This window comes from Crotalus tigris, unplaced genomic scaffold, assembly GCF_016545835.1.
Source record: "Crotalus tigris isolate CLP2741 ecotype Arizona unplaced genomic scaffold, ASM1654583v1 scf7180000017933.3771270, whole genome shotgun sequence".
Lineage (NCBI taxonomy): Eukaryota > Metazoa > Chordata > Lepidosauria > Squamata > Viperidae > Crotalus > Crotalus tigris.
The window spans coordinates 3,318,486-3,462,664 of record NW_024096726.1 but is presented as its reverse complement, the minus strand read 5'-3'; the positions used below and the strand labels follow the sequence as shown (position 1 = coordinate 3,462,664).

Below are 144,179 nucleotides of genomic sequence, written 5' to 3'. Positions count from 1 at the left end.
TCTAAAAAGAAAAGTTGATTTTCTCAGAACTAAGAGTATTGCAAGAAGAGTGTTAAAAACTATAGTGTGAAATGAATAATGTCTTTCCCTAAGATGGGGAAAATGTCTCTGAAAGTGATAATGAGTATCAGAAAGGACTTAAGATCCAACTTTTAAAGTAGATTTTTAGAACTATTTAAAATTGTATTTTTTTAACATTGCATTATTGGTTCTGTGCATTATTTCACTTTATATATGTTTATTTCTTGTGTACTGCTTTGGTAATTTTGGAGTAGGGCAAGGCAATATGTAAATAACACAAAAATATACATAAATATTCAAGACTTCTTCTAAAAATCTTTGGAAATGGCAGATAATTTATTCTCGAGTGCAAATCTAGCTACATGGCCTAATCTGAGACATAGTTTTGGGAGAATCCCACCATATAGAAATGGAAGATGCAAAGACAAATCTATATTCTTGTGATAATAACAAAGACTTCTCCCCAATCCCCTGCAAACACATTTTCTGAAATAAATGCATGCCTTGTTTTTCTGTTCCAGTTTAAATCATCTTTCTTTTTACTGCTAAAGGAAATATCTCAAAAGAAGAGATATATGTCAGTCAAAAGTACAAATTCCATTGTCAATCAGACTTGAATTAGTTCACTGTTTTTGAAGATTACTTGTTTCATTTACAATGCTTGTTTAAGAAAACGCCATTCAATTATGAAAGTTCTCTCCCACACCTTTTCATCCATCACATAAACAGCATCAACTAGTAGTCTAGCCAAACCTTCAAAGATGACTAAGCTAGTAAAACCTACACTTAGGTGGAGAACAGATATATTACCTGTTATTTACAGTGCTAGCAGCTGTTCTATTTTATTTTCTTTTTAGAAAGGAGAGATTGTATTTTTCAGATAAATATAGCTATATATCTGTACATTAAATTTGCTCACAGCTGGTAATAATTACACTTTTTATAGATATATAAATCAGACAATTATAGATATAGGAGAGTAGAATTTAATCAAGTCGTCTTTAGGCATATATGCATTTACTGTATAGAGAGGTTGTTTTTTTTCTTTTATTCTTTCAGAAACTTTATTTTCTTGTTTTTGTGGTTCTTTTAAGGACTAATCTGAAGAATCTCTTTAATGTTGTGGTTGTCAAATGCAATTGCTTATTGACTTTGTAGGTTGTGCTATAAAATGCTATTGAAATCTAGATAAAAAAATTGAATGAATACCTGAAAAATATATATTGTGCACATTTGTTTCTGTTCTTATTTTTATCAACATTTATCTTCTCCTGTGTAAATACTTGATATTGCTAAGAATTGAAATGAGAAAGGAATGAATCCAGGCTTGCTGGCTCTGTTTTCCAAATTCACTCTTTCATCCATGTTGTCCTGTAGACAACATGAACTTTGAGTTGAACATAAAAACATACAATAAGTTCTTCAGATAATTCTTTTTTGTCCACCATGAATTCTAACAGGTGGGAAGATGAATGTAAGATAATTGATAAAGTATAATCAACAAGATATGGTCCTTTCAGAAGAAATACCTTATTTCTTCATGCTTTTCAGCTTTGCACTTGAAGTATAGTTTATATATTTTTGAAAGACAAATACATGATTCCCCACTACTTTCTCCATAATCTCCCCAAAGAAGAGAAGACTGGAGGTTGAATTAGCTGGACTGAGTGTAGCCACATATGAGACTTCAGACAAGCTCACAATTGCCATGGAAACCAAGAACTCCTTGACAAATCTGGGTCCTTTCTGAAGGGCATGGAGGCTTATGTTCTCAACACTAAAAGTTTAATAAGACAAAATGTACTGTGAGTTATATTTAGGAAAACTTTTGATTTTTTTAATGGGATGTGAAAATGACTTGGAGACATGAGGAAGATCCATAATCTAGACAACTGTCTTTTGCATATCTCAGCCCACAAAAGGAAAAGGAGCATGGGAAGCATGTCAGAAGGGACCTTCCCTATTTTGCTGGAAAGTAAATGTAAGAGAGGGGAGAAGTGCTTTCAGACTTGCAAAATTCTGTCACTGTAACCTTACAATAAAGGTAATATTAGTATTTTTAGTTTGTGCTTCTTATCTGGACTACACTGAATGGCTGACCATTTTTTATCCATTTGAGATCCAGGTTTTATGTATCCATTATCCTACAGAGCTTTATTTAACACAGATTTGTTTTCTTGCAGTGGAAACCAATCCCTATACTGCCTTAAAAATACTATATTGTAATTTCTAATTGAGAATTCTTAAATGTGTCCCTAGGATTATAGTTCTTTTTAAAATGAAACACTAAAACAATAACATTTTAAAAGCACCTCAAGGCACAGCACACTTATCAATGTACTCTAAATAAATATGTAATATTCTGAGAACTTTATTGAAAATAATTGACAGAAAGCAGAGGGGAAGCTTTAAGAAAAGAATGAAATAATGAAATGTAGAGCAGAAGCAACTCCAGAGTACCATAGCAAAGTCAGACTTGGCCACTTTGTGGTAAGGTACTTACCTTAACTATTTAATAAGATGGTTATCTGCATTACACTTAGTTCATTTGGAGACAATAAAGTGATGCAGTATCTGTTTATCTGGATTTGTAGATTAGAAACTTAAGACAAAATATAAGACCCACTGATTTTTTTTATCACACAAGTATAATTGATGCTTTCCCTACTAAGGTTAAGCTAAGAGAAGATATCAGTTTGGAATGGAAAGAAAGGTTGGATGAAACAAAGGCAATCTTCAATCTTGGGTAAATAGGGGTATTACTATCAGTGAATTCCACTAATGAACCCATCATCAATACTCTTTAGATCTGCCAGGTTCTACTAACTCTTGTAAATGTGTAAAATGTGGATTTCACCCATCTATAATTCCTGTCCCAGCCAGCTATTTGAAGCAGGGATTTACATTGTCCTATCCATAATCCTATACTTTTACCTGATTGTAAGCTCTAATGCTTAGTGGAATTTCCTTCTGAGTTATCACATTCAAGGCTGTGGTATAAAAGAATTTTTAAAGCATTGATTGAAGATAGTGATGCACATGCACATGCACATGTTCTGGGCACAGTACTCTTCAACATCTTCATCAACGATTTGGATGAAGGGATAGATGGGGAACTCATCAAATTTGCAGATGACACCAAGCTGGCAGGAATAGCCAACACTCCAGAAGACAGGCTTCAGGTACAGAAGGATCTGGACAGACTTGAACACTGGGCACTAACTAACAAAATGAAATTCAATGGTGAAAAAAGCAAGGTTCTACATTTAGGCAAGAAAAACCAAATGCACAAGTACAGCATAGGTGGCACCATGCTCAATAGTAATAACTGTGAGAGGGACCTCGGAGTCCTAGTAGACAATCACTTAAATATGAGCCAGCAGTGTGCGGCAGCTGCCAAAAAGGCCAACACAGTACTAGGCTGCATTAACAGAGGGATAGAATCAAGATCACGCGAAGTATTAATACCACTCTTCAATGCCTTGGTAAGGCCACACTTGGAATACTGCATCCAGTTTTGGTCACCACGATGTAAAAAAGATGTTGAGACTCTAGAAAGAGTACAGAGAAGAGCAACAAAGATGATTAGGGGAACTGGAGGCTAAAACATATAAGGAACGGTTGCTAGAATTGGGTATGTCTAGTTTAACGAAGAGAAGGACAAGGGGGGGACATGATAGCAGTATTCCAATATCTCAGGGGCTGCCATAAAGAAGAGGGAATCAAGCTATTTTCCAAAGCACCTGAAGGCAGGACAAGAAGCAACGGGTGGAAACTAATCAAGGAGAGAAGCAACCTAGAACTAAGGAGAAACTTCCTGACAGTTGAGAACAATTAATCAGTGGAACAGCTTGCCTCCAGAAGCAGTAAATGCTCCAACACTGGAAGTTTTTAAGAAGAGACTGGACAGCCATTTGTCCGAAATGGTGTAGGGTTTCCTGCCCGAGCAGGGGGTTGGACTAGATGACCTCCAAGGTCCCTTCCAACTTTACTATTATTATTATTATTATTATTATGCTTGAAATTAATGGACAATTTGCTACTATAATATGTAGTGTACATTTCTTTTCAGAATAAAATAATCCACCCATATTCTACTTTAAATCCTATTTCTTTGCTGTGAAAATTCTTTTTTTCTTGCCTAATCCTGCTTTTGTTTCAGTTTAGAACCCCAAAGGTATATCAATATTCAGAGAAGAGTAATATTTAAACATTCAACAGCTTATAGCTCTATATAAAATTAAGCACACTCTTAATAAAAAAGCATATATGAATTTTTTGAAGCTGTCAGAATATGCTATCTCTGGATATTTGAGAGCAACTTTATTTATAGCATCATAACCATGAGTCTGTATGTATATTAAGTACAGCATTTAGATACAATTTTAAAATAGTTAGTCACAATCATATGTAACAAAAAATATTAGTACAGAACTATAGATAAAATAAATTATAATGGTAAATTAGTGTATCAGAAGGATTTGATTAAGAAATCTTTTCTAGATTATTATCAAAAATTATATAAGAGTACCAATGTACAAATCCTAGATATAAATAATTATCTAAATGAGGCTAACTTTCCTAAACTAACAGAAGATCAGAAACAAGAAATTAATGACTTAATTACTAATGAGGAAATTGTGACAGTTATTAAGCAATTAAAATTAGGCAAAGCGCCGGGTACGGATGGTTTGACATCTATTTATTATAAAACTTTAGTAGAAGAGATGACTCAACCTCTATGTGAGCTTTTTAATAATATATTACAGGGTTCAGAGATCCCTCCGTCATGGCGCAGTGCTTTTATATCTTTGATTCCTAAAGAGGACCAAGATCTTACTTTACCTAAGAATTATAGGCCTATATCTCTCTTAAATGTAGATTATAAGATTTTTGCAAAAATTTTATCTAATAGGCTTATGAGGGTTTTGCATCAGCTTATACATAAGGATCAGTCGGGTTTTATAACTGGTAGGTATATGAAAAATAATGCTAGACAAATTATTAATTTATTAGAATATTTAGATAAGAATAACCAAATTCCTGCAGGGCTGATATTTTTAGACGCTGAAAAAGCTTTTGATCAACTGAATTGGCAGTTTATGTTAAGAGTAATCGAGGAGATGAACTTTGGAGAAAAAATATTACAAGCTTTTGCTTCTATATATCAAAAACAAACGGCACAACTTATTGTTAATGGGGGTTTGTCAGAGGTTTTTACAATAGAAAAAGGTACAAGACAGGGATGTCCATTATCACCGTTACTGTTTGTTTTAACATTGGAAATTTTGTTGATTAAAATTCGAGAGTCGCAGGAAATAAAAGGAATAGAAGTCAACAAAAAAGAATATAAGTTAACAGCTTTTGCAGAGGATTTGGTGGTTACTTTGTCTCAACCTACCAATTCTGTAGTAAAGTTATTACAATTGATTTACCAATATGGACGGGTTTCGGGTTTTAAAATAATAATAAGACTAAAATATTATCTAAAAATATGACTAATTTGGATAAGCAGATTTTGGTTAATTTGACTGATTTTGAGGTTGTAGACAAGATAAAATATTTGGGGGTCACTTTATCTGTTTCCAATGCAAAATTGTACAAAAATAATTATGAAAGGCTGTGTGTCAGGGTACAGAAAGACTTGAAGAATTGGGAGAAGTTACAGTTATCTCTTATGGGAAGAATTGCAGTGATCAAAATGAATGTTTTACCAAAATTTCTCTTTTTGTTTCAAATGTTACCTATTTTAAAGAATGAGCTTAATTTAAATGAATGGCAGAAAGATATTAATAAATTTATTTGGGCAGGGAAAAGACCAAGGGTAAAGTTTAAAATTATGCAAGACTTCCGTGAGAGAGGTGGACTCAAGGTACCGAATTTAAAATTATATTATGATGCTGTGGTTTTAACATTAATTAGTGATTGGGTAAATTTAACAAATGTAGAAATACTCCATTTGGAGGGTTGGGATTTACTTTTTGGATGGCATGCCTATTTAATTTTTAACAAAAAAGTGGATCGTGTTTTTAAATCTCATATTATAAGGATTTCTTTACTTCGGGTTTGGAGGAAATATTATAAAAGTGATTTTAAAATACCATTATGGGCTATACCTGGGCATGCGATAGAGGGGATAAGGAGAGGAGTTAAAATGGATAGGGTCTCTTATACACAATTACTTAGATGGGACGGTCAAAACTGGCAGTTAAGATCCTTGGAAGATTTAGTACATGAAAATACTACCTATTCTTGGTTTCAATATAGACAAATAGTGGATAGGTGGAAGATGGATCGTAATATGGGCCTGCTTAGAGAAGATGAAAATCTTGTTAAACAAGTAAAGGATCAAAGGCGAACTCATATTAAGAGAATTTACGGTGTTCTAGTGGAACTGGATTCAGAATCAGAACTAATCAAAGACTGTATGATTAAATGGGCACAAAATTTTGGTGAACCAGTTCTACTGGATACCTGGGAAACTATCTGGGTGAGGAATGTCAAATTTAAACAAGCCCAGAACTTAAGGGAGAATTTTTATAAAATGTTTTATAGATGGCACCTTGATCCACAAAAAATGTCTCTTATGTATCCTGACTTACAGCCTAAATGTTGGAGATGTGGTTGTCTGGACGCTAATTATTATCATATTTGGTGGTCGTGTAAAAATATAAAAGCTTTTTGGATTAAGATATGGTGGAATATTCAAAGAATTTTTAGAAAGAGGGTAAAATTTACTCCACAACTGTTTTTGTTAGGAATTGTTACTGACTGTGATGTTAAGGAGGTTATATTGATGTTGAATTTGATTACAGCTGCAAGGCTGTTAGTAGGGCAATATTGGAAGAAGGAATCTTTGCCTACTTTGCAAGAGTGGTTTTTTAAAGTTTCTTACTTGGCGGAAATGGCAAAGATTTCGGCTTTCTTAAAGGAGCAATCACAAGAGAAATTTTTTGCTGTATGGGAAAAATGGATAAATTTTACACAATATAAATTGGATATAAAAAAATATCATTTAGCTTTTTTATAACTTGTATACAAATTTTGATATTTCATAGATTGTATTCCTCTTCTTTTTTTTCTCTTCTCTTTTTTATTTCTTCTCTCCTTTCTTTTTTCTTCTTTTTTAAGTATTTTTTCTTTTTAATGTTTATGCTTTTTTTGTTATATATATTTTATTGTTAATTAGCTTATAAGTTGTTTAATCTTTTTTAGGATTTTTATAATTGTAGTTAAGCCTATATTCAGCTTTGGGAAGCTCGGGGGGGGGTGGACGGGGAGGTTTGGGAGGGGTTGAGGGTTGTTTTATTTTTTGTTGTTGTTTTTTTTGTTTTGTGTAAAACTTTTTAAAAATTCTTAATAAAAAAAATATATATTAGTACAAACAAAGATTCTTTTAAAAAGCCATATACTTTACTTTACATTGTGATCACAGTTGTATTAAAATCATTATAATTAACAAAATTAATCAGTAGGGTTGCAGATGCTGATAAAACTGAAAGAATTTAACTATTGTGTCCTGGTTAATGGAACATGGAAAGTTAGGAGCCAGCCTCTTAAAGTCCACTTTAAAACAAATTCTGTTAGAAACACAAACTGTTTATCTTATATTGGTCATCATTATTTATCAAATTAATAATGCCCTCTACAGAGCTCAAAGGAGTATATACCCAATTTCTCTACATAATTCCATGAATAGAGTATCTGAAATTGAATGTCTGTCTCAGAAGAATTTTTATATGGTCTCTTCATTTAACCAGTGTGCCATAAAAATATATGAAAAACCATATAAATATAAAAGGGCCTCTTTGGTGTAGTGATTAAGATGCTGGCCTAGAAACTAGGAAACTGTGAGTTCTAGTCCTGCCTTAGGCAAGTAAGACAGCTCTTTATCTTTCATACATTTACATAAGCAGAAGCACTCCTCTTTTGAAATTTCTACTTGTAGAACATAGGTAGCTAAGTGCTGCCTTGTGTATTTCCTGTAAATGAAAATTCTTCCCACAACAGCCCTGGAAGATTATAAAGGTGGAGACAAATTGATATGTATACAATCATCCATTAGAAGATCATTATTATGTCCTGTTTGATCGTGCTGGAGAGACACATTCTGGCCCCATCTTCAAGAGAATGTCATCTGGCAGGATTCAGGAAGACAGCCTTTTATGTCATAGAGCCTGTCTTTTGGAATATCATCCCCTGAGATCAGGCTTACCCTAATTTAATTTCACATTAAAATGTCTATGAAGATTCTCAATTATCAAGATCATGGTTGCTCCAAAGGTCCTTTCAAAAAGATACTGAACTTTCTTGAAACTGAAGAAGCTTCTTGGATAAATGAAATCTTTTCAAGGAAAAAAACCAAAAAAGTCTAGTTGCCTTTTGAAAAACACTTTTGGGTTTCACATTAAAAATGTTGCCCTCAAGATTGGACTTCAATTCTGTAGGTGATTCTATTGTCTGATAATATTGATTGTGTGGTATTTTATTATTCTCAGCTGCTATTTTATGCTGTCTTGGGTTAATTATGTTTTTAATCACTGGTTGTGTTTTAGTCTGATTCTATTTTGTTTTAATTGTTAGCTGCCCAGAGTCATGTATATGAGATGGGTAGTCGTATTATATCTTTATATCTCTATTTTCTATCCCTATCTTTATATTTAAGACTCAGACCTGGATTTTTTCCAGTCCTAATACAATGTATTAGCTTCTATATACAACATTGGTATTGATCAACTTCATGTTCATAAATGAACTAATGCATCGAATAAAATCAACTAACAGATGCATGTTGCAACAATTTAAAATTCTGAACTATGTATTATATGTGACTAGTATAAAATCAAATGCCAATTCCATGTGAAGATTCTTTATGAAAAATTAAATCTGAAATCTTGCTCAGTATAAGAAGCAAAGCTAGTAACCTTTTCAGATTAAGCCTTCCAATTATCTCAAGTCAATAGATTAAATTAAAGGCAGTTGTGTGGTTGACAGTCTAAATAATGGATGACATTTTGCTTGCCATTGCACTTTGTGGGCTATTTAGGTCTTGAAGTGAGCATTTGCAGTTATTTAGGCTCTGTCTTGTATTAGACTATCTTATATTTAGCAAAAAACAGAAGTGTTAACAAATATGTGTTTATGGGCATTTTTCCATAAGGTTTCTTCTTGTGATATTTGGTTTCGTCATCTCTTCCAATGGAATTGTAGCAAATTAAATCTGAAAAAAATATTAATAGATATATACTTTTTTTTCAGCTCTTGAACTTTCAAGCACTAATGTCCAGCTTTTCTTTTCTTGATTACAGGGCAATATTAGAAGATTTGTGCTTCAACTATCATACTAAAGAAAGCTTGGAACAATTTCAGCGTATGATAGCTCCCTGAGGTGCTGCAACCTTTTCGGATGAGTTACATAATAAGAAAGTTTAAGCAAAATTAAGTAGGTAGAATTTTTTTCTGGTGCCCAAATTCTCTTTGTAACAAATTTGCCTTTGAAGATCATTTTCTATTTTTTCTTGGAAAATGTCAAGCTGCAATGCTGGACCAAATATGTAACTGTACAGTTCACAATAAACTTAACTGGACATAATTCTTCTTCATATTGGTGGTTCTGTCATGAGGTGTGAATATTCTGAAAAAAAACAGTATGAAATCCATTTTCACATGACATGATATATCTTCAGGCAGAAAAACTCCATAAATTCCTACATTTTACATTCAGATGGAGTCACGCTTTTGTTTCATCAATGAACCACTGAATAGCAGTACAAGAACTTGTGATCAGCTGGAGTGTAGTCCTGGTGGAATGGAGTATTCTTGGATTGGAGCAGTTTATAAGCCCCAGAAGATAATAAAAAAGAACCAGTTTGATATAGCAGTTAAAGCAGAGAAAGCAGGAGATGATTAGTTCTAGTCTCCCTTTAGGCACAAATCCAGTTGCATGACCTTGGGCCAATCTCTCTCTCTTTGCCCTTGGAAAGAAATATTGGCAAGCCATTTCTGACAAACCTTGCTAATAAAACTTCAGGAACTTGTCCAAGCAGTTACTAGGAGTCAAAAAATTGTCTCAAAGCACACATACCCCCAAAAGATAAAATTTTAAGAACATAATTCAAAGATCAGAATACAGAGTACTAGGACTCAAGCAGTACATTTGTCACAAAAGTATAACTTGCAGAATGGGTTTTGCTTCAGCAACTTGGAAAGTCAGGGTTGGGGATACAATAAAGAAAATCTACAATAAATTGCAAACTTATATCCATGAATGGATCTTATGAAGATTTTTCCTGTTAGTTATTTAGATAAGCATTTGTATACCTGATAGCTGACAGAGTCCATACCCTCTAAAAGTGGTGTAGGATTGGGAAGGGGCTCATTTACTTTCTCAAAATCGAGAACACATCTTCTCTTTCGTTCTGTGACAGAATGTAGTCTGGATTCCTAGGAGGGGAATCTTTTTTGGTTTGGGGAGCCTAACACAGAATATAAAATAACAGAGTTGGAAGAACCTTAGGGTAATTCCCTCCTCCCCAAGCAGGAGACCCTATACCATTCTGGACAAATGATTGTCCAATCTTTTTTAAAAAAAACCTTCAGTGATAGATCATCACAACTTTTGGAGGCAAGCTGTTCTACTGGTTAATACAATGTCTGGAAAATTCTCCTTATTTGTAGGTTGTATACTTCCTTGATACATTTCCATCCATTACTTCTTGCCCTGTCATCAGTGCTTTGGAGAAAAGATTGACCCCATTTTTTCTGTGGCAGCCCTTCAAATATTAGAAAACTGCTATCTTGACATCTCTAATCCTTTTCTTTGTTAGACTACACATACCCTGTTCCTGCAATCATTCATATGTTTTAGCCTCCAGCCCCCTAATTATCTTTTTTGCTCTTCTCTGCACTGTTACTAGAGTCTCAACTTCTTTTTTGTATTACAGTGACCAAAACTGGATGCAGTGGTCTTATCAAAGCAGTATAAAGTGGATATAATACTTTGATAGTATCCCTCTGCCTAGGACTGCACTGGCTTTTTTGGCAACTTCAGCACACACCGTTGGTTCATATTTATATGGCTATCCACTAGGACTCCTAGATCCCTCTCACAGTTACTGCTGTTAATCTATGTACAGCATAGTCTATAAATGTACATTTGGTTTTTCTTGCTTAAGTTTTATCAACACTGAATTGCATTTTGTTGGATAAGGCCCAGAGTTCAAGTTTGTCAAAATCCTGGCTGTTAAGCCTATCTTTTAAAGTGTTGGCTATTCCCCTTAGTTTATTCATAAGTTCAGCATTATTGCCTGTAGTAAATTTGAAGCAAAAAGGTTCATCAATAGAGAAATGTTATGGTCATTGGTAAATTCATAATAAGGTTTCTTATATGTTAGTTAAAGAAGATTAAGGTTTTCATTACATTTTTAGAAAATGCAATGTGAACTAGAAATTCTAATGTGGCTAGAGATTAGAAAATAGCAATATAATGTATTCTGTTGTAGTTTTCTATATTTATGTAAGTTCTCCCACATGACAAAGAATCTCTAGTTTCAAGGCTTTTAAGTTACAAAGTATTCACAGACAGAGAATGTGATTTTTTTAGCTCATGGGAGAGATTAAGACAATGTTAATAATAATTTAAAAAACAAAACAAAAGTCCTGGCCTTTCTTTTCATCAAACTTGTGTATAGTACAAGGTAGTAACTTTTTACAAATCCTGATCAGTGCTGCCAAAAGGAATGATGTAAAACTAAAATAATTACAATATTTGCAGATTTTAAAAAGGCCAGATTATATGGAGCAAGAAGCATCAAAGAAAGCATCAACACAATTATCTATCTTTTAAGACCACTCTATGGACATTGCTAAAATGATTAGGCAAGTTGGGTACAAGATGATAAGCACCCAGATTGAAAGACACTCTATGAAACGTAGAGAAAAACTAATTAACGTTAAAGGTGTAGCTTTAATATGGTGGAAGAAAACTACAAGGAATATCGATAGCTGACATCATGAAATAGACTTGGAACATGATATAGAGAACTATGACAAATCGAAGTTCTTGATTCAGTGGAAATGAAACATAGCAACCTAGATTTTATAGAAATAGGAGAACAAAACTGAATTGGAACAAGTTTAAATCAGATGATTAATGATATGCTATTCAAGTCATGAAATCATACAAAGAACTGGAGTAAAAATGACATTCAAAAATATAATTGCTAAAAATGCATTTGGCTCTAACAAAATGCATGTCGGGAACACATATTTTAGAATTAGTGAATACCATTAACGTATCTATCATAAACATGCATACACTTAATACATGTGCAATATTGAATTCTACAGCAAATAGCAAAAATGATAATATGAATAAAAAATGTAGGAATGTAAAAGTTGGACAAATGTAGAATTACTTTTTTATTATTTATTCTATTGCTTTAATATATTTACAAATGAACCTGTACAAGTAAAAAAACAATAAAATAAATCCCAAAACAAAAGTCTATACAAAATGTAATATGATATTATTATTTTAAAATGTAAATTTTAATGCAATTAACATAGTCATGTCTCTTAAAACATATACCAGTCATGAAGTTATATTAGTTTTCACAACTTGTATTCTTTCCCATACTCTCAATATTTTCAACCATTGTCACCATTATTCTGTATGATACAAATATTAAAATTTACCAATGGGCATATTTTATGAGGAATAGCTGTTTCCAAATATTGAAAAGAGTATGAACAAAAACTGAAATCTCAATTTACATGTTTCTATAGAAACCTTAGTGTCTATTGGTAATATATTCGTTTTATTCCAATTTATACAGTTGTGGAATTGCAGGAAGATTGGGTTGTTGTTTTTTTAGAAATAATGGTTTGGAATAAAAATAACAAAATAAAGATGAATACTTTTCTTGCAGAAAAATTACAGGTGAAGAATAGAGAAGATTGCACTGATTGCAATCTAAACTGGAAGTCAAAGTACGAATTGATGATGCTGTTTAGTTGAAGTAAGGATTTGGAAGAGCTTATTGTGAATACAACTGCAAAATGAGAGTTAAAAATGTATATCAAGAGACCAGATAAATACAAATAGCATATTTAGTGAATTTACAGCTTCCAGGCACAAAAAATCATGTGAACTTTCAATTTTACTGATTTATTGCTAAAAACTTATGCACAGGAATCTTCTCAATTAATGGTCAGATAAGATTCAATGGCAATCAAGGGTAGTTGGACTTAGTTCATTTGTGGCTATGTAATAACTCCAAACTGATTCCTCTTTTTACCTCTCCCCCAGCTCTTCCTGTCCTTCTCCTATACCTAACTGCAAAACAATGAAGGTAATTTTGTTTTCTAATGCTCCAGAATAAATCCAGGTGGCAATGTGCTAGGGCAGTAAATATATTTATCCTCAGGGCAAAGGCAATGACATCAAAACTATGAAAGATAAGTATATTTATGTGACATCAGAGATCAAGCTATTAAAGAAATAGCTTTTCTAACGTAATGTATGCCTTTGAAAAGTGGACTTAAGAGAAAGAAGAGGAAGAATACTGTATTATAGAATGGAAAGTGGTTGGTAGGAATATTATGGATTCTAAATTCAATTGGCATGGATGAAACAAAGACTGAGTGTTCTTCTGAGCAAAAATTTGCATCTTTTGGGCAGATGGTATACACATAACAGAATAAAAGTGTTTACTACAAGATGGATGGACAGAATTAAGATGAACATTGGAATATGTTTAAGAGAAATATGGTTTATAGGCCAGGTTAGAGGGCATTTATGCATACAAACATCAAGAATCAAGCCCAATTTGATGGCATGTAATTAACATCGTAAAATTATTAAAACATTCTAAATGTCTCTTAAGCATCTGGGAAGAAAGATTACTTTGTAAACTACATATATTAGATAGAATGTACTAAAGCTCTCTCTGCTTGAGAAAGCTGCAAATCAAAACTGCCTTTTTAATGTAACTTAAAAACAAAACAATAAAAGACAATATTTGTAGCTCAGGGTTGAATTGTGGGATCCACGATGCTCTCTGATTGATAGTTCTCTTGCAGACATTTCATTAACAAACTACTGGTAGGTAACATCACCAGTGCTGTTTATTAATGCTGTTCAAAATAAATCCAGACAATGGAGAAGAATGCCAACCAACCATTTAGGCAGTGAAATGAACCAAGTACAATAGAAGAAACCAATTGTGTTAGTAATAAAAAATGCAAGAGTTGGGTGAAAGTCTTCCATTTCCTTAACCAAAACAATCAATGGGTATCAGAACTATATTTCATGTTGGTGGTTCCATCATAAGACTAGCAAGGAAGAACTGGATAGTGATGTGTACCTTGTTTTTTATATGTATTTTACATAGAGTTCATAAATTTTTATATTTTCATATAATGGTTTAGTTTTGCTTGTAGAATTAAGCATTTTATACTTGGGTCATACTTTGCTTTGCTTTGTTCTTGGTGATACCTCTACATAGAGTAGGATGACCTTTCTCATCTTCAGTTCTGTAGCCATCTTGGCTACTCACAGTATACACCTTCACACATATATTCAATTTAATGGCAGGATATTAGGTGATAACTTCCGTTGATGCCTGGGAAATCATGAATTCTGTAAATTTCAGGAAAATTATTTTGCAGTGAAAGATAGAATGTGCATGCATATTCTTTAATTATTTCATAACTAACAAGGGCAAGAATACTACATGCCACTTAGGAAATTTTCATTGAAATTCTTTCTCATTTGAAAGAAATTTCAATACAAATCTGCTTTAATCTATTGAATGAGAATTCTTTTGACTAATTGACAAAAAAGACTTTTTCTGTCTATCATTCCTTGGCTTTGCCAATCTATTTTTAAATAAATAGTGACATTTTGCAGCTATATATTGCCTCTTATAATGTGAAAGTGAAAACATCAACTGTGCTTCCATGATAAGAACAGTCCCTATTTATAAATTAAAAGTGACAAATCTCAAATTATCTCAGTTTGTCTTTTGGAAATTTGCATTTGCAGAGCTTCCTTGCAGATCCTGATATTTGTGTGGCAGGAAGAAATAGCTCTAGGATTTCAGCAAGATGCTCCTCAAAACACTGATGCTGGACCTAAGTTCGTGCCTGGTACCCATGGATTGGTTAAGGAAGCTACACCTCTGGGAGCCTCTATGTTCAGCAAGATCATTGTCCCAAGGGGCTGGTCATTCCCTGGGTTTGGGATCAGGAAAGCTGCAGATTGTTCAGTTATACAGCACCCTGCAGCAGGTTGCCTTAGTCATTTTAATTCTTCTTCCAGATAAGTTAGGGATTTATGCACCTTGCATGGTCACATGGAAGGTGAGTACTAGCATGTGGGATGGATGGCATAAATGTCATCAGACCTCAGGTCTTGACTACAAAAAGGACCCCTCTGCAGCAATGGGACTTATAGCTTATATGTCTGGTGTTCGAGCTTCTATGGTGTTTGCCTTCTAGCTTAGAAGGCAAACAAGGTATTTATGTGGCTAACCATCTGGACTGGTGGTTCTTTTGTGGTCTGTTTGCCTACAAGTCTTTGCCAGCTTACTGGTCAGGTACATGTACTGTAGGAATGATCTTTTCCTCAGTTTGTATCATCTGACATAATGACTGGAACTGCCGCATCCACAATCGATGGGACGAGGACCACCTTGAGCATAAAGAACATATTGAACACCATCCTGTACCTCATGGCCTAGAAAATGCCATTGCATGAGCAGTGATCCCAGCTATGGGGGTTGGTTTGAATTGTAAATCTTTTATAGAATTAGGTGCCTGAACAGAGGAAATGTTTAACCACATTATACAGAATTTACACAATCCAATAAGGAACAGGGAGAAATAAATGAAGTAGTGTTACAGAATCGCCAAAACTAGATATGGTTCAAAAGAGCAGTGTGTGCTTTAGTCCACTCAGATTTTTTTCACTGATTATCAAGTTAATATTAGTCATACCATCTATCTCATGGAAAGAGGAATCAAGAATTGCCCTGAGGATCTAGAGATTTTCACTGATGCTGTATGGGGAGTCTTCAGTTGTAAATTCTCATTCCTTACCGGCTGGCTTCTGGGATGGGGGTGGTTTAGGGAACTATTTATTGGTCTTCATTTTGTGGTGTTCCTTGTTATCTTTTTCTGTTATATCTTTCACTACTTCTCCTACTCACCTCTGCCTGTCTTCAACATACTGTAGAAGCTTATCCTGTGTCTCTCCAGTTTGATGATCATACTTGTGCACACTGCTCGAAGTATGAAAGGGGGGATTATGTTGACCCGGAATTAGGAGAGTGCATAGGAATTATCATTTGTGAATATGTGCAGATGGCCCTGCTGTCTTTGGGCACTTGCAGAGTCATGGATGAAGGGTCATGAAAGGACAGCAAGGAAAACACCCAATGTCTTAACACACCTGGGAACATATGATGTCTTTAGGGAAACACGCAAAAGGGAACATTTTTAGCTACTTTCTCCCTTCTTATCTACAGTGTTCCAGACTTACTGGGTGAAATCTTTATCTTATGTGTGTCAGCTTTGCTGGGTGGATTGCTTATGTAATCAGAAAGAATAAATACAAGGATTTCTTGTCATTCGGGGCTTCTCTCTTTTAGAGGAGACCATCTTTGTTCAGCTGAATAAAAACATAAAGCTTAAAGGCATCTTCTGGTTTCCTGTATTTTTTTATCAAGCAAAACCTCAGAACCTGCACAGCAACTGGTCTCTTATCTTAATCATGATGAAGAAAAAGTGATTTTATTATTGGGTCAGGTTACAGATATCTCACTAAATAGCTTTTTATGGGATATTTATGAGCTGCAGTTGAGAAATAGATTTGTAAAGGTGATTCCTTTACAGTGTAGTTGAATTTTTTGTATCAACTCAGAAAAAAAACTTTGCATCTTGCTCCATGTAATAGCTTATGTTTATACACCTAAAGAACTTTCGACTGAATCTGGAAAAAGAGTTTTTAAAGAAAAAAAATAAGACAATTCTCCTTGTATATAAGGAAAATATTCTTAGCAGCCCTTAAAAATTACATTTTTGAGGTATACAGAGAAAGTAGATGAACAGAACTTTTTTAGACTTTAAGTTACTGTAAAAATTCAGAGAGTGTGTCAAAGTTCATCTCAACGAAATTACTTCACAATTACATGAGAAGGCAGGTTATAGACTTTTGTCTTTCAGCAACTATCTAATTTTTATTTTGAAAAATTAAATTAAGTGGCATTATTGAAAGCAACTGTGCCATTTAAAAATGCCTCAGGGTAGTTCATTCAGGGAAAGTTCACCTTTAAAACATTTTCACAAGAAAAGATGGAGCAAAGGTGGCTTAGACATCTTAACTGACAAAACTTTAACAGGACATCTGAACTCAGAATGATATGATTAATATGATAAATAACAATGGAAAATAAAATCATAATGTCTTTTAAACAAACCAGGAAATTTTATTGATTATAATTGTTGATAATTGCAGAAGCTGGAAATTACATTCCAACTAATATTCTAAGCTGCCTACCTGTTTTGCCATTTTTTTGTATGATGCCATTGTTAAAATTCTTTAACATATTTGAATTTTATTTTATTTTTTGAAAACTAAACTCCTTATATGCTCCCTCCAGTCTTCTTATATGGACTGATGCTCAGACCTAATTGCCAGCCTGTTATTAAATTGTTCTGGCAGGTCAGATGAAGAGAAAATGTTATTCCCTTTGCTGGAAAAGTCTGCAGAAACTGCTGGAGGAGAGATAAGTTCTGCACTATTGCTATTCAAAGACAAAGAATTTAGGATGCCAAATCTCCTGAATGCACAAATGCTCTTACCATGCTACAGAAAAAGTGAAACTGATTAAGATCTGTCTTTCTTTATTTTACTGTTTTATTGTATACTGTATGTGTATTCTTCTTTTGACTTGTTTATTAATTTTATAATGCTTCCTTAGGATCGTAATACATTTTAGCCCTGGTACTTTAGCTTAATTTTGCTAACTTATCTCATTGATTATTTGCTCATATTAGTGGTGGTACCTTCCATTTCCACTGGTAGAAAGAGTCTACTTACCAAATCTAAATTAAAGATTTGTTTCATTATTTACTTCATTGTTCTTGCATTCATTTATCCAGGCAAAGTTCCTCAAGGTACTAAATTCTTATCGTTTATTCTAATGAAGGTCACATGTCCCAGATGATGTTTAATGTGTTTTCTTTTGCCATGGCAGCCTTATTGATTGTAAAGAATATTTCTTTATTGCATACAGTGATTTTCTTTTGCATTGAATAAATAAGTACATACATAGGTAGCTCTTTTCCAGGATGTTCTATCCCCAACTTGGCCCATCACGTCTTCCAATGGGCACACTCATTTTTGCAATAATCAAGTCCACCTGCCTTGCTACTAGTTGACCTCTGCTTTTTTCATTTTATCTTTCCCAGCATTACAGACTACTCAAGAGACTTTGAATAATGTGCTGAAAATATAATAATTTGAGCCTGATCATTTGTATCTTGAATAATAGACTAATTTGCTTTTTAATCTATTTGTTTTCTTGACTTTCCATGGTATTGTCTAGAGTCATCTTCAACTGTAATATTGAAAATAATCAATACTGATTTTATTCTGCTCTTTAAAATCCAACTTTTACTTCCAAAAAATATCACAGGGATTCTGACCTTTGTAGGCATAGGCAAAACACAGCCATTAGTATTTTTCCAAAGATTTCATTGTATTTTTTTTAAAAAAAATATGGATATTTATTAGAGCTTGCTTTAAAATACAATTGGGAAAAGATCAACCAAAAAGCAGAGAAAATCACAGCACCTCTCTGTTGCTATTTAAACAGCCATGCATTTTTCAGGCTTCTTCATGAATATGTAACATGAATATGTGGCTGCTTTCCTAAAAAGCAGTGAACCATTTGCATAAGATCTAAAGCGTGTCTGAATCATTTTTTAAAATGTGTATAACTCTATCATTAGGTGCATCAGTAGCAAATATTTGCAAGTGCTGAATATGTTGAATTATTGGCTAGATACAGTGCATTTAGCCCTTCAAAATGTTGAAGTGAGATATGAAGAAGTTGGGGTCTAAACTGTAAGTGAATATAATAGGAAAGACTAAGATATTTAGTGCTTACATGTCATGGATGTGTTAAGGCAATATACTTGACATACCAGTTTCCATGCTCCATTGAGTGTGAATGAAACTGCAAGATCCTTCAGTCTTATCTTAATTCAAGATATTATCTGTGGGTGTATTTGTATACACACACACATGCATACATACACACATACACATACACCAATACACTCATACACCAACACACACAAAAACATAGTTGCTTTTCATAAGCAACCTTTCTAAAGCTAAAATCTATGCTGGAATTAACAAAGATGGAAATAAATTCAAAGTTACAGGAATTTTCAATCACTTCAGAAATCAAAACAAGAATCTCAGACTAAAAACAGGTAAAAAGAGAAGCTGAATGAAAAATGGTGGAGAAATAAAAGCAATGTTGAACTAGATAAAAATGTAACCTTTAAAGCAGAGGTGTCAAACTCGCAACATCACATGACATGTCGCGACGTATCATGAATTTTTTTTCCATTGCCGGCAATGGGGTGGGTTTTGCCATGATGCATCCGGCCCGTGCATTAGAGTGTCAAACCTGGCTGATCTCCATAGTTGCCTGCACCTGCTTTTGCTCCCAATTTGCCAAACAGTGACGGGAGGAGGGTTGGTGAATTCCTGGGGCGGCTATGGAATGCAGAGAGCTTTCTGTTGCTAGCGAGATGTTATCCACCAAGGTCAAGTTATGAAAAATGTTTGAGCCCCACAGACAGTTTTTTCCCCAAAACAAAAGAACTGAACTCAATTGGTGAACTATGAACTGTGGATGGCCTGAAGGGGGGAAAGGACATTTTACCTACCGTATTTTCCGGTGTATAAGACGACTTTCTAAACCCTGAAAATCTTCTCAAAAGTCGGGGGTCATTTTATATGCCGGGTAGCTGTTCTCTGAATTTAAAACCAATCTGCCCCCTAGTGGCCAGCCCTATTTTTTTTTACAGAAATAAGCACTAACACAGTTTTTCTCAACCTTGACAATTTTAAGGCATGTGGACTTCAACTCCCAGAATTCCACAGCCAGCAGGACAAAGCATTCAAAAATCCCATTTAAATTTTTAATTTTTTCTTTACAAATGTAAACCCAGCAAACACACTGTTTACCAACTATTAAGTGATTTATGTTTTAAAAAATCAATAAAATATATGGGGGAAAAAATACCAGCTGAGTTCAGGAAGCATTAGAGAAACAGTGGTGGGCAACACTCACTTTCTAGAAGCAAAGGAATGGAGCTCCTATTGTGCTCATCTATAAACAGAAATTCAATATTGTACCGTATTTTCCGGCGTATAAAATGACTTTCTAAACCCTGAAAATCTTCTCAAAAGTTGGGGGTCATCTTATATGCCCAGTCGTCTTATACGCCGGAATATACGGTTTGTGGATTTTTCTGGGAAAATCCTAGAGCTGACTTTGCTTCTGCTGTGCCTAGATGGATCTTTCAATAAAGCTACACTTTTGGTCATCCTAAACAGCTGGGAGTTTCTTTTGTTGAATGTGCCAAATGGTACAGTTGACGTAGAGTAGCTTATAATTTCAGGAGAGTCATGATAGCATTAAAATGAACTGATTACATTAAATCAATATAATTTCCATGAGAGTGTTTTGATTAGATGTTTCATTACTAGGAACTTCCATTCCAAGTTTTTTCCCATTTTCAAGAAGTCAATCTATGATTTAAATTCAAATCTTTGGATTGGATGTAGATTCATATGAAATAAGAAAAACAACCTTTCTATTGTAAAAAAAAAAACCCCTAAAAACTGGCATTTCAAATACTTTATTATAAAGTAATTACTTTTTAATTCTGCTTATAAATATCATCACCTTTAGTTCTTTGAAAATTAATAATTGTTCTATTTTTTCCAATAAATTGTTAGGATTGCAGTGTTCTTTTAAGATATAATGGAATGCAAGAAATCATAGCCTCATTATCCACATATAGGAGCATAAGGATAATTTTTCTTGCTAATATAAAGGGTGGATGACATGGCTACACAGCTGGTCATAGAGTTAATATAAAAATTAAGCAATATGGGCACCCAAATCTTCTGCATAGTGCTTTTTTATGAAACTGAGGTCAAAAATAAATCTGTTTATGTTGAACTTGCTTTTAAAAACAAAAGTTGTGTGACTAATTTTCTATATGTAGCCTCCTGCATTTTCAGAGACAAGTCTCATACTTTATTCCTTCGGTTCATTTGCAGGTCAGGCAGCCTTAGTTCACCTTAGACCAGTGGTGGGATTCAGCCAGTTCGCACCACTGCGGCAGAACTGGTAGCTAATTTTTTTGCCCAGAATGGACTTCCGGAAACGGCATCCACACAGAGTTGTTCACATATTTGAATCCCACCACTGCCTTAGACCATATAGCAATATTTGATCATCTTCCTTCTCTTCAGAAAAAGTCTTCTTTGACTGGTCATACTATTGAGGATAACTGAATATTAGCACTGTCTAAAGGATTAAAAATAGAAGTTTCACAATATTTATTAGTGCAAATAATACATTGCTTTTTGCACCATTAAAGTAATCACAACTTTTGCATGTCTTGTAGTTGCTTCAAAAGTCTCCCTAAGTGTCTCTAGGTTCACATGCCTTTCTGTTGCTGACATTACCATTTTGAAAACCAGGGACAGCTTCAAACCAACCATGGCAGTTCTGCAATAGGCTAAAATAGAAGTGCTTTGTTTGTGTTAGGGTACATCATGAAACATTCTTTTTCAATGTTTTGCAAGTCCTACTCAATATCAAAATCAGTCAGTTGGCTGTATTTTAAATCAGCCAGCCATGCTTCAGCCATTGATAGTTGCCTAAAAGTAAGAGTGATTCTTTTCCAATTCTCACAGACTCTTTAGCAAGATTCATTGAAAAGAAAGGGATATGGTGACAAGAATTCCAGAAACTCAACATTTTCATTTCTAAAAGCAGAAACTTGACAATATGAAGCCTTCTTTATTTTCTTTTTAATTGCCTTTATGTGAGCTAGTGAAGTGGAGTGTCTTTTCACTGACAATGAAGGACCTTACAGGGAGTTATTTATTTAATCAACTTCTTATATCTTTTTTTGTAATATATTTTATTGATTTTTTTAAAAAAACATAAATCACTTAATAATTGGTGAACAGTGTGTTGTCTGGGTTACATTAACAATTATTAACAATTGATTTCTATAATCCATAATCCACATAATGATTTTAGTTGATTTCCTCTTTTCCCAAAATATCCTCTTTTGCAAACATTGAGTTAATACAATTCTTATTGTTTTGATATTTTTCTCAATATTCCTAAAAATAATAATCACATCAATATGATATTTTTTTCTATCCAATCATTCTGGTTGCTTTATCATAGATCCTGTTTGTTCTGTTCTGTGCGTTGGTAAGGCATTGAGACAAGGCAGGAGTAACAACAGTTGCTTCTTTATTCAATCTCCAACAGAACAACACAAAATGGCACAGATCCCTTTTATACCCCCTTACAGGGGGCAGCATCAACCAATCAATGCAACGTATCTTTCCCGCCTTGTGCATGCGCAATAGGCTGGAGACAGCCTGTCTGGCCCAGGCAGCCACATAGTCTGCCCGGGTTTCTCTGCAGCTTCCTGCACCTGCTGTGTCAATCACAGCCCAGGACATAACACTGTTACAGTCCTTATTTTAATTTGTTTCTCCCACCAAATTCTAAGTGTTCTTACTGATTAAGATTTTTTCAAAAATTAATTACATTTAAAAATTTTACTTTATTTTTCCATATGAACCATCACACACTTTTACATTTCTTAAGGAATAGATAAAACAATGAAAAAAAGAAAAGAAAGGAGAGCAAGAGTAAAGAAACATAAAAAATAACATACTACTTAAAATATATATCTCTCCTAAGCTAATATATATTTCCTAAATTTCTTATTGTTTTTAACCATAATTAAAAATATGTTTAATCTTTAAACATTCCATTTAATACATCTAGTCATCTAGTCCTTTAACTCTTATTCAAAACATTTTATCCATTATAATTTTCTTAAATTCAATCACATTTAAGTATCTAAAACATTTCCTTTATCTAAGTCATTTCAACTTTTTTATATTACTCATATCAAGAAAGAGAACAAAAAAGGGAAAAAAGCATACTGTATTATTTAGGGAATTCATCCCTCTTAGAATGACATATATATTCCAAAACTTTTCTATTTCTTTAACCATATTCAAACAAATGTTTCTTTTTTAAGTATTCTCTCTGGTAAGTCCTATCATCTATTTTCTTAGATTCCACTTTAGTCTTTTTCCTTTGCCCAGTATCTTTCTTAATCAATGTATTTTGCTGAATGAAAAAGTTTTTCCGTATGTTCGTAAATGTTGCTGTAGATATAAAAAGTAAATCAGGTGAAGTGTCTTTGTATAGGGCTTCTGCCTTTCCACGTTTGTTGAAAACCTTTTTCTTTCTCTCCGCTTCTCTTATCATTTCCTTTCTCTCCGATGTTCCTGACATCTCTACAGTCCATTTTATCCAATCTGTTTTCTTGTCCTCAGATTTATTTTGTAGCCTTAAGGGATAAGTTGTTTTTTCCAATTCTTGTGAATTTTTTTCCACTAGGATTGAATCATGTTTTCTTGTTTTGTTAACTTCCATCTTTAAGTCTCTGTTCTTAATTCTATATCCATTTATTGACTGATTTATATTTTCAAAGTTATTTTGGATTTCTTTGTGGTTTAAAGTCATTGTTGTTTGAATTAGTTGCAGTATACTATATATCTCCTCCTGTGAAGTATTTATGTTTTCTTGATAAGTTCTTTCTACATGTCTCTGATCCACGATGGCCAAGAATTTGAGTTTTTCTCTTCCTTTCTTTTCTCTGCAAATAGCTTTAGAGTCCCAATTAAATAGATAGTTGTAATCCAAATAATTCAAAAAAAAATTTTTTCTGAAATTTATAATTCTCTCTTTCTCTACAGCCTAGGTTAGTGTCTTTTTTTTGGGTCACAGCTGTTCTTTGTTGTTAAAACTTTGAAGGTCACAAACAGATTAGCTTTTCTCAGGTTTTGCCAAGTCTTATATTGAAGTCATAGCTGTCATAGTCTTTATCCACCACTAGGTGTCAGCAACTATTTGTTTTTCAGTTTCCAAAATGAACACTTATCTTTAAAATGAGAGTCTTAACCATTCAAACAATTTTAGATTTCTCCAGATTTAGGTTTTAAATTTCAGGTTTTATATTTATTTCAGTTCCATATATTTTGATCCTCCATAAAAAGATTAATTCACCGCTTCCGTTAGTATAAGGGTGGGGCAGAAATCCCTCTCCTTCCCTTTCAGAGGTATTTTGCTTATTGGGGATCTTTTCCAGGAAATTAAATGTAAAATAGAAAAGAGAAGATCAAATTCCTCACCCAGTTTCAAGCACACTGTTCACAGTTGTGCTGGTTAGTGCTTTTGGACTTCAGTTGCTAGTAGCTTGGGCTGGTCGATGCAACATGGCCACTCTCTCTCCTGTCAGGTTAGAAGGCTTTCCCCAAGTCGAATGGAATGGCCGCCGTCATTCCAGAATTGCTGGAGCACCTTCTTTCTTTGTTGCCTCTCTGGGGTGACTTAGACCCATTTAGGGTCCCCAGGCAGGGCAAAATTAGCCACGGGGGTGCGGAGAATCCACAAGTCTGTGACCAGTCACTACCACGCCTCAACTTCTTATATCTTTATTAGATTCAGAAGTGATGTGAACTTATATTATAAAACAAAAATAACTATAGGCTACAGTTATCCCCTGGGAAGGAAAGCTATGGCAAATCTTTGAGTATCAAAATAACTCAATATTGTTTTATGGCTCCTATGTCTAGGAGGATCTTCTTTCATTAGTTATCCATTGTGGCTATGTAGATAAACTGATATTGTTCATTAGTTGCTAACCTGAATACCCTTAGTTAGGAAGGTTATGGGTTTACATATACAGAACTCTTCAGACTGACATCTATATATACAGTATATTCACATACAAAAAGAATCAATTTCTCACTTATTTAATGACATACTGACATAAATCAAAGTTGCACATAGTATAGACCACTTTTTATCTTATAAAGTCAAGTTTAAGAAAATAAAAATGGTTACTAAGAGGACTCCCTCTACTGGTATATATAAAGCTGTTTCAAAGTTCAAATCCAACTTGTTTTTTTAAAAAAAACATTCTTAAAAGTCTTTTGTTCAATTTCTGACAAACAAATTTGTTTTCATTTAATGCTTGTAAATTTCCAGAATGTTACTGATTCATCAATCAGTTCTTGTCCCTTTATGGAAAGTTCATGTTAAAAACTGGAGGGTGTGAAGGATGGATTAAAAATAAGGACTAATGTCTTTTCCCCTGTAATGCAAGGTTCTGCTGTGGACTGGCCAAAATGTGTTAACTCTTGAGCTCTTTAGAAGGCCAGATCCTGAAGTTGAAACTCAAGTACTTTGGCCACCTAATGAGAAGGAAGGACTCACTGGAGAAGAGCCTAATGCTGGGAAAGATTGAGGGCAATAGAAGAAGGGGACGACAGAGAATGAGATGGCTGGATGGAGTCACTGAATCAGTAGGCGTGAATTTAAATGGACTCCAGAATATGGTAGAGGACAGGAAGACCTGGAGGAACGTTGTCCATGGGGTCGCGATGGGTCGGACACGACTTCGCAATTAACAACATAACAACAAGAGGACTCCCTCTACTGGTATATATAAAGCTGTTTCAAAGTTCAAATCCAACTTGTTTTTTTTAAAAAAAAACATTCTTAAAAGTCTTTTGTTCAATTTCTGACAAACAAATTTGTGTTTTCATTTAATGCTTGTAAATTTCCAGAATGTTACTGATTCATCAATCAGTTCTTGTCCCTTTATGGAAAGTTCATGTTAAAAACTGGAGGGTGTGAAGGATGGATTAAAAATAAGGACTAATGTCTTTTCCCCTGTAATGCAAGGTTCTGCTGTGGACTGGCCAAAATGTGTTAACTCTTGAATAAATACAAATCAGGAAGACAGTTGCATGATCCTCAGTCTTCTCTCTAAGCAAGAAAATATTCACTTTCTCAGTGTACAAGCCAGATTTGTCAGAACCCCATTGGCTGTCATGATCCTCATATGGCTCAACCCAAGCAGCAAAGACCAGTCTGCCCTTCCATTTAGACTCTCCATAAAATGTGAATGAACAAGGGGCGGCAGTTGAAATTGCAATGAAATAACGTTTGGCTGTCAACTAGGAAAACTAAACATTCGCCAGGAAAATTATTTATCTTATGGAAATCAAGTATCTATAATAGTTAATACATATTTCAATATTATTTCCTAAAATCCATGTAGTGTATTATCATTGATCATTTTTTTCTGTTTGAGAATTGCTTCAGTAAAATGAATCAAGAGTAATCTTACAGTTGAAAATAGTTTTTATATATTGAACTGTAAAGAATCACTTCACCTAAGGACCAAGCTCCTCTCTGAGACCAGAAGAAGTATATTCCTGGGGTAGAACTACATGTATTTTCTATTTATGCTTTAGTAGATTTTTTGGAGAAATCTGCACAAAAGATAACAGTAAAGACTATTTTGCATAAAGTTTGGCATTCTTCCTTTTGATATTTTCTTTCTTAAAAACTGTTATGTCATAATTAGATGGTGATGCCTAAATTTTATAAGTAAGTAAGTAAACAAGCAAGTAAATCTGCAATATAAATAATAAAAATAAGGATAAACTAAATATTAATAAGTGAATAAGAAGTAAATCTTTTTGGAAGTTAATTAGCTTTTATTTAGAGACTGTTACTAGAAACTATGTCATGTACACGTTTATGTCTTTAATTTAATAACATTAATATTCCAATATTTTCTATTTTTCTTCTAGTCTGAAATGCCTTCATTAAAGCTGTCATCAATAAACTACAAATATGGTATGGAAAATCTATTAAAACTATCTTGGGAACAGACCAATATTTATTTTATCAGATCTACAGTCTATTTGGTGGAAAGGATTGTATTAATATACTCAGACAACCATATTTAAAACAGATACTATATTCATCACAGAGATCGGCTTTTTCACTGCTAGCTAATCTCTAGCTACAATATTTTTCACCATTAAATCATGAGTTTCATGATTCTTCAGCTATAATCAGTATTACTCAAAGTATGTACAAGAGACTGGAGTTACACTGGTTTCAAGCTACAGTATACATTTTCTGAATGCTAGCATAGGCTAAGATATTTTCCTTTCACTTACAGGAAAGATGCCTATTTTATTGCCATATTTAGCATGGGATCATTCTTCAGTACACCTGAAGGCATCACAAGAACTATCTTCCAACAACTTCCAATATCCTTCCTTCCTGACAAATAGTTTAAGGCCTAAAAGGAAGTTCAAATTCTTTTCTCAATCTATGCCCTGGCTGATATCTGCTAAGAAGATAAGGTAAGGTAAGGTAAGGTAAGGTAAGGTAAGGTAAGATAAGATAAGATAAGATAAGATAACCTTTATTGTCATTTTTTTTACTGTGGGCACAACGGCACACATCAAAAATGAAATTTAGTTGCCTGCTCTCAAAGTGAAAACATGACACACACCTAAACATACTATGAACAACATATGTATAGATCCACACCTCTACATATACGTAGCAAATAAATATTAAATACTGTCCATCTTGAATATATAACGGAAGGAGGAAGTTTGAGAGTTCACAAGATTAATGCTGTAGTGAACAACAGACTCAGAATATATTGTTCCAGCAGAGATTATAGTTTTTCTGAAACATCTATTACTATTTTTCAGGACTTTGACTCAATAGATTCAAATTCAAATGACTAAAAAAAGATATGACAAGTCTACATCATCACTATAGAAAAGAGTCAAGTGCAGAATAAACTACAGTAGCATAACTAAAGATTATCCTTCTTTTGGGTAGGGTTTTCTAACCATTTTTATTATGTTTTAGGAAATTTGTCCTGGCAAGTATATGAATTCTGAAAAGTTTACAGATAGCACTGTAAAAGTTACAAGGAATCACAAACTAATTTTCATTTGTCATCCATATCCGGACTTTGCATTGTTATTATGTTATGAGAAATTTTCACTATCTCAGATGTTGACATTCACTATAATAGAACTTCCTGCATCAGCCAGACATGAAAGTCTGGATAGCAAATCAGTGTCTAAACCCTTCTTGTTACAGGTTGGAGACTTGCTATTAATTTAGCAACTTCAACAAGATTTTTTTGCATCACTTACTATCACTGGATTCTCCCCCTACACACACACACACACACACACACACACACACACAGAGAGAGAGAGAGAGAGAGAGAGATTCTTTGGTATAAAAGCTCAAATAAAATTGCATTCAAAATAAATCCTCTGACTAAAGCCTAGGTCTTACAAACAGGAGATAGCATAATACATTTCTGGCTGTAATACTTCAGACTAAAGAAATAAATACTTATGAGCATCCATTCTCTACATGTGGCTACCCCTAAAGACAATCTGGAAATTACAATTGGTCCAGAAGGCAGCGGGATGCACCATTCTGGCCATTACGTGATTTGTCCATATTACAATGCTACTATGTGAACTGTGCTGGTCTATAGTTTCTTTCCCAGTGTTGGTCATCACCTTTAAAGCCCTGAATGATATGGGGCAAGGTTAACTGTTAGACCACCTATCTTGGAAGTGTCTATGGCGATTCTCAGTCATCCAGGTCATGGTTGTCTCAAAGGTGCTTTTCAAAAGTCAAGTGGACTTTCTTTTTTTCCTTTTTTAAACTAGACTTTCGCTTCTCATCCAAGAAGCTTCTTCAGTTCAGAAGAGGCTTCGTGGATGAGAAATGAAACGTCTTATAACAAGAACAAATGAAGTCCAGTAGCCTTCTGAAAAAGCACCTTTGGGATCTCTCTTGAAAGGTATCTGCCCATTCCACCAAGTCTGACAGGGAGTGTATGTTCCAGGAGCCTTCACTTAAATACTATTACAAGTCCTAGGAAGTACATTTTCTCTTTGGCAGCCTCTGCCCTGTGGAATATGCTGCCCCATGAAATTTGGCAAGTTCTCATGATCCCAGAAGGCCTTGAATAGCTGGCTCTTCATAAGTATCGGGGCTAAAGTGAGGTTGGAGCCTAATATATTTAAATATGAATGGGGAGGTTGCCTTTGGAGCATTGGACTTTTTTCTGTATTTTATAATGTTTATGTTGTTATAAGGGTTTAGGATTATGGTACATAAGATGAGCAGCTAAATGGGTCTTTTAAATAAATAAATATCCCATGTAATACATGGCATTTTCTGAATGTTTTTTGGAATTATTATTGTTTTTTGGAATTATTATTGTTGCCAATTTTTTCATCACTGTTAACATTCCATTGCAGTTTAACAAGTACAGCAAGAAACAATTTTATGTTATCAAGGATATATTACTTCTTAAAATGTATTAAACTTTAAATTCTAATGGGCAATTTAAAGTTGTTTTCCAGAGGATTCTTATTAATATAATATTTGCATTCCAGACAAAGCATTTTTCCTTATTTCTTTTCAGTGTGCAATAAAATGTCCTTTTTATGGAAGAAAACACATTATAACCTACAAGGTAATGATGAAAATATAAGAGTTATTTAAAAGTTTAAACCTGGTTTGCATTGTCTGTATATATATTGCCTGTTTTATATACTGCCCGGTAGTATTTCTTTTCAGAAACAAAATTTGCACTTACTACACATCTCTACTATGTCTTGCTACACAAAGATGCCATTAATTGTATAATAATTGACTATTTAATAGAGCATCAAGGTATTTTTGTCTGGAATTAATTCACCTTTGTCTGTGCATCAGCATATTCCTGCAATGAATCAAAGACATCTTTCTATATAGCATACAAGGTAGTACATTATATTGAATCCAAGCTGCCTTGGAAAATAGGAACTTAAAACTGGTAGATGCAAACAATGATATATTAATACACATGATTTACCAGCATAAATGTTCAGGAAGTGAGTTTATGCATTATGTTACCTCAAACAGCAATTTGATACATTGTAGGAAATTTATGTACTCTACCTTCAAACAAAAAAACAGAAGCAATATGTTCAATAGAATGCAGCTTTTAAAAAAATGCCATTATCTTTTTTATATCAAACACCGTAAATGTATAAATCACAGTTAATATTTGGAGATGTTAAACATGAAACATATGAAGTGATCATTAATATCTAAATGGCATTTTTTTCTAAATTTTATCTATTTATTTTTATCTGTCTTTATTATTTTTATAAATAACTCAAAGTAGCAAACATATCTGATATTCTCTCCTCTTCCTATTTTGCCCACAATAACCACCTCTGAGGTGAGTTTGGCTGAAAAATAATGACTGGCCCAAAGTCACCCAGCTGCCTTTTTTTTCCTTCACAAGAACAACCTTGAGAGACTAATAGAATAATTGAAACAGCTTCGGTTCCTAAAGGAAGACTAGAATTCATATTCTCCCAGTCTGGTACCTTAATCACTACTCCAATCTACCTCTTACTTCATATAGCATATTTTGTTCCAATCAAAACAGAGAAGCTTATCTTAGTTTTGCACAAAGGGGTAATTCAGTCGTCCGCAAAGGAGAATAGGGATCATCATATGTAACTGAGCTACCAACAATAAACAATAAACGTGAGGTCTAAAAGGTCTAAAAGCCACTTGGTTATGCTTGGCTCTTAATGCCAAGAGTTCTGTCTCTTCCCAGTCTCAGGTACACTGATACATGAAAAAATTCTGGTCATATAGCTCTCATACTAAAATTCACAGAAATGCTGATTACTGCTCACCATAAAATTATCACTAGAGAATGGTCTGGGCAAGAAAGGCCAAGCTCCTAACTTTCTGTATCAAAGTTCTGCATAGTGATGATGAGTCCCATTAATTTTGTGAGAGACCAGGTTGGTTCACAGAGCATGCTAAATTTATAGGATTTTTTTTTTTTTTTTTTTTTTTTGAGCTGGAATAATCTATGACTGAATGGATTTCTGCAATTCTCTAATCTATGAACAGTGGTTTAAACCTCTGGAATGAGGTTCCTCCCAAGATCTGAATGACTTCCATCCTGTTTGTGCGTCAAAGAACTATAAAGGACTGGAGGCCCATTTTGTTGTTAGGACCTTTTGAAGTTTGCTGATATCAGCATTGTTTTCTTTGCCCAAGTCTAATTCTATTGTCTCTGTTACATTGTTTTTATATTGCCCAGAGTTATCTGGTGACATCAAATCAAAATAAACTTTGATTGTGTTTATATAATGCATAGAGCCAAATAACAGATAACACAATTTAGTTTACTATGATGTATGAACTAGGCAAAACTATAGGACTCTTTAAGAAAGATAATTATTGAAGAGAGCCAGGCTTTGCCACTTGTATTATCTGCCTAATATAATGCCAGGTTTCTTTCTTTCTTTCCTAAAATTCAATAGATGAATTCCCACAGACTACTAAATCATAATGGAGTTTATTTTGGTTTTAGTTTATGAGCTAACAAAGCTAGGTATTGTAGTTTACAAGACCCAATTTTCTGTTTTAGCCCAATGTGCAAATTCTTGCAGTTGTCATTTATTCTATTAAACATGGCTAACATATCATAGCTTATCAGAGTATGTGAACAGCCATTCAGCCTTCATGCAATGTCTCTCCAACCATAGCTCCTTTCTTCTCTCCGAAAGGAATGAATTATCCTATTAACCTCTACAGGAAAATGATAACCTGTCATAAAGTAGGGATAGTATCAGATAAAAACTAGCTGTGGTCAGTATCTCCTGCACATTAATCTTCTAAAAGATTAGAAGGCCATTCTTCTATGCCACCTATATCTTTATCAAAATTATTTACTTGGTGCCTTATACTGTATATGAATAACCTTTGTATACTGAACCTTTTCATGTAAATTCACGATTGACATAAGTGGATGCCATATAAGACAAACTATCACCTTAAATAGTAACAGATGTGAAGGATTGGCTAAGGCGGGTAAAGTCCAGACCTTTATACTTTTACAGACCTTCCCTAGAGAAAGCTGACATACTGTCATTCTTGTACTATGATTTTCAACGATTGGGGTGTTTTCAGCAAATATTTTACTTAAGGTTAATCCTCCTTTTGTAAGAAGGAAAGTCCTGATTTTAAGGTTAATAAAAGAGATGGAGCTATGCATCATACAGCCTTCATTTGTGGCCTCTAACAGATAATTCCGATGAAAGCAATTACTTAACGTAAATTCCACTTCATTGTGGAGTGCCAAATTTTGCATTGAGGAAAGAAAATGACTCTTCAATATACGCTCTGAAGCATGAGATTTGATTACCTTTATCATTACTTGCAAGGCCATAAACCTTGCAATAAAAGAGCATAAAAGCACCCAGCCCTGTCCCAACAATCTGTTTGCTGTACCTTTCCTTGCTTAAATTTTACTTTTAGTGGTTTTGAATTCAATAGATAAAGACACAATTGGCAATGTTTTCATTGCAAATGTTTTTATAGCTAGAATGGATTTCTACAAAACTTTATTTCCACTCATATTCTACAGTAAGACTTGCAGCAAAGCCTTTTTCAAAAAGAGAACAAAAGGAGATGTCATTCTTTTAATCTTTCTGCTATTTCTAAGACAATTTTTCCTAACTTTCTTCAGATATCTTATATTGCAACTTCTATAATATAAAACATTATGGCTGGAGAGTTGCAACACATAGCCAAAACTTTGCTTATAAGAGAAAGGTGCAATGTGTAATGCAGGGGAAAATATGCACTTTTTCTTTGTCCCTCCTAGGTTCCATTATGCTTTATGACATTAATGAGCTAATATGTTGAAAGGATAAAAGGACTGGGGTAATTTATATCTTCAACAAAGCTTTGATGGTATCTGCATACCAGTATTATAACCAATACTCTAAAATAAAAATAAAAATAAATAAGCTATGGGTCCAAGGCTGAATGTGATCTCTAGAGCTCTCAAAAAAGATTTACCAAATTATATTTTTTAATATTCATTGGCTGGTAACCTATGATTATTTTTAGTGAATAATTAAGGCAGCTAACAAACCTGAAAAACAAAAAGCAGACTATAAAATATTAAAAGGCAGGCTAAAATTAATGCTAATTATTTTACCTTTTAAATCCTAGGAAAATAAGTGCATTTTTACAGATATCCTAAAGCATTCCAGCGGAGACCAAATACAATATCTGGGGAAATGCATTTCATAACATTGGAACAATGCAGAATAAAAGCTTCTTTCATGCTATAGAAAGACATCCCTCTCTTATGCAGGGAAATCTTAAAAGTGATATTCTTCTATTTAGGAAATAACAAGCAATCCAGAATGAAAGCACAATTCTTTAAACAATAAAATAAATTAGTTTATATAGAGAAAGCAAGAACATCATCAAAACTGTTCTGGTGAAATCTTTTAAATATGTAGGCATTTAATAATAATAATAATTGATGATGATGATGATGATGATGATGATGATGATGATGATCAAGTTGGAAGGGACCTTGGAGGTCATCTAGTCCAACTCCCTGCTCAGGCAAGAAACCCTATACCATTTCGGACAAATGGCTGTCCAGTTTCTTTTTAAAAACTTCCAGTGTTGGCACATTCACCGCTTCTGGAAGCAGGTTGTTCCACTGGTTAATTATTCTAACTGTCAGGAAGTTTCTCCTTAGTTCTAGATTGCTTCTCTCTTTGGTTAGTTTCCACCCGTTGCTTCTTGTCCTGCCCTCAGGCGCTTTGGAAAATAGCTTGACTCCTTCTTCTTTGTGGCAGCCCCTGAGATATTGGAACACTGCTATCATGTCCCCCCTTCTCCTTCTCTTTGTTAAACTAGACATACCCAATTCCAGCAACCGTTCCTTATATGTTTTAGCCTCCAGTCCCCTAATCATCTTTGTTGCTCTTTTCTGTATTTTTTCTAGAGTCTCAACATCCTTTTTACATCATGGTGACCAAAACTGGATGCACTATTCCAAGTGTGGCCTTACCAAGGCATTGTAAAGTGGTATTAATACTTCACGTGATCTTGAACTATCCCTCTGTTAATGCAGCCGAGCACTGTTTTGGCTTTTTTGGCAGCTGCAGCACACTGCTCGCTCATATTTAAATGATTGTCCACTAGGACTCTGAGATCTCTCTCACAGTTACTACTATTGAGCAAGGTATCCCCTATACTGTACCCATACATTTGGTTTTTCTTGCCTAAATGTAGAACCTTACTTTTTTCTCCATTGAATTTCATTTTGTTAGATAGCGCCCAGTGTTCAAGTCTGTCCAGATCCTCCTGTATCCTAATCCTGTCTTCCGGAGTGTTGGCTATTCCTGCCAGCTTGGTTATTTACTTCCAATCTTCTATCTTGTTGGTCAATCAAGCCAGAAAATTGGCTATAAGGGCTTTAGTAGCATCTTTAACAATTATAAAATACATTTCAGTTAGTCAAGATCAAACCTTTGGGTATGCTGCTCTGGGTTAGCCAGGTGTGTGAATATAAAAATATCTCTTTTATATTAATCAGGTGTGTTAATATAAAAATATCTCTATATACAAGCTAATACAGTATAAATTTCTCAAACCAAAAGCACACATTCCTCACTCAATCTTTAAGGCCTTAATGAAATTACAACTGGCTATATCTCTTTGGGTATCTGTAAAGGACTGCCAGTTAGAGACCTGGGCCAGGCAAACCCTTAAGCTTAAGGGGACCTCCATGGCTCATCTGACCCTGAACAATAGATTTGTATCCACTTTGCAAAGGCAAATGAATCAAGACTTGATATATTGTGTTCTGTTGATGCCAGCTTTACATATGTACTTTAGTCTTTGATAAAATCTTAGCAGAACTCACTAAGCGGTTTACAGAATCAGTATATTTCCTTCAACAATCTGGGTCTTCATTTTACCAACCTTGGAAGGATAGAAGGCTAAATTAACCTCAAGCTGGTCAGGATCAAACTCCTGGCTGTGAGTACAGTTAGCCTGCAATACTGCATTGTAACCACTGCGCCACTCATGGTAACTCTAAGATATGTGGAATTCATGCTGCCATTGAAGTCCACTTATCTTACAGTTGCCAAGCTTTAAAAATACAGTTTTTTTAGAAGTCTGCAGTATCATAATCTATAAAGCAGAGTCTCTGCTAGTAACCCACTGGTTCCTAATCATTGCATTCTGCACCAATGTTAAGTTCTGGATACTGTTCTGAGTCAAATAAACCCCATGCAGAGGAAGCCCCCATTCCTCCTTGCATATATTTTATATATCCAGAAGACGATATGAATAATTCTACAGTCTTCTCTTAAAGAAAAAACAAAAGCCTTAGATAGCCTGCTTCAAATTGCATGGTGGTTGGCCCAACAGTTGGAAACCACCATCAGTGCACAAAAGCTTTGAAATTGTGTTATTACATAAAGGCTTTCGTGCCCTTGCATAGTCTCATTAGCAGGATTTTTTCACATGCTGTTCTACTTTTTGACACATACCATTCCTGTCTATTGATTAACAACTCCTAATATTTATTTAACAGGAACTTCATTTATTTTCTAGGATCACAGCTTCTGATCTACTGTGATTTCACACTGTGGCAGATTGCATTATCAGTTTGAATCTGATCCTTTTTATTCCTTGGTGATACATGAACTAAATGTAAAAGCCTTAATTATGCAGACTGAATGCAGTACATTGTATTTTTTATCTGTTTGCAGATTATTTTTCTCTTGCAGAAAAGAATCAGGTTAAAAAAACCTGAAGAAAAACAAGATAAATGCATTAAATGGAAGACCTGGAAATATAACAAATACTACACTGGAAAGAACATATTGAAATATTTACTCTTTGAACAGAAATAATTAAGATGTATATTAGAGCTACCATCTTTGGACTGAAAAAATCCACACTGTTTACAGAAGACAGTTTTATATTATTTCATTACTGCCATCTACTGTTTGTCCAGATTCTTGTGTTCATATTTGTTAGCAATAATGGCAATTCTTCTTCAACTTTTACTGTAACTGTGCTACACCAGCTCATCTATATCTGCTGGCAACCCAGATTAATACTCACAAAATGTTGATATATGTCAGCATACATCTTAATATATTTTAACTAACTACAGTATATGTGCAATGTAGATGTATCTCACTTCTATTTTTGGAAGCAATTAATTCTTTCTCTCTCTCATTCTGCCCTTTAAAATCCTTCTGTTTTCTTTTTTTTCTGTCCAGAATGTAAGTGTGATTAGACTGGTTAGTATCCAGGGACTCCCTGGAGTGAAGTCTAGACTAAGGTGCTGCTTTTTTTTAAGCAGGCAAATGCAAACCACCATATAGTGTTGCCAAGGACTGTTTCGATGTAGTTATTAGAATGAGTTTGCAAAAAGCTGATAAACTCTTGCAGAAAATTGAGAAATTTGGAGAAGTGGCTGGTATGAAAATAAACAGGGAAAAGACTAAAGTAATAACAAAAAATCTAACAGACAAACAGAAAACTCAACTCATTAAAATGACAAATCTTCAAATAGTTAAAAAAGTCAAATATTGGGGTATTTATTTAACGGCAAAATATACTACACTAAAAAAAGATAATTATGAGAGATTACTGAAACAAATAAAAATGGACTTGGAAAGATGGGAAAACCTTCAATTATCACTTTTAGGAAGAATAGCGATGATTAAGATGAACATTTTACCAAAGCTAATTTTCTTATTTCAAACAGTGCCTATTAAACTTACTAAGAATTTTTTGATGATTTAAATGCAATGATTCTAAGATTTATGTGGCAAAAAAAGAAAGTGAGAATCAAATGTAAATTGTTACAAGAATCTAAGGATAGAGGGGACTTTGGACTTCCAGATTGGAGACTTTACTATCAAGCGGCTATTTTGCTTTGGCTAAAAGAATGGATTGTATTGAGAAACAAGAGATTGCTTTATTTAGAGCAGCGGTTCTCAACCTGTGGGTTGTGACCCCATTTGGGGTCGAACAACCATTTCACGGGGGTCGCCAAACAACGCAGTCCGCCATTTTTTCCCCTTTTCCTTAGCTGTGCTACTCCCTTTTATTCTATTGGCTTTTGAAAGCCAATAGAATAGACTCTCTTGAATAGAGTCTAATTCTATTGGCTTTCGAAAGCCAATAGGAATTGTCCAGGCTGTCTCTGCCCTGCTGAGCCCTATACAAACGGTGCTACAAGTTGTCTGCAGCGAAGGCGAGCTGTCTGGAAGCTTCCACCCCTCCCTGCTGAGCAACTACTAAAAATGTAAGTAAAAGAGGGCCGGGTGGGAGGTGGGAGGCTGGAGGGCGCAGGGAGGGTTGATGGTGCGGGTGCCTTACCTCCCTTGGGCTAGGCCAGCTGGTGGCCCAGCCAGTGGTCGGCCTGCTCCATCTCTGCCGTTTGCCAGCTACGCCTGGTGGCGCAGGGGGCGGCCCCATGCATGCGTGGCACTCCTGGGCAGGGAAAGTCCTCAACTTACGACCAGTTGGGTAGTCCTCGACTTACGACCGATTGGGTAGTCCTCGACTTATGACCGGTTGGGTAGTCCTTGACTTACGACCGGTTGGGGTCGCGGCATTAAAAAGGTTGAGAACCACTGATTTAGAGGGACACAATCTTCAGTTAGGTTGGCATGCTTTTATATGGTATATAGATTTTAGAGAAATTTAAAGCACGTAAGTACTTTCAAAATCATGCGATAAGAAACATACTACTTTCAGAACGGGAAAAAATCAAATATAAAATATATATGAAAATAGCTGAGTGGCTTTTCAACTATTGAAGCATTTGCTTATCCAAATCTGATTAATTATGACAAACTGGTTAGTTATAAAGACATTTTAGACAAAGAGGGAAATCTTAAGGACAGGCAAACTTTACAACTACAAGGTATTGACTTGACATGGTGGTCTACTTGCAAATTCTAACAAGATACGAAAAAGATATAAAATCAACAGGTTTTTACAAAGAACAGACCCCACTGGATAAAATTTTGTTAAAAACAGATGAGAACTTGATTAGAAAACTCTATAAATTTCTTTTAAACTGGAAGATGGAAGAAGAACAAGTGAAAGAAACAATGACAGTATGGGCAAAGAACTTTGGATATTCTATAGATTTGGAAGACTGGGAAAAACTTTGGGATATAAGCTTACAAAAGCAGTAGCATATAAAGAAAACTTATATGTTTTATAGATGGCATATGACACCAGTTCACTTAGCGAAAGTGTTTAAAAATGCTTCGGATATCTGTTGGAAATGTAAACAACAGCCAGGCACTTATTACCATGCCTGGTGGACATGCCCTATTGCTAAGAAACATTGGTCTAAGATCCATAGATGGTTGGAAAAGATGATGAAACTACAGATAGAATTTAAACCGGAATTGTTTTTGTTAGGAATATTAAGACCTAATTATGGTAAAGAGAATGATTACTTGATATTGCATGTTTTAACTGCTGCAAGGATAGTATTTGCCCAATTTTGGAAAAATGAGAATTTACCATCTGACCAGACTATTATTACCAAAATTTTAGAGTGTGCAGAAATGGGTAGACTAACATTAGAAATGAAAGAAAAGATGATTCAATTTATTTTAGAACTTGGGAAAAATTTTATCAATGGTTAGAGACACGTTAGAACTTGAAGGATTCAATATTTTAGAATAGATGACTGATTTTTAATCGAGTTCTAACTAACATTTTGATGATATGATTACTTTCCTGATTTACTGACTTTCATTTGTTACTTTTGATTTTTTTGAGATTTTATTAGTAGTGTTTACTTAATAGAGTAATGTATTTGTTTACTATTTTTTTTAATATGTTACAGTCAAAGCTTTGCTATGATATTCACTCATTATGATCTGGACGGTAGCTTGTTTGTTGAAATATGTGATTGTAGCTATCCTTATTTTATCTAATTCCTTATTTCCTTCCCCTCCCCCTTTCCTTCCACCCCTCCCTTTACCATACCTGTATTGTTCCTATTTTTCCTCATCTATATAAACTTAATAAAATTTTGTTTAAAAAAAAAAGAATGAAAATTTGTCTCAGAGAAGATTATACTTTTAGTTCCTAATTTCATTCCTTTTTAATATTTCTTGGCAACTCTGAAAATATTATATGCGGAACTACTATTTAGTTCTAAATTTCTGAGAATGATATTGCTTCTTTAATTGGGTTGAGAATTTCAATATACTTATATAAAGGAAGCTGTTAAAGTTTATCTACAGGGGTTACATGCATTGAAAGAAAACTTCTAATCAGGCAGAATAATCTCTTGTCCACAAAGATGTATAGCAGGATGAAAAATGTACTGTTCAAAGACTTCTGTAAGATTTCCAAGCACATTGAAAAAGACAGTGGTCAATGTGTGTATGTGTGTGTATGTATATGTGTATATGTATACGTGTGTGTGTGTGTGTGTGTGTGTGTGTGTGTGTGTGTGTGTGTAGGTCTTTGGTTATTCGGGTTTTCTCCCGCGTAAAATTGGAAGTGTCTTGGCGACGTTTCGACGAAGTCTCATTTGTCATCTTCAAGCTGGTGTTTTCGGCTTCTTGCTTCCAATTTTATGCGGGAGAAAACCCGAATAACCAAAGACCTACATACAAACACCCGCGAAAACCTCAGAAAACATACACACACACACACATACACACACACACATACTTCATTCAGGTAAAGCTATAGATTAGAAACTCTCATCACAAGTTGTAGTAGCAAGCACTTGGTAAAAAAACAGATTTAGTGTAATGACAATACCAAAAATAACAGGATCAACTATATTGACCTAGCTTATTGATAATTGCTGGCTCTGAGAATAAATTTCAAGAATTCATTGTAATCCCTGAACAGAACTGTTTCTTCACTTTAAATTACTGCACTGAGATGATGGTTAACAGTAGTATTACTAATTTATTAGTCTAGAAATACTATATTGAATATATCTATTTTGTAGAGTTGTTTCTACTTTAATTTTAAAAGATTTTGTTAAACAATGCAATATTTTAGCAGAGTTTAATCCCATGTGCTTTTTCCCATTCTCCATATATTCAGTTGGATTCAATTTGTCTGACCACCCTAAACATAAAAGTTATTAATGGAATCCTATTTATTCATACCAGTGATGTTTTTAGTACTTTTACACATGACTGTTGTTGAAAGAAAAATCTTCATTAGGGTCCAGTCCAAGCAGGAAATAAACAAAATGGAGACTGCTTTTGAAAGAAGATTGTAGTTTATTAAAGAGCATAGTGAGACAGAAAGATGATTCTGGGAAAGCTGACCACATGTAGTAGGGAGTGGTGGGTTTTTATATCTTCTTGAGTTTTTCTTTGGAGGAGTCTGAGTGTGCCTTTCTGATATTCATGATAATCCTATTATGTTCCAAAGGTCCTTGCTTCCCTAGGGTCTGGCTGATGGCTATGTCTTGTGTTGGATTTTTTTGGTGTGAGAGATTGGTGATTCTAGGGATCTTTGTCTTTCTAATCCAAGCATCCTAGCTCTAATCTTTCTGACAAGATTATCACATCTGCATTTCTGCAGACCTGGTTTCTGTTTGGGGCAGAGAGACTTGGGGGGGGGTCTGCCTTTAAGATCGTTTAGTAAAATATAATATTCTGCCTTTTTAATATTCCCCAAAATATTTCTTTCTCTGGATTCTTCCCACACTGTAGTGCAGAGTTACCTAGCATTAACTCAAGCATTAAATCTTGAACCAATGATAATACAAAGGTAACTCTCTTGTCCTTTTATAGAGAAGACTCCTCTTTTAAGGCTTCATTTCACCAGTGATTTCTAAAGAAATAATTAAGTTTAACATCAGTTAGTTGCTACTGTCAGCTTTTGAATTAGCTACATCCAGACAAGCCATTTAGGCAATAAGTTACCTCCTGAAAGAAAGAAGTAATCTGGCATTCCTACTTCTCCAGAGGGAGGCAGTGGTCATCTCATTTGCTGCAACAGCAGCTTGAAATTGTGCTGGAGTTGCCATCTGGCATTTGGGCAGGGTCTGGGTCTAAATGCAAAATGACAAAGATAGACAGGAAATGTGATGATCTGTTCAATCATTTGCCAATCTGTAGTAGATTCTCTTTATTAAGTGAGGCAAAACAATGTGGCAAGGTTACTCTGATGACTGCTTTATCATATCATCCATCAAGCTGTCTTAAGAGTTGAAAACATTTTATAGCCAGCACTTTCCAAGTTTGCACACTATATTAAAACATCTTTCCTTTAATCAATGTTTATTATCTCTGCAATAACATTTGGATTACACGCAATTCTGAGACATAAAAATGGTTTACCAACCACAATTGCTGGATTCCTACAAATGGCAATACTAAAGTCAAAATTAAAGAAATAAGCAAAAGGTATGAAAATATAACCCATTCACGGAAACCACTGTACTAATAAGTTACAAATCGTTAAACTTTGGCACAAGTCTTGATACTTAAGCCTAGAAATGTGCCTGACTTAAATAGTTGTTTTGGAAAAAAGGAACACAGGCTAGATTTCAAGGATGGGTGTTTATTTTAAATTGTTAAAGTTAAAATGAGGAATTGTTTGTACATTATATTCACATTAACATGCAATTTCATTAACACTGCTTAACCATTAATTATCTAGAATTGTTATGCTTGCACATTTCTCCACCCAAAATATAGAATACCTATTTTAACATACTAATGTTGAAATGGCAAAAGCCTTTGGAACAGGTTGTGTTGTTAATTGGAATCAATTAGTATAGCATTGGAGCATGGAGCCAATCCTACTAAAAAGAATTCAATTTAGATTAGCTACTTCAAAGACAAGTGCTGGCCTTCCAATAACATCAGTCAGCACTAAGGAAATTATTATTTCTGTGAAAAGTCACAAATTTACTGATCCTCAGGGCCTAGCAAATTATGTAAACCAAATCAGCCTATACAAACATATTTGAAGATACCAGTTTGAATAACCTGGGGAAATAATCCAGTTTGAAGAGATGTAAAATAAAATAATCTTGATGGAATTATTTTTGCTAATCCTTTTCATTGTTTTTACATTTGCACTTAACCTGAATTAAGGAAACCTCATTATAGCTACAATATGTGTCTCCAATAATCTTTAATCCTCCCACAAAAAAAGGGTAATATTTTCTGTTTTATGCTAATAAAGCTGATTTCAAGAAAACTTCTGAGCAGGATCATAGTAAATGCTGAGCTTCTGGCAAGGCTGCTGATCTTTGGCATTCTTCAGAGAGACTGTGTAATTGGCACTCCTGCTTGTAATTTGTAGTTTTCCTCTGTTCTGAAGCAGAGATATTCCATACTCTAAACCAGAAAACATTATCTCTGTCTCTCTTTATTTTATTGTATTTTCTGTTTTGCAAATCTCCATCAACTATCTTAAATTTTATACCATAAACAACCAGTACACTTCCAATAAGCACAATGACAATACTCAATTGTAATTAACAAGATAATTAAATTTTAAAGGTATAGACAATGACTTAAATAGAAAAAACCCATACCTGCTATTCCCAAATTTTGATCATAGTTTCATAATGGGATTAATCTTGAAGATCAGCTTTTTAAAGTCATCTAATTGGTACGGATATTTCACTGGTGCAAAGATTTTATATGAAATAAGTAGAATTTACAGTGGTTAACTAGTTACTACTAGGAAATGCTTTTTTTCATTATTGGATCTTGGACACAAAATCTGACAGAATAACAGGTGCATAGATTTTGGAGTGTATAAATTTTTAGATTTTAACCAATTCTTTTGTTTGAATGCAAATTTAAATGGCATTTGATATATATATATATATATATATATATATATATATATATATATATATATATATATATATATAAAACCTCATCCCAAAGCATTCTGGCTACAGAATTCTTGACTAATCTTTTCTTCTTTTTTGTGATTAAAAATATAAAATGCTGGCATGATGATGAATAAAATTATGGACAGATAAAGCTTAATGCACCATTCCTTACTGACATGCCTGCTTATTTATGAGCCCTTTTCAAGCAGACCAATGGACTTGTACTAATGAGGGATTTTGTTTTACACTTTTATAGCAGTGAAAGTATAAAATGTTCATATATAATTTGAATTTGATGAGTTGTGATTCCACTTGTACTTTATGGTTACTGCATTATGAACGATACCTAGAAATTTTTTATAAATGGACTAATTGATGTAATAAAACTAGTTACATTTTATTACACTAAATTAAGATAACTGCTACAAAGAAATAAAATTATAATAATTATTATAATTTTGTTATAGCTGATATTACTTTTTAAATGGAATAGGTTTCCATCTTCTCATTACTTTTATAAAGAAAAAACATTACAAAGAAATAAATATTTTTGCGTGGCTGTATCTCTTTGACGTGACATGGGAGAATCCAAATGGATTTTTCTGGGGTTTGGCCCAGAGCTATGTATAAAAGAAAGAATCAACTAAATGAGTTGGAGAATTAGTTAGTCATAAGTAACAATGTCTGTAGTAAGCAGGGTGGCAAAGTAAGTAAAATAAAGTCACAAACCACTTCAACACATTTTTGGGACTTTGTACACAATATGAAAAGGGTACTACCTGCAATGAAGCAGCAAGGGCCTACAACTGCAGTTGCTCTTAAGAATCCAAATTAAATTGTGAGTACCTGTCCAGATTTGCTTTAAAAAAAATAGTTTCTCTAGCAAATTGATGACAAACTGATTAATTTTATTCTGCTGGATGAGGATAGAAGGAAAAGAGGAAGTCCATTTGACAGGTAAATTACGAAAGGAAAATGCATCTGAGTTCAGGTAATAAATAAGTAAATAAATAGTTTAAATGTGATATACATCAGTGTACACATCAGTGTATATATTTTGACCTCCAAAGGCAGTTTACATCAGTGAATTTGATTGATGAATAAACAAGTTTAGTGTAGACAATGCATGTACTAGGACTTCTAGAATCCAGCAACAGTTTTTTCCCCTGTTCGTAAGAGTGTTTCCCTATTTTATATTTGTAAATCACTATAAGAAAAGTGTGTGGGTGATGTGAATATTAAGTGCTGGAAATCCTAATACAGTACTGTGGAAATCAGAGCTATCTTGGTGTAGTGGCTAAGATATCAGATTAGAAACCTGGAGATTGTGATTTGTAGTTCTCTGTTAGGCATGAAAACTAACTAGGTGTTTTGGGACAGCCATTTTTTTCTCAGCACAACTGGTCTGCAGAAAATAGGAGATGGTAGCATTATGCATGGTACTTTCAGTTACAAGTGTAATAAATTTTATTTATTATATAAATAAAAACAATAGACCTGGCAATGGCTCATTGCTGTAAAACTGAGAAAGAGACAGAAGGGCTAATTCTGGCTGCACAAGATCAAGCCTTAAGAACAATGCATACAAAGCCAGAACTAAGAAAACAGCAATAGCAAATGCCTCTTCTGTAAAGAATCTGAAGTTAGTCAGCCATATAGTTAGCTGCTGCAAGAAGGTTGCACAAATTGCATACAAAGAAAGGCATGACAAAGTAACAATGGTCATGCACTGGAATATCTGCAAGAAATAGTACCAATAGTAAAACATGTCTTCGGTGCAATCCTAAAACATTTGGAGCATCACTTAACACTATCAGCATTGATAAAATCATCAATTAATTGCAAAATACAATTAAGCTTTACTTGGAATAGCTTATATCCTGCAACAATACCTTTAATACCAGCAAACAACATTTCCTTATTTCAGATCCTTGAGAATGACTCAATAGGTGGATAAAAACGCCAAATCCAGTCTAAACATGTAACTGATTATGTGATCAATAATAATATACACCAACCATAGGCTTGTCAGTTTTTTCTTTGTGCTATGTAAAGCAACCAATAAAGCCTTGAAAAAGATATTCAAATGCCATATTGTGTCTATGCCAAGATCAGATTCATGATAGCCATGGGTATTCCCTGTGACACTCTATAAAAATGAAAATTGGAAAAAAATGGAAGAATAAAGATAGGAAGAGTATTGATCCTTGTGAAGTTTAGTGTTAGAGAAGACTCCAAATGGACAGCCAGGACAACTAACAAGTAGATCATTGAACAAATCAACACAGAATTACCAATGAGGCATAAATGTCCAGGCTCAAATTAGCCTGCTTCAGACATATTATACAAAAAACTAGCTCTCTAGGGAAGACTCTACTGCTGTGAAAATGGAAGAAAAGACAAGAGGACAACCAGCAGCAAGTAGATATACTCAGTTACAGTAGCAATGAGTATATTGCTCATTGGAATAGCTGAAGGATCGGGTTAGGAACAGATCATCATGGAAAAAATTAATATTTGATAAAAATTCCATGGCATGTAATCCTCCTCCTCCTCCTCCTCCTATGATATAATACCCAATATATATCCCACTATTAGTATTTTATAGTAGCTGTGCTTCCAGAATTAATGCAGCCATAGATTTTCTTGTCAGTGTAATCACTGCTATACTTCTTCTTCCTATGACTATTGGATGAATTGACTGATACAATAGAATAGTTAGGATTAAAAAAAACTAGTCTTAAACTTGATATTCTTTATTTCTTTGACTCTTCCTCAATCTACTTATCACTTCTTGTGCAAGTCTCTTTGACTCCACTCAGATGCCTGTTGGCATGAAAAAACATGTTGACATGTGGGATTTGCTTTTGGGATTAGCTTTTGGGTTAACCCTGTCACTTACAACTTGCTTTATGTGCAAGCCAGGCCATGCCATCATGTTTTGTTCAACACACTGTGGCTTAACACAATGAACTTACCCCATGAAACCAGCCACAGTGTAATGACAAAATATGTGTATCTAGATTTTATTAAAAACAAAAGAAAGTGCCACCAAGTTGTGATTGCTGAACATTTATTGGAAGAAGAAAGCATCTGATTAAAAAGTTTCAGGCAATTATTTCTAAATCTTGAAAGGAACAGAGCCTGGATGTATTGCACCTTCATAAGATGGTAGGTACTGCCGTGCCCCAGTTGTAACTTACCTGTCCTGTGAGATCCAGCATGAAGGCATATGCTGGATCCATCCTTTAGGAAATGTGGAGGAAAGCCTTTTCTGTTGTGGTGCTTGCCCTCTGGAATATCTTTCCCCCATGTGAACTTTAAAAAACTAGTTTTGTTGCAGAGCCTGTGGCCCAGGCTATTTAGTTGAATCTGTGTGATTTTGTTTTCATCTTGTCTCCTGTAATTATTTATTTGTTATTGTTTTTATGATCTCATCTTGCTTTAATTCTGTTAGCCTAGAGTCATACATTTGAGATGGGTGACCATATAAATGGAACAAATAAACAAATCATCCTACAAAAGCATACTTTAAAAATGTGATTAGCATAAAAGACAAAGATTTGATGCTATCGCTTTTAAAAAAAGAAATCCAATAAAATAAACTCTAATCTCTAAAAATCAATAGAAAAGTAATATTTGCATTAGAACCCTGATTCTGTATTCCAGTAATAGTGTATTTTACTGTCTTAACATATAAAATGCTAATAAAAATCTGAAGTTGATATAAATAAAATTTCCTATAGCAATAAAATACCATTGATATTCTTTATTTTTCAAACATTTTTAAAAAGCATTATTGCAGATGAGTCATTGGAAAAGTATTTGTTTGACTTTGTAAATATTGCTTTTTTCCTTGTCTCATAAATCCTATTCTCAGTCTTTTATCATTATTTACTATCTTATTTTACATTGTATTATATTGGTTGCATATGATAAACACTTCTATTTAAGCTGTGAATATTTAATAAAGTGAATACTTGTTAACATTATCTGAATCTGGAAAGGGTTTTAAAGAGTAAGCACAAGTTTCTGTATTGGGAGAATAAATTTGAAATCTCATTCTTTCTTTGTTTAGAGAAAATTAAAATAGACAATCGTCCAACAACACCATTTGTTCTACAAACATAAACAAATCAACATAAATTATCAGAAAAAAATATCATAATTTAGAAAAAAGATCATTGTATATTTATCTTGACTGAAAAAGCAATGAAATTACATTGATCTAGCTTGTTTCCAAACCTATATTATGTGAACTGTTACTTGAACAATTTCAGTGTGTCTTTATTTCTGTATAGGTTTAAAGATTTTGTAAAAGGTCAGCACTCATTTACAATAACATCTGCTTTGTATTAATTCACATTTTGTTTTGGAGAGCTTTAAAAGTTTGAATTAATTTTTAAAGCAATTTAATCATAACAGAGGTGGTGCTAACTGACTTAAATGTTGGGTTTATTATTGATTTAGAGACTCTTGTATATGGTCTCTTCATTTGTTTTCTGAGAATTTCTATTTGTATGTTTTCCTAAACCATGATGGTTTGAAGTACTGTCTGATTAATCACATTAACAACAGAAATGTAACAGAACTGTAATAAAGTATTCAGACACCTCCCTTCAAAAAGTAGTAAAACTGAAATTAAGTGGCAGCTAAATAGTAATGAACTTATTAAAAGAAAAAAAAATATTTAGATGCCAACTGGGAAGCTATTTTTTTAGATGTCATTAAACCACCCCTTTGTGCTTTTTAATTATGGATTAACAAAATTAAAACTGATGTTATGTCTCCTGCTGTTCACAGAGAGACAGAAAATATATGTCTTTCAACAAAGGCAAGGAGCCCATGAAGTTAATAGCTAAACTTTAATTGATTTCGATGATCTTGGATTTCAAGAGCATTGCTTCCATTTTGTCTTTCTGCCTATTAAAAGCCCTGCCAAGGATAGCAAAAACCAAACCAAAAGATTTTTCTCAGTGCTATTAGCATTGCTACTGTTAAAGAACAAATCAGCAAGAGGGGAATATATCACAGAATAACTGGTAATATCCAGAGAATATTAATATTGGAAAGGTTCATCTATTCTAGTTGGTTTACCTTTTCTCTCTTTTTATAGAAAGTGCGGTAGGGTGGTTTGAAGACCTTATCAATCATGAAAGACAGACTAGGATAGGCTCTTACTGTCATCTGGGGCTAATGGGAGGGTTTCATTTGTGGGGGGAAGGTTTCACACATATTTTTGTTGAAGGAATAGCTCAAGGGGAGAGAGAGTGAGAGAGAGAGGAAAGGAGGAAGAGAAAGAGGGAGAGGGAGGGAGAGGGAGATTGGAGTTAACGGTTAGGTCCTTGTGGAACAGTAATAGTTAGTATGGGATGGCCAACTTCATTGGGATGAGAATATTTTGATAAAATGGATAGAATGGTATCTCAATTATCTTCTTGCAACTGCCAACTGGATTCCATGGTTCTTCTAACGTGTATGGGAACTTTGGGAGGGGTGTTTTCCATAAAATTGTTATTGCCTTATTGGAGGACAGGAAGTTTCTAGAAAGAGGTGGTAAGAGGCTCTTGTGGTTCCAACATTCCATTCCTAAAGAGGGCATCTTTGGACCCAGTGTTGTTAGAAAGCTAGTGATCACTCTTGATCTTCTCTTTTCGGGAAAGATTGTTGAGATAGTGGTGAGAAATCAACTTTGCAACACCCAGAGAAAGTAGATTTTACTCAGGGCTTTGGTCAGGAGACAGCATTGGTCTCATAACAGATAATTTATGTTATGTCCTGTATGGAGACATGTGTACTTCCTTGTCTTATTAGCAGCTTTTGATACCATCAACCACGGTATCACTTGGATGACCTGCAAGGATTAGTAGATGTTATTTCACAATGGTTTCACTCCTTTCTTAATGGGCAGTTCCAATGGTGGGGTAAAAGAAGTGAGCCTAGTGACCCCTGTCACAAAGGGTGCCACAGGCGTGAGTACTCTTTTTTAGGTTTTTGAATATCCATATAAAGTTACTAAGACAGTTCATTCAATAGTTCAACATTTGCTATCATCAATATGCTAATATTGCCCATTGCTATTCCAGGCCATGAATAAGATGCTGTCTGGAGGCTGTCATGACCTGATTGGGAGATAACCAATTGAAGTTGAACCACAGAAAGACAAAGCTGCTGTTCATGTGTTGGCATCCTCTGTTGCTGTCAAGGTATTCCTTGATAGGCAGTGTCAGAATCCAATTATATTTCATCTTTAATCATCAAATATAGAAAACCCCAATTCTGCCTTCTCTGGATTCTGCCATAAGAGGGAGAGAAGGGGGAGAACAAAGGGGCTTTATGGCCCTCACTTCCTTCAGTATACTTCTAAGGAATTGAATGTGTTTATTGCAACCTCAAAGACTTTGAATGTAACTAGCACCAAAGAACCTTACCATAACAAAGGGGGCTATTTACCTTTCATGTAGTTTATCTGAAGTCTCCATCCAGACGGAAGAAAGGAACAAAGGGGTGGAATTGTGATGCCTGAAACTATCACTGGAAGGGGGGGTGATTGGGTGGGACTGCTGGGGAACCCCTTAAAACCTTGAATGGGAGAGCTTGGACCCCAAGTCCTGTCTAGCATGCCTGCAACCACTTCTTCTTAATAAAGGATTCCTGTTGGAAGAATTATTCCAAGAGTTCTGTCTTCTTAAGATGCAAAGTGGGGTGGGTCCTTACATTAGACAGGACTTGCAAAATTAATCCACCTGGAAGGAGACCCTTGCCGGGGGATTTTGCAAAAATTTACCATGTCAGACAATGGAGCAAGAGAGGGGGAAAACTCCCTGGAAAGAGAGCCGCTGACCAAATTGGAACCTTGTCAGATGTTGGAATCCGAGAGGTCAGATTCCTCAGGAGAAGAAGTGGTGGAGACACGGGACCACAAGCCTCGCTGGTCAATGGGCGTTGGAAAGAAAAGTGAGTGGGGAAAGGAATCAAGAAAGGTGACCCTGAGACGGGGGACCAAGCAACCAGAATGGAAGCAGGAGATGGAGAAATCCCTGCACGCAAGTGAAGAGGGAGGAAGCTGGGCACCGTACTCAGACTGGATCCTAGAGAAAGCTATTGACCTGATGAAGAGAACTCTCAGCTCCCTAGGAGAGGAGAATACTGAGCCCTACGGCCGCCCCAGTTCCTGGAGCCACAAAGGGAGAGACACCGAGGGGGACGTGGAACCTGCAACCCCAGGGACATCTACTGATCCAGGAGCCCCCACCCCCTACCGGACCACAGATGGCAATCTGGATGGAAGACACTACCACCCACAACGGAGGCACCGATCCATTCCAAGACGTCCACCGTTGGAGGTGAAATTCAAAGGGGAGCCAACACGCTTGGGGTTTTTCCTAACCCAAGTCCTCAGCTACATGGAGGAATACGGGCAGGACATTCCCAGCACAAAGCCCGCATCCGGATCGTGCAATCTGCCCTGGATGGACCGGCTGCAGATTGGGTGGTGAACTTGCATGACTCCAATGCCCCAGAACTCAGTAACTTCAACCGTTTCATGTCCTCTTTGAGAAGACGATTTGAAGACCCCCTGGCTGATCGCAAAGCCTGTGAAAGAATAAAAACGATGAGGCAAGGCAAACGCCCAGTGGCCGAGTATACACAAGAATTCAGGGCCATTGCCAGCAAACTGAATTGGCCAGAAGACATCCTCCTTGGCCATTTCAAAGACGGACTAAACTATGATCTATATGATGCTTGCCTGCCCCGAGGGGACCCACACCGACTTGAGGAATGGTACGTCTTGGCAGAGGAAGCAGAGATCGACATATTGAAGAGGCATCGCCGAGGAAAACAATGGAGCCGCCCCCCGCCTGAGCTGACACACGAACCGGTGAAATCGTCGGCTACAGCCAAGAAGCAAATGGGGTGTTTCAAGTGCGGAAGAGAAGGGCATTGAGCTGTAGAATGCCGCTCAAAGGCCCCCCAGCACAACCCAGACAGATCCCCAATCAACAAATCCGGAAAGTCTTCGGCTAAGCCAAAAGAAACGGCCATGAGAATGATGGAAATTGCAGAACCCCCCCACTTCTGCTCACCAAGGGGAAAGAACTCCAGCCTACACCACAGGGCCGGTGGATGCCTCAGATGACAGCTCGGAGGGCGAACCCCTGGTAAGTGGATGCATCACACCCATCTTCAAAACAGTGACTATATTAATCCCCCCATGCCCGAAGCTGTGAAGGTGAAAGCTTTAATAGACTCTGGCTGCACCCGCTGCCTCATTAGCCCAACACTAGTGGGGAATCTGGGCATCCCATCCAGGAGACTGGAACAACCAATCTCATTTGGCCAGTTAGATGGATCCATAGCAGGGGGGGGTGCCAGCTACCCTAGCCACTCTACCAATACACCTCTCCCTGGGCAAACATAAAGAGGACATAACGTTTGTGTTGACCCCAGGTATGGAATGCCCAATGATTCTAGGGATGGAATGGTTGAAAAAATGGAACCCCTGGGTAAATTGGAGGACGACAGAAATCAAATTCCCGAAGGGGGACCCTATGGACTTAAAACTCCAAGGGAGGCTACCAGAATCAAGAATAGAAAAAGCATCCATAGGAGAGGAAAAAAGATTAACAGAAATACCAGAGGAATATAGAGACCTTGCTGAAGTTTTCAGTGAGGAGAGGGCAAATGAGCTCCCCCCACCACCGACCCACAGACTGTACCATTGAATTCAAGCCTGGGGCAAAACTCCCGAAGCCCAGATTATACTCCATGAGCCCAAAGGAGAAGGAGGAAATGGAAAGATTTATAAAAAAAAAACCTAGAGAGAGGTTTCATTGAGCCAGCCAAGCCTAAAGTGGCTTCCCCGGTCCTTTTTAGAGAGAAGAAGGATGGCTCCTTACGTTTATGCGTGGATTATAGGGCCCTGAATACAATCAGTGAAAGCAACCTATACCCTCTACCCCTCATGAAAGACATGCTGTCACACCTATCGAAAGGGAAATTTTTTTCTAAACTAGACCTAAGGGAAGCTTACTATCGCGTGAGAATTAAGGAAGGGGACGAATGGAAGACTTCATTTAACTGCCCCATGGGGTGCTATCAATTCAAACTCTTGCCATTTGGATTACAAGGGGGCCCTGCAGTCTTTATGCAATTAATCAATGATGTTCTAAGGGAGCACCTGTTTAAGGGGGTCCTTGTTTACTTGGACGACATTCTTATCTTCACCGAAACAAAAGAGGAACATGTCAACCTTGTCAGAGCGGTTTTAAAGAAACTGCGAGCCCCACCTATATGCCAAACTCTCAAAATGCGAATTCCACCAGGAAAGGATAGACTACCTAGGCTATCGCATATCCCCACAGGGCATTGAAATGGACCCAGAGAAGGTCAAAGCAGTATTAGATTGGGCACCACCCCGCACAAGAAAGCAACTACAAAGTTTCCTGGGCTTTGCAAACTTTTACCGCCAATTCATCCCCTCATTTGCCCAGATAGCCTTGCCCCTCACTAACTTACTAAAAACGAAGGGAGCATCCTCAGTAAAACCTAGCCAGCCACTAACATGGACAATGGAGTGCCAAGCAGCGTTTGAGAGACTAAAGAGACTTTTTTCTGCCGAACCAGTACTAAGGCACCCAGACATGGACAAGCCCTTCATAATACAGGCAGATGCAAGTGATGTGGCAGTGGGGCTGTGCTATTACAAGAAAATGATGATGCAGTATTGCAACCCTGTGCATATACATCCAAGAAACTCACGGAAACAGAACAGCGCTGGCCCGTATGGGAGAAGGAGGCTTATGGGATACGTTGGGCATTACTCACGTGGCGACAGTTCCTGGAAGGCAAAAAAATCCCCTTCCAGGTGTGGACTGATCACAAAAATTTGGAAGCCCTGAAAACTTCCAGGAAACTCAATCCCAAACAAGCCCGCTGGTCCCAGCATTTTCACCAATTCCAATTTAAGCTCAAACATTTACCAGGAAGAAAGAACTTCCTGGCAGATGCACTATCTCACATGCCCCAATATAACAGCGCACGAACCACAGACTCTAGACCAATAATGGCAGAGTCACAACTGGCAGCCAGTAACCACAAGAACCCAAGCCAAAATAAAACCACAACTGGACAGCCAAACTGGAATTGAATTCAGAAAAAGTTTGGAAACAGATGAATGGTTCCAGAAAAACAAAAATGTGTGCACAATGAGAGACGGGTTGCCTTGGGTAGGGGAAAAGTTATATATACCAACAACTCAAAGACTAACTTTCATGCACCTTTGCCATGACACAAAATCAGCAGGGCATTTTGGATTTGTAAAAACTTTACATTTAATTAAACGGCAATTTTGGTGGCCATCCATGAAAAAGGACATTGAAAGTTATATAGCCAGTTGTCCAAAATGTGCCACGGCAAAGAGATTGCAAGGGAAATTGCCAGGACTATTGCAAACAGTGGCAAGTCCCTCAGCCCCCTGGAGAGAAATAGCCATGGATTTTATAGTGGAATTGCCAGAAAGCAATGGGAATACTGTGGTCTGGACGGTCACGGACTTGTTTTCCAAACAGGTGCACTTTATCCCTTGCCAAAAGATTCCCACTGCAAAAGCCTTAGCAAAACTTTTCATCCAACACATTTACAGATTGCATGGGGCACCCCAACGCATCATCTCTGACAGGGGGGTGCAATTTACGTCTGCATTTTGGAAGGAATTTTTATCCCTCTTAGGAACCACTCAGGGACTGACATCTAGCCACCACCCACAAGGAAATGGGGCGGCTGAAAAAATGAACTCCGTACTTAAGCAATATTTAAGATGTTTTCTTAGTTTCCAGCAGACCGAGTGGGCGGACTTACTCCCTTTTGCAGAAGTTGCCTACAATAATGCAGTCCACTCCAGCACAGGTTACACTCCTTTTCAAATAGCCACCGGTCAAAGTTTCAACCCCATGCCAGAATTAACCCCAAACGAACCAACGATCCCTTCGCTGAAAGAATGGATGGAAAAACTACAAAACACCTGGCCAATAGTTAGAAAAGCACTAGATGAAGCTAGGCAGGCATACAAAGCACAAGCCGATAAAAAAAGGGTTGAGCCTACACCATTCATTATAGGAGAAATGGTGTACTTATCTACAAAATACCTAAAGTCCCTACAGCCCTGTAAAAAACTTGGACCAAAATATATAGGACCTTTTCCAATTAAAAGAATCATAAATCCAGTAACAGTAGAATTAGAATTACCCAAAAATCTCAGGCAAATACACCCAATTTTTCATTGCAGCTTGCTGAAAAGAGAGCATCAGTCACTCTACGGCCAAAAATCCCCCCCCCCCCCACCTCCAGTCATGGTGGAGGGTGAACAACACTTCGAAATAAAAGAAATCCTTGATTCTAGGAGATATCATGGAGCAACTCAGTACTTAGTTGCCTGGAAACACCTCCCTCCCTCACAAAACGAGTGGGTCCATAAACGTCATGTCAGAGCCCCGAAGCTATTGAAGAAGTTTCACACAGAGTATCCTAACAAGCCTGACTAAGTTTTATACCTGTTTTGTTTTCTTTCAGGTGGATCTCTCTTATTTTTAAGAGGGGCCGGATGTCAGAATCCAATTATATTTCATCTTTAATCATCAAATATAGAAAACCCCAATTCTGCCTTCTCTGGATTCTGCCATAAGAGGGAGAGAAGGGGGAGAACAAAGGGGCTTTATGGCCCTCACTTCCTTCAGTATACTTCTAAGGAATTGAATGTGTTTATTGCAACCTCAAAGACTTTGAATGTAATTAGCACCAAAGAACCTTACCATAACAAAGAGAGTTATTTACCTTTCATGTAGTTTATCTGAAGTCTCCATCCAGACGGAAGAAATGAACAAAGGGGTGGAATTGTGATGCCTGAAACTATCACTGGAAGGGGGGGGTGATTGGGTGGGACTGCTGGGGAACCCCTTAAAACCTTGAATGGGAGAGCTTGGACCCCAAGTCCTGTCTAGCACGCCTGCAACCACTTCTTATTAATAAAGGATTCCTGTTGGAAGAATTATTCCAAGAGTTCTGTCTTCTTAAGATGCAAAGTGGGGTGGGTCCTTACAGGCAGGCACTATCCATCAGGGAGAAAGTCTGCAACTTGAGAGTGCTTCTGAACTCACGGCTACTCTTGCAACACAGGTACCCAAGTCTATCCTCAGCTGGTGCATCAACTGTAGAGTTACCTGGGGAAGGAGAACTTTGTTATAGTTATCACCACCAGATTAAACTAATGCCCTCTTCTTGGGCTATCCTTGAAGAGTTTGGGGCTATCCTTAAGGAGCATACAGAAACTACAGCTGATCTAAAATGCAGTGGTCAGCATCCTTTCGGGATCCCAACAGGAAGAACTTTTTGACCAGTTTTGCAGACCCTACATTTGTTGCCAATTGGTTTCTGGCTCCAATTTAAGGTGATAAAAAGTTATTTTCCCATCAACATTGGCCTGTCAACCTTCCCCAGTTTAACAACACAGGAAAGGCAACCAAATGAACTAATATTACTTTATTCTAAGGCTACATTAACAGAATTTTTCAAGTCAAAAAGTAAAAATCTCCCACTGTCACTTTTGACAGCCTGGTCAATTAGCGTGGATCTTTCCTAAGTTTCTTTCTCTGACTGTTAAGCCACTGGGAACTCTTCTTTCTCTTGTCTAATCATTTTCTGGGCATTTGTTTCCCTCATCCTTCAAGGTTATTTCCACATACCATTCCATAGCCTGTATTTAGATCTATCAGGGAGAAACAGCTGTAAATTCCATATTTTCAGATTTCATGGGCTGACGCAAGAAAACATTGAAGAGATCAGCATGGCCCCCTCATTTTGATCTTTTAGAAATTTTCAAAATGTAATTGCTTGGGAGGGCTTTCCTCTAATGTGAATGTTGCCATCTTTATTTCTATTTAGGTTATTTATAATTTAGATTGTATGGTTTTTATTTTTATTCTGTTTGTAGTGGCTTTATTCCTGCCATGGATATTTTAATCTGTATCTGTTCAGAGAAAGCTGCCAAAAGTCTTTTTGAATTGCAGCAACATAAAAATACATTCCATAAATAAATAAAAACTTTAGTCCTCTATTCAGTGTAGAAATCTAATACTTTAGCAACCCCAAGAGATGTCTATTCAGCCTCTGTTTAAATGTTTTCAGAAAGGTGAGTCCACCAGTTCCTGAGACAACCTGTTCCATTTGAACATTTATTGGTAGAACATTCTTTCTTATGTAGAATTAAAATCTGCTTCTTTGTAATTTAAGTCTATGGCTTCATGATAATGTAAACCTTTATCATTTTGATTGTTCTCATTTGGCCACACTATAATTAATCCACGTTCTTCCTAAAATGTTGTGCCCAAACTATTGTAGACACAACATTCCAAGGAGAGAATATTGTGTCCTGGCACTCATTTTGTTGGACAGCCATTTGTCTGGAATGGTATAGGGTTTCCTGCTTGAATAGGTCCCTACCAATGGCTTTATTTTGTATTCTATATGTCCAGATTCTCTTTAATAAAATAGGAAAGTGTAAGCTAGGGATATAACTATTAGTTGGATTCATAGTTGGCTGAATGGTCTTTAAAGATAATAATAATAATAACAACAACAACAACAACAATAATAATAGATAAAATAATAATAATAATAATAATAATAATAATAATAATAATAATAGATAAGACATTAGTTGGTTTGTTTCTTGCAGTGAATTGGTGCTTATACTTGATATTGCAGTATTTGCATCTTTTAATGCTTGTGCTGTTTCTTTGGAACAAGTTTCAATGCAGGCAGCCTTATTCTGTTGTTTTTGTGCTGTTCTAGATGCTCATTTATTCTTTGTTTCAACTCTTTTATTTCTTTAGTTAGAGGATTTTGTTCTTCCTGAGGAAGTGGTGCCTGGTTTCCAAATGAGAACAGTTGTATATCTCTGCTGGATTCCTTCACTGCCAACTCCCCCTGGTTTGCCTCTACATTCTGAATTACTTCTGGTAAGGCTTTGATTTCTTTGCCCTGGGTAAACCTTTGCAGTTCGTCCAATTCTGTTTCTGTAAATACTTTATTTCGTGTTATAAATCGGCGTTGATCTGCTAGTCTCTGTTCTTTTATTTCTGATTCTGGATGTTGTTCTTTCCAGAACTGGTGCATTCGTTTTAGATATCCTCTTCTTGTTGGACTTGATCTGTAGTAACAGATCATTATTTCTTTGTTTTCCATCACTGTGTATCTGCGACGGGTAGACAACTTTTCTTCCAGTAGTTCTGCAGCTGCTGGCCCTGGTTGCTCAGCCAACAGTCCTGAGTCCTGTAACCCATTTTTCACCAGATATCCAGGAACTCCAATATCGAGCGCGGACCTTGTTAACCCGGGCGACATCCGGGCCGGTATGGCATTCTGAAATTTACGTCTCACCATATTTTTTATGGGAGAGACACTCTTTGTCTGATGAGACCTGTCCAGTATGGTTGAACCTCTAGCATAGCTCTCATCTTCCTCAGAGTACACAAGCCCCACAACCACATCAAGTTAGTGCCTCACTGGGGGCTTATCTATTATCTTAACCAACTAATGTACTGCACAGCTGCAGTTATAACTGAATACCTGGGATGCAAAATCAACAAAGAAGAAAAACAAACAAACAGTGCCCAACAAAAATGGAAGGTTAGACTAGAAAATAAGATCAGCAAGTTAAGATCACATGCAAGCAAGCTAGAACAGATGAAAGAAAAGAAGCTGAAGAACAAGAAGACCAAAGAATACCTAATCAAGAAATACCACTTAGAAACAAGGAAGATCAAAGAAGCACTGGAAATAAAAAAGCAACAAATAACAGCTATAGCCAGGAAAATCAGTAGATATGAAGCTCGAATTGCAAACTATAGGCAGAACCTCCAATTTCAATCCAATCAGAAACGTTTCTACCAATCCATCAATGGAGAAACTGCAATGAATCAATCAGTACCTGACAAGGAAGAAACAGTGCAGTTCTGGAAGCAGATATGGGATAACCCAAAGAAATACAACAAGGATGCGGCTTGGTTAAAAGAGGTGGATACAAAAAAAAAAAAAAACAGAAGTTGAAATGAAAGAACTAGTAATAACAACAAAAATGGTAGAAAAAAGAGCAAGGAAAATCAAAAATTGGTCAGCACCAGGTGAAGATGAACTGCATGGGTTTTGGTTGAAACATCTAACTGTTATACACCCACTCATTGCCAAGCAATTCAACAATATACTACAAGGAGGATAAATTGAAAAGTGGCTAACAACTGGGAAAACCTACCTAATAATGAAAAATCCAGCAAAAGGGGCAACACCAGGTAACTACAGGCCAATTACCTGCTTACCAACAACTTTCAAATTACTAACTGGTGTGGTAGCTGATGCAGTACAACAGCATCTAGTTGAAAACCATCTCTTTCCACCTGAGCAGAAAGGAAACCGCCCCAATAGCAGAGGAACAAAAGATCAACTCCTAATAGACAAAATGATCTTGGAAAACTGCAAGAGAAGGAAGACCAACCTGAATGTGGCATGGATTGACTACAAAAAGGCATTTGACTCTCTGCCACATGATTGGATAATAAAGTGCCTAGAAATAACAGGGGTCAGTAGAAACATCAGAAAATTTGTGCAAAGATCGATGGCACAATGGAAGACACAGTTGCAGATCAATGGTGAGAGGCTGGGAGAGGTTAATATCAAGAGAGGAATATTTCAAGGAGATTCATTATCACCATTACTATTTGTTATCGCACTGTTTCCTCTGTCAACAATACTGAATAACTCAGGACATGGCTATCAAACATCAAAAACATCTGCTAGACTATCCCACCTCCTTTACATGGATGATCTGAAGCTGTATGGAAAAAAATCATCTGAAATAGAATCGCTGCTCAACACTGTCCGTATATATAGCCAAGATATTGTATGGAGTTTGGCTTGGACAAATGTGCCACACTTACTATCAAACAAGGAAAAATAGTGAAAACTGAAGGAATCAAGATGCCCCACGAAAATAACATTAAGAGTCTGGATGAGGAAGATTACTACAAATACTGGGGTATCCTTCAAGCTGACAACATCAAGCACACTGAAGTCAAGAAAAAGATTAGAGGTGAATACATCAAGAGAGTGAAGAAGATCTTAAAATCCAAACTCAATGGAGGAAATACCATACAGGCAATCAACACCTGGGCAATCCCAGTCATTAGGTACACAGCTGGAATAGTGGACTGGACTCAAGCAGAACTAAAAGCAATGGATAGGAAGACCAGAAAAATAATGACAATGAATCATGCCCTTCATCCACGCAGTGACATTGACAGACTTTATCTACCAAGGCAAATAGGTGGGCATGGAATGCTACAAGTACATCAGATGGTTGAGGAAGAAAAAATGGCTTTGGAAGAATATCCGGAGAACAATGATGAAGATGCACTGAAATTAGTATATCAGGAAGGCTTACTGACTACTGGAGAGACCAAACTGGCCTACAAGAAAGACCAAATGAAGAACAGAATACAGGCATGGGAAGACAAAGCACTACATAGACAATACATTAGAAAAATAGCTGGGAAAGCAGATATTAACAAGACCTGGCAATGGCTAAGAGCAGGAAAATTGAAGAAAGAGACCGAGGGACTAATTCTGGCTGCACAAGACCAAGCCTTAAGGACAAATGCATATAAAGTCAAAATTGAGAAGACAGCAACAGACAGTAAGTGCCGCATATGCAAAGAAGCTGAAGAAACAGTGGACCACCTGGTAAGCTGTTGCAAGAAGATTGCACAGACTGACTACAAGCAGCGGCATGACAAAGTAGCAACCATGGTGCATTGGAAGATCTGCAAAAAATATCATTTGCCTGTAAGCAAAAACTGGTGGATCATAAAATAGAGAAAGTCATAGAAAATGATAAAATTAAACTGCTCTGGGACTTCAGAATTCAAACAGACAAGCACCTGCAACATAACACCCCAGACTTAACATTGTCGATAAGAAAGACAAAAAAGTCTGGATAGTGGACGTGGCAGTGCCTGGAGATAGCAGAATAGAAGAGAAAGAACTGGAGAAGATAACAAACTACAAAGACCTACAAATAGAAATAGAAAGACTGTGGCAAAAGCAAGCAAGGGTAGTACCAATAGTCATAGGCTCCTTGGGTGCAATCCCAAAACAACTGGAGCACCACTTGAACACTATTGGCATTGACAAATTTGCCATTAGTCAATTGCAAAAGGCGGCCTTACTAGGAACTGCTTCCATCCTGCGACGATACCTGTAGTACCATCAAACATCCACATCTGCCTATCACAGGTCCTGGGTAAGGACTCGATAGGTAGACAAAATGCCAAATCCAGTCTGAACATCTGGCTGACTATGCGATGATCCATAATAATAATAGATAAAAAAGACAAAAAAGTCTGGATAGTGGACGTGGCAGTGCCTGGAGATAGCAGAATAGAAGAGAAAGAACTGGAGAAGATAACAAAATACAAAGACCTACAAATAGAAATAGAAAGACTGTGGCAAAAGCAAGCAAGGGTAGTACCAATAGTAATAGGCTCCTTGGGTGCAATCCCAAAACAACTGGAGCACCACTTGAACACCATTGGCATTGACAAATTCGCTATTAGTCAATTGCAAAAGGCGGCCTTACTAGGAACTGCTTCCATCCTGCGACGATATCTGTAATACCATCAAACATCCACATCTGCCTATCCCAGGTCCTGGGTAAGGACTCGATAGGTAGACAAAATGCCAAATCCAGTCTGAACATCTGCTGACTGTGCGATGATCCAAAATAATAATAATAATAATAATAGTAGTAGAGTTAGAGTCGAGTAGTAGTAATAATAATCATAATAATAATAATAATACCCCCAGTGAGGCACTACCTTGACGTGGTTGTGGGCTTGTGTACTCTGAGGAAGATGAGAGCTATGCCAGAGGTTCAACCATACTGGACAGGTCTCATCAGAGGAGTCAGACAAAGAGTGTCTCTCCCATAAAAAATATGGTGAGACGTAAATTTCAGAATGCCATACCGGCTCGGACGTCGCCCGGGTTAACAAGGTCCGCACTAGATATTGGAGTTCCTGGATATCTAGTGAAAAATGGGTTACAGGACTCAGGACTGTTGGCTGAGCAACCAGGGCCAGCAGCTGCAGAACTACTGGAAGAAAAGGTGTTTACCCGTCGCAGATACACAGTGATGGAAAACAAAGAAATAATGATCTGTTACTACAGATCAAGTCCAACAAGACGAGGATATCTAAAACGAATGCACCAGTTCTGGAAAGAACAACATCCAGAATCAGAAATAACAGAACAGAGACTAGCAGATCAACGCCGATTTATAACACGAAATAAAGTATTTACAGAAACAGAATTGGACGAACTGCAAAGGTTTACCCAGGGCAAAGAAATCAAAGCCTTACAAGAAGTAATTCAGAATGTAGAGGCAAACCAGGGGGAGTTGGCAGTGAAAGAATCCAGTAGAGATATACAACTGTTCTCATTTGGAAACCAGGCACCTCTTCCTCAGGAAGAACAAAACCCTCTAACTAAAGAAATAAAAGAATTGAAACAAAGAATAACTGAGCATCTAGAACAGCACAAAAACAACAGAATAAGGCTGCCTGCATTGAAGCTTGTTCCAAAGAAACAGCTAGCACAAGCATTAAAAGATGCAAATACTGCAATAGCAAGTATAAGCACCAATTCACTGCAAGAAACAAACCAACTAATGTACAGCACAGCTGCAGTTATAACAGAATACCTGGGATGTAAAATCAACAAAAAAGAAAAACAAACAAACAGTGCACCACAAAAATGGAAGGTTAGACTAGAAAATAAGATCAGCAAGTTAAGATCACATGCAAGCAAGCTAGAACAGATGAAAGAAAAGAAGCTGAAGAACAAGAAGACCAAAGAATACCTAATCAAGAAATACCACTTAGAAACAAGGAAGATCAAGGAAGCACTGGAAATAATAAAGCAACAAATAACAGCTATAGCCAGGAAAATCAGTAGATATGAAGCTCGAATTGCAAACTATAGGCAGAACCTCCAATTTCAATCCAATCAGAAACGTTTCTACCAATCCATCAATGGAGAAACTGCAATGAATCAGTCAGTACCTGACAAGGAAGAAACAGTGCAGTTCTGGAAGCAGATATGGGATAACCCAAAGAAATACAACAAGGATGCGGCTTGGTTAAAAGAGGTGGATGCAAATAAAACAGAAGTTGAAATGAAAGAACTAGTAATAACAACAAAAATGGTAGAAAAAAGAGCAAAGAAAATCAAAAATTGGTCAGCACCAGGTGAAGATGAACTGCATGGGTTTTGGTTGAAACATCTAACTGTTATACACCCACTCATTGCCAAGCAGTTCAACAATATACTACAAGGAGGAGAAATTGAAAAGTGGCTAACAACTGGGAAAACCTACCTAATAATGAAAAATCCAGCAAAAGGGGCAACACCAGGTAACTACAGGCCAATTACCTGCTTACCAACAACATTCAAATTACTAACTGGTGTGGTAGCTGATGCAGTACAACAGCATCTAGTTGAAAACAATCTCTTTCCACCTGAGCAGAAAGGAAACCGCCCCAATAGCAGAGGAACAAAAGATCAACTCCTAATAGACAAAATGATCTTGGAAAACTGCAAGAGAAGGAAGACCAACCTGAATGTGGCATGGATTGACTACAAAAAGGCATTTGACTCTCTGCCACATGATTGGATAATAAAGTGCCTAGAAATAACAGGAGTCAGTAGAAACATCAGAAAATTTGTGCAAAGATCGATGGCACAATGGAAGACACAGTTGCAGATCAATGGTGAGAAGCTGGGAGAGGTTAATATCAAGAGAGGAATATTTCAAGGAGATTCATTATCACCATTACTATTTGTTATTGCACTGTTTCCTCTGTCAACAATACTGAATAACTCAGGACATGGCTATCAAACATCAAAAACATCTGCCAGACTATCCCACCTCCTTTACATGGATGATCTGAAGCTGTATGGAAAAACATCATCTGAAATAGAATCGCTGCTCAACACTGTCCGTATATATAGCCAAGATATTGTAATGGAGTTTGGCTTGGACAAATGTGCCACACTTACTATCAAACAAGGAAAAATAATGAAAACTGAAGGAATCAAGATGCCCCACGAAAATAACATTAAGAGTCTGGATGAGGAAGAGTACTACAAATACTTGGGTATCCTTCAAGCTGACAACATCAAGCACACTGAAGTCAAGAAAAAGATTAGAGGTGAATACATCAAGAGAGTGAAGAAGATCTTAAAATCCAAACTCAATGGAGGAAATACCATAAAGGCAATCAACACCTGGGCAATCCCAGTCATTAGGTACACAGCTGGAATAGTGGACTGGACTCAAGCAGAACTAAAAGCAATGGATAGGCAGACCAGAAAAATAATGACAATGAATCATGCCCTTCATCCACGCAGTGACATTGATAGACTTTATCTACCAAGGCAAATAGGTGGGCGTGGAATGCTACAAGTACATCAGATGGTTGAAGAAGAAAAAATGGCTTTGGAAGAATATCTGAAGAAAAATGATGAAGATGCACTGAAATTAGTATATCAGGAAGGCTTACTAACTACTGGAGAGACCAAACTGGCCTACAAGAAAGACCAAATGAAGAACAGAATAGAGGCATGGGAAGACAAAGCACTACATGGCCAATACATGAAAAAAATAGCTGGGAAAGCAGATAATAATAAAACCTGGCAATGGCTAAGAGCAGGAAAATTGAAGAAAGAGACCGAGGGACTAATTATGGCTGCACAAGACCAAGCCTTAAGGACAAATGCATACAAAGTCAAAATTGAGAAGACAGCAACAGACAGTAAGTGCCGCCTATGCAAAGAAGCTGAAGAAACAGTGGACCACTTGGTAAGCTGTTGCAAGAAGATTGCACAGACTGATTACAAGCAGCGGCATGACAAAGTAGCAACAATGGTGCATTGGAAGATCTGCAAAAAATATCATTTGCCTGTAAGCAAAAACTGGTGGATCATAAAATAGAGAAAGTCATAGAAAATGATAAAATTAAACTGCTCTGGGACTTCAGAATTCAAACAGACAAGCACCTGCAACATAACACCCCAGACTTAACAATTGTCGATAAGAAAGACAAAAAAGTCTGGATAGTGGATGTGGCAGTGCCTGGAGATAGCAGAATAGAAGAGAAAGAACTGGAGAAGATAACAAAATACAAAGACCTACAAATAGAAATAGAAAGACTGTGGCAAAAGCAAGCAAGGGTAGTACCAATAGTCATAGGCTCCTTGGGTGCAATCCCAAAACAACTGGAGCACCACTTGAACACCATTGGCATTGACAAATTCGCTATTAGTCAATTGCAAAAGGCGGCCTTATTAGGAACTGCTTCCATCCTGCGACGATACCTGTAATACCATCAAACATCCACATCTGCCTATCCCAGGTCCTGGGTAAGGACTCGATAGGTAGACAAAATGCCAAATCCAGTCTGAACATCTGGCTGACTGTGCGATGAATGATAATAATAATAATAATAAAGTTGGAAGGGATCTTGGAGGTCATCGAGTCCAGCCCCCTGCTCAGGCAGGAAACCCTACACCATTTCAAATAAATGGGTGTCCAGTCTCTTCTTAAAAACTTCCAGTGTTGGAACATTCACCGCTTCTGGAGGCAGGTTGTTCCACTGGTTAATTGTTCTAACTGGCAGGAAGTTTCTACTTAGTTCTAGGTTGCTTCTCTCCTTGATTAGTTTCCATATTCATTCAGCTTGGAGGAAAGTATCAGGGATATTGCTACAGGGCTTCTCCCAGGTTTCACATTATTCAATACTTTTATAAATAATTTGGATGAGACATCTGAGAAGTTATTTATCAAATTGCAGATGACACTAAACTGACTGAAGATCTAATGCTATTAAGTTAAAGGAGATCTAGATAATCTTGAGCAATGAGCTGAAATGAATAGGATAGAATTTAACAAGGAGAAATGTAATGGTAGGAAAAATGAAAGGGAAAAATTCAGGGAGGGAGAAATCTGACCGGGAAATAGTATGTGTGAAAGTTAAATAGTATGATTTAGACACTAAAAAGTCAAATACTATCTTGCCTTCATCAACAGGAACCCAGAATCCAATTACAAGAATTAGTTCACTCCACTCTGCTGTTCATACCCCATTTGGAGTATGCAGCTCTTGAGTACCCCAGTTTAAAAAAGGCAATAACAAATTGGAGCAAGATATTGAGAAAGTCAAAATTGAGTTCAGAAGAGGACTACCAAATAAAACAGCTAAACGATTTGAGTATGTTTAGCTTTCAGAAGACTGACTGAGGGGAGATAATATAGTAATGTGCAAATTTATTTGACCCAGATGGAGTAGACCTAACCTCTATTGCCTCAGAGAGCAGAACCAAAACCATTGGATTAAGACTTATAAGAAAATAAGTTCAGGTTAGACATCAGGAGGAACTTCCTGACTGTATAAACCAGGGGTAGGCAACTTTGGCTCTTTTGTGCTCTGTTATATTTCTCTTGTTTGGAAAAAAGTACTGGGTACAGCGGAATCAGCGCGTACTACAGAATTTAGAAACAATTTTTGCACTCCGCGCTGAACGCTGAAATCAGAAGCGAGAAAAATAGGTTATGTTAACCATGCCTTAAGTTAAGTTTGTTTACGTTCAAAAATTCTGCTCTCTGGCTCGCCTCACGCAAACTCCACCCCGCCTTGCCTGTCCGGGAGCAGCACCACTCCTCGAGAGGCAGAACTATATTCAAGTTCGGGAAGGTGAAAAGACTCGGCGGAGGTTAGTGACGTTGACGCTGGCTGGTAAGGGAGGACAAGTCGGTTCAAATCTTACCTCCCGCTTGGGCGATTCTGGGTGCGGAGTCGAAGGGGGCGGGACGTTCGTCGCAAGGAGGCTTCGGAAAGCGGGTTTGTGATCGTGCTTTCCCTGCGTTATGTAAGCGGACCGGCTAGGAAGGGCTGTTCTTCAAAAGTGAAAATAAACCGTTCAGCATCAGGGACAAGCCTTTTCCCCTGATCCTGAGGGCCCGCACGGGCTTGGATTTCCACTTGACCTTTTAAACTTAAAGCTCTCTCCCTTTAGGTCAGAGGCAGCCTGAGAAAGTGACGGTTTCAGTTTAGACCAAAAAGAGAACATTTAAAATGAACTACTTTGCTGACTTCTGGGATTAAGAGGCAATCTGAAGAAGAAACGCTTTCATAAAGGTATGGGGCTAACGGCTGTTAAAGGCCCCGGCACTTCAGTGGCCATAATACGCCACTGTGATTTTAAAAAATGGCTTTTCTCATTTGGATTAATCACTTTTACAAGGACTTCTCAAGGATAAGAGAGGTGAATTCATTTAAAATTTAGAGCCCAATCGATTCAAGCTGATAACACATTTGCTGTAACACATTTGCTGTTTATTTTAACTGATTTTTAATTGCATATTTTTGATATCTGTGCACACCAGACCTTACTGCAGATTGTTAGTACCAATCTTTAGTACAAAATACAAAGCAAAGTGGAGATTGTCATTATTGAAGTTATTTAATTTCTCAATGCTATCTGTGATGTTAACCAAGCTTCTATATTGTTTTACACATGTTTACATTTATAAGTCATTGAAATATTATCTATTGAATTAATATCATCCATTCTGTGCAGCATATGCTACCTTTAGAGTTTTCACTAAAATAAAAACAGGAAAGAATGAAATATAAACGTTTTATACAAATTATGTCTTAAAGATATCTGCTAGCTCTTTCCATGTTTAAGCTAGTGAAATTTTTATAAGATCTTGAGTTCTAGAATTTGTTTGTGCAGAATTAAAAGAGTTTGTAGATGTAGTTTGATACTGCAGAAAAGGAAACACCTTAGTTCTTAAAATCTTAACCCAGTGATTCTAGAAAGGCTAAAAAAAAGGAGTATTTCTGTTTGGGGGTAAAAATGTAGGCTGAAAGTTAGCCTTATCACTGCTTTGAAGGTGGGAACAAATATTTAAATGCATAAAAATGATCTGAATCCTTTTCTACACCAAGCCTTTTTTTAAAGGAAATTGAAAATTATTTAGTATTTTAAAATACAATCTTTAGTTACTGAAAATGCTTTAGTTACTGAAAATGCTTCTCTCCCTATTCATTTAATTGATCCAGCTCATACCAGTCAGAATACAAAGGTATCTGTCTGTCCTCTATGCAAAATCTGGATTTTTTACTTGATTTAATATGACATAGAAGTAGACACTCTGGCATTTATTAAGAATATTAGGGCCATTTACTAGTGATTCTCATCTATTCTGCTTGCTAAACTGGTTTACCATGAAGATAAAAGTGCATTAGGAATGTAAAATAATACTTCATCACTGAGAATTCTGACTTGGTGGTAAGGAAAATATTGCTTCTACAGTACTAAATATTGATAATATCAGAATTACAACCCTTCTTAGCTAAAAGCTACAGATCCATTGATCATAAGTTTTCTTACATCCCATATAATATTATTGTTGTACATGCTGAAAAATCACCATCATTTTAACCTGCAAAGTAAGTGATTATAATACGCATTATTTCTAAACTATCTGAATTCTTTTAACATACCATGGGTTTTTATATCATTAATTTTATATAATCACACTCTTGGCTGGTTGCCATGTTATGTTTGTTGTACCAGAGAGATAAGATATGAAAAAAAAAGCCATTTTGTTAGTAACATTAGCTTCAACTGCTTTTTTTGTGGTGATGGAAAAGTACTGGAAGTATCTGAAGGTATGCTATCTCTTGTGCAAAAACATAATATTAAGATAGCTCAAGGATTTCCAATTCATTTATTTAACATACCAAGACAAATGGTGATTTCCCTGCTTGAATTAGGTTTCAAATATTTAAAAAGGAGAAATGCATAAAATGCACAGTTTTTGGAGGGTTTTTTTCCCCCAATCCCTTAATTGCAGTGCTTCGGACTTCATATGGCGGGAGGAACAAGGGAGGGAAACTGAAGAACGGAATAATTGAGAACATTTCAAGCTGCTACCCAGCTTTTTCTTCCATAGAGATGTATTGGGATAATTTTTCCTGGGTTTTGTTGTTATTTTTAATGCAATTTCTAGCTATATCTGGCCTGTGTTCAACTCCATTTGTTTGCCACTTCACCAAATTTACTCTCATTCTTTTCTGTTGTGAGAGACATTCTGCTGATAGACAGATAAATAGTATATACAGACTATGGGCAATCTTCATGATTTAATTCTAACATTCCATTGGGTTGGAAAGAACAGCAAAGTAGGGAAAATGGAAAGAGCATGAATTTAGATTTTTTTTCCAATCCCCTTACTAGCAGTGGCTATAGGAGGCAGCTGTATTTTCTTCTGTATAAAATAATACCTTGTGTCTACTGCTTTGTGTACACTGGGAAACATAGGAGAGACATCCTGAGACATATTTCTTCCATAGAAATATATTGGGAATTTTTTTCTGGAATGTTTTACCCAACTGATTCAGCCATATCTGATTCATTTTCAAATTTAACCTTTCTTTAGTTGGCCTCTCACCCAATACCTATTCTATTTTTGCTGACACTCAGACAGATTTACAATAATCTTCTTTATATTGGGTGACTTTTGAGCCACACTTTCTTTCTCAGGCCAACCTACTTTACTGTTGATGTAGAAGAGTACATGCTATATATTGGGCTTTTTAATGAATGAATGAATGATACGGTAATTAAATAACAGGAAATAGATTATTTAAAAAATGGCAAAGCTGCAAGTTTACATAGTGTGATTCAGAAAATGTTAAAAATTGATGGGACAATATGTTTTGTTTAACTCATGTGTGGATTCTGCATCTGGCCTTGATGATTGGAATAATTCTATTTCTATTCCCTTCTAAAGAAAAGGTAACATGTGAAACTTCTTTTTGTGCCATATCCGTTATCGGATGTTGGTGATCCTGTTTTTATCAATAGCTGCACAAAAAAGTACTGCTGAGTTTTGTTCAAACCAGTCCCTTAGATAACATGTGAATGCAAGAACTAAACAGTGGATTAGCTTGTTAATGCCAGCATGGGAATTTTTGATGAAAAGATATAATAGATGGGGTTGAGCAAAATTTGGAAAGTGCAGAGCAAAGGTATGCGGACCAGATTTTATTCTTCCATAAACATTATTATTTAAGAACTTTTTATCCCATATTTATTATTTTTATAAATAAATTAAGGCAGTTAACATATATAACACTCCCTCCTATTTGGTCCACGACAACAACCCTGTGAGGTGGGTTGACTAGAGAGTGATCAGCTCCAAATCACCCAGCTGTCCGTCATGTCTAAGGCAGGACTAGAACTCATAATCTCCTGATTTCTAGGTTGGTGGCTTAACCACTGAACCAAACTGGCTCATTTTTTATTGAGATATACTGTATATGAGCCCATATTTGCCTTAAAACGTACTATAGTACTGTTAACTTGCAAAGACATTTCCCATATTTGGAAGAATCTTCACAACATACAGTTAATCCCGAAAAATACTAAATGTTTTTAACATACTTAATAACACATAGTTGCAAAATGACTTATTTTTATACATTTGTTTAATCAAGACATTGTTTCTTCTTTGCATGTCTTTGGAGAGCAGGTGCATTTGTATCCAGTTTTATGTATTGGTGTAAATTGTCATGGTTCTGAAGCAATTTTTGATGTGGCTTTCTTCTGCATCCTTTGCAAAGGTTTTTTGTATTGTTAGGAATTTATATAGATTCCCTGTAGTCCCAGGAAGATTCCTTTGTCATGTTTCTGAATCATTTTAGAGTTTCTTATCATCTACAGATTGTCCTTGTTTAGGGATCATGGTAATTCAATCAGAAAAGTGGTCACTAAGTGAAAAATCACATGACCACAAGTGCTTATGATTTTATTTCAGCTTTCCTTTGCTTTAATATCCCAAACAACCACATGAACCCAAATGACAGGGAAGATTTCCAAAACTTTACTCATGAGGAATCCAGGTAAAAGGGCAAATCTTGCAGCCCTTTTTCATCACTCCTTTGGAATGCTCACCCTGGTGCTGGGATAATTAACAAGAAGATAATTGATGTTTGTATTTACATTCATTGGATGGGAAATTATTACAAGAGAATAAGTGAGTATACAATAGGGAATATACAAAGGGTATACAAAAGCCTTTGGTGTGGAACTGATTAGGGTCTTGTCAGTGTCAGGCAGCATTATGCGCCAGCCCTAGGGTTCTAATCAATTACTTAACGTCACAGAGCTGAGCTTGTTAACTTATGGTTAGAACCTTTTAGGAATGTGCTACACTGCCAAGAAAGCAGCTCAGAAAGAGATGGCTTGCTTAAGCCTTACCCTCTGCAAGGGGTGGGGAAACAGGTCAAACAGAACATATTCTAAGCCACAGGTGTCAAACTCACGATGTCATGTGACGTGTCGCAAAGTATCGTGACTTTTTTCCCATTGCCAGCAGTGGGGTGGGCGCAGTTTTGGCGTGACGCATCCTGCCCACAGGCTGGCAGCTTGACATCCCTGTACTAAACTGACTGCAAGGGTGAACATGTGACAGAGAGAGAAAGAGATGCTGCATAGCTTGTATATGTGCACCTTTTTCATCACTATCATAATTGAAAGATCGTCAAGACATTACCTGTACATCTCTCGATCTAAGGCTAAATTTTGTTTTTAATTTTCAGACTGCTGGCTTTGAGATAAAATCCTGTCCAACATGCCCATAACCAGTGTGTCCCACTCTAAGTCAGCCCCTTTCAAATGCAACCATTTTGTACAGATCCCATCTGATGCTTCTGGCTTTTGTCTCCTGTGATTCATGGATTAGGTTTCTCTTGGACAGAATACTCATCAGATATATCCACACTTGGATTTATCCATCAGTTGGGTAGAAATTCTGTTACGGTAGGGATGGACAAAATATTGACTTTCCAGTCTAGCCATCCAGCAGTCCTGTTAAACTCAAAAGTGGAAAGATTTTCCCCATATCCCCATATCAGCTTTAAACTGCAGTATAACTATATACATAGGAATTACCCAAACTGCAAGGTAGTTCAGTCCTCTGGCAGATGTTTGTCCTTTATAAACCACCTAAGATTTTCAGTAATTAAAATCAATTTAAATCAATGTTTATCAACCTTGGAAATTTTAACTGTAGACTCGGCTCCCAGAATTAGCCAGCCAGCATGCTGGTTGGGGAATTCTGGGAGTTGAAGACCATACAACTTAAAATTATTAAGTTGAAACAACTGGCCTATGTCTAAAATATAGACTTGTTTCCAGTATTTAGTCTACCTTTTTTAGTAGAAAGTATATTCCCGAACTAAGTCCTGCTTGTTTTATTTCATAGTTCTAGCTTACTATAATAAGATATTCGGATCTTCCTTGCTTAGCTCCAAAATGGGATAACATTTCAATTACCGTGGTGAAAAATAGATTGATGTAGCCCATCTTTATGGGAAGAGGAACTTGAGATTTTCTGAACCAGTTATCCCCCTCATATAATTTTCTAATTACTATATCCCACATTATTTATTCTAGATGTCTGTTTCTGGAATATTGCAAAGTAGAGAAGAATTACAGTCAGAATTTGGAAGATAAAAACTGTGAGTAAAGAAAAGGTTAAGCCTTCCCAGCTCCTTTTTATTTAAAATTCACATTAACTCTGTCTAACACACACTCATATAAATCATCACAGGGGCTGTACTGCATTGATGTGTAAAGTGTTGTTTGCCACTGAATAGTATTATAAAACAAAATTTAAATTTTGTCTCTCCTGCTGCTATAGATGCCTTATATTAATATGTTGCATTCAATAATTTCTTTTCTCTGCAGGTGTTGGATTACTGATGGAATTCATGGTTCAGCCCTACTAATTTATGCTCACCATGAAGTAGAAATTATAAATAATTATAACAGGAAAAGAAGAATTTGCAGTTAGGGCAAAGAACATCAAAAGATTTTAGTATGAAATATATTGCAAATAGTTATTTATAAATTTGGGGGTTTTGTCCAGAGATTTTGAAAATTTAAGAGATCGTCTTCAAATTGTTATACATTATTGCGTATAATTATTTGCTTTTTCTGATTATTGAACTCTTATGCCTAACTACTGAAAATTAAGATTCACTGATGTGTCCATCCTTGTTATTAATTATATCCTTGCGTCCTAGGTAGGTTCCATGGCAAACTAAGATAAACTTTAATAAACTCTTTTTATCTAAGAATGTAGTGCCATGTTCACAAGGATAGTTCCCATTAAATCTCACCCACATGCAAGACTGTGATTGCATAATTATCTCTTTTTTTTCTTTAAAATTAGCCAAACTTTGCTATGGTCTGTATTACTGGGCTTGAGATAGAAAGATCTAAAGTATTTTTCCTTCTGTTTTTCCAGGAGGGAGAAATTGTTACTAAATGGGTTCAGAAATCCTAATAGAAAGATGGATTGTCAGTAGATTCAATCTGACTTACTGTATGTACATTTTATAGGAGAATCCTTAAAGAAAAGGATCTGCCAAAAAGCTTTTAAAGTGTTCATCCATATAGTGTATTTAATATGAAATACTATACCTATGTCAAAATTAATTAACATGGTAAAGTGGTAAATATCACTTTGTTATTTCTTAATATTTTCTAAGGGTACATAGGCTTAATTTGCTTGATTAAGCCTCTGAGGTAATGTAATAATGTATACCAAATCAGTATTGCATCTGGTGTGTTTTTAAAATTAAAGTTAAATGTTTAACTACATTCTGATTGGTATTTAGTTTGTTAACAATTGACATAAACATAAAAACAGTTGAATATCAAAGACATTTGTGTGCCTATTATTATTTTCAGAGGAATAGTGAAAAGTACATGTAAAAATATATGAGAGAAGTGTTTGGAATAGGATTCTTAAAAGTATACTCAAAATGGACCCCAGTGTGTTCATTGTGGCAAAAATAGCTGGTGGAAAATAACTCTTTTCATTGTGACTTGCGTTTTCTCCCTAGCCAGATAAGATGCCATGCTAAAATAAGAAAGCTTGCTATCTCTACTAGTCCACTCTTGCAGCATAAGTTTTGAAATCTTTGGTGAAGATGGGAAAATCTAAAAGCAAGATGCAACTGTGCTTATGTCAGGCCTGTCCCAACTTGGGCTTTTAGGAAAAAAATATCCTCGACTCCATTTGTAGCGAAAGGTATACTTTTACTAAAGCAAAGTGGTTACAGCATAACCAAAGCCAGAGCTGAATATTCCTGCATACACCCAGTGATTCTCCCCTCTTGATCATTTCGTTAATGTCCCAATAATATTCAAACTAGGTATTTTGGTAAGAGTTCTAAAATTTGGGCCCTCTTTGGAGGCCATTTGCATTCCATTCTCACGCCTAAGTCATTGGATCTTTCAACCATTGTCTCTTATCTCGGGCTGGCACCTCTGATTCCTTATATATGTCCATTTGCCCAACTCCCACAATAGAGATGATAAAAAACACAATTTGCAGTTTAACACAGAAAACTTTTAAAAACCTTTAATGTCCGCTCCTAACATTACCCTACTTTCTCCTCCCTCCTTTTATGTCAGGATGCCATCATAGCAAAGCAGAGCTGAAATAGTGTGATGGCAGATCTGGCAGTTTTGATCAAATATCCAAAAAGAAAATTTAAATTTGCTATTCCCCCCAAGTTAAAATTAAAGTAATTTTACAATTAAATATAGAGATGAAACTCTTGAGTTTGGAGTATTTGTTTTAAATATATTTTTGGAGTGTTAAGCTTGAACTAACATTGTCAGCTAATCATATAATGTTAAACTGGAAGCAATCGTACTGTTCTACAGATAATTCCTTTCTCAATTAACCTCTTGGACCTTTAATATTAATGATAGAAAAATAGAGTATAAGTTGATTGTTATGAGTTATGCCCATGGATTACCATTTACTGATTAAAACCGCTGCTTTTTATTAAAAATACAAAAAGGCCATTGGTCTGTCTGCAACTGAAAAATAAGTATCAGAGCTTTGAACATATAATCACATTTTAGCAGTATTTACTTATATATGCCCATCTGGCCAACTCCCATGATAGAATGATAAAAAACATAATTTGCAATTTAACACAGAAAACTTTTTAAACTTTTAATGTCCACTCTGAAAAGATTTTGATTTAACTATCCATATCATTTTGATCTATTAATGTTAACACCCAACTAAGTCTACATATCTGATTTTGAAAAAGTGAATTTTTAAATTTTGTAACAAATTTGGGAAAAAGAACTTGGACATAAACACATGTCTGAATTCATAAACACATTCTATCTGAATGTTTAAAATATTATAGCTGAATTATAATTTCCATATTGATCAAACTATGTATTTGTAAGAGGTTTTTAAAAAGGGGCACAAACTTGCAGATTGTTTTTCTCTAAATTATAGTGTTTACTATTGTGATGTTTTAGATATGTAATTTATGCATATTCCCAGTAGATAAAATGACATTGGTTTAACAAATTATACACATGCAATTCTACACAGACAATTCCAAATGGAGCCTTTTTAGAGTCTCTTAATCACAGAACATTAATACTTTCTCTTCAGGCATGACTTGTATCCTGACTGGGGAGGGTGGGGGTGGGAAGAAGAAAAAATAATTCCTTTCTAGATTCCAGAATTTTTGTTGGCTATTAGTGATGTTCTCTAAAAGCAGCCCTACTTTCTTCCACCTAATCTTTGAGCAAACCTCACCCATGGTTTTGCATATTCCTGTTGGTTCTACAGCTATAGACTCCATCACCTATGCACAGGCCATACTGTGCAAAAGCGGATCCAGCAATGTCCAACAATCTCCTCCTTCACAGCTTAACACCTCTGTTCTTTAATATGTTTTCAGCTATGGTAGATATGCCTGCATTCAGGTGTTTCCATTAGGCCTGACGCTTCTTGATGTTTACATGACTCTTAAGTCTGGTTTTGCCACACAGGGAAATTACCTTGCTACAGGAATACTTTTCCTCTTCTTGGTTTATCCTGTCCCTGCTTTTAAGAATTCCTTTTTTTCTGGATATTCTTCCATGCAATTGTCATATTGTGGAAGATGAAAAATGTACATGAATATTCACAATTTTGCTGTTTATGTGTTGTGGAGAAGTATCCCTTAAGACATAGATTATGATTAGAAATGACTGATGTGAGCTTAACCAGTTTTACATATATTTCTGGGTAGATTAGCAGATTTTAGAGGAATAAAACAGAATTAGTTGGTATCCAGTATGATTACATTGCTCAAACTATGTAAGACTTTCCTTGAGTAACCGTTCTATGAAACTTAACTTATTTTGCAGATTAGAATGGGAGAAAAAAAAATAGAACAATGTTGAATATTTCTTAATTTAGGTTTCTGACCAAAACTTCTCATTGTTTATTATTGCTTTGTGACCACCTAAGGAGTGGGCAAGTGTCTAAGTATGGTCTTTGGAAAAAATACTGTTACATTTGAAGGGCTCCTGGCATTAACTTTACATAACTGTACAAAAGTTAAAAAAAAACTCACTCTGTTGTCAATGTATTGTTTTACCCGGGTTTATTTAATGCAAGTTGATTCAACATCAGTAAATCAGTTATAGAATATACAAAGTTCATGAAGAGAACAAATATTTGACAATATGTGGCACCAAATAGCAATTACTACTGAGCTATACGTTAAGGAATATAACTCAAAAACCTTAAGTTTTCCTTGTCTGTGCAGGAATAATATGATGTTGAAGTCTTTAAAAAAACCCTATTTAACTTCTAGAGGGTATTATATGTTAAGACAGTGCTTTAAACTTAAATAAAAAGTTAGCACTAAAGTGAAAATATCTTATATGAATGGGCCTAAAACCAAGGATGGACTTCTACCCCTGAATGATCCAAACAAATAAAACCAGTTATTCTCTAACTATTGAATGTATAATTCAATAGTTGTATAATCTCTAAAATAGTTAGTTTCTGGGTCTGCCAATCTACAATTTAACTCTCTAATTGTATGTAATTGTACGTAAGAATAGTTTAGCTGGGTGAGGATGCACCCAAGGACTGCACTGGAATTTTGGGGTTGCAATCTAAAAATAGTAAACTGGGACAAGACAAAACTGATTTCATGTCATTTGCACTTAAATTCAAATAAAATGAAGACTAGATATGCAGGAGAGTCCAGATTTTAAATACCTTCGAATAAATACATGTGCTTAATCATCATTTCAGTGTGAACACTTATAATTCTATACCATTTTTGAGGAAGTGAGTTGTGGTATTGAATATACTACTGGTCTTTCTTCCTAATCATCTGTTCATTATAGTACACCACATTCATTCACTGAAAAAGCCACACTGCAAATAATTATTTCTGTGGCCATCTACACAACTGGGATTGCTAAGTAATAAATCTGTTCTTCTGGGGGCAAAATCAGCAGTTCCTCTCTCAAGTGCAACTCACATGATTAACTTTGTAGATATTTCTAACTTAGCCCATGGATTCCATTGTAATCAGTGGTGGGATTCAACCGGTTCGCACCACTTGAGCAGAACCGGTAGCTAATTTTTTGTTGCCCAGGCCCAGAATGGACCTCCGGAAACAGCATCCACACAAAGATCTGGTTTTTCACATACTTGAATCCCACCAATGATTTAATATGCAGTCATTGTAGTGTTCTATTTGTTCCAGCCAAGAGCCTTTGTGTAAGTCTTAAAATAGACTTAATATAATTCATAAAACAAAAAACTATCCCCTTCAATCCTCCCCAAAACAAAACTTTAACCTTGGATCATCACCTTGCCTTTGAATACCCGGAAAATAACTGTCCCCAAATATCTAATATTTGCATATCCTTGTATTAAGATAAGAAACCCTGAACAGATTTTGAGATGATCTCATGTGAGATTACAACTCTTGTACAATTTCCCTCTGAGCAGTTCTTCAAATTCAGGGGATGGGTGATTGTAACGTGTGATAATGTTCATTGTTGCAAAAGGGTCCGGTTCAAGGTGTTGGTTTTGACCTTCATTGAGGGACCGCCTCTTCCCAATTACATCTGGCCATCCCCATCCCATCAGATCAGGCAGAAAAGGTATGTTGTGAGTGTTATTGTTAAGGAGTTCCATCTACCCTGCTTTCACTCCACCCAATTTCATGGCAACAGCCCCTGTTTAAGCAAGAATAAAGTCTTTGCTTTCTGATTAAAATAATCAGAATCTGTTTATGCACAAACACTGAGGACCAGTACAAAAGGAGGACATAAAAGGAGAGGCAAGGACAAATCAGTTGGCTTGCAGTTCATTTCAAGATCTGAAAAGATCACTTAATACATTATGAAGAATGTGATGCTTAAATCAGACACCACTTAGAACTAGTCTATGACTATTTCTCTCCCTTTCTGCAGTATTTTGACTCTCTTTGGTATCAGATAATGGGCTATGTATATTACCTGCTTTAATGTTTAATTACATAATTCACAATCTTTACTGTGTTATTTTGTGAACCTTAAAATACAAGCATTCACTTATGCATTATTTATAGACTAATACTGGATAAAGAAGGTTAAAGTTGGTTAAAGAAGTATGAAATAAGGATGGTTTATCTAGCTTTCCTCACATACTCATATAAAATATTGTATAGATTCTTCCTAACCTTTCTTTAGATAGAAATGTAATGCCTCCCACAACTGTTTTGGCTCACAGTACTGTATTAGTCAAAATTAAATACTTAAACCAGGGGTGTCAAACTGCCGGCCCATGGCCTGGATGCGTCATGCGGAAGCCGCACCCACTCCATTGCCGGCAATGGCAAAACAGTCCCGATATGTTGGGCAATGTCATGTGACGTCGCAAGTTTGACATGTCTGACTTAAGCATGCAATATCATGCAAAATGAATAGCAGCAATATAGCTGGAAAATTTGTGAACAGTATGCTCAGCCTGTGATATTGCAGTATAGGATTTCTGGAGCCATGTGGATGCTTAATTTGACATACTTACTGAGCAGAAATGAGTATTTTTAGCCATAGGCTTTCTTTTGCTTTCTTCATTGTTGTACGCACATTATCAGTGTTCTGCAACTACCAAAGAAAAAATTATATTTCTAAAGTATTTCTTTAAAGCAATAATCCTTATAACTGTGATTCTTTCTTTGATCTAATGTTCTACTTCAGTGTCTTTATTTAAAATACAATGGATTTTCTGTAGATTACTTATAAAGAGATGTCAATATCAGAATAAGCAGCAGCCTCTAAGCCATGTAGCAACAAACTGCTTTCTGAATATGAAGACAGATGAAAAACAGCCAATAATTTGCTTATCTGAGGATTCTAGGGACATTTCTTTTTTTCTTTTCTGTTTGAGAAGAATCAGTGCCATACTAACAGTTGCAGAGAATATTGTTGAATAACAGAAACAATTTGGTATTCTGGGCTTGAGGTGAAAGAAAATGATATACTTTTCTTTTGTATTCTTAGCATAGTTAAGGAAACATTCTCAGAAGAAAATAAATAATCCAGTCTTGTCTTTAAACGAAGAAATTCTATTTTAACTTGTGGAAAGCTAATTGCAGAAGAGGTTTTCCTTATATTAGATTTCCCTGAGACCTGAAAAGTATCTCTCCTCACTCTTGCTTTTTTCTTTGTTATTCTATTATTCAGTCTTATAGATTGACAGAATTTTATGTAGAAGTCTTTTGGGTATATTGATGGATATAACTTAAATGGGTTATATCAGTCTATTTCAAGTGTTCCTACTATTTCCCATGTTCAGAATATGCTATTTCTGTAGCCAAAGCTTCACCATCTACTAAGAAAAGAATTAACATCAGGCTTGATTTTAAAAAAAACCAAAAGTTTCTGGAAATGCAAAATAGCTTTAGAATTAACGCCTAAAGGAATGGGACAAAAAGGTCAAGGAGAATTAATTGAACTTGATAGATATGGCAGGCTGAAAAAGATGAAATGCAGATAGAAAACTGGGGGAATGGAACAATTCTTCGAATCCTTATGTGATTTTGTTTCAGGTACCAATTATCTGAGCAACTGTGCAGAATCATATAATTGACCAAGTACATTTAGAGAATCAAATCCAACTGCCTGCACAGTGCACAAATTTTAAAAAATCAACCTCCATATGAATTCATTTGCCTGTCTGGGTAATTTGTACCATTATTGAATCTGTTGTTAATTTTTTTTCCTAACATTTAATTGAAATCTGCTTTCCTATAACTTTTCAAAATTCTTTGTCCTGCACTATGGAAAAATAAGGAAAAGATATCGACTTTCTTCTGTATGACATCTTTCTAGGTGTTTGAAGAATGGTTATTATGTCTAATACATCTTTGTTTTCTTCTTAACTCTAAACATACCCAGTTATACCCATACTAGTCATCTGTAAATCTTTATTGTCGTTCTCTGAACCTGTTATCATTCTTCTGAATTATTTTGACATCATGGTGCTGATAATTGTGAACCTTATCTGTTAAGCAATTGCAACTGGCAGGTCCCAGGAGGGGGTTCTTTCTGCCATGGTGCCAGCCTTATGGAATCTTCTTTCCCTGGAAGTCAGGTTATTAATTATTTATTATTTTCAGAAATAATTGAGAAACCTGAATTAATTGTTACAATTGTTATTTTCTCCTTTCAGATGAGTGATATGCTATTGAAAATTAGTTGGTTCAATGAAACATCTGACACCCCTCATTCTTCTTGCCTGTGGCTCCTTTAATCCCATAACAAATATGCACATGCGCTTATTTGAACTAGCAAGAGATCACCTTCATCAAACAGGTTAGTTTATTTAAAGTCTCCAAAAACTGAGTGTGTTGCAATAAGGAATCATTTGTATCTCCAAAAATGGAGCAACATTCCACATTGTTTCAACACATTTTAATTTCTGTTAATTAAAAGTTCAAAACTTAGACCAGCTACTTCACAGCATCTAAATTGAAAGTTTACACATTTACTCCTTCTTGAAATAAAACTGATGATAAGGAAATATAAAATTGTTCTCCGTCAGTATAATTAAGTTTTGCCAATGGTTCAATAGAATAATTGCAGACTAACTTGTGATGAAAGGGGTCTTAACTCCTCTCCCAGATGCTCTCTCTTTTCAAGGTGCCATGAAACACTTAAACTGCAATGTCACATCTGTATGCTAATTTTATCACTTAAGTAAAGAAGTGATATAGTCTGCAATTTTAACTAGGAAGAGAAATCAGAAAAAGCCCCTATATATTCATTATGACTTTGAACTGTTTCTTCAAAATAGAAAATACAAAAGAGGAAAAACCATGTTTTAGCTGCTTCTGTGTTCTGCCGTAATGAGATCCAAGTAGCTAATGATCCAGGTAGTTGACTGGGCTATATTCACTCAAGCACTAGCAATGATCTAAGATATGGATGAGCAGGTTCATTCAGTCTCAATATCACTGATAAATGGACTGTAAGACATGAATGCTTGGAAAACATCAGGAAATAGTTCACAAGCAATAGCAGTCAATGATGAGCAATCTAGAAATATTGTTTTAATAGTATAGTGATACATAAAGTCATTCACAGTTAAGGCTTAAATTTCAAGGTTAACCAGAATCTTATAGTTTCACTTTTCGATGGTGATGCAAATAATGAATATATTGATATCTCTGTTAGTTGTGGAAATAGAAGATAATTCTTACAATGCTAGATAAGATTTCAAAGGGAAGCTATGTTTTTCCAATGCATTCCTTCTTTAAATTATTTTTTATTCTTTTGTTGACTCTTATTGATGGCACCTGGTAATTGAAGATTTTTCTAAGAATAGAACACACAGCTATAATGAGATCCTTTCAGTGTTTAATGGAGACCTTTCTATTTTCACTTTTGCCAATATTGGTCTCTCTTTATGGTGTTACAAGAAAAGGTTGGTATCTAAATCATGTTTAAATATCTTGTTTTTTGTTAATATTAGATAGACATCTTTGCTGAAAAGTGGCTTTGTCCTGGAAAAAATAACTGAATAAGGGTCTCAGAAACTGCTAGAATCAAATGATACCCTGGATGTTTTCCTGCCTAGATGACTTAAAGTGTTTTTATATATATATACTCAAAGCATAGAACCTATACTGTTTTTTAAAATTGTTGTAAACCTTTTTTCTGTCCACTCAGAGCAAGCTACTCATTTTAAAAATATTTTTATTGAGGCAAGATAGAGAGCTAGATGGAGCTATACAAGGTTCTTACAGATGTTTTATTCTATCTAATTCCCATGTGTAAACAGAACAGTGTGGAAATGAGATTGTTTTGAAATTTATTCGATCTCTCATCCTGCAAAGACATGGGCTAGTGGTAAAGTATATTCTCTCTTAGAGTTTCCTTTGAATTATTTACTTTTAGGGGATAGAAGAAAGATTTGTTTCATATTACCATTTAACATAGTATTTCTTTCATTATCTCTAATTTCTGTTAAGGAACAAAAACTCAGTATTTCTTCCATTATCTCTAATTTCTGTTAAGGAACAAAAATAAAGTTCTGTTTTATTCATACCAATGGATGAATTTTATGTAATGATTTCTTAAATATAATGGATAAGTCTATATCTTAGTGAATAATACATACTATTGTATTTTATTATTAATATGCAACCTTATTTATTTTCCATGTCGTATGCTTGTTTAGGATTTTTTTTTCAATGTGATTCAATTTATTGTTCTATGAATGACTTTTAGTACTGACTGATGGTATCTGATGCCAATATCTTTTGGCAATCTCTTATGGCTAACACTCTCCACTCATGTATTCTTCTGAACATTATTATCTTGCACCACTTGCTATGATTTAAAGATGTCAGAAATGATCTATATATTTTACCTTTAATGAAATCTTTCTTGTAGAATGAAATCATGGGAAGAATGTAAAATGCATTTGGGGAGAAAATACAGGACTAAAGAGTTGCTCAGCTCTTTATCAATTGAGATGGAAGCTAAATGTATGGATGTAACTATTCCAAGACTTGATCAGCAAGTCCTAGTTGAAGTTGAAAGTGTTAGATCTGACAATATTCTATTTAAAAAAGAAAACTCTTTCCTTCAGTATCCTCTCTTTTATGGAAGGAATAAATGTTTACACAAATGTGCCATAGCATTTAATATTTTAAAATAACAAGAAAAAAGTCAAGGAAACAGTCGGTCCACTAAAGAAGAAGATGGTAAGGAAGTAATAGGCAGTAGAAAACAGAACTTTTTGATTCTTTCTTTGCATCAGTCTTCACACAAAAAGAAACTATAGCCCAGCCTACCAAAAACATAACTGTAAGACAGGCTAGAAATAAAAATTAAAATAAGAAAGAAAACGGTAAGAGAACACTGACCTTGATGAATATAAATCACAAGGACCTGATGGATTACATCCCAGAGTTCTGAAGGAGCTGACAGATATTATCTCAGAACCATTAAACCATATCTTTAAAAATCCTGGAGCGCTGGGGAACTACCAGAGGATTGGAAAAGAGCTGATGTGGTTCTCATTTTCAAAAATGGGGAGAAAAAACAGACCCAGGAAACTACAGACCAATCAGGCTAACATCAATACCTGGGAAGATACTGGGAAAAAAACATCAAAAAACAGATCTAGAAACATCTAGAAACAAATAAAGTTATAATTTGCAGCCAGCACAGGTTTGTTAAAAACAGATCATGCCAAACCAATATTATTTCATTATTTGACAAAGTGACTAAATTAGTAGACCAGCAAAATGCTGTGGACATAGTATACTTAGATTTCAGCAAGGTGTTCAACAAAATACACCACAATTTACTTCTTGATAAGCTAGAAAAATGTGGGATAGACAGCATCACCACCAGATGGATTTGTAACTGGCTGACAAACCATACTCAACAAGTAGTTCTTAATGGTACTACATCTACATGGAGGGATATAAGCAGCAGGATACCACAAGGTTCAGTCTTAGGGCCATTACTCTTCAATATCTTCATAAATGACTTAGATGAGGAAATAGAAGAGGAACTCATGAAATAAGCTGACAGGAATAGCCAACACCCTAGAAGACAAGCTCAGGCTCCAAAATGATCTTAACAGACTTGAACAATGGACCCTATTCAATAACATGAAATTTAATGTGCAGAAAAGCAAGGTTTTACACCTAGGCAGGAAAACCCAAAGGCACAGGTACAGAATAGACAGTAACTGTGAGAGAGATTTTGGAGTCCTAGTGGACGATCACTTAAATGTGTGTGGCAGCAGTATGGCAGTGTGTGGCAGCAGCCAAAAAAGCTAATAAAATCTTTGGTTGTATAAACAGGCAGAGAATCAAAATGACATGAAGTATTAGTACCGCTTTATACAGTAAAGCCTTAGTAAAGCCACACCTGGAATATTGCATCTAGTTTTGGTCACCACATTACAAAAAAGATGTTGAGACTTTGGAAAATGTGCAAAGAAGAGCAACTAAGATGATTAAAGACTTGGAGATTAAAACATATGAAGAACGATTGCAGGATTTGGGTTTGGCCAGTCTAGAGAAAAGAAGGATTAGGGAGAACATGATGCAGTATTCCAGTATTTGAGATGAGGAGGGGGGAGGGGTCATCTTATTTTCCAAAGCACCAGAAGGCAAGACAAGAAACAATGGATGGAAACTAATCAAGGAGAGAAGCAATCTGGAATTAAGGAGAAACTTCCTAACAGTGAGGACAATTAACCAGTGGAACAGCTTGCCTTCAGAAGTTGCAGGGGCTTTATCACTGGTCACAGCCACCTATCTGAAATAGTATAGGGTTTCCTTCTTGAACAGGGTGTTGGACTAGAAGACCTCCAAGGTTCCTTCCAGCTCTATTCTGATTGATTGAAAATTAAATCTTACCAAGAGTAGTTAAACCCATACTCTGTATTGTGAGATACTCTTGGCATATAAAACTATTTGCTGTTAGTTTTTCTTTAATATTATATAATTACTAAATACATTCAGTTTTAGAGGTAGCATTTGCAATGTAACATTTTTCAGATTCTTGTTCATATTGAAGACTTCTTTAAAATTTAAAAGCTATGTATCTATGTAATTCAATATTACAACACTACCTTAATATCTAATTCAGTTGATGAAGAATAATCTTATAATGTCTAATATAGAAATACAAGAATGGATTTAGCTGGTGCTTGACACATTCTGAATGCCATATATTTATATGAGCTCTTGTAGATATATTAACATTTTTGGACAGACACATAGACACACACAGACACAATATTGCAAGACCATATTTAGAATACTAAAATCTCCCAAAATTAGATGATAGATTATTAGATTATTACCCATGGAACCCCAAGAAACATTTAGATTGTTATATTTTTGTTTTTCATGTAGTATTTTGACATGTTTGTATTGTAATCAAAAGGATGGCACATATTGTCACTAAATAGACATAAAAAAGCTTTTCTAACGGCAAGATGTAATTCTGATAACAACCATATTAGAAATTGCCCTTTAATCCTCAAACAGATGCTAAACATCTTTTGAGATTTCAGGTAACAGGAAGGAAATGGTCTATGTATTACTATTCTCTTCCTCATTTTCTCAAGGATTCTATTCTTGAGAATACCATTACATTCTATTTAAACCAACAGCTACTGTATGTAAAGAAAATGCCTGATCCCAGGTGCCAGGTTGGTGTTAGAATGTATTAATGTCATAGCAATTGCTGGCATCATTTTTTTTTATTTCCCATTACAGAATGAATGAAACTTGGAAAAATTAAATACTGCATGGTAAGATATTATCATGTAATCTAAAGAAAAGATTAGAGCTTCACTTAATAACTCTCTTTAGTCTTGCAACAGAATCATCCTCAAACTTCTGAAATGCAGAGGCTTCTATAAACATAAATTTAAAATCCTTTATGCAGTGGTGGGATTCAAATATGTGAACAACCGGTTCTCTGTGTGGATGCCACTTCTGGAAGTCCATTCTGGGCCTGGGCAACAAAAAATTAGCTACTGGTTCTGTCAAAGTGGTGCAAACTGGCTGAATCCCACCACTGCCTTTATTTTGTGTTTATACTTGGTTTAGCTTTCTTTTTAAAAAAAAACTGCTTAATAATGGAAGGTTGGTCTCCAGAAATTACATCTAAAGCTCTAATAGTATGCTTCTTGTTTTATTGTGCACTCTTTCCTCAAAAAACCATCACTAGACTTCTAGAATATCTCCAGCCTTCCCATTTTAAGGGAAATATGTGTGTTGATGACATCCAGCTGTACTTCTCTGACTTTAGCTGACTAAATAATGCTATTAAGTCCTGTCTCAGTGTCTGAAGACTGCAATGTATGTATAGGGAATAATTGAGCTCAGATCAGGCCTAGCAAACTGAATAGCTTTAAGTTTTAGGTTTTCTGGATCCAGTTATTTTCCATCTTTAATTCTGAATGAGATAACACTACTTCAGGTAGAACTGGCATCCAAACTTGTGAATCCTCCTAGACTTTCAGCAGCTGTTCAAGGCTTTTTGAAAACTTTATATAGTACACCAATGTATGATACACCAATTTCACTCCTTCCTGTATTGAGAGACACTGCACACAAGACACTCGTGCTTATGAGTAGATAATTGTAATATGATATACATATGGCTGCCCTTAAAGAATATCCGGAACTTGCAACTAGTATAAAATGCAATGGTATGAGAAATTATGGGTGTTCTTCAATATATCCATGTTACACTTTTGTTACATGAGCAGAATTGGCTTCCAATAGCTTTTGAGGTGCAATACAAATGCTGGTTGTCCTCAGTAAAACCATTTAAAAATGGGCTAGGATATTTGAGGGACAGCATGTCTCCAATTGTTTCTAACAATATCATTAGATCTTCATGTTGCTCATCCTGTTGCTTGAAGAGTGCCATTTAGTGCGGAGGTCACCAACCTTTTGGGCACCAGGGACCGGTTATGTGGAGAGAGGTTTTTCTGTGGACCAGAGGGGACATGGTTTTGTGTGCTGCCTGTATCCCATGGATGGGGCTTTGCTTGTTTGTGCAGCCCTGTTGCTGGCATGCCACGGCCCAGTAACAGTCCATGGACTGGGGGTTGGGGACCCCTGATTTAGTGGGACTTGGGAAGTGTGCCTTCTCTATTGTAGCACATGCTGTTTGAAACACTATTTCACTAGGAGAAATGTCATGAGAATTTGGAAGTGGTTGAACTGATGAGCTGTGTAATTTTGTTCTGATTTACCCTTAAATGCTATTGTTTCCTTTGTTTCTGTTTTCATGTGCTTTTATCATCTTTGTTATTTGTTATTATACAGTGTTTTTATTGCTTAGCTACCTGAAATTGATTTACAATGAGTGGCAAATAAATCAAATAAACATTTATGCTGTAGGCTGGGCTCACTTTCTTAACTATTATCTTTGACTGAACTCAGTGAAACTTATGAAATGAAATTTGTATTGCCCATTCTTCCATGTTGTAAATTCTTCTTGGTCTTCTATGTAAAACCCCTGGTTATATTTGTAATAGCTGCTTAATTATCTCCTATTACTACTGCAACATTTATCCCATTGCTTTCCTTGGTTTGCCCCTTAAAGGAGGATAGTTTATTTAACAATGTTTTTGCTTCCTCTTTGCTATGTTCCACTATAGCTACCAATGCAGACTAAATTAAAAGATCAGGAAGCCCTAGCCACTAATACTCAAGGAATATCAGCCCTCTGAGAAAATTGCTGGATAGCCTTTTTGTATGTGTGCGTTAATTTGAGATATCTAAGTCCAAATGGAAGACAGCAGAACAGTAAGCTGGTACCATGCATTCCTGAAGAAAATGTTAATTAAGATGAGAAAAATTTCAGTATAGTAGTCCTCAATTACCAATGGTAATTGGAACCAAGAACTTGGTTGTTAAGCAATACACTCGTAAGTTCAAAAATCATGTGATTGTGCTGCTTAATGACAGCAGTTCCAACAATCACACTTGCCATTATTAAGTGAGTACCCGACTGGGTCATTAAGCAAGGACCTCATGTGACTTCCAACTTCTTGCTTCCTCATTGACTTTGCATGTGGGAAGCTGACAGGAAAGATAACAGATTGCTATCATATGACTGCAGGCATACTGCACCAGTCATATATATAAGATCCAGTCATAAGTATTACTTGTTCAGTGACCAATGAGTGGTTCGTTAAATGAGGATTATTTTAAATTGTACACTTCAGTGACTTGATGGAAAGATTATGTGTGTGTGTGTTCAGTAATAATTAAAAACCCAAGTTGCATAGTATTTTCTTTGAAAAACATCTTAATGGGTGGTATAGATTTCTCATCCATTCATAGTACCAAGCTGGACAGACTAATGTTAAGTAGGACTATGCAAAGCATTCAAAACACATTTTGCCTTGTGTGTTAAACATGACAAGTGAAGCAAAAAGCAAAGGAGCAAAAGTAAAGTGAGACAGACAAGGACAGTTTTCCAAGTAGCTATGTGAACATCTCAAAAGCTGCAGCTACTTTAATGATTCAAAGAGAGATGGTTCATTTCTACAAATATATGTTGCAAAGCCTCTAAAAATATCTCTATAAATAAGTTTGGCGAAATCGCTCTGACCTGAATAATATCACAACTGTTATTGTAGAAACATTGGTAGGAAGATCTGCTGTTTTAAGTCATGGAAGAAAAGTGAGCTAAAATCTAATATTTATTTTATGACTTAGATTTATCTAACTTGAAATGTAACTTCAGCTCAATTTGGGGAAACAGGAATATTATTTCAGGGAGTTTGGTTTTCCTCTATATGTTGCTGTTTATCCAATTTTATAACTTATAGGGAAAAAAGTGTTATTAAACATCACAGTGACTTTTATTTATCTGAATTGTGAACTTTAGCATCTGCCTTGAAGTAGACATTAATTAATTACATTTCAGTACATTTTTGAAGATTCTTGACTTTACCTTTTAATTAACATTGTCACTCATATAGATAGAGAGATGGCAGCACATAATATTAATTAAATTAGTCCCTTGTAGCTCTTCACACATGGTCTAAAAATCTGTGATAATTACTTTTTTCACTGGCTAACACTGTTATGAAGAAAACATTTTAAAGCACAGTACTTTATAATAAGAACAAGAATTTAACAAGAATGCATTCTACAAGAAGCAAATAGTTATTTGATAAAATGTACATTAGCTAGGCTATCTTGAAGCTGTTCTTATAGTTCTGGTACATATTTGAATTACTCATTAACCCAATCTTAAATTGTTCTAATCCTATACATGAGAAATATTTCCATTTGCAGAGTGATTTATGATTATATGGTCTTCTTTTTAGTAAAGTCACAGGGACAGGTTATCTGCAGGACCACCTCTCCCTAATGACGTCATCTTGTCCTAGCAGATTGGATATGGTGGGCATGCTCCTAATCCGTCTCTTAAATATTGTCTTATTTGGAGATCTGAGGATCATGCCTTTTCCATGGCAACCCCTGCCCTATGAAACACTCTTCTCCCTGAAGTTTGGCAGGCCCCCACCATCCTAGCCTTCCAAAGAGCACTGAAGACTGGCTTTCCCCCCAAAATGCTTGTTGGATAATCGTGTTTTTATGGTAGATTGCTTGTTAAACTTTATTAAGGTACTATTTGTCATTTTAATGTATACGTAGATAGGGGTGTGTGTGTGTGTGTATGCACACATACATTACATACATACATACATTTTCTTGTGGGGACAAATTGTAATCATCCTAGCATTCCTAAAGTTGCTGAAGATGCTGTTTTAACTGTTGCTTGGAGCACCCAGAATTCATTATAAGATGGATGGCTATAGATTTTTAAAATAAATAAATAACTTAATACTTCAGTAATAGAACTTCCAATAGTTTAATTGCAGAAAAGAAGGAACAATCATTTTTATTGTTCACACAGTGAAGAATTTCTCAGTCTGTCATTTATCACTATTATAATAAAAGATATAAAACATTGGATTGTGTGTATTTTTTTCTCTATCAAGGAAAATACAATGTGATAGAAGGTATAATTTCACCAGTTAGTGACAACTATGGGAAGGAAGGATTGGTTGCAGCAAAGCATCGGATTGCAATGGTTCGGCTTGCAGTTGAGACATCCGACTGGATCAGAGTGGATCCTTGGGAAAGTGAGCAAAATCAGTGGACTGAGACTCTCATGGTACTAAGGTAATATTACTGATAGTTGCTGGCACTGATAGTAGAATTTAATCAAATATTTTAGTAAAAGATATAATCCACAAGCAAAGGAGGTTGCAAACTTTATTTTGCTTGGAATAAAACAGATTGTAAGTAAGAGTCCTCTCATATATAGAAGATAGACTAATAACTTTCACCACTTTTAACACGCCCTCCTCCTTCAATCAGACATTTCATTTTTTTAAAATTCTTATTCTTTTAAGAGTTGACTACAGGTAATCCCCGAGTTACAAGCGTTCACTTAACGCTTGTTCAAAGTTATGTGATGAGCGCCTCCTAGTGCTTATGAGCAAGTCCCGAAGTTACAAATATTGCAGCACCATGGCAGTCGTTCGCCCTTACAAGCAACTGCAGTGACTCTGCAACATTCACCCTGGTTATTCTCTCCCTCCCCACCCCTGCATCTCCCTAGGCACCAGGCCTTCAATACTCAACCTGTGAAGATCGAGATCCTTCACTTTCTTGGCTGCTCCAGGCCTTTGGTGCATTTGCAGAGAATGGAGGCCTAAAATAATGCAAGATCACGCTACTGATCTTGTGCGATCTCATGGTACTTTAGGCCTCTGTTTCTGAAACAGAGAATGGAACCAAATCTGGGACACTTCCACGTGCTGCTGGAGCTGAATCAGAGCTGTGGAGGCCTTTTCCAGGCTGCTGCGGCTTGCATCAGAGGCCAGAGAATGCTTCCACGTCCTGATCCAAGCTCCGAAGGCCTTTCCAGGCTGCTTTCCCCCCCCTCCAAGATTTGAGTCCAGGGAACGCTTCCAAGCCCCCCTGGAAGGCCTTTTCCAGGCTGCCGCCGCCTGGATCAGGCTGTGGGGGAACACGGAAACATTCCACAGACTCAAATTTGGGCGGCAGCGACCTGGAAAATGCCCCCGGATCGGGCTGCGGGGGGGGACACAGAAGCTTTCCTCGGCCTCAAATCTGGGTGGCAGTAGCCTGGAAAAGGCCTCCAGAGTCTGGATCGGGCCATGGGAGGACTGCGGAAACGTCCCTGGCTTCAGATCCAAGCGGCAGCAGGAACCAGGGCAGAGAGAAGACGGATATTTTCCAAGTGAGTCTGGTGCGGCAGGAAGGGAGGGGAAAGCATGCAGTATCTTAGTCGGGGAGGCCTTGGGGGCCTGTTCCATCACTAGGCCCTCCATGGCCTTCCGCACCCTGAGATACCTCATGTTCGCTTAACAAGCCACATATGTTTTAACAAACAAGGGAGTGATCTCGTTCAAGGTATAAGATTCATTCTATGAGTTTTTGAGTTATGAGTGGAAGGGGCAGGCTCCATTACATTCGTAACTCAAGGACTACATATATAAGGACATTTCCCTTGACACAAGAGAATGCCTAAGTTTAGTATTTTGTTGCTAATCTAGGTCCCAAAATTGAAGATAGTTCTGAAATTAATTTGATTACTGAAAATGCAAGATTTTGTATATTCTCAGATTTTTTCATTCTAAATTTCTATAAGAAACCATGTAGGTAAATTATAACTTATACTCTGATAACAAGGATTTTTTTCTAATTACGTAATCCTTGCTGGTTTTTTTCCTAGTACCATAACATATGTTTGCTTGGGAAAAATGATTTGATTTACATGCAGGAACTCCACTGCCGTCTGTCATACTTCTGTCAGCACAAGGGAAGTTGCTTAATACATGGCCAAGGCCTTTGAAAAGTCCTGACCTGCTTGATTTCCATCTGTTCCATTCCTATTAGTTCCTCCACTGCTCTCAGATCTAACAATCCCTTTCGTTTAGCCCTTAGTAAGCCATGTAGTTCTTGTGTAGACAGCAATTACTAAGTTCCTAAACTGAAGGACCTTACAGCACCTTCTATTTCAGGGATTCATTTGGCTCATTTTTTAAAGATATACATAGATATCTGCAATTTTTGCACATTTAAAGAAATATAGGAAATATAATAAAAGGGAAAAAACAAGGTAGGCAAATATAATATGGTTGGATATCCAGAAAATTGCACTTAACCAGCATTTGCTGATATGATTGATATGGCTACCAGTCTAACACAAGTGATTCTGGACAGTGTACAAAGATTCAACACAAGTATACTAATATACCATTTATAACTTAGAGTAGTATTAGTCATTTCATACCATATTTCCGTCCCAAAAAATGTCTCAACATAACAATAAAAATAGCTGATTAACAAAATCAATGTCAAAAAATAAATTAAATAGTACCCAGTACAGTAAGAGAATATAGTAAGTACTGTAATGTGTATAGAACTCAAATGGTTTTTAAATAAGATTAAATCATACATCAATTTACATTTTAGATATGAAGTTATTCAAGACATCAAAACATATTTTCCCAGTTTAATTATTCATTATTCCAGAGAGGATGTTTTACATTCTCAAAATCTCAAATTGCATAGTATTTTCTCTGAACGGTACTAGATTTTTCATCCATTCATGATATCAGATTAGATAGACTAATATTAAGTAATATGGCTTAACATTTTAGTACCTAAGATAATGTTAATTTTAACATGCTCTTTGTAATAATCTATTTTGTTTTGAAATTTGCAAGTAATCATTAGGGCAGAAAGTTGGGTTAGAAATTAAATAATTTAAAACACAGTAATGTTACGTAATGTTGAAAGCATTAGAGGGACAAATAGTTTTCCTTTTGCAGCCCAGGTCCTCATACTTCCCAGAATAGATGGGAACAGAAATATTATTTTTTAGTTGTTGCCTTTTGGGAAACTGGGTATTTAAGGCAACTCTTAGAATTTGGGAAACTCTCTTGTACTTTTTTGGTACAGTGTAAACATTCCCCACAAAGCTTGACATGAGCCCACAGATATTTGGCATCTGGTTTAAATTATAAGCATTTGTTAACAATTACTTAATTGGCTTAGATGATTTTATTGCAATTTTTAAAGTTATACATGAAAATCATTTTATTTATTTTGTTAAGAAGTGATCTAACAAAATACTATTTTATGTCATCTGTCTCCTATATAAATAACAAATGGGCAATAGATATTCCAATTGAACAAGAGTGTAAAGTACTGTTCGCACACATCTTGCAATGCACAAAATTAATCTGGCAAATTCTCCAACCCTGTCATTAAATTCTGACCTGAAGTTGGCAACAAGCTGATTGAATTTTAGAAAGTGCTAATAGACGATATTCACAAAATATATCCCTGAGAGAATTACCTTATATTGAGACCTTTATTTTGTACAGGCGTCATTTCAAAGAGCTACTTAAATTACACAATAGCAGAAAACTGTGTAGAGAAAATACTTGGTCCAAAGAAGAAGCAACTGACTCATCAGTCGGATCATCAGTGACAGGTTTGTTTATGCTGTAACTTAAGTAGTACTTTTGTTAAGTGAAAAAAGCCTGTTACTTTAGTAGACATGCATGGCTGACATAGACATTCAAAATTTTGTTAGCTAGAGCTAATGGTCAAAATATCACCTCAAGGAACCAACTATAATGGAGCTTTCCATGTTCAAATGTGCATGTATGGAAGGCAAAGTGGGAGGGTGAAGCTAATATGAATATCTTCCTTCTCCCTGCAGAGTGCTGATCCCAAGCATTTGACATTTCTGCCTTTATTGGATTCCCAATGGAAAAGCCCTTTATGTGTATTTTTTTCATGTTCTAATGAATGTGCATAAAGATGCATAGTAGTGCAATAAGACCTAAATAAAATATTTAAATTAGCTCAAATAATGTAAGAATATCCTACTTATATACATCTATGAATATAGGTACTGTATGAACTATTGGATGTGTGTCTTTATTTATTTTGTATCCCATCTTTATTATTATTACAATTTACTCAAGGTGGTAAACATATCCAACATACCTTTCTCCTCCTTTTTTCCCACAACAACCCTGTGAAGTGGGTTGGGCTGAAGGCGAGTGATTGGCCCAAAGTCACCCAGTTGGCTTTCATGGCTCAGATGGGATCTGAATTCACAATCTTTTGCTTTCTAGCTTGATGCTGATTGATTGATTCAATTTATATGGGCACCGATGTCAAATTCATGAATCTATATAGCTAACAACAATTTTTAAAAAATGTAAAACAAAACTATAGAAACAATGCATACATAGACTAGCATTGGCTAGTCTAAACAAAAGAAGAAATAGGGGTACATGATAGAAGTATTCCAGTATTTGAGGGGCTGCCACAAAGAAGAGGGGGTCAAACTATTCTCCAAAGCACCAGAAGGCGAGACAAGAAGCAATGGTTGGAAATTGATCAAAGAGAGAAGCAACCTGGAATTAAGGAGAAACTTCCTAACAATGAAGACAATTAACTAGTGGAACAGCTTGCCTTCAGAAATATGGGCACTTTATCACTGGAGATTTTTAAGAAGAGACTGGACAGTCACTGACTAAATTCTTCTGCTTGAGCAGGGGGCTGGACTAGAAGACCTCCAAGGTCCCTTCCAATAATATTTTATTCCATTCCTTCATAATTCTGTTCTCTCTGCAATGTGAGCTGTCAGATGGTCAGAGCTTTGCATAGCAGTCCTCCAGCCCTTATTGTTCCTCTTTTGAAAGGCAAATGCGGTGTTGTTAAAAGTATATTCAAATAATCAGCATCTACGTATTTCCCCAAAAATAAGCCTACCCCGAAAGCAAGCCCTAGCTTGATTTTGGGGGGAGGACTTAATATAAGCCATATCCTGAAAATAAGTCCTAGCTATGGTAGGACCGTCAGCCAGATGGGGGCGTGGCCAACTGATGTCAGAAGCGTCTATGGGGGGAGGAAGATTTCTTCTCCCCCCCACCTTCTCCCTAAGCAATTGCTGCTTGGCTCTTTAAGAGGCTGAAAAAGGCAATGAAAGGGAAGAAAGTGCCTCCTCAACCATCTATTCTTCCCCGGATTGATTTCAAAATCTGCCATTGTCTCCTGACTGGCCCCAAGGCTGGGCTGCTGGGCCTGTTGCACCTGCTATTGCTGGGGGCCGGTGGCACCCTGGCCAGGCTGCTCTTCTGGCAGGCGGCGGCAGGAGCAGCTCCTTGCTCTGGCCATGTGGCTGCTGTGCAACCTGCTGTTGCCCTGCCTAACCTTGACTCTGTTCACCTCTCTGCTGTTGTTTCCGCAGCACCCAAGGCCAAGCTCTCAGTGTGCCCTGGTCTCTGCTCACCCTACCTACTGGCCCTGCTACTGCTGGGATTTTTCTCGGCTGTGTTGGGTGCCATCTGCCTAAGTGGCTGCCTGTGCTGCTTCTGGTCTTGCAGGGGCTCTTTCCCTCCTGGCCACACTGCTCTGGGCCGCCCTGCTGGGCTGCTTCTGCATGGCGTGGGGCGAGTTGGCCCAGATCTTCCAGTGAAACTGCGCCTCTGCCTTCGGTTTGAATGCCAGCCTTCATACCTACTCAGTGCTGCAGATGCTGGGCCACAGGCTGGGCCTCCCCCAAGTGTTTTTTCACTAACCTGCCTTTCAGTTGCATCGTGTTTCTCCATCCATTTTTCAGCCACCACTGTGTTTTTATGGGACTAAAATAAAAAGTTCAATCAGACCTTCCAACTTCACGATATCTTTTTTTGTGTGAGAAGTTGGAAGGCCTGAACTTTTTCTTTTTAGTCCCACAAACACGCAGTGGTGGCTAAGAAATGGACAGAGAAACACGATGCAGCTGAAAGGCAAGTTAGTGAAAAAAATGATTGAGGGAGGCAGGGGCATCTGGGTGGGGAAGAAGGTGTGGCAATTTCTCCAGCTCTGCAGGGGCAGTAGCAACTCCATGCTCTTTGGGCCCTGATGGGTGCTGCAGTTCTCATGGCAGCTATTCAAGACAGGTGTGGGGCTGCCCCTGGCCACTTTCGGACTTTACCCTGAGCAGCTTCTGCCACCTGCCTTGCCTTACCTCGTGGTGGCAGCATCAGCCGGATGGGCTGGAAGGTAAGTCAGGTGAGTCAATGGCAGCAACTAGCGGCAGAGTAGCTGCAGGTGAGGTAGAGGCCAAAAGCAGCCAGAGCCCACCCATGTCCGACTTACACAGCCAGGACAAGAGCTGCAGCACCTGAAGAGTGCCAGGCTCAGCCTGTAACCCAGTGTCTGCAGCACCTAATAGGTGTGCAGACTGGTGCTCAGCCCAAAGGCAGAGGCGCACGCGGTGCAGTTTCACCAGTGGTTGATGGCGAAGGGGCCCTGACAGGCTGGTGGCAGGGAGGCGCTCCGGAAGTCGAACAGAAGATCTGAGCCAACGCAGCCCAGCAGGGCAGTCCAGAGCCGCACAGGCAGGAGGGCAAAGAGCCCTGCAAGGCCGGATGTAACACGGGCAGCTAATGGCACATGATATAGCTGAGAAATGTCCCAGCAGCAACAGGGCCAGCAAACAGAGCGGCAGAGACCAGGGTGTGCTGAGAGTGTGGCTCGTTGCGGCCACAGGCAAACACACAGTGGGACGAAGAGGGCAGGGCCAGCGGTAGCAGTGCTCCCTGTTGGCCCCCATGCTCTCTTCCTTTTGTACATGAAAATAATAAGCCTTACCCCAATGCCTTTTTTGGAGACCAAAAAAGTATAAGACTGGGTCTTATTTTCGGGAAAACATGGCAGGGTTCAAAAAAACGATTAATACATCCATGGATGACTATGCTTGTGCATCCAAATTCCCAAGCTGGATATACAGTCTTGAAAGCCAGCAGTATTGGGGCCAATTTAATAGCTGAGGGATTATGCTTCAGAGAGTAGACAGTATGACAGAAAATTTTCTCTTCTTGGGTTCCATCAGATTGCACTTATTAATAACTGGAACATGAATTTCCTGCTAGATTTAATAAGATGGGATGACATAATTGGGGACAAGCAGTTCCTTCAAATAATATCTTCTTGAAAAGCACATAAAATGCTATAGATAACAGCAATGTTTATGTTTCTTAGCTATGTGCATTTCTCCTAGTTGTGCTCACTCATCTCTGTAGGTACTTTAAATGAACATTTAAACTAGTACATAGTCAAGCCAGGTTAAAAGTTTTTCAAAAGAGTTGTACTTTGATCTAGATTCTAAGAGAAATTGTGAGCTGTAGCTTGTATTATCACTCTATCTGAATCACCTTTTCTCTTTGGATCCAGCTCACAGTAAAGTCCACTTCAGCTACCTGCAAGCAACCAGTGATTTCAAAATTATTACTCCTAAATTATATTTAATCCCACGCCTGCTGTTGATTAGCTTGCCTGATGTTAAATATTTCTGTATCTCTTGTACCTTGTATTAATAATTGTGTTGTGGGTCATAGAAAGTAGTCCTAGTATAATGTACAGTCACCTTTTTCTTCTACTCTATGGTTCACAATAGAAAACCAATGAAAGCATATAAAGAATATGTAGTACTTGAAGATTAAGCCAGATAATTAGAAGATAGTAACTGCATAAAAATATGAAAGCTAAACAACAGTGTAACAACCAAGTTATATTTTTCATTGGAGGCAAAAATAAAATGTAAGAGATCTGTCCAATAATCATAAAATCAAGATAATGACAAATGAAAGCTAATGTTCAAGTCACACAATGTCTGTCCTAGAATGCCTTCGAAGGCAGAAAAGGGGTCTTTTGACAGGTTTTGACCAAATTATAAAGTATAACTTCATATATTCTTTAACTTTCCTTGAAAAAAAGATAAAGCTGTTCTAAGCTTATGTTAAGGTTCTGTGAATAACCTGATTCCTTCTGAAAAAAACTTGAACATTTGAATTCATCTGGCTAAAGAAAACATTCCATATTTTAATCTTTGAAACCTATTCAGTAAACATATTCAATAAAATGATGCTGTTCTATAGATTAAATAAAAGCAGTAAAAAAGTAACAGGAACTGAATCTCAAAATGTAGGAGGAGCCCAACTTGTTTAAAATGTCTATATGATTTATCTATGCTTACTTTTACCAATTCAGTTGTTCATATTTAGACTGTCTGCTTTAAAAGCTGGAGATTGTATATACGGGTAAAGTAATTGTTGGGTATCAAACATGTCAGGACCAGTTTTTAAAAATATTGGTAGAATCTTTCAACATTGATTATGCACAGCTCTACCCAATAATGTATTTTGCTAGCTGGAAAAGTTAGAATTGAGGTGTTGTAAAATTTCGCTTTCTTAGATATGACACAATCCTCATTCTTAGTTTAACAGCTTGAGAAGATTTCAGTTATTTGCAGTTTGCCTTCAAAAAGATAAAAAAAACCTACCCAGGCATTTTTAAGGATTCTTATTGTTTTATATCTTTTTTTCTTCAAATTACTATTGTAGTTCTTCACATTTCTAATTAGGATCACTAATTTAGCATTATATACAAGTTATTTCTTTAAGATGGAATATCTATTTTAATTTCAACTCAGCCATATAAGTTATATGTTGTTTCCATGGTTGTCTGAGAGCTCTGCCTCTTAGTAAGATCTTGTTGAGTGTTAAATCTAGCTTTTTCTATCCTGCTGTTGGTGATCTTTACGTTGTCTAACCTGGCTAACCTTCTGGAAAGGTCTTAGGGAGTGTTATAATAACTTTTGCACTATCAGTATTGATTTTGATAACACCAGTGAAAAGTGTAGAAAACAAAGGGTCAAGAGTTGGAGTATTATTATAGGCACTTGACTTCAGCAAAAGCTATTATCTGTTGTGAAAGTGCAAGATCGTTATTTAACAGTAGCTCCCAAAAATCGAAGAATATTATATTCTCACTTTTCTTCCTATTGAAGTTGATTCTTTTGTCAGCCTTCTTTGAAAAGCCATTTAGTTGTTTAGTTTTGGCTACATATCAATATTTGATTTTTTTTAAAAAGAGATCCCTGTTTTTATCACAAGTTTTATTCTGTCAGGAAATACATCTTTTATCCATCATGTCATTTAATGTCACCTGTCAAAGATCTTAATTTTGTTTACTGAGGAGAAATCTGCCATATAGTCTTTAGTAGATATCCTGATTTATGCCTGTGATACCTCCTAATCTCTCCTTCCTGATTTTGTATTTTTCCTTCTTGTTTTAAAAAAAGAGATAATATTAGTACATTTGAAGTGATCTGTTTATTTTCAAAATATAAACCCAACTAATATGTTTAGTCTCAGTGAATTCATTGCAATTGAAATTAAAAATCCATAACTAGGGGGTACCTTAGGCTAATATAAGATGCAATTTCTAAAGAGCTTTTCTAATCATGTTCCTGCATGCAATTAAGTATAATTCAAAAGGGTTAAATTCTGACATTTCCATATAAAATGTTGTAGCCAATGATTATTGGAAAAGGGTTTCTAGAGAAGCCGTGATGCATTATGGTTTAGGTGGACTAATGACCTATTGCAAGACAAAAAATTTCAAGCAATAACTTTCAAGAAATCAGGAGCTTAACTCAAAATTCATTTTATATAAAGAATCTTTATCCCATTCTTCAGATAAAATGGTATAGCAGATATAGCAGAAAAAATGACAGTTTTATACAATAAAAAGTTAACTAACTAATTCTAAAAAAAAACCTTTAATAGCTCCATCAAATATTTCTTTGGGCATCCATTGTAAAAAAAAAATGTCAGTATCATAATGCCCTTATATAAATCAGTATTGTGTTTACATTTGGCCTACTGGGTACAGCTCAAAAATGGTATGGTAGAGGTATAGAAAGTTCAGAGGAGGGGCAGATAAGATGATGAAGGGGCTGGAGTAGCTTCCCTACAAGGAAAGGTTGCAACATTTGGACAAATGAGAAGGCACTTGATTAAGGCATACAAAATTATGCGTAGTGCAAGTGAAGTAGACAAGGAGAAGCTGTTTTCCTCTTCCCAAAATAAAACCAATGAAACTGGATCCTGGAAGAATTGGTACAGACAAACAGAAATAATATTGTTAAACAACACATAATTAAAATTTGAAATTGACTGCCAAGGTATCTAATGCTGGCTAGCAGCTTGGTGACCTCAGAAAAGGGTTGGATCAATTCATGAAAGTCAGGGGGATCAATAGCTATTAGCCTTGATGGCAGTCTAGTGGCTTCTGAAGGCCAACTGCTGGGAGACTTCAGACTTCTTTGGCCACTTTGAAATCCGACTATAGAATGGTCTGAATCAGCAAGGCCCTGTTTATATTTTTATAACAAAAGAAAAAGAAATTGGAAAAAGAAAGGAAAATCAGAACTTTTCATTACTTTAGTAACTTAATAAGGAGGGCAAACAGGAAGAGGGTGAAGATACTGATCTACTGCCTCCAGAAGTGAGCATCAAAATGAATTTAGTATCTGTGAAGAATCCAGGACTACAAACTCCAAATTGTAAAAGAATAACAGAACAAACATTTAGGACAATTCCTAAAGAATAAGGCAAAGCATCTACTAACTTGTTGAAAAGTACAAAGCCAGTGCTACAGGGGCTGTTTTACAATTTACTGAACTGCATCAAGCGAAAAGTGTGAAATATATTACTACCTGCCTATATTACACATAAGCTCAGTCTGTGTTCACTACTGTTTGCTCTTGGCTATCATGTAAGAAGTTAATCCCCTTGAAACCTTGGTAGCTAAGCTAGAAAAACAAATGAATGTAGACAAGACTGTATAGCAGTGTTGGCGAATCTATGGCATGCGTGCCAGAGGCGGCACTCAGAGCCCTCTCTGTGGGCACGAGCGCCGTCATTCCCTCGAGGGTCTTGCCCTTGGCCCATGGGTAGAGCTCATTCCCCTTGCACACCTTGGTACCTACCATAGCCTCCAACTATTTGTGCAGGTCCATTAGGCCGCCGCACAGAGCTGCAGGCCCGCCCAGCATAAAGGAGGTGAAGTGGTCAGCTAGGAAGCCCCACATAGAGGTGGTAGAGCATGCTCAGGGCCAGCAGGCAAAAAACCACCCCGAGTGTGGAAAGCTGGATCCCCATCGGCGTCATGGCTACCCAGGCCCAGCAGAGATGGGGGAGCACGCAATCCTAGCTGGGACTGGGAGACCATGGCACCGATGGGGTGACAGCTTGCTAGTTGATCGTTTCGCCTCTTTTGTGCTGGTGGGCCAGGCGCTCCAGGTGGCAACGGCAACCTAATGGACCTGCTTGAGCTGCCAGCAGTGCCGGCCCGAGGAGAACAAGTTCCACATGCAGGCCAAGAGCAAGATCTGCGAGGGGCTGAGGAGATGACCAGCAGCGACCTGCTTTCCAACCGCAAGCAAAAACAAGCAGGATGGAGTAGGCATTTCTGGCAGTCTGCATCACGTGCCTCCCCCTCCCCTACTTCGCCTGCTGCTGGAGGGCTGACCCAGTGTTGGTAGTGGGCTGCAGAGCCACAGAGTGCGCTGGTTGAAGAGCTGGCAGGCTGTGTCCATTGCCCCACCCGCCAAGACCCCCTGGATCTCCCCCAACCCTACCATTTGTGAGTGCATTCCCAAATGGTAGATGATTAGGACTAAAGAAAAGGGGTTACAGGAAGAAGGACATTTTGATAAAAGAATTTTTCCATCATCCTTGGATGATGAACCCAAATACTGTCATACTGATGATATTTCACAGAAAGTAAATAATTTTTTTGCTTATGGGCTATTTAAAAATTAGAAGCATGGATTCTAAGTGTTTCATGAAAGGTGTATATGTGCATGGTGACTTATCTGACTGATAAAGTTGTGGATATTATGTATCATCCAGAGACATGTCTAAATAGCATGATAAAGAAGAATGGCTTGTCATTCCTATGGGTATCAGTGACCCTGAAAAAAATGTATTCAGACAGTTTTGGAAAACAAATCAAAACTGTTCTGGAAAACAAAGTTAAGAAAGGCAGGCTGGGAGACGTCAACGCAATGTAGCGACACCAAAGTCCAATACCAATGCTGGAATAAAAAAGCAATGGCTTAATAGGGCTCTTTAGTGTAGCAGTTTTCAAAAAATAGACTATTTGTATCACAGAAATAGTAAGCTGCCAAGTTTCTAGAAGGCTGAAAGATCAATATTCCAATAAAGGAAAAAGGAATTCAAGTATACCAATGGCAGACAGGGAATGAAGGGAGGGAGGGAGGGAGGGAGGGAGGAAGGAAGGAAGGAAGGAGAGAGAGGACTGAAGGACTGATTTGTCAAAAATAAAAGATAAATAGCTGATTGGCTGTTTATAATACAAAAAGAACAGAGAAAGAAGAAACAGGAAGAGCCTAGAGCCCAGCCTTTGCCTATCATGTGCTCAAGAGAAAAACTGGTGGATGGTTTTCCTAAAAGTAAATGATGCCAGATAGGTGGGGATGGAACAGCAGGGAGCCACCAATTGCTATCTTGAACCCTTTCCCCCCACAGACACACACAATAAACTATTCTGTACATATGTAAAATTGTTTTCAATAAATAAATGGGAAATGTCATTAAATTGTTCTTCAGTATATTATTTGATCAGCACTGATGAAGATTCACTGAGAATGCACATTTTATGTGAAGAAAAGGAGTTTGGAGGTATACAATTCTCATTTGAAATTGGAAATAGTAAAAATTAAGAAGGTCTTTGTAGCTATCTGGTTTTTGGAAAGTAGAAAGATTGGTGGACTGAGTTTTAATATTTATTCTTAAACAAAGACTGCATGTCAACAAAGAAAACCAACAATAAAAATAATATTTCTCACAATATACTCTCATCATTCTTGCAGTTGTTCCAGAGCTAAAACTTCTCTGCGGAGCTGATGTTCTGAAGACATTTCACACACCTAATCTCTGGAAAAAAGAACATATTATAGAAATAGTGGAAAGGTTTGGACTGGTTTGTGTTAGTCGTGCTGGCCATGATCCTTCTCAGTATATAACTAACTTAGAGTTTTTAAATAACTGCCAGCATAATATCCACTTAGTAAAAGAGTGGGTTCTAAATGAAATCAGTGCTACGAGCATAAGGTGTGCCTTGCGCAAAGGACAAAGTGTGAAATACTTGATTCCAGACTCTGTTATTTCTTACATTAAGCAACACAATATATATATCAAAAAGATTGAATGAAATAAATTAAAGAAAATGGTGTAGTCCTTTAAAGTATTCATGCTGTCTACTTCACTTAAAAAAAGGTATTGATAAGATTGACTGAGTCCAAAGACGGGCAACAAAAAAGGTGCAAAGTCTGAGGGCCAAACATATCAGAAGAGATTGGATGAACTGAATATGTACAGTTTGGATGACAGAAGGGAAAGTGGGGGAGACATGATTGAAACCTTTAAATATATTAAGAGTGTGAATAAGGTTCTAGAAGGAAAATGTTTCAATACAAGTAGTCTTCAACTTATGATTTAAATTGAGCCCAAAATTTCTGTTGCTAAGCGAGACAGTTGTTAAATGAGTTTTATGACCTTTCTTGCCACAGTTGTTAAGTGAATCACTGCAGTTGTTAAGTTAGTAACCTGGTTGTCAAATGAATTTGAGTTTCCCATACATTTTATTTGTCAGAAGTTCATAAAAGTCGATCATATAACCCCAGGACACTGCAACTGTCATAAATATGAGCCAGTTGTCAAGCATCTGAATTTTGATCACATGACCATGGGGCTGCTGCAATTATTATTAATTCAAGTTCTTTTAGTGCCATTGTAACTTCAAATGGTCACTAAACAAACTGTTTTAAGTTGAAGACTACCTCTATTAAGCGAAAATCAAGAACCTGGGACATAATCTCAAACTGACAGGAGTTCAAAAGTATTGTTAGAAAGTATTACGTCATACAAAGAGTAGTGGAAGATTGGAACCAACTTCCAGCAGAGATAGTGGGTCAATCACTATCTTGGGATGCTTGGGATAAATACATGTTTATCAACTGACAAAAAAAATTAAAAAATAGAATAAAAATAATGAAATAAAAATAATTAACAATTAAAGTATTAAAAAGAAAGTGAACCTAGACAAACAAATAAAACACTCAGAGGGCAGCCTCAATGGACCATTGGGCCTTTTTCTGCCATCAGTTTTAGCTCCCACTACTTGGTTTACTTTCTATTGACAGAAGTGTTTGTGTGTGCCTGTGTGAGACCTATTGGAGATAATTTGGAAGAAATCCACTAAATGCAAAATTTGCATATAACAATGTGAACATTTCTAGAGATTGCATTTAAAACTGGATTTCCCCACTCTAAATAAACAATCAAGATTCATGACAGATGCTGTTCCTGTATTAAAGTGACTAAATAAAGCAATTTAATCTCACCTGATTTCATGATACTAAAGCTTGAAAGTATTGGAATCTTGTGTACACATTGGAAACATAATATTTTTTTAATGAAGCCTTGGCCTAATTGAAATATGGTAAATTAAGAATTTGTTAGTATAAAAGGTATTTTGCTTTGTTTTGGAAGAAAATGTTTTAGTTAACATTTCAGTGTGAGTTTTTTTAATACATCTTGAATTATTTCTCTAACCTTTCATCATACCAAGTGCCATAATGCTCTTAATGCATCTATTTTAACATTAAATTGTCAGCCACTATGTTAGAATAGAAGAAACAATTCTGCTTGTCAACACTGGATTTGTAAGGCTTCTCTGGTTATATTTATGCCATTACATCATTCACATTTTCTAAACATTAAAGAAAAAAGCTATATAGTTTTGGTTAATTACTATCTATTATCTATGGGCATTTCACTAGTCCTTCAAATAAATTCAAAGAAAATTAGTTCATTTTCAGATATATAAGTATTTTAACCATGAGTACAAAGATCAGAAGACAAAAAATGTAGCATGCTGCTCTATCTTATAGGACTTCAGGAAGCTATTCAAGCAAAATGTTGCCTGAAACTTGAATATATGCTTCAACAGTGAAAGTTGGGTTCTTCAGAGCCAATCAAAAATGTTGATTAGCTGAAGGGCATATTCCCTTTCAGTGGTAGAGTCAGCAAGCTATGGAGAAATTTGCCTGTTCCTTGATTCTAACTGGTAGCAGCACAAACATTGTCTTAAGTAAGCTGGAACTAGCATTTCTTTTCAAGCAGCAAACCTACTTTTTATTGCTTTTTTCCTGTCCATTGTCCTTTGACCTGCTTAACAAAAGGAAACCATTTACAGAAACATTTCCACCCTCTTATTAGGAGGAGACAATATCAGTCAGAATTCTGAAGAATACTTATTTTGCTATACTTCCACAGACTTGGAAGTATACAAGTATATTTTGCTATACTTCCACAGATGGCAGAATATAATTCAGGCTTAAAGAAATGTTGGTTTCTATACAATTTTATACAAAAAAAATATTTTGTATGCTAGTTGTTTCTGATAAAACTTTTCTTTGCTCCAGAAACTAATTTCAATGCACTTTCTTAAAATAGCTAGTCTGAGCTTTGCCATTCTCAAATAACATTGCTTTTTGTTTTGAGGATGAACAGAAAAAGAAAGGAAGTAAATAAACATCTGATAAAGGAAGATTGCCTTTTCCAACCCTATAGCTACAGTACAGGACTTTTGATATTGAGGCCTGGATTCAGATTCTACATCTTTGAAGCTAAAGGGTACATGTTATTCTGAACATGTTAGAGTTAGACCATTTGTTTGTACTATTATATTTCAAGGTTGTCTTACAAGCATTTCTTTTAAGAAGTCATATCAACTCATGGTGTGGGTGTGAGTATTAAAACCTAACGATTCAAGATTTAAATAAAAGGAATCAAATTCAATAAACTTTTGATAACTGAGCTCAGTCTTGAAGACTTTGAAATGAATACATAAAATTAACAACACATGATTTATCTTGATATAATTCAGTAGAACTTGGATTATAATATTCTTCAAAGATCTCTTTATTTAGAGACATAACAAGAAATATTCCATATTAACTAATTCAACTAATTTAATCTTGAATTCATGCTACACTGAAAAGCATTTGTTCTGCAATAGGATTGTTAAAATTTCCCTGTTGTATTTCTAATATAGTCAAATGTGATTCCTTTCAAGCAACAGCATATTGTTGAATAATGCAGTACAACATGTATTTTTTCTTTACTTGCTTACTTGCACAGGAGTTAATAGGTTTCTGTGAAGTACTGCTTATTCCTCAGTCTGAAAAGACTTCACATTCTCTTAGCTGAAAACGTGTTCTGATTAATAAAATGCTTACTTCTGCTAGAGATGCTGGGTGTTAGTCCAATATTACAAGGTTGAATGAGTAATGCCTGGCACATTTTCAGCCATCTATTAACTAGCTAGTTAATATCTGCCATCTTATATCACTAAAGAATTACTGCATTAAGCATGGTTTGTTGAACAAATTTGGTTATTCATTAAAAAATTACAATTCCTTTTTAGTGAGTAACCTCTTTTTGCAGTTGGAAATCAGTTTTTTAAAGACTATAATATTGCATCATCCTTATTAGGTCAAATAAAATAACCACTCAAAACAGTGGCTAGAATTTATCACTATCAGTAAAAGACATCTTTTTTGTTTAGTCATTTGAAAGCAAAAATCAGCCATTGTTAAAAAAAAACTGTCTAGATAAACAGTGACCTTACAACTGTCCTGTAGAAGGAGAGTGACATACTCCGTTGAAATCAAACTAGCCCGTAAGCAAAAATGTTCAGCTTTGTAGAAGAACCTAAAAATAACACTTCAATGCTAATCAGCTTAAAGGAACTAGCTTAGCTGTACTGCTAGACCAGCAGATAAAATAAACTAAGAGCTCAAACTTGCTTCTAGAAAAGGGACTGAGCTGGATGGTGCAGAATTAAAACACTAGACAAAAGCTAGTGTTTGCAGACGAAAGCTAGTGCCTGCAGATTTCAATGGTTATTGGAAAATGCTCAGTAATGAGAATTTTGAGGAGTATTTGAAAGCTATAGGTAAGATTTTTTTCACTTTTTTCTTTTATTTGGGCCTCAGGTTGAATTATACGATTTCACTAGATATGCAATTTGCATGAAAATATTCTTAGCACCTAGTTTTTTTATTAATATTGCTCTTGTGTGGAACTGAAGCAGTTTTTAAAGAAATAAAATCCATAAAGTTATATTTATATTTATTCTAGAACTTTATTTATTCCATATATGGCATAAGGTATAAAGTTTAATGACTTGGAAGGGCAGGTTTAAAATTATAAGATTTTTTTCCTAATTTAAACCATATATTTCCACACATTAAAGAATAAAAAACCAGATCTGGGACAGAAAAATCTGGTTGATCACTTAGTCAGCAAAGAGCCAGTTTTCTTTGTCTTCATCTAGAAATTGTCTGGATTTTTTTCAGGCCAGATCTGGTAATCTTATTTTAAAAGGAAGCATGAGTTACTATTAACCTATTTTGAATTTTAGATTTAAACAGCAGCAGTTTTCAGTGTTTCCTCAAATTTAATTTTATAAATTGTTCTAGCCTCTCTTTTTTTCTTACAGATGTAAATACTGTAGTGAGAAAAATAGCCAATAGACTCAAACCTGACAAAGAGATTATTCAGGTTGGAAACCATATGATCATTAAAACCCTAAACAGTTTTAAAAACTACATCATAGACTTCGAAATAGGGACAGAATTTGAAGAGGATTTAACAGGAGTGGATGGTCACAAATGTATGGTAAGATTTAGAATGTTGCTCCTGTAGGATTAAATTATTAGCTTAAAAATCCTGCTTCACTATTGTCACTGGTTTTGTGGCAAGACTTTTCAGATAATCATGCTTTGGTATTCAGCTATATTTTAGCCAAAAAATTCAGTCCAATATGTATTTTCAAAAAAACCAGCTGAAATTTACAATTGTATAACATTCAACAGTAAGCCATATTAAATTCAGTGGGCCTTACTTTCAGATAAATCGGTACAAAATATATTTTTTCATTAAGGCTAGAAACCCACAAATATATTTCTGCATTGAATTCTTGATGGCATTAAAGATATTTCCACGTAATACTGAACAGCATTGTAAAAACAATTCTTGATTTTGCATTTAAATTGATAAATTTACAAAAGTGGTTTCTAGGCACATTGTGATAGTTATATAAAGTAATACTTAGATATATTTGTTCATCTGATTATCCTATAAATATATTTCCGCATGGAAATCTTGTGGCATTAAGATTATATCCATATACAATGAACTGCATTATAAAAATACCCTTGATTTCTCAACTATGTTCATAAATTTACAAAAGTTGTTCCTAGGCAAATTTTGGCAATTATACAATACAGTCCTTCACTCCTCAGGTATGTTTATTAACCTGAATCGGATTTGTGATAGAATAGACTCCTACGTATCATAAATTGAGTAACAGCAACAGGTATTTATTACTTTTCCTTTTACATTTCACTAATGACTCTAAATAAACCAAGAATGAATGCACATTTTCTTGAAAAGATACTTATATCAGAAACAACATGCTTAATGGAAGTGAAAATTTAGGTCTTCCTTTTGACAGAGAAACAGTATTGTGACTTTCATAAGAAATAATATTAATTAGTGGCACAAGCTCGCTAAGTCAAAGCCTAAAATATGCTGCTTGTTAGTCTCAGACAAACACGAATCAAGGGATTTCCAACCACAAATAGCTATTTAGATGGGGGGAAAGGTTTATAAATAGAAAAGAAATAAAACATTCTGAGTGAGCACTGCTTCGTTCTATACTTAAGAAAACAAAAAATTCTCATATTACAGAAGGTGAAAAGATAAGTTTGAATTTTGTTTTGACACTAAGCAATGTCACTTTACATAAACTGGGTTATCAAAACAGAATGTAAGGTGGAAATGAAATGAATGACAGTTTATTGGTTTTAAATAGATAGTATACTATATTTTTCTTCATAAATGGCTGAAAATCTTTTAGTCTAAACGTATGAAGAAAAGATACAATGTCTTCCTAAAGAATCTAGTCATCTAGTCCAACCCCTGTCCAGTCTCTTCTTAAAAACTTCCAGTGTTAGACCATTCACAGGCTTCTGGAGGCAGGTTGTTCCATTGATTAATTATTCTAATCATCAGGAAGTTTCTCCTTAGTTCTAGGTTTCTTTGATTAGTTTCCATCCATTGCTTCTTGTCCTGCCTTCAGGTGCTTTGGAGAATAGCTTGACTCTTCTCTTCTTTGTGGCAACCCCTGAGATATTGGAACACTACTATCATGTCACCCCTAGTCCTTCTCTTCATTAAACTAAACATACCCAATTCCAGCAACCATTCTTTATATGTTTTAGCCTCCAGTCCCCTAATGATCTTTGTTGCTCTTCAGACAACTGGAGGTTAAAACATATAAGGAACGGTTGCTGGAATTGGGTATGTCTAGTTTAATGAAGAGAAGAACTAGGGATGATGTGATAGCAGTGTTCCAATATCTCAGGGGTTGCCACAAAGAAAAGAGAGTCAAGCTATTCTCCAAAGCACCTGAAAGCAGGGTAAGAAGCAATGAATGGAAATTAATCAAAGAGAGAAGCAACCTAGAACTAAGGAGAAATTTCCTGATGATTAGAACAATTAATTAGTGGAACAATCTGCCTCCAGAAGTTCTGAATGCTCCAATACTGGAAGTTTTAAAGAAGAGACTGGACAGCCATTTGTCTGAAATGGTATAGGGTTTCCTGCCTGAGCAGGGGGTTGGACTAGATGACCTCTAAGGTCCCTTCCAAGTATTGTTTGAAGTAATTAGAGACCAGTCATTGCAGGGTGCAAGGATGTCTGACTCCTTCGCAGTCTTTATTGCTCTTATACAGTTTTTACAAGCAGCAAAAGTTAACATAGCAACAGCATTTTATTGGTGGATTCTCCTTGTCAATCCTTAAGAATATCAGCCAGGGGCATCAGCAAGGGGCAGTTTTCTGCACCATCCTGTTGATGTGAACTAGGTGAGATCATGTACCAGCCTGGGGTAGTTTCCTACTTCACCATGGCGATATGAACTGGATGAGATCATGCAGGGATTTGAGGCATGCAGGCATTTGAGGTAGGCAGTTTGCTGCTCACGACCTCTATCTCTACAGTTATTATTAACTCTCCGTGAGTATGGCTGTTTCCATAAAAATAGGAGTTGTCGCTGATAAGAACCAGCATTCTCTAGAAATGTCTTCCAAATTTTCTGATTTATTGGACTAATAGATTGCAAGCATCTCCCCTTTTCTCTAAGATCTCAAAGCAAATTATCTATTTTAATTTCATGTCCACAACAAGAGTTCTATGAAGTAAGTTGGATTTTAAAAAGCAAGTGTCCTGAAGTCATTCAGAGGACTTCCATGGTTGAGGGAGAATCTGAAACAGGCTTCCATAATTCTAATCAGTTATTAACCACTATATTATACTGGTTGGCCTGCCAAATTGTAACTGATTAATTCGCTTTTTTTCTTTGGTTCAGCTGTTATACTTGGTTGCCACTTAATTTTCATTCTTAATCGCTACATCTTTCCATTATGGCAGGTTTGTCACAAATGAGTTACTTTGGAATCACTAGAAGAAATGCACTGTTACAAATGAAATGAAAAAGTGTGTGGTCCAATATTCTTTTCTAAAACATGATTGTCAAAAATTGTTGCAATGATTTCCAATTATACCAAACAAAACTTGGTGCAAAAAGTTCTTGGCTCCCCAAATAACCTTAGGTAAAAAAGCAGCCAAGAGGCGCAAAGTGACCTTGCTTTTTGCATTACCATTCTCTTCATCATGGCTTTCCCCTGTCCCTGTAACATTAATTCTGCCCTTAAGTACCTGACACAGTGACATAGATAGAGGTGATACATAGCCGTAGGAAGAGAATAAGATTCTTAAAAACTTGGTAAGGAAAGTTTTCTTCCTGGCTATAATGTGCAGCAGATGGATTTTAAATATGCATAACAAAAATGCAATTTGTTTATGGTTACTAATAAATGCGCAGGGTAAATCATTAAGTATTCTAAATAAATTAAATGATAGTGTGCTTAAAAATTGATCCCTGCCTGTGCTCACACCAACTAAGCACTATAATCTGGTACTTTATCCTTCTCAAGGCTGCGCAGTAAGCATTCTACATTTTAAAAGTGCCCGAACTATTTTATTAGACTACTGAAAAGCAATTTATGCAAACAATAAAGAGCAAAGGAAAATGTCATTTACCGAAATGGTTGATTTGAAAGTCTTCCACAAACTACATTGCCTTGCATACAATTTTATATCATGCATTTGTCTTATAATTAATTATTTCCTTTACTATTAAATGAGCTTTCTGTACCCCCATCTTTTTGAGTATTGATTCTTATCAGTGACTGCAGTTTAGCTTCACCATTGGTTCCTTGCTGACTAAAAAAAAAAGTAATTTTCAAGTTTAAAATTGTATTTTACAAGGTAAAAAAAAAAAAATCCCCCTTTGTCCTAAGCTTGGAAAATTCAATAAACACCTATGCTGCTGATGGTATCATGTGTACAATGCATTTTATGTGTTGTGTATTTTCCTGTTTTTGTGTAATTTGCAACTATTGGGCAATATTCTACCGTGTTTATTCAAAAAACTCTACTTATAAATTAGTAATTTTTATTATAAATATTTTATTAATTTCCTAATTTTACAATCTTAAGTACTTAATAAGCAACATGTTGTCTGGGTCTATTAGTAATTCAATGTACATAATAACTTTTTCAGTCTAGTCCAATATTACACCATCTAGGGCAGACATGTCAAACTCGCGACATCACGTGACATCGCGCAATGTATCGGAATTTTTTCGCCATTGCTGGCAATAGGGTGGGCGTGGCTCCGGTATGATGAAACCGTCCCACGGGCCTGCAGTTTGACACCCCTGATCTAGGGCTTCCTTGATCCTCTCTTATTTCAGTAGTATGCATTTTTCCATATTGGGCAAATACAATTAAATATAGACATATTCATCACATTTTTCTGGTATTATACATAATATCGATAGTATCAATTTATAGTATCTTTTCTAGACAAAATATATTTCAAGTGCATTTGCACTTAAAATCCATTTATTCAATCAATATCATCATTTTCCTGTTTTTTTTATATTTTAATTTCCCATCAATGTTCAAAATATCTCTATTGCTTATAATTTAGTCCCCAATTTTCAAAGCTATATTAGTTCAAAATTGATCTTGTAGTTTCCTCTGTTGTTGTTGTTAATTGCAAAGTCATGTCCTACCCATCGCGACCCCATGGACAATGTTACTCCAGGCCTTCCTGTCCTCTACCATCTTCTGGAGTCCATTTAAGCTCACGCCTACTGTTTCAGGGACTTCATCCAGCTACCTCATTCTCTGTCATCCCCTTTTTTTGTTGCCCTCAATCTTTCCCAGCATTTGGCCCTTCTCCAGTGAGTCCAAAGTATTTGAGTTTCAACTTCAGGATCTGGCCTTCTAAAGAGCACTCGGGGTTGATCTCTTCGAGGATTGACTGGTTTGAACGCCTTGCAGTCCAAGGGACTCGCAGTCCAAGGGACTCTCCAGCACCATAGTTCAAAGGCCTCAATTCTTTGTCGCTCAGCCTTTCTTACAGTCAAATTTTCACATCCATACATTGCAACTGGAAAAAACCATGGCCTTGACTATACGCACTTTTGTTGGCAGGGTGATGTCTCTGCTTTTAGTATGCTGTCTAGATTTGCCATAGCTTTCCTCCCCAGAAGCAAGCTTCTTTTAATTTCTTGGCTGCAGTCCCCATCTGCGGTGATCTTGGAGCCCAGGAAAATAAGATCTGTCACTACCTCCATTTCTTCCCCATCTATTTGCCAGGAATTGAGAGGGCCAGATGCCATGATTTTGGTTTTCCTAATGTTGAGTTTCAAGCCAACTTTTGCACTCTCCTTCTCCTGCATCAAGAGGCCTACCCCGGCTCTGCAAAAGCAAAAAAACATCGCAATACGTCACAAAATGTCATGTGACGAATTGAGTTTGACACCCATGCTGTACACTCCCTAGCACTAATAATTTTACTTAGGGTAATACAACATCTGCAAGCAAACAACCAATATCAGAAAAGACCAAGGATTCCACAAACAGTACTATTTTCATTGGTTGTTCCACTCCTAAGAAACTCTTCTTCTGTAGAATTACCAGAACATTTTCAGATATACAGTGTAAACACTGAAATGAATTCTCATATTTAGAGGCAGTTATTGAAGGCCAGATATTTATGTTCAGCTCCTCAACGGAAGTGGCTTTTTAATTTTACAGTAGAGATGTTTGTTTCACATAGCCAGTTTAATTATTATTGGATCAAATCTGTGTATTAAATTGATTTTACAAATAAATTGAATTGACCTAACAATTTGATGGCCTCCTACATAGGCATCAGTTTTGTTTTCCTTATCAAATTAGAGCAGCAAATTTCCTCAGTTTTCCAATCAGATTTGATTTTCACAGGTCTACTTGATTTAAGTTTCATTTCCTACTTTTAGGATGTCACATTGAATATATTTTTAGACTGGTCTGCTGCATAGTCCGGTACAACTGGGCTCCTGTGCTATTCTTATTTTCATTTACATAAAATTTGTACCTTAATAAGGAACTTTTATAGGCATGGAAATTGGCATCTCTAGTGGGACATTCTTCAATTTCTGCTGTTTAATGTTATAAGGATGCAAGTTAAAATAATGGAAACTATAGTGAGATTCATGTCAGATTCATTCCAGTTATCAGTGACATATTCAGAATAAACGTCAGATAATCTAATTTTTATTCTATAAATGCAGAATAAGTCCTCTAGCTCTTCCACACCAATGTAGGGATCTTGTGATGCAGCAAATGTAATGTGATACACTATAAATGCTGTATCAAGGTTCTCTTGGGGACAACATTATTGCCAGTAACTGTGGAACTCTAAAATTGCTGCAGATGAAACGCTCATAATTATTTCGAATGGATGAGCAGCATTTATCGTGGAAAACCAATCAGGAGGCAGTCCAATGGGCCACTCATTTTCTAACAATTCATAATATTGTCAGCTTTATCCTGCCTTTGCTGAAGTATCAGAAATCTTGTATATTATTTTAGTACAGTGATGGTTGAATGACTCTAGAAGACACTGAAAATTGATACTGGGGAAAGAAATGTACTCAGTGTGGCTCATATGAATATTTGGTTCTGATGGGTTGGAGTAGGTATCAAACTGCAGGCCCACAGGCCGGATGCATCATCCAGAAGCTGCGCCCCACCCCATTGCCAGCAATGGCAAAACTGTCCCGATATGTTGCACTATGTCACGTGACGTCGCAAGTTTGACATATCTGGAGTAGGAGGTTAACTAGAGGTTTTTCTTGGTTTGCCTTCTTTGCCTTTAACAGAAAAATTCAAGAAGAGCTATAGTGATATCTGGGTTTCTTTTCTCAGTTCTAAACATTTGGACCCTGCAGACAGTCAGGCAGCAATACCAAGATCTACCATTATCTTCAAGCAATCTTGTACCACACTGTATCTTTTCTGTACAGTTCCAAAACCATTACACGGTTTTGGGTTTTCATCACTACCATGACAGGCACTGCTGCTGCATTCTGTATCAGTAAACTCTTCACAGTAATATACTTAGAAATGTACATATTATATCTTCATTTTCATATTGTGCTAGTCCCTGGCCTTTTAACCATGGTTGTTGGCTAAGTCATACTTAATATGGTTTGTTTAATATTAAGTATCAACTCTTCAAATAGAATAGATTAAGAAATGATTCCTTGGGAAGATCAGAACTATACTTTAATAAGATAGGCTATAATAATAGAATCTTGCAAATCTGATTGTTATTCTCCTTCCCTTTCTTGTTGTTGTTGTTGTTGTTAATTGCGAAGTCGTGTCCGACCCATCGCGATAATACATTAAATCAGAGAGGAGACATCTGCAGGCTCTTAATACTCTCTCCTTCCCAGGAGTTAAGGAATGTTTTCTTTGCGTAATGGTTTCTTTCAAGCTGTCTTCTGGTTCTTTACACCAAGTCAACTCTGACACTTAACTATCCCAGCCAGAGATTCAGTCCTGTTATTGTGCCTTTGAAGAAAAAGTTCTCTTTGCAATGATAATTGCGAATCTCACACTCTAGAGAAGCTGTGAAGTTGCTATGGCAAACACCTCTAATTGACAATCTCATTTGCACATAATTGCAAAGATTGTTTAGACACATGGTTTCTAGAAGGTCTGATATGACTGGGAAAAAGTGCTATGGCAAGTGATTCTGAGAAGAACTATTGTGTTTATCATGACTCTGTAACTGTTGTTCAAAAGTTAATGTAGCAAGGAACCTTTTTTCAGTGTGATTCAAGTTTTTGTAACAAATAACCAAGTAGAGAAGCATATTCTCTAGTAATTTTAGCATATTCTAGAATGGTGCTCTTTGAGCTTGCTTGTCTTCTTGCAGACATTTCATTACCATGACTAGGTAACATCATCAGTGCTAGTAAGAGGGCTGTTTGCTATCAGTTTATATTCTGATGTCTTGCCTGTCTGTGTGGGTGGAGGTGGTCTTAGGGATTTTTTGTTTGGGCTGTTTACTAATGGCTCTTTGACAGTTTCTAGATTGAGGTATTGTTTACTTGATTGTTGGTCAGAAGTTAATCTATGCTGATCTGAGTGCTCATTACTGGTGGGAAGATACTGGAATCTTTTTTTTCTTTTGGGTTAGTTGATTGTCTCTTTTGCATAGTTTATAGATGTTGTTAATGTCTATGTGTCTATTGATGGCTGATTTGTCAGAGTGCCAGGCTTCTAGAAATTCCCTGGCATTTTTGGATTTGGCCTGGTCTAGGATTATCTAGATATTCTAGAACACACACTAGCACAAGTGTGTGCCTCCACAAATGATAGCATTCTGCAAAAATATTGGACCAGTCTGCCTTGAATTAAGGCTTGCGAAGTTGATTACAGAACAATTGGTTACGTTAATGTAACATTTATTGGCTCCCTTATGATATACTATTTTGGGCAAAGTTGCTAAATTAAAGAGTGAAAAGAAGAAAAACAAACCACCAATGCATGTTTAGTCAGTATAAAGTGAAACTTACTAAAGGTAAGTAGTTATTGATGTTTTTTTTATTTAGTTGTATTTTATTCAGAAGTGAAATATTTTACTGGTCCTGCAGATCATTTTAGATACTTGGTCAGTGAATAGAGCATAAATAAAATATGGAACGTTTTATAAATGTTCCAAAGGATTTTTCGTATAGATCAGGGATGTCAAACTTGCAACGTCACATGACATGTCATGACATATCACAACATTTTTTTCCATTGCTGGCAATGGGGAAGGCGCAGTTTCAGCATGACGTATCCAGCCTGTGGGCCGGCAGTTTGACACCCCTGATATAGACCATAAGGGCAGATACATCATTTACTGGTATAACAATTACTTTGGACATTACCTCCATAAGCTGCAAAGATCAGTATTCTTGTCCTTATGTCAATATGTCTACACTTCTTGGCTCTAACAAAATACACTGAGGAAATACACAAATCTGATTAACAGCTTTTTTTGTTTTTTACTAATTGTCACCATTTAATAAATCTACAGTGAAAGCAATATCATAACTAGTGTAATTTGCATTTATTGTAGACTCTAATTTGCCTGGAGCTGATAGTCTCAAGCATACATAAGCCAGTGACAGTTTGCTTAATAGCTGGAAACCTAATGAAGCTGTATTATCTTTAATAGAAATAGCATCTAAAGAGGATTTAGAATAGTCTTCCCAAATTGCTGTCCTCAAGATATTCTTAGACTGTGATCCCCTGAATTTACATGTTGGGAATTCTGGAAATTGTAGTCTGGTATATATAGAGGGCACTTGGCTGAAGATAGCTGATTTGCAAGTTTCATTAATTACACTGCTTTTCTTAGTAGATAAACAATAAAAGGACATTGTTGGCATTAAAAGCAAAATGTGCATAAAATATGTTTTTTGCTTAAAATGATATTTGTTATTTGAATTCTATTGTAATGCTCATTGGTATCTTGTCTATGGGTAAATATACACAGAAATATGCCATCACTTAGTCCGTGGCTACATTCTGTTTGTAATTACCTATTATATGCACTTGTTTTCTCTTTGGCCAACAAGAACTGCTAACTTAATTGTAATAAATATGCAGTCCAATACACATCTTTAAAAGGAAAAATATTTTTCAAATTGCAACAAATTCCTGGTTATTTTAATGGATATGTAATATATTACATATATCTGAGAATATATTACATATCCATTAAAATATATATATTAATGTGTATGTAATATATTCTCAGATATAAATTCTATTAAATTCAATAGAACTTTCTGCAGTTAAATGTTTATATTAGTATCATAATCAAATCTAAAAGTTTCTCTGAAAACATTAAGGAAGGAAAATATGGCTGTGCAGATGTTGCTACAGCATCTCTTTTATTGATCATGCTGTTAAGGTTGCTTGGAATTGTAATCAACATCTGTAGAGCCCCAACTCTACATTAAAACAACAAAGACAGATTTCATTTATCAGCTTAAAGATATTGAGAGAAATATTGCTAATGAAGGAATCCTTACGTTTGTCCTTCCCAAACTTCTAGAAGTTTGCAAAGAAACATCTCTGAAGAGCTCCTACTTGATATGTATTTAAATGGGATATTCAATTATTTAAAGATGCATATCCTACAGAGCAGTGTTAAAGATCATATGGTAATCTGGTTGTTATGAATTGTCTCTTTATCTGGAGGAAAAATAAAAAAAATATGATGCTTTCTGCTTTTCATCCAGTTACATGTATGAAGTTCTGAAGTCCCATTATTTAGACTTTCATATTTCAAAGATTTTTTTTAAATAACTAATTAATCAGTGAATCTAAATCACAAGAAGTATAAAAAAAGTTAAGGTTTTAAGTGTGTGTGTGTGTGTGTGCGCGCTTTCCTACCTATACCATACCCAGCTGTACCTCTTTCCTGGTACTTGCAGGTCTCATTAACTTGTCTAACTAATATCCTTAGCATCCTCATGGTAGAAATTAGATTGTTACAAACAATCCATTGCCGTTGAAGCAGGAAGACCTGGCATTAAATTGATTCATGTTCCACAATAATTGGAAACAACCGGATTCCATAATCCCTACAAGTGCTAAATGTGGGTTGTAGATAATCTACAAAGATGCATTAGTATTATGCTGATAACTTGTAATGATTTGGCGTTTAGATAAAATTCAATAGAAATGTGTTTCTTGTAAAGAAGTGGGGAAAGCATAAGGAAATGCTAATCACACTTTAAGAATACGCATGATTCTTCTAAACATAAGTCTTTTTACAACTTTACATTCCCATGGGTGTATGGTTGGAAGAAAGCTAAGAAGAAAATACTTCAAGTGTTAGTGTGTGAACAGATGAAAAGAATGTCTACAATTTCTGGATCATATGAACTTAGTAGAGAACTTGTTCCTTTTATAGTTCTTTTTTATATATTATTTCAAATGGAAATACAGAAACAAAACTCTGGACAACAGTGTAAGGTGAGAACTAATTTCAATTTTAGCATAGGTTAGGGTAACCTACCCAGAATGATTACCATACTCAGGAGAACCATGCTAAAATTTAGTATCAAATCACCAACTTTTAGTAATGCCTTTTGTTTTAAAATAGCTGATTGCGCTTCCAAAGGACTTAATATTTTACTGAATTAAATGTATACATGAAATAATCAAACTTCTAAGAGTCAGAGAAGAAATAAAAGTAAGAGTATAGTACTAAAAATTAATTCTTTCCATAAATCAAATTTTGGGAACAGTTTAGTTAGAGTTGAAGACAATTATAGGCTACGGGTATGAAATAACTTTTTTATTTAGTTTGAGTACTATTCAATTGAAATCCCATATAACTAGCTTAGTTCCTTTCCCTCACCTATCCCATCTAACTATTACATCTCTTGTTGAATAAATATTAGCCTAAAACTTTTCCTAATAAATGTGCAAAGGCTACTAGCGTTTCATTCAATATAATATTCATTCAATATTACCTCGTCATCAAATTCCTGTACTATATCAAATTTCTTAAGTTTTTTACGAATATCTTTGGAGTCTTTATTGTCTTCTAGTATCAGCTTGTCCTGATGATCAGTAGTGGTCTTTTGAAAATGTTACAGATGAAATAGATATTTAACAGCCACCTGAAGTATTTGGTTGTAAATTGTCTAGGAGAACATTAGACATAGTTTGAAGATACCAACAGTTATGTCAGTAATGGTCTCCTTAGTCTGCCTAAACTGAATAAGATTATGTTAGGACCATGAGCATGTGCAAATAGAACAATGACCAGAAAATGACCAGTCATGTTAACATCACAAAACAAGAATATCTGATGCAAGACCATGACACATTTTATCTCTGCACCCTTGCATATATATAGAGAGAGGGGGGGGAGGGAGGGAGAGAGAGAGAGAGAGAGAGAGAGAGAGCTGTGTGCTGCACCCTGTTGACCCAAATATGGGAGAAAGAAATCTTTTGCCTTGTATCAGCTCAAACTAGAGCCATCCACAGGCAGCAGTTGCAACTGCGACATCATATATATTTCTAAAATTTGGATTGCAATCCAAATTTTAGATATATGTGTGTGTGTGTGTGTGTGTGTGTGTGTGTTGTGTGTTGAGAATAAAACTTGATCACCAGGAAAAGTTAAAACATTTAAAGTTTTAAATATAAAATACTAAAAGTTTTAAATATAAAACATTAAAAGTTTTAATAATAAAAAATAGAAACCTAGCTTTCGTTGGCTCCTGCCAACATCATCAGGGCATACATAAATCAATGGGAGTAAACATTTATAAGTGAGTTAACACCTGCGCTCGACTTCTGGACCGTGTAATGGGTCCAGGTAGACCAATCATAGCATTTGTTGTGATTGCTGCATGACTGATTGATTCATCCACGTGTCCCTTATGAGAATGTGCACAAGCCTCCGACCCCCCCCCATTCATCCATATCCGTAGTCTAGGAGAATCATTGACTTGTTCCAACTCCAAATATCACCACCACCACCAAGTTGTTTCCCCCTTCCCTCTTCCTTGGGATTCTCCGTGTGGCCAGGGCCCTCTACCCCTCCACCATTCTGGCGTCCATCCTTAACATCGTTGTGTTCATTATTGCAGGGCCCCACTCTAGGTATCCTGCACGTACTCTCGCTGCATGGTTCTCCCTCACACACCATTTTCCCGACGTTTCCAATCCCACCAAGCTCCGTAACAATTGCTCTCCCCTTCTTCCCCCTCATTGCCAACTCATTGCGGGGGTTAGACTGTGAATTCTGTTGTCCGGTCGCCAAAGCAGTCAGAATCCTGAAAGGTGGTTGTTTGCATACTTTATCGAGTTGGTGCCTCTCGCTCCTCCCCCAAGTAGGGTGCAATGTGGATCTTGATTTAGTAACCACGCTTTCATTCCCCACCATTGATTGCACTGCCTTCCGAGAATGTGTAGTCATTCTTGCGGTAGGGGATTTACGGTAGCTCTCCCCTTGTGTGTCTTTAGGGGGTGTGGCTAGTCTATCACTCCGAGCTTCCATCTCCCTCCATGGAGGCGAAGAGTGGCCCTGTCACACGAGCAATGAGCAAGCAGTTAGATCGGCAAGGGGATAAAAAGAACTCCCCCCCCCCCCGAGCCTCACTCTGAGGATGCTGGCAGAGGACCAGCGAAAGCTAAGTTGTTTTTAACTTTGTATATAACTGTTTTTATTGTTTTAAATATTGTTTTAACAATAAACAACTAGGTTATACTCTTCCCGGAGATCAAAGATTGCATTATTGAACAAAAATGCCCGGGATTCGCATTTTTACAACCATTAAGGACATACATACATACATACATACATAACTGTTTATAACTTTTTGTTAAATAGCATTGTAGAACTGTGACTACAGATAATCCTTGACTTACGACCACAAAATGTATGTTGCTGAGACATTTGTTAAGTGACTTTTGTCCCATTTTACAGCTTTTCTTGCCATATTAGTTAAGTGAATCACTGCAGTTGTTAAATTAGTAACTCCACTGTTAAGTGAATCAGTCTTTCCCATTGACTTTGCTTGTCAGGTTGCAAAAAATGACTCCAGGATACTGTAACCGTCATAAATATGAACCAGTTGCAAGCATCCAAATATAACTCACATGACCATAGGGATACTGCAATGGTCATAAGTGTGAAAATGGTCATATGTAACATTGTAACTTCAAATGGTCACTAAATGAACTGTTGTTAAGTCAAGGACTACCTGTACTCAAATCCAATATCCAAGTTTCAGTTGGTTTAGAAGCTCATAGCCCACAAATCAAAACACTCGGGTTTGCTTAATTGTTTCTCTTCTTTTCTTTGTATTTTTCTTTTCAGTACCTATAAAGCTATGGGTAATATGTAACATCTTGTGACTTATTAACAAATGTGCTAGGGAACAGTTGTTATCTAGATACTATCTAGGCTATGGTAAATGGAGCTCCATCATACCTTTTTTTAATCGGATAGTTTACTCTTTGCTATAACTTTTCTCTAAGGCCCTTGGATTAGGGAAATATATATTTGATGGGGAATAATGCAAACTCTCCTCTCTGGCAAAAGTTGAATTGTTAAGATAGAAAATTTAGAGAGAGGCCTGCTCTATGGCAGAGAGTGTAATTAACTTGTCCTTTTGCATAAAAAGCAATGGGGTTGGTTCAATGCACACTTATTAACATATGCAAGTGGACTTTTATGAAATATTGGCAGGATTCCTAACAGAATTATTTCCTTAAATTCCAGATTTCACTATTTTTGACATAGTAAAAATGTTCCCCTATATATAGTAAAATATAAAATATTGTCCTATACTTGATTAATGTGTTTGTTGTCTCAGTCAAACCCAAGTCATGGAAAAAGTCATTGAATTGCAAAGTGTTAACTTGTTTCATCCATCTTTTGCATGCATTTGAAAAAAACTGACTTTCAAACAATATCCTGTTACTCAAGCTTTTCATTATTGCATCATCATCTGCAAATTGAACATTATTTTATTTGCAATAATTATTCAAGTACAACTTTTCCTACATCATGCAAAAAAGGGAGATAATATAAATTTATCGTTTTTGTCCTGAGCCCCAGTAGCATCAATTGTCAAATTTCTCCAACCATGATTCAATTCACTAAACTCTTTGCCTGGGTAAACTCTTTCCTTAAGCTAAGATTCTGCAGAAGTCTTTAAGACTCAGTTCAGCTTTATTGCAAACTAGGTTGAAGCTATACAGAACAGTTGTTTTCCCACTGCCTCTGTAAGGATATAAATGCTCATTGAAGTCCATAGTATTTTCTTCCCACAGATTAACACTCTTTGTGTTCTGTTAAAGTTGAGTGGCTGTTGAGTGTTTGCAAAACTGCCCACTCTAGCGTGAAAACCACTGACTCTCAACCTGCTTCTCACAGCAACAAAACATTAAAAGCATTACCTTAATTAACTTCAGGATTATAAAATATCCCTTGAAGGGATATTCAGAACCTGAAGCTGAAATGGGAGAAAAGATGGTTCTTTAAATATAACTTTGGCATTCTTGGGAAACCTTGCAGCTTTCTATAAACTGAATGGAAATACAAACTTCCATGTTTTCCATTTCTGATGACCTATATTCATTTGGGTTCCAAGCACTGAAGAAAAGCAGCAATATTTCTTTATTGTATTCTAGGAGTACAGGTTTAATCCATATTAAATTTATTTTTATTTATTTCACAAGATTTAAACCTTTTCAAAGGAAGCCGACTCTGAGTGGCATACTATTCCCAGTTTTGTAATTTATATTAAAAATAAATAAGATTGTGATCTAAACATAATAGCAACCCAAACAATCTATAGTAACACACCTAAACTAAGAAATAAAAACAATCAGTGACCCAACGGGGGGCAGGGGGACTTTTCTACAGAAAGGAATAATTATAATCACCAATGGTGATTATTGGTGATGACACACTGGTTAGAATGCAACATTACAGGCAAACTGCCCACAACCTGGAGTTCAATCTTATCAGGGCTCGAGGTTGATTCTGTAAGCCACCCAGAGGGTGCTGTAAAGCACTATGGGGCAGTATATAAGTCTAAGTGCTATTGCCATAATATTTCAGCCACTGAAGCCCCCAGAATAGCCTTATTTTTACATAATACCTAACAGCTGGGGTTAGAGTTAGATCCCTCTGGAGTCAGGGCTAAAAAATGGTGTGCGGGCTAGATTTTAGGAGGTTCTCAAATGAAAGAGAACAAAACAGGTTTTCGTTCGGATTCTTTTGTGAGTAGCAGTGAAATACATGGGAAAATCCCATTGACAATAACATGAAAGTAGGATTAGGGACAGGGTTAGAGTTAGATCCCTTTGGAGACAGAGCTGAAAAATGGTGTGAGGGCTAGATTCTAGAATGTTTTCAAAGGAAAGAAGACATAAAAGCTTTTCATTCGAACTGTTTTGTGGGCCGCAGTAAATACATGGGAAAATCCCATTGGAAATTAAAAGAAATTAGGATTAGGGCTAAAGTTACAGTTAGAGTTATATCCCTTTGCAGTTAGGGTTAGGGCTCAAGTTACGGTTGGGTTAGATTCCTTTGGCGTCAGGGCTGAAAAATGGTGTGAGGGCTAGATTCTAGGAGATTCTCAAATGAAAAAGGACATAATGCTTTGCGTTCAGACTCTTTTGTGAGCACCTGTGAAATACATAGGAAAATCCCATTGGAAATTAAAAGAAATTAGGATTAGGGATAAAGTTACGGTTAGAGTTAGATCCCTTTGCAGTCAGGGTTAAAAAATGTGTGAAGGCTAGATTCTGGGAGGTTCTCAAAGGAAACTGGACATAACAACTTTGCCCTCAGATTCTTTTGTGGGCCGCAGTGAAATACGTGGGAAAACCCGTTGATAACAAAAATGAAACTAGAGTTAGGGTTAGATCCCTTTGGATTCAGGGCTGAAAATGGTGTGAGGGCTAGATTCTATGAGATTCTCAAATGAAAGAGGACATACAAGCTTTGCATTCACACTCTTTTGTGGACCCCTGTGAAATACATAGGAAAATCCCATTGAAAATTAAAAAGAATTTAGGGTTAGGGTTCAAGTTAGGGTTACAGTTAGACCACTTTCTAGTCAGGGCTGAAGAATGGTGTGCGGACTAGATTCGAGGAAGTTCTCATATGAAAGAGGACATAAAAGCTTTGCATTCAGACTCTTTTGGAGCAACAATGAAATAAATGGTAAAATCCCATTGACCATGAAAATAAAAGTAGGGGTAGGGGTAGGACTAGTTTTAGGTTTAGTGTTAAATCCCTTTGCAGTCAGGACTGGAAAATGTTGTGAGGGCTAGATTCTAGTAGGTTCTCAAAAAGAAAGAAGACATAACAGCTTTTCGTTTGGACTCTTTTCTGCTGCAGTGAAATACAATGGAAAATCCCATTGAGAATTTAAAAAAAATTAGGGTTAGGGTTAGATCCCTTTGCAGGCAGGGCTGAAAAAATGGTATGAGGGCTAGATTCTAGGAGGTTCTCAAATCAAAGAGGACATAACATGTTTTTGTCCGGATTCTTTTGTGGGCCGCGGTGAAATGCATGGGAAAATCCCATTGATAATTAAAAAGAAAACAATCTGTATTTCACTGTGGCCAACAAAAGATTCTGAACAGAAAAATGTTATATCCTCTTTCATTTGAGAACGTCTTAGAATCTAGCCCCCACGCCATTTTTCAGCCCTGACTCCAAAGGCATCTAACCCTAACCCTAACTTCAGCCTTAACCCTAGGTTCATTTTAATGTACCCCGCATACCATTTCTCAGCCCTGACTCCAAAGGTATCTAACTCTAATGCTATCCCTATCCCTAACTCAACTTTCATTTTTATCATCAATGGGATTTTCCCATTATTTCACTGCTGTCCACAAAAGAGTCCAACCCCCCCCCCGTTATGTTCTCTTTCATTTGAGAACCTCCTAGAATCTAGCCCTCACACCATTTTTCAGCCACGACTCCACAGGGATATAACCCTAACCCTAACTTGAGCCCTAACCCCATGTTTATTTTCATTGTCAATTGGATTTCCCCATGTATTTCACTCTGGCCCACCAAATACTCTGAATGAAAACCTGTTATGTTATCTTTAATTTGACTCCATAGGAATCTAACCCTAACTTAAGCCTAGGTTCATTTTCATTGTGGATGGGATTTTCCCATGTATTTCACTGCAGCCCAGAAAAGAGTCCAAAAGAAAAGCCATTATGTCCTCTCTCATTTGAGAACCTCTTAGAATCTAACCCGCGCAACATTTTTTAGCCCTGACTCCATTGGGATCTAACTCTAACCCTAGTCCTAATCCTAACCCTACTTTTATTTTCATCATCAATGGGATTTTCCCATGTATTTCACTGCTTCCCACAAAAAAGTCCGAACAAAAATTTCTACTTTATTGTAAGGTAACGTTAATAGAATCATATAAATCTGAAAGTACTTCTATCTGCTCCCCATTCTCTTTACAGCCCAAGAAACTTTCTTCTGAAATTGCCCCCCACCCAATATTCCTTCTCCAGTTTATTTGATCAGTTCCTTGGCTCAGCCTTGTTGCCTATTTTCCAAAGTCATTCCCACATACATTACATATTACACACACATATTCACTACAGATGAGCAAGGGAATATGCAGAAAATCTACCCTCTTAGATATTACTGAGTAGGAAGAATTGTTGTAAGAAGAGTGTCCTGCAAATATCCAGGTCTTGGATAACAAAGAGCTTTAAATTTGACAAGCAACAGCTGGAACTGCCCCTGAAGCTAACTGGTAACAAGTGCAGCTTTCTAAGTAGTGTTATGTGGTCACAGCAATGTGCATCTGTAATTAGTTACTTTAGAGCCTTTAGAACCAGCTACAGCTTTTAATTGCTTTTCAAGTGCAAATCCATTACAGTGTCTTGCATAGTTCAAAAGGGACATAGCCAAAGCATAGCTGATTGTGATGAATGAATGAACAAAACTTTCCATTTTAGGAGAGATCATAATTGATGCACAAGATGGACCTGTGAAAGGGCTTTCTTGGCTACAGTCACTATGTGCACCTCAATTAGGAACTGTGAGTTCAAGAGGACAGCCAATTTACAAGCAAATTATATGTGAAGGAGCACAATCCTGTCCACAGCTAAGATCGTATTTTGGGGGATTAGGTGGCTTACAACTCAGGAACACTCTATCTTGCTAGAATTAAGCTTTACCTGGTTCTTTCCATCCAGATTCTTACTATCTCTTACTTAAATAGTGTTTCTTCTGCATCATCTGTTCCTCACAGTTCAAGACAGTTCAAGACAAAGTACTCTGTAGATTTTCTCTGCATTTTAGGATCAAACACATCCTAAATAATATTGCAGGATAAAGTTGTGGTCATCCCCTCAGACTTGCTTATGCTCAAGATGCCTATTAGACTCCTAAGGTTGAACTGGTCAAATAGATTCATCTTCTCTGTAGAAATTGATGGCAGTAGTTAACCCAAAAGCAATGGGGAAGAGGTGTGATCATGACAACAGAGGTTAATGCCCCTCCATTCCAAAATTGTGTTGTAGCTGTCATGAGACAAAAACTGAATATCTTTGGTTTTCCAGGTATTTCCTAAGCAGCATAAACCATGCTAATAGATGTTGGCACTTGGAACATATCTGGTTCAAGTGATAAAGCAATAGGTAGCGCCACCAGAAAGCATAAAGTAACTAGAAGGGTTCTGAGAACAGTTTCCTATCAAAGAATCTATTGAGCATCCTGATCACAGTAAGTCTGATGTAGATATTTCATCCTGGAGTATGTTTTCCTAACAAAATATTGTGGGGGGGGGGTTTCTAAAGTAACATGCGCTAACAAAAGGAGAACCTATACACTTGAAGTTCAGAAAATATTCAAGCTTGGTATTTTTCAAAGGAGGTACAATCTCCAGGGTAAACACATGCCACCTTCTAGGGAATTCTCTGTATCCACTGTGTATTTAGCTATTTAGCTTGCCTATTTTTTTTTCTCATAGACAATTTTTACTCTCTCCTATTGTCAATGCTGAGTACCACGGGAAATACTTACAATCATAATTTTTAAAAGCAATGTTTATTTTAAGAGATGGAAGACAGCAGGGAAGATTTAGTATGTTTCATGCCCAATTGGAAATGGAAGCATCAATATTAATTCTAAAGTTATGAAGCTAAATTACATTTTAAAGAAAATGTACATCTTCTGGTTAGGAGTCTCTAAACAACAACAAAATTCTAATTAACAAAAATAATGAAGTTCTTTAAGTATTAGTTTTACTCTCTCAGAATATATCCCAAAAGGCTTGTTCCTGATTATACCTTCTTGAAATGTGCATTGTAAAAGAAAGGAAGAATGATTTTTGTTTAACCATACTAAATCATAAATGCCAATGTTTATGAATTAATTAATACACTTAAATCACATATTATTTTTTCAATGTATTTGGGGCATTGACAATGGCTTGATTTCAAATATATTTTCCTTTTTTATACTTAAATTACAATGTACAAAGTATGTATTTTACTTTTTATATTTATATGTTACACATGGGTGGAGTTACCTTGAAAATACAAACTTTGTAGCTGAGCAACACCGTTAATGAGCTCAGCCAAAATGATGGAACCTTTGGAGTTCTATAGCCAAGGCTTTTGTGTATTTGTTTTTATTTCCTACTATTTCCCTATTTCTTAATTTACTGCTATTATGTCTAAGGAAGAATTTAGATAACTACAACATGTTTACTTTCTTTTGTGTCATTTTGTCAGTTAAAAGTATTTGCCAGTAACAGAATTACATTTGTTTTAACATGGGCTGACACAGCTATGATCGCTTTATACGCATTTTAAGGAAAGGGTTTGGAAAGAATTAAAGGCCAGGAGAACACTTGATTTCTCAAATTCCTATGAAGGCAGGACTGTAAATGGAAAAAGCAAGTAATAATGCCATGGAGTATGCAGAAAGTAATACAATGGTACAATCAGGGGATGTGACATACATTTGACATCTAAACTGGTCCACAATCTTACACAGAATTGGTCTATATTTGAATTCTAAAACTATATATTGTGAAACAACCTCACTGATACCAAAAAAGAATATATGATTAGGAGTGCAACCATGATACACTGGTATTATGATATTTAGTAAAGCATTACAAACACTTAAGCACATAACTATTTTTATTATTCTACATATGGTAAAACTATCAATGATAACGAGGTGCATGTTTGCTTAGTGAACCCTTGTGTATGTGAACATACGCCAATGCAAGAAGAATCTAAGTTGGATGGTCAGTTGGACAAAATAGAAGCTAACATTTCTGTGATTTATGGGAACTTTGGGAATAAGTGACAAGCCAGAATAAACCAAGCAATCAAACTCCATTCAATTTCATTTCTTTTGACCCTAAGCCTATGAAAGTTCTTTTCCAAAGGAGATCATTCATTGATGTTAGCATGTTCAGCAGTGACAATTTAAGTTTTAAGGAGAAGACAGCATGGAGTTTTTGGTAGGAGAATCTCACCTTCAAACCAGAATTACAACTGCTGGTAGAACAAAAATGCTTAGGACAGAGGGCTGAATTTTATTAATGAATTATTTATGAATTATCAAAACACATTGTGTACCTCTTCTTCAGAGATTAAAAAAAATAATGTGGGAAAGGCAGTGGGATCTTATATGGAGAGACTATAAATTAAAGACATCATCTGATTCTGTGTTTGAAACAAAATTATTGGAGAATTAAAGTAATATTTTGTTTTGTACTCAGGTTTTGTACTCAGTGAAGTGAACAGAAATTAGCCACTTGTTAGAACTTGGTGGCACTGATCCACCGGGACCATCTGAAAACAACATACTATTAAATAATAGAATAAAATGCATCATAGGTTAGAATTTCTGTTTTTCCAAAGCCATATTAAATTGTTAAAAAGGAAGAACTAATGAAACAGAACCATCAAAATTATTGTAGTTTTCCAAGGTCAGCTGGTGCTCTATTCAATTTGCAAATACTGGATGGAGTTCCCTCTACTGGTAGAAAGCCTTCTTTGACTTTTCAACGGATCCACTGATGAAATCCATACATTAAACAGGCACTATTGAATCAATCTCTCTCTCTCTCTCTCTCTCTCTCTTTCTCTCTCCCGCCCTCCCGCCCTCTCCCTCTCCTCATGGATTTACTGCACTAAATCTGTACCATGTGAATCTAAACATGTATTATTTTAAGCTATTTTTCAGAAATAGCTTCAGTCAAAAAAAGGAGGGAGTGCCCAGATAATAGTTCTAGTACCTAAAATAAATTAATCAACCCAGATGGCGTTAACGGATTATTGATGTAATGCTATTTTATTTTTATTTCACATATGGCAGCTTGAAAATAAAAATAAATTATTTTTCCACTTTCAGGATTATTGTTTTTAAATGCACTTTTTGCAAACAGATTAAAACCAAATCTAATTTAAACATCATACATCATTTAAAATAATTCCCTCATCAGCCTATTAAAAGAAGATATAATACTTTTCCATATCCTTAATTCTTAACAGCTCAAGAATAACATTGTAAAAGATTAATTTGGCTTGTAGTTAAGACATCAACATGGAAAGAGGACACCACTGCTGCCTTTAAAATATAAATACTTAGCTAAAATGTTCCTCATTTCATTTTCATGAAATAATTTATTAGTTGATGACTGTCTACTGAATGTGTGAAAAGCTATCTTTGAAAATATAGGAACTGAGATATTTCATTGGCACTGGTCTGCAACAAAATTGCAATGTGAGTTCCTTGTATGCATTTAAGAGATACTTTTGTGACCCATAGACTATCATATGGATTATTTTGCTAATTTCGTAAAGTAATCCATCCAACATATTAGGAAATTCTCCACTGAAAGAATGCCTTTTTTAAATAATAGGTTAAATGGACCTATAGGAAATTTTATTCCCATCTGATCTGGAAATAATAATTTAGGTAACCTAGAAGAAAACAAATATGCTGTTGATTGTTCTGACTCTGTTATATCTACTTAGAGAATACTATAAAACCTTAAGAAACATTTCAGAGTATTAAAACACTGAAGATTATTAGTAAATGTGCAAATGTAACATGTTCAAACTTTCTAAACTAAGCAGCGTCCTTTCAAATCCATGCCATCTTATTTTATACAGGGCATATATGCTAAAATGAAATAACTTCTGGATTTAGTAGGATAAACTAAAATGTAGAATTAGTTTATGAATGTAACATGTTGTCCTAATATATGTATTTGTTTTTTCACATATATTCTTTGATACTGTTTCAAAAGTTTCAGAATGATATACATTAAATTCTTGACACTCAAGCATTTTTTTATCTAGTTTCCATGGTCCATGCACTGTGTGACTTTGATTTAGATTTATTTTAGAGAGTGCAGGAAAATATTTTCTAAATGTGTTTCTTTAAAAAAAGAAATATTTTGCCAGAGATATTTATCTAACTTGTAGTACACATATGTGGTACACTTTGGGTGTAAAAAGACAAAACATGTTTCATGAAATTATTATGTAAAATCCATGATTTCTGTAGTTGTGTCAGAATTTGAAAAACAAATATAGTATATAAGGGTGGATTATATAGTATAACATCCCCACACAGTTGTCAACATTTTGAAATAATCTTGGATTACTGCAGATGTATGAGGCTAGAAATGCATAAGTACAGGTTCTGAATATTCCCCAAAACTATTATCAGTTTGTAATTTTTATGGAGTAGAAATGGAATATTGATTAATCATATGATTGAAATGACATATTATCAAGTATTTTTATTTTTAATTCAATTTAAATGATTTTTTTAATTACTTAGACCAAATTAAATTTCAGATACCAAGAAATCATCTCCCATTGCCTGCCTATTTCCTGTTTATTCAGAAAACAACAATTCATCAAGTCTTATTTTTTTATCATTTTTAAATAAAGGGGGTATTACATTTATATAAGAAAAGTATTAAAAACTGTACTCAATAATATCTAATTTGAATACTTATTTTTATTTTTTATAGGATTAAAGAAAGTTTATATATCTTAGAACAATAATCCTGTTGGGAAAAGAGTTTTCATTTTTAATACAATCTTTATTAAAGATGCTGTAACTCCTAAAATTAAATATTGAATTTTATTTCCTAAAGGTACTTAAGAAAGGGTGAGAGTAATATATTTTACAGTTTATTTATGTTGGTTGGTCTGAACTGGATTTTTTTTTTAATTAGACATGTGTGACATGGGATGGAGATAAACTTCTTTGTGTACAGAAAGGAGAAAAAGAAGACCGTGGTTGGAGCCAATGGATTGAAGGAAATGAAATGCACTTAGTAAGGATATGATTATTTTTTATAATGTTATTAAACTTTACCAGATAAGATAAGATAACTTTAAAGATAAGAAACTAAGAAAGAATTTAAAAAACATAGAAAAGAAAGAAAATAAGAATATAACAAATGACAAACATCTTCTGACATATCATCTCTTAACTATAAACAGATGCTTAAAGCCTTGTTGTCATTCAGTCCTGATCTATTTTAACATCTAATTTAATCTTAATCAAATAAACCAACTTTATATCTTTCCTTTTATTTTTAACAATCTTGAAATAACAATTTGAAATAACAATTAAGAAATAAAAACAACATAAATAAAAGCTTCAGATAATGTCTTAGATCTTGATTTCATTTTTTCTTTATTTGTTTTCTCAAAAGTTTCAGAAATCTCTTTTGTAAATCCAATATAGAAAAGTTATCACTCTTTTGATCTACTTGTATATCCTTTTTAATTATTATTAATATCCCAATTTCATTTGTATACACATTACAGCATCTTTTTCCATATCATTCTTGTGGCCTACCTTTTTTACATCCACTTTCAGATCAGTTTCTGTTTTATCCAGTAAAACGTATTCCATGACATCTTTCAAACTTGATCTATCTCTAATGAATCTCTTTGAGTCTCTTTTACAATTAACTTCTGGGTTCATTGTTCAAAAATACCCGTCAGTACGTCAAATATTAAAGTTTCTGGCTCCATTCTGTATTAGTAAGTCAAATGTAAGTATTTTTCTTTAATTGTGATCTTTAGTTTTTTCTGGTTTCTCTAGTTTCTAAAGGGATGACACAGTGGCTCAGTGGTTAAGACCTGGGCTTGTTGGCTGGAAAGCCAGCAGCCCATGTTCAAGACCTGAGTGCCCATGATGAGGTGAGTTCCCATCCCCACCTCATCCTGCCAACATAGCAGTTCAAAAGCATGCACACATAAGTAGATAAATAGGTACCATTAAGGTGGAAAGGTAACATTGCTCCATGATCTCATGCTAATTACATGACTATGGAAACATCTTTGGACAGCATTGGCTCAATGGCCAATGGAGATGGCAGATGAGCACTGCCCTCGATAGGGCTCTTTTAAGGTTGCTGTTATTTTTCTACCAAAATAATACCTATTTATCTAAAGCACTTAAATTTATATTTAAAATGTGTTGTACTTTTTGAATCAATTCTTTTGCTATTGAAGGAAACTCCCCAGTGTGGTCTGAAATTTATCAGTCCACAGATTCCTATCAGCTGAAAAGCAATTAACAAGCAATTTCCAAAAATGATTAGAAAAGGAAGTATGTAAATCGGGTGTCCATAAAGACACTGGCCACATTCAAGCAAAGGTGGCTTTATCTAAGCCAGTAGGAAAGTGCTGCCTTGAGGAGCAACTGTTTGGAGAATTTGTGGGTGATCTCAAGTTCTCTCCATATCCGGCTAGTTGTAGTATTCAGTGCTCAGTCATTGCAGGGTGCAAATATGGCTGACCGCCTTCGCAGCATTTATTCTTTTATAGAGTTTTCCAAGCAGCAAAATTTTAACATGGCAATAGCGTAGCAATAACATTTCATTGGTTAAACTCCTTACCAATCCTTAAGAAGATATCAGCCAGGAGGCCCAGCCAGGGAGCAGTTTCTAACACATCCTGTTGATGTAACCTGGCTGATATCATGTGAACCAGGTGATATCATTGTATCAGCCTGGGGTAGTTTCCCACATTGCCATGGTGATGTGAATGGATGAGATCATGTAGAGAGAAGAGGCATGCAGGTGTTGGAAGGGCAGTTTGCTGCTCACGACCTCTACCTGGCCCTTATCTCTACATCTCACTCTTTTTTGTTTTTTTAGATGAAATATCGTCATAAGAAGGGTTAATAAAAGGATTATAATCAGGTGAGGAGCATCCTTGCAGTTGTTTATACAGGGCATAAACCTGACCCTGAGGCAATGTGGGAGAAAATTTGGGGCTAAAAGCTCTGATACATATATTGCAAAAGGAAGGAATACATTGCACAAAACAGCACCCACCAAGATCCTAAAGTATCAATTTTCAAATCAGAGGCCAAATTGTGTAAAATATTAATCTGGTGCTGGATGGTTCGTGAATTATCAGAAATATTGAAACAACACATCCTCTCAAAACTTTCACAACCCAAATGCTGACGCAGAAGCAAATAATCGATAGCAGCGCAATTTTGCAAAATAACTTTTCTCATATCTTGTAGCTCATGGTTGATTGCTGAAATAGCTGAAGAAGTAGCATTAATTGTTTTTGCTAAATTACATGCAATAGCATTAATGCTGAGGTGAGCACGAACAGCAAGTCCTGGTACATCCACTAGAGACAGAGACAATGCTACATATTCTGCTTTATTAAGTAAGGTTGTCTCAGAGTCACAAGTGCTGTCTAGCGTGACCCCACATCAAGAACAGTTCGAGTGAACTTGTTGTTTGGAAAGCAAAACAGGAATTAGCTGGCTGAGGCAACACTGCAATTCACTAATATTAGCAGGAATATAATTAAAAGTTTCTTGATCCCATGTAAAAAACCCTCCTTGCGGTAGCCAAACATGTCCAAAATAAAAGGAAGTCTCTTCAAAAGCTGTGCAGTTTAAAACAGGTGAGCTAATGCGATGACAGTGAGGTTTTTTACTTGAAGAAGTACAATTAACTATTTTTGCACATGTTATATTTGCAGGGATAGCTACCACTGGGGTGTGCAAAGCAATAGCATCAGGGTGGATAATAAGCAGTAACCCCCCAGCTAGATATAGCCTTATAGTTAAAGTTCCCATTGAATAAAATTCTGCTCAAGCCAGTAAAGTTTGAATTACTGCAGAAGCGGTACAAACAGGGACTAAACATGTAGAAAGCAAATTTTCCATGTCATACGTTTCAGATAAGCAAAAGACATCATTTTGTGTGATGTTAGCCATCTGCACCCATAGATTTTGCTTCATGCATTGCTCGAATGATTGTTTGGGTGGGATGACAGCTGTTGTTGTCAAAGGGCAGATGATAACAATCAGACACAAACAAATGATGGCTAAGGAATTTGCAGTTAAAATCGCAAAAATGGCAGTGCACAGGTTCTCGGGGATTTGCTCTACTTGTTGCTGCTGCAGCACTGCCTGTGCTTTGGCGGTCAAGTTCTTTACATCTCCCCATGTCACTGGCCGACTGGCATGCCGGGATCGGATTGGTTGCTGTGCCATCTGTAGAATCACCCTTGCCATTTCTGGGACCAGATCCAGGACTGGTGCTACAACATCCCTGCTGGGTGAACGTAATGTGCTGGAATCCACAAAGGTACTGTAGGAATAAGCGCAGCAGCATAGCCTCGCCCCCAAGTGATCAGAGAGACCAGTCCCAACCATGCTTTGTCTGGTAAAGCCCGATAATATACCAGAGGCGGAGGCAAGCTTGTTTTCTGTTGAAAGTGTCTCTGATAAGTGGTGGAATTTTGAATGGAAACATTCAATTGGTTTAATGTAAATAATACTTTGTTTACCTGTTGTGTTACCCACGACAAATTGGGTACCCTAGATCCGTCCTTTTTTATTTGTTTGTGAAAGCAGTTCTTAAAGAACCAATTAGCACGTTCCACGATGGCTTGACCCATGGAAGTATAGGGAAGACCATGAGTAAGAACAATATTCCAGGTTGTACAAAATTGCAAAAAGGCCACTGAAGAATAGGCTGGCCCATTATCAGTTTTTAAGGAGGAGGGCTTACTCAAGGCAGTAATGCTGAAAAAAGATGAAAAATAACATGTGCAACTGTTTCTCCCCATTGAGGCGTGGCCCAAATTGTTCTTGAATAGGTATCAATAGATAAATGAATATATTTCCAGGAAGCCAAAAAGAGAACATGGGTAACATCCATTTGTCATAGTTGATTAGACGTGAAACCATGGGGATTAGGAAGACATAAAAAAAGTTAGGCCCAGGAAGGGAGTAGTGACTGCGTATATGAGAAATAAAATATAAATGCTTTCAGTCTTGTATGTATATGGAAAAACAAAGTCATAAGATTGGGGTCGATCCTGGGCGTGATATAAGCACCTGGAAGATTAAAAATAAGTTGGCACACATAAATTGGCACACTCTGAGAGTCAGAGATTAAGTTAAAAGGTTGTTGAGAAAAGGTGTCGAAAGCTAAAATAGCAGCAGATAATTCTGAGCATTGTGGTGAGAACTGTATTGCAATGTAGGACACATTCCAGGTATCATGAGGATCCTTGTAAGCAATTGCTCCTCTCATTCGCCCTCCATCGGAAAAAACAGTAGGAGCTTGTGGCAAGGGAGAAGGAAAAAAGCAGTGGGTGGACAGGAAAAGAAAAAGTCATTAAACAAGCAAGTCAAGGATCTTTAGGCAGATGATATGAAATAGAACCTATACAGTCAGTTAAAGCACACTGAAGAGATAAGTTATTCTGAAATAAAATTGAAAATCAGATTCTGAGATAGGAAGAACAATATTAATTAAATCAGTTCCATTTTGACGGCAAACTCATGTGCGTCCTAAGGTTATTATTTCAGCAACCACCTGGATAAAAAATAAAACATTTTGGGATGGGGTGTGGGGTAAGTAAAGTCATTCAATACAATATATTTTTTGCACTTCTATCACAGTTAATACTCCAGTAGGTAATTTACTAGTAGGAAAAATCAAAAGTGTTACTGACAATTTTTATGTGGAATTCTGTCCACAAATTGAGTACTCATGATGTCATTAATTTGTTCCACTGTGGCAAGTGCTACAGGTGGGGAACTACAATGAGATCTCCAGGTTGTTTTCCTTTGGTCAATAAATCAAATAATGGACTGAGCAAATTTGTATTTCTGAAAGCCAATTAGATTGTATCTTTGGTGCTCCAATTAAAATATCATCCATATAATGATATACCAAAGCTAATGGATGATGTTTGCGAAAAGGAGCCAATGCTGCAGCAACATAAAGCTGACATAATGTGGGACTGTTTAGCATTCCTTGTGGCAAAACTGTCCAGTGATAACATTTCTTAGGTTCTGAATGATTCACTGCAGGCACAGTAAATGCAAACTTTTCCTGAGAGAGGGCATCCAATTTAATCAAATTCCATTCAGATGGAAACAAATTTCCAATAAATAATGAAACATTTACAAATCTAAGCAAAACAATTCAGAGTCAGTTCTTTTGGTTGATGAATATCTAGGTCTAACTAAACAATTTAAACTCAACAATTTCCCCCCCACACCTTCTCAAATCGCAATTCTAAGCAGAGAAAAAAATGTTTTAAACGAACAGCTCCCCCTTCTTCTTTCTGTCTCTCTCGCTCTTAAAGCGACACAGCCAGGGGAGAGACAAAAGAGACAGGAAAAAAAATCTCGCCACCAAAAATTAGTTTTCTCTCCTTCATATTCATTTTCCATAAATTCTCTCACACATCCTCCATAGAACTCTCCTCATGCAAATACTTACTATTACTTTTCAATTTACTTTTACAACAATAAAATCTACAGTTTGCAATTTATTTCACAGCCTGGGAGAGAGTGGGTGGGGGTGGGGTTTGAGGACTAACACACACACACTTAAATATCAGCAAATTAATTCATTTCATTCTAACTGCTTGCATAAACAATTCCACATACAAATATTTCATTTCATACTTTCTCCAGGCAAACTATTTATTTTTAAATAAGGCTTTTTTGTGTGTTGTTATCAGAGAGGGTTTGACCCTCTTCCAGGTCTTGGAAACAACACAGACAAACATATATACACAAATACTATTAAAACAACATTTATTTAAACATATGACTTGTCCTGCAAGAAGCGAGAAAAATCATGAGATGATTCCAACCAAATGTGGTTTTTTTTTTGAACAAAATTTTATTAAATTTATATAAGTGAGGAAAAATAGGAACAATACAGGTATGGTAAAGGGAAAGGTAAAAGGAAAGGGGGAGGGGGAGGAAATAAGGAATTAGGATAAAATAAGGATAGGTACAATCACATATTTCAACAAACAAGCAACCGTCCAGATCATAATAATAATTAAATATCATATTCAACCATTTTTAACAAAGCTTAACTGTAACATATTAAAAACAATTAGTAAACAAATGTTGATCTATTAAGTAAACACTACTAATAAAATCTCAAAAAAAATCCTAACAATCAAAACTAACAAATGAAAATCAGGAAATCAGGAAAAGTAATCGTATCATCAAAATGTTAGTTAGAACTCAATTAAAAATCAGTCAACTGTTCTAAAATATTGACTCCTTCAAATTCTAACGTGTCTCTAACCATTGATAAAATTTTTCCCAAGTTCTAAAATAAATTGAGTCGTCTTTTTCTTCCATTTCTGCACACTCTAAAATTTTGGTAATAATAATCTGGTCAGATGGTATATTCTCATTTTTCCAAAATTGGGCAAATACTATCCTTGCAGCAGTTAAAACATGCAATATCAAGTAATCATTCTCTTTGCCATAATTAGATCTTAATATTCCTAACAAAAACAATTCTGGTTTAAATTCTATTTGTAGTTTCATCATCTTTTCCAACCATCTATGGATCTTAGACCAATATTTCTTAGTGATAGGGCATATACACCAGGTATGGTAATAAGTGCCTGGCTGCTGTTTACATTTCCAGCAAATATCCAAGACATTTTTAAACATTTTCCCTAAGCGAACTGGTGTCATATGCCATCTATAAAACATCTTATATAAGTTTTCTTTATATGCTACCGCTTTTGTAAGCTTAATATTTTTATCCCAAAGTTTTTGCCAGTCTTCCAAATCTATAGAATATCCGAAGTTCTTTGCCCATACTATCATTGTTTCTTTCACTTGTTCTTCTTCCATCTTCCAGTTTAAAAGAAATTTATAGAGTTTTCTAATCAAATTCTCATCTGTTTTTAACAAAATTTTATCCAATGGGGTCTGTTCTTTGTAGAAACCTATCAGTTTTATATCTTTTTCGTATCTTGTTTGAATTTGCAAGTAGGACCACCATGTCAAGTCAATATCTTGTAGTTGTAAAGTTTGCCTGTCCTTAAGTTTTCCCTCTTTGTCTAAAATGTCTTTATAACTAACCAGTTTGTCGTAATTAATCAGATTTGGGTAAGCAAATGCTTCCATTGTTGAAAGCCACTCAGGTATTTTCATGTATATTTTATGTTTAATTTTCTCCCATTCTGAAAGTAGTACGTTTCTTATTGCATGATTTTGAAAGTACTTATGTGCTTTAGATTTCTCGTACCATATAAAAGCATGCCAACCTAGCTGGAGGTCATGTCCCTCTAAATAAAGCAATCTTTTATTTCTCAATACATCCATTTTTTAAGCCAAAACAAAATAACTGCTTGATAGTAAAGTCTCCAATCTGGAAGTCCAAAGCCCCCTCTATCCTTAGATTCTTGTAACAATTTACATTTGATTCTCGCTTTCTTTTTTGCCGTATAAATCTTAGAATCATTGCATTTAAATCATCAAAAAATTCTTAGTAAGTTTAATAGGCACTGTTGGAAATAAGAAAATTAGCTCTGGTAAAATGTTCATCTTAACCATCGCTATTCTTCCTAAAAGTGATAGTTGAAGATTTTCCCATCTTTCCAAATCTATTTTTATTTGCTTCATTAATCTCTCATAATTATCTTCTTTTAGTGTAGTATATTTCGCCGTTAAATAAATACCCAAATATTTAACTTTTTTAACTATTTGAAGATTTGTCATGTTAGCGAGTTGGGTTTTCTGTTTATCTGTTAAGTTTTTTGTTATTACTTTAGTCTTTTCCCTATTTGTTTTCAGACCAGCCACTTCTCCAAATTTCTCAATTTTCTGCAGGAGTTTATCAGCTGCCAAACGTGATTTTTATAGGACCCTTCAACCATCTCCTATTTTTCTCACCATTCCAAGCCCAAGCATAATGTTCTGGGTGGCCACACACACACACACACACACACACATACACACACACACACACACACACATACCTACATACATACATATATATAAACAAAACACACTGCACATCAACACAAAGCACCCCCAGACATTGTCTGACAGGGTTAAACTTAACAGCCATATGAAGTTTAAAAACATTCCAATTGTTCAAAACATATTGCAGAGGAGTACATTTTGAATTAATTTATGTCTTTAAATTACTCTGACGATTCCCCTTATTATCTTTTTTCTACTTCAAGATAGTTCCTGTAATATTTTCCTTGTGGGAGTGTATGATGGCTGGGAAGAAGCAAAAGAATTAGCCTCTTCAGAAGGAGCTGGAAATCCAATTAAAGATGCTTTAGGAGGGATAAGATTTACTTTGTTGTAATCAGGAAGGGGGTTGGTAGTTAACTGCTGCCCTTCTGAAGCATCTGAGCCATATTTTTCCACTGCCTGATGACACTGATATCATCGATGTAAGATCTGTACTGGAGCCCGAGGTTCAAGATGTAAAGTATGCCCTATCTTTTCCCAATCTCGTAGCCTAATCGTCCAGCGTTCAGGATTCCAAGGGCAATGTTTCCCTACCTCATCCACCAACTTCCTTATGTCTGCCTCAGGCTCTGTCACGCCTGATTTATGTAACAGAATTCTGAGTTCCTGTGCATGTTTCTGCTGGTGCTGAGATAACTTGCGACCCATACTTACCACTGAGGGGTCCTAGAGGACGAAAGTGCACTTAGGGGTCTATTCCAGATGCTGGTAAGTAAGTTGGCTGTTGCTCTTCCCGGAGGGGGTCCCAAATGTCCCATCTGTTCCTGTTCAGGCACCAGCTGTAGTAATCAGTGCTCAATCATTGCAGGGTGCAAATATGGCTGACCGCCTTTGCAGAGTTTATTCTTTTATACAGTTTTCCAAGCATCAGAAGTTTAACATGGCAATAGCGTAACAATAACATTTCATTGGTTAAACTCCTTACCAATCCTTAAGAAGATATCAGCCAGGAGGCCCAGCCAGGGAGCAGTTTCTACCACATCCTGTTGATGTAACCTGGCTGATATCATGTGAACCAGGTGATATCATTGTATCAGCCTGTAGTAGTTTCCCACATTGCCATGGTGATGTGAATGGATGAGATCATGCAGAAAGAAGAGGCACGCAGGCGTTGGAAGGACAGTTTGCTGCTCACGACCTCTACCTGGCCCCTATCACTACACTAGTAATTATGAAGAGCTGGATAACTCACAATCATCAACTCTGCTTTTAGCGGAGCCATTTTCAGTTTACCATTTTCACCCCAGTAGTACAGATATGAAATTATTTAAAATGTAATACATTCTTCTCTTCTTCTCTTTCCTATCCTTTTCCTTTATTTACTAAATGCAGTAATCAATATCTTGCTTCAACATCACACTGCTGACTTCCAGATTAATTAAGCACAGATGGAAATCTGAAATATTTGTCAGCAATACCAACAATTTTCTACATTATTTTATAAACAGCATTGTTCTAGATAGAAGAAGGCATTCTATTAAATTGTCCATTTTTCCCCGCTGTATCAATCTTTCTGTATCAGTGAAAGCATGTAATAGGAACATTCCTAACACCAGTTGTGATATAAAGAAAATTTGAATTGGAGTTATTTTTATACCCTAAACAGTACATCATAAACAATGTGTGTGTATAATGTAGGAAGAGCAGCTGCTCTTTTTAATCTTCCTTTTTTTCCTTAAGATCAAAATTATTTATAGCTTTGGAAATGAAAGTGAGCAATTCACTTTTGAAAGCATCATTTTCTTTCCAGCCATTATCTCTGACAATCTTAGCTACTAGCACCTAATAAACTGTATTATTTCTTTCTCAAGTAGTTGTTTATAGCATTGAAAGATCTCTTCCCCACAAAAGCTTACAAAACTAATTCTCAGAACTTGCTGCTTATAAACTGCATTTACTTATTAGGTCAGGATAATACATGCATAAGCATCCAGGTGAACCTTTAGGTATTTAAATTGGATTGGTAGCTAAATATTTAAGCCAACAGAGAGGAAGATGCTAAAACCTCAAATATGAAGAGACTTCATATTTTAAAAAATAACCAATCCAAATATAACAAGTAACATGTTAATCTGGCGCCAAGCCATGCCTCTATGGGGCAGCAATTCCATGAGTAGGACCCTACTACTGTGAAAGTCATTATGTGTTGGGATGGAGAAAAGGACCACAGAACTTAAAATCATTAGTAGCTGAGAATAGAGAATATCATCCTTTAAATCAGCGGTTCTCAACCTATGGGTCGCGACCCCATTTGGAGTCAATCGACCATTTTTCAGGGGTCGCCAAAGGTGGCGATCCGCCATTTTCCGCAGCGCCGTGCACGCGTGCCGCGCATGGGGGCGGTGCCGTGCACACACACCGCGCATGCGCGACGTGCATGGGGGGCCGTGCACGTGCATCGCGCATGGGGCGTCGCACATGCGCGCGGCGCCGCACATGCGCAGAATGGTGTGACGGGGGTCACCGTCACACAAACGTTGAGAAGCACTGCTTTAAATAGCCAGATTTCAGCTTTTCATGCTTTACCATATCCAAATAAATTTGAGATTCCCTATGTAATTGGGGCTTGTCGTATCCATAACCTCTCCTATGTCTTAAACTGCACTTAAAATATATTGGTTGTATTTTCGGTATACCTAGTAAGGCTTGCATTATCACTTCTCTAAACTGTTTCTGAAATGTTTATTTCTCTTTACTTGTATCTTTCAAATATATGAATGCTTTTTTATTAATATATTTTAATGTCTGCTCTACACACTTTCATATTTTTGAAAAATCTTTTCATGTGCAAAACATGTAGTTGACACAAGAATTATTCCATGATGCTTCACTAATAATATTTTTATGTCCTCTTGAATGCCAGGCACTATTCCAAATGTTAATTAATCCTTTTGCAATGTCTATTAAATGATCTGCCATAAGCTTGAGAGGTTTGTTCATGATTATTTCCGGGCAGCTGAGTTTCAAGTCAGCATTTTCAAGTCAATTAATGCACACCTTTTCTTAGGTTAATTTCCACAGCATTCTAGGTTTCATTTCTCTGTTCTTGTCAAGCATGGTTATTCGTAACTTCTTTTAATTGAATGCCTATTTTTCTCTTCTATAGATAGCCTTTTCTGTGTTGCTCTTCCTACTGCATTTATTTTGTAACTGAATTCATTTGATACAACAGAGAACAATATATGGCATTTTACTTTTTTTATTTTGTTGAACTAGTTCCATTCCAGCTGACCCATTTTTAAATCCAAAGTGCTCCTCTCCTTCCTGCTCAAATTCCATTCAGATCACATATTCCCTTTAAGTCCTTGACCCCAGAAATATTTTTATTCTCTGAGAAGTTACATCAAAAGCTCCAATTCTGACTGAGAAAATTGTGTTCAGAGCATCCAGCTAATTTATCTCTTAAAATATATTGGTATCATTGTCTAAAGTCTCTCCTACAGAGATACAAGTCTGATTTTTTGTGTTAAATCAAAGACATGAGAAAATAACATGAAAAGCATCCTGCTGAATCAGAGTATAAGCCCATCCAATCTATCATTCTAGATCACAGATGCATTTCAGAAGTTCAGAAACCTTGATTTGACAGCAGTAATCCTTCCCCTCTTGCTTCTAGCAACAAGTATTTAATGCACAGTGCCGTAATTCAAGAGGTAGTAAACAGTCATCAAAATTAGTAGCCATTGATACTCTATAATTCTCCATAAATATATCTGGTCTCTTTTTAAAAGCATCCAAATGAACTTCCATTACTATAACTGCTGGCACAGTGAATTCCCCAATTCTTGTGTTGAAAAAAAGTAAGATTTGCTTTTGTTAATCCTGAATGTCCTGCATTACATTTCAATTCTAAACTTCTGAATAAGGAAGAAAAACTTGTATTTATATTATCATAGTGATGCGATGCATGATTTTATATAACGCTATCCTTATTCCATTACCTCTCATATTGCCACCTAAAAAGACCCGATTGCCACAACCTTTCATCAAAAAGAGTTGCTCCAGTCCTTTAATTATTTTGATTGCCTACAATTTATAAGGTTTGTGACCAGAACTATATACACTGCTCCCAAGGTATGAATTTGTGCAAGGAGGTTATTATATTTGCAGTTCTGTTTTCAGCTCCCTTCCTAATAAAGCAAAGTATGGAATTTGCCTTTCTTTAGCGCAATTGCATCCTGTGTTAACATTTTATCAGGTTTACTGTAATTCCAAGGAACCATCAGCACCAACTCAGATCCAATTAATGTCTAAGAGGAAATTCTGAATCTGTTGATGTGATCATCATCATCATTGAATAATAAGTATAAAAAACAAGTAAATAAAAATCACATCTTAGCCCGGTATTCTTGGGTTATTCAAGTTCTAGCCAAGGACGTAGAAATCTGTTCTAGTTATTATTTGTGCTAAGGTGCGTTTGTTTATCCAGAACTACATTAGCCATTTTGAAGCCAATTTATTTAATGTGGTAAAGTTCTTTCACAATCTTATTTTTATTTTGCCATCTTAAACAAACAAGGCTAGTTTATTCCATAGTATTCACTTTATATATATACAAATAAAAAATTTCCATTCCTAACAGGTACAGGATGCCACAGTGGGTGATTCCAAACAGACAATTTAAAAAGAGCGCTATCTATTTATTTCTACTTTCTGTATTTTAATCATTTTCTAAACCATGAGACCACCTGTGCTCTTATCCAATGCCTGGGTTTTGTCCAAGAGCCTTTGGTGACAGAATTATCAAAGGCTCTGTTATTTGAAAATCTAAGCATACGCTATCTATTAGATTTGCAGACTTGTTGACACCATTAGAAAAATGTAGCTTAGTGAGACTAGGTTTAGCTTTACAGAAGCCATGCTGGTTTCTTTTCAGTAAAGTTAAAGCTTTCTTCTTGCTTTTTTTTTTTCTTCAAAATTATTTGCATTCCATGAGATTTCTACAAGACTTATATTTATGCTCAGGGACTCCAAATCTTCCATTCGAGCTTGGAGATCCTAGCATTAGCATATAAGGACCTTTTGGATTTCCTGTGGCACATTTCTTCTCAAATTTGACTTTGACTGCACTGATTCCTCTAAACATTTTCCACAAAAAGTCATCCTATTCTTCTGGGAATATTTTTTTTCCAGAATCAGCTCTTTCCATCCTGCCAACTTTCTCCTGGGATCAATTTAAAAACTGTTCTTCCCCTTTTTCATTTTATGTGTCCACCTTGCCGTACACTCCTGGATTAAGTGCATCATGTCCATTTTCTACAGACCTGCCTTGTCCTTGAAGTATTTCAATAATTCATAAATCTAAAACCTTTCTATTGCCTCATCAATGCGCTTTGCCTTATTCAGTTCTGTCTGTGGGAAAGATATGATTACTGAGAAATCCATTGTGGCATCCTGGTTTAAACCAACTGCTTAACAACATAAATGGAACATCCAATGTTCTTCCTGATTACTCATTCCTCCAAGAACAGTGTGTAATGTCTACTATTTTTATCCTATCCATCTATGTGTTCCTCTAATAGCCCAAACCCCACTAAAAGTAACTATCACAAACCAAAAGTACATTCTTGGTGTGACAAGATACCGGTTCATTCTTCAAGGACTGGATTCTAAGATCCTTTTCTTTGGAATGACATCCTCCTACCTGTGAATTTATTCTCAAGACATTATAACTGAAGCCGGATGCTGCTATTTCAATCCACTCAGTACAATACATAACCATGCTGGAAATAT

The 144,179-nt window shown here is 36.1% G+C and overlaps 2 protein-coding genes across 11 annotated transcripts; both read left to right on the top strand.

The window, feature by feature from the left end:
- The first annotated feature begins 65,751 nt into the window (after positions 1–65,751).
- Positions 65,752–103,051, top strand: NMNAT3 (nicotinamide nucleotide adenylyltransferase 3). 10 transcript variants are annotated; one of them, XM_039344681.1, is made up of 7 exons: positions 65,752–65,901; positions 66,205–66,326; positions 71,659–71,723; positions 79,763–79,905; positions 89,105–89,288; positions 92,531–92,640; positions 101,893–103,051. In XM_039344681.1, the coding sequence occupies exons 4-7, from the start codon at positions 79,797–79,799 to the stop codon at positions 102,231–102,233; spliced, it is 744 nt and encodes a 247-aa protein (XP_039200615.1). In that variant the 5' UTR covers positions 65,752–65,901; positions 66,205–66,326; positions 71,659–71,723; positions 79,763–79,796; the 3' UTR covers positions 102,234–103,051. The 10 variants fall into 10 exon arrangements, with proteins under 10 accessions (XP_039200615.1, XP_039200618.1, XP_039200621.1 ...); XM_039344682.1 differs by lacking the exon at positions 65,752–65,901 and adding an exon at positions 65,928–66,029; XM_039344680.1 differs by lacking the exon at positions 65,752–65,901 and adding an exon at positions 65,937–66,057.
- Positions 103,052–104,588: 1,537 nt separating this feature from the next.
- Positions 104,589–133,915, top strand: LOC120308467 (retinol-binding protein 1-like). Its single transcript, XM_039344550.1, has 4 exons — positions 104,589–104,719; positions 105,961–106,043; positions 106,590–106,768; positions 130,363–133,915. Exons 1-4 carry the CDS (start codon positions 104,589–104,591, stop codon positions 130,474–130,476), a joined length of 507 nt encoding a protein of 168 aa, XP_039200484.1. The 3' UTR covers positions 130,477–133,915.
- The last annotated feature ends 10,264 nt before the right edge of the window (positions 133,916–144,179 follow it).

What these genes read in the sequence shown, in the direction of transcription:
- NMNAT3 (XM_039344681.1), top strand. Translation starts at nt 79,797, where the DNA reads ATGAAACATCTGACACCCCTCATTCTTCTTGCCTGTGGCTCCTTTAAT. An exon ending in AGATCACCTTCATCAAACAG is followed by an intron (nt 79,906 to 89,104) that starts GTTAGTTTATTT and finishes TTCTCTATCAAG; the next exon opens with GAAAATACAATGTGATAGAA. An exon ending in GAGACTCTCATGGTACTAAG is followed by an intron (nt 89,289 to 92,530) that starts GTAATATTACTG and finishes TATTTTGTACAG; the next exon opens with GCGTCATTTCAAAGAGCTAC.
- LOC120308467 (XM_039344550.1), top strand. Translation starts at nt 104,589, where the DNA reads ATGAACAGAAAAAGAAAGGAAGTAAATAAACATCTGATAAAGGAAGAT. An exon ending in TACATCTTTGAAGCTAAAGG is followed by an intron (nt 104,720 to 105,960) that starts GTACATGTTATT and finishes TAGTGTTTGCAG; the next exon opens with ACGAAAGCTAGTGCCTGCAG. An exon ending in GGAGTATTTGAAAGCTATAG is followed by an intron (nt 106,044 to 106,589) that starts GTAAGATTTTTT and finishes TTTTTCTTACAG; the next exon opens with ATGTAAATACTGTAGTGAGA.